This window comes from Acipenser ruthenus, chromosome 7, assembly GCF_902713425.1.
Source record: "Acipenser ruthenus chromosome 7, fAciRut3.2 maternal haplotype, whole genome shotgun sequence".
NCBI classification, from domain to species: Eukaryota; Metazoa; Chordata; class Actinopteri; order Acipenseriformes; family Acipenseridae; genus Acipenser; species Acipenser ruthenus.
In genome coordinates this window covers 28,186,338-28,330,516 of record NC_081195.1, presented here as the reverse complement: position 1 = coordinate 28,330,516, position 144,179 = coordinate 28,186,338, and the positions used below count along the sequence as shown (strand labels likewise).

At 40.5% G+C, this 144,179-nt stretch overlaps 2 protein-coding genes, 2 long non-coding RNA genes and 1 other non-coding gene across 21 annotated transcripts; 2 read left to right on the top strand and 3 right to left on the bottom strand.

Moving 5' to 3' along the window:
* The first annotated feature begins 2,557 nt into the window (after positions 1-2,557).
* LOC131737580 (G-protein coupled receptor 83-like) lies at positions 2,558-11,221 on the top strand. 2 transcript variants are annotated; one of them, XM_059027835.1, is made up of 5 exons: positions 2,558-2,750; positions 4,147-4,496; positions 6,109-6,234; positions 6,687-6,820; positions 7,277-11,221. In XM_059027835.1, exons 1-5 carry the CDS (start codon positions 2,600-2,602, stop codon positions 7,893-7,895), a joined length of 1,380 nt encoding a protein of 459 aa, XP_058883818.1. In that variant the 5' UTR covers positions 2,558-2,599; the 3' UTR covers positions 7,896-11,221. The 2 variants fall into 2 exon arrangements, with proteins under 2 accessions (XP_058883818.1, XP_058883819.1); XM_059027836.1 differs by lacking the exon at positions 2,558-2,750 and having other exon boundaries at positions 4,121-4,496.
* Positions 11,222-31,216: 19,995 nt separating this feature from the next.
* Positions 31,217-48,109, bottom strand: LOC131737582 (uncharacterized). Of its 9 annotated transcripts, none has more exons than XR_009329223.1 (11): positions 47,853-48,109; positions 40,518-40,648; positions 39,598-39,704; positions 38,914-39,080; positions 35,203-35,706; positions 34,442-34,565; positions 34,244-34,309; positions 34,082-34,142; positions 33,359-33,464; positions 32,461-32,519; positions 31,217-31,675 (listed from the first exon to the last, which is right to left on the bottom strand). XR_009329223.1 is itself a non-coding variant. In XM_059027838.1 (5 exons), the coding sequence occupies exon 5, from the start codon at positions 37,773-37,775 to the stop codon at positions 37,143-37,145; it is 633 nt and encodes a 210-aa protein (XP_058883821.1). In that variant the 5' UTR covers positions 37,776-37,865; positions 38,048-38,416; positions 38,914-39,080; positions 39,598-39,704; positions 40,346-40,502; the 3' UTR covers positions 36,472-37,142. The 9 variants fall into 9 exon arrangements, 1 of the variants encoding a protein (XP_058883821.1); XR_009329218.1 differs by having other exon boundaries at positions 32,361-32,519; positions 47,853-48,108; XR_009329217.1 differs by having other exon boundaries at positions 32,361-33,464.
* A 23-nt stretch (positions 48,110-48,132) lies between these two features.
* LOC131737584 (uncharacterized) lies at positions 48,133-110,679 on the bottom strand. 8 transcript variants are annotated; one of them, XR_009329232.1, is made up of 8 exons: positions 110,213-110,679; positions 72,044-72,117; positions 60,862-69,706; positions 60,219-60,408; positions 59,021-59,948; positions 58,745-58,912; positions 57,163-57,994; positions 48,133-48,243 (listed from the first exon to the last, which is right to left on the bottom strand). It is a non-coding gene; the product is annotated as an uncharacterized LOC131737584 (long non-coding RNA). The 8 variants fall into 8 exon arrangements; XR_009329231.1 differs by lacking the exon at positions 48,133-48,243 and having other exon boundaries at positions 56,818-57,994; positions 60,862-60,930; positions 61,322-69,706; XR_009329233.1 differs by lacking the exon at positions 48,133-48,243 and having other exon boundaries at positions 56,818-57,994; positions 60,862-60,930; positions 61,786-69,706.
* On the bottom strand, positions 73,761-73,851 carry trnar-ucu (transfer RNA arginine (anticodon UCU)). Its single transcript is given in 2 exon segments — positions 73,761-73,796; positions 73,815-73,851. It is a non-coding gene; the product is annotated as a tRNA-Arg (tRNA).
* A 29,390-nt stretch (positions 110,680-140,069) lies between the features above and the next one.
* Positions 140,070-141,053, top strand: LOC131737588 (uncharacterized). Its single transcript, XR_009329237.1, has 3 exons — positions 140,070-140,144; positions 140,261-140,332; positions 140,462-141,053. It is a non-coding gene; the product is annotated as an uncharacterized LOC131737588 (long non-coding RNA).
* The last annotated feature ends 3,126 nt before the right edge of the window (positions 141,054-144,179 follow it).

Sequence of the window (144,179 nt, the reverse complement as noted above, 5' to 3'; positions counted from 1 at the left end):
CTGCCGCCGCTACGTGGTTTTGGCGCTGTTGTGCAGGTCTGTTCCTAAACCAGAGCTCCCGCCTCAGCTCTGCAGAGTGAGTACAGTGAGTGAGATATGAACAGCATAACCTGCTCGCGTAGCTCGGAGTGAAATACGTTAAAATGCGGTTATTTTTGTTTGTTGTTGTTGTTGTTGTTGTTGTACGAGTAAGTAAACGTAAAAGGAGCTATTCTAACTATATTTATATAGAGAATAGAAAAATATATATAAAGATATAAATATCCTTAATTTCTGTACACTGCAGTTTAACCTCCTCCAACATAAAACATATTCTATATACAGTTAATATGTATTGATAATTGATTGTATATTATTAAACATCATTCTGCCATAAACATCACAACTTTCTCGCGTAGCTCGGAGTGACAGGAAGAATGCGGTTATTGTTGTTGTTAATTATTATAAGAGTGAGTCAATGTCAAAAAGGAGCTATTCTAACTCTATATTATATAAATAATATTGTCTCCAAATACCGTTAATGTGACTTGAATGCGGTTATAACTGATTTTATATTATTATTATTATTTGTTTGCTTAGCAGATGCCTTATCCAGGTTGATTTAAATTTACAATTGTAACTGCAATACTTTACAGTAAGTTATGTGCAAGTATAACCATGTAAATATATGGACACTTATCACTCTTCCTTAAATGCGCTTTACTTGCTCTTATCTGTCCCCTATTTTACTGCATTTAATCCTGTACTTTACAGAGTACTGTAAGTAATCTGCCACTAGTGTTATTCAATCTGTATTGTTTTGTATTTAATTATATCCTGATGTAACGATCACGGACACTTATCTGCTCCATTATTGAATCGTATTTTGTCATATACTTATACTTGCTAGAACCAAAGTCATTGTATTTTATCTTGCTCTTAATTGTATTATTACTTGTACTGTGATTCATGAAATGTATTTTTGTTTACGACTGTAAATCGCCCCGGATAAGGGCGTTTGCTAATAAATAAATAAATAAATAAATAAATAAATAATAATCGTTTAAAAGCATTAGAGACAGTGTAGTTAACTGAAGGTTTTAAAGTGAAAATAGTTACAAGTAAGATCAAATACAATATAATTACAATTAAAGCAAATGCAACCTGTGCAGATACAAAGTGCCAAACAGACAAGTGCAAGAACAAAACAAATATTTGCTGGCTAGCTTTTTTATTTGTTTAATTTATAATAAGTTAATAACCAGTGTGAAGAGAGTTTCATTTAAATCTGTTAATTGGACACAATTTATTCTTCAACTCCTAACAATAAACATATGTATAGTTTAACCAACTTGGTTGTTATTGTACAATTATTATGTATTAATTTAAAAGAAAAAAGCATGTGCTCACTCACTCACAGATAGATTACAACTAAAGTACAGAGGGAGCTTCTACAGAATTGACTGGCAAGCTTTTGAATTTGCTGGTTTGTTTATTTAAGGTCATACAGAGGTAGTGATCAAGTGGGAACTCTTTAAAGTGTTTTCACAACAAAGGATTCTGGCATTTTTATTTTACATTTTACAAAAGCAGACTCTGAAAAGTTGTCTTTGTAGACTGATTGTCTACAAAGATTCCATAAACTCTCACAGGTTATTCCACGTTGGCCATCTGTGCAACTAGATATATAAATAATATGCAATATGTGTATGTGTGTGTGTGTGTGTGTGTGTGTGTGTGTGTGTGTGTGTGTGTGATGTGTGTGTGTACATAATCAATCAATCTATTTTATATAGCGCCTTTTATAGTGGACCACCATCACAAAGCGCTTATAATATAATGCATTATGTTGCTGCTTTTTTATTTTTTTATGTAGTTTAATGTTTTATACTGTAAATAGCTTAATTTGCATTCAAAATATCCTAATGATGTCTAGATCATTACATTTCAGTAGTATAGTCTCTAAGTGTGCTGAGTTCTGCCAGTCTCTGCAGTGCTTCCAGTGTTATTACTGGTATTATTATCAAATGGGTTAAAATTATGATAATACTGTAAAATTTTATATATACAAGGAAAGCTAAATAACAGAAATATTAAAAGTTAAATATGTCGTGCAGCAAAAAAGTGAAATAGTTAAAAAAAAAAAAAAAAAATGTATTCCAGTCTCCTAGTGCTAATGATGTGTAATGCCCAGGGACAAAAAAAACCTGAAAACAGCCTTATGCAGCAGGATTTTCTGATGCACCTATTCTCGACTGGCCCAATTTAAAGCATCTGCAATTACACTGATGCACTGGTTCACTGGTGATATATAAAATGTCATACTTAAGTTACAACACAAATTTTCGCGCTGGGTCTCAATCCCCTGGGGATACAGATTCTGACATGTCCCTTAATTGTTTATCTAAATCTGAGGGAACACGGAGCCCCTTTGCGGCTTGGAACTTGGTTTCAGGAGCCTTTTTTTTTTTGCCAAAAAAAAAAAGTTTTAAATAAAAGTTCTATCTACAGAACAAAAGAAAATGGATTTGCCCGTGCCTTTCACCAACTAAGTACTTCAAACCTCGAGGGCGGAGCTACTGTAGTCTAAGCGTGCATTTCTACAACGAGACGTTGGGTGATGCTGACGTGCTTCATATATAGTCGAATCTGGAGTATTCAGAAACACTTCGTTTTTAGAAGGCGAATGCTTTTGTACCTGCAAACAGGACACTTGGGAACTGAGAATACAGACTACAGAAAGACAACATTAAAGAAAAAGAAACGAATACGTAAGTTGATATTATTATTATTATTATTATTATTATTATTATTATTATTATTATTATTATTATTATTATTATTATTAGTAGTAGTAGTAGTAGTAGTAGTATTTATTAGTATTATTATTATTAGTGTTATTTGTTTTACTGCATTAGAGAGGGTATCGTTATATATATATATATATATATATATATATATATATATATATATATATATATATATATATATATATATATATATATATATATTACTACAGTACTAGTTCTTAACACAACAATAGGTCTACTAGTGACGTTTTATCATATGTTCTCATCTGTATGGAAAATATATGGCTACTTTTAAGGAACTGTTTATACTTTTAAAAAAATAAAAAAATAAACACACATTTAGTGTCAAATCACCCAAACAACAATTCCATAAAAACAAAAAAAGAGTACGATTTTTTTTTTTTTTTTTTTTACTGTACTGTCATTTGAACTTTAGTGTTTGTGTCACAACGGTCTGCTGAATACTATCCCCCATTGAACAATGCCATCTATTTATTTCACAAAGCAATTTAAGCTCAACAGCATTCTGAATATGTACAGGCAAAAACTTTTCTTAAAAGAAAAGTGTGTGTATGTATATATATATATATATATATATATATATATATATATATATATATATATATATATATATATATATATATATATATATATTCTGCTGGTTACAAAACTGATATTTTACTTTAAGTCAGCCTTCATTTGTGCAAATCTTGGACGTCAACAAACAAACCTCTTACCCTACTTTTTTCATGTTAAACAAATCGACCCGTTCCATCAAGGTAAGCCATTTGTTTTTATAAATTACAATGTCTCTAATTGTCCTTTGATTAACAGTATATGCCTCACTTAGGAGAGAAAACATTTGTAATGTCTTGCTTTCTTATTTTCAGATGCTTACATGCAGATTTTATGTTTTGCTTTGGGAGCGGGAGTGTTGATGACATTGGTATAAACGTTCAGTTAACAACGAATTAGGAAAGCGAGTCAAAGGTTAACTGCATAACTTAGTTGTTTTAATTGGCCATGATTATTTCGCTGGCGCTACAATGAGGGAAACTACAATGCTTCTATTTACGTTTGCTTGGCTTGGGAAGCTGGTGGGTGGAGGAGGGGTGGCGATATAACGGAAAAATAGCACTGTTTTTAAATTGGAGATATTTATTCAGAGAGAATAGCTGTCGGTATGCGAGGGTGGTGTTATAAAGCGGGACTGTAGTAGTACTATTTTTTTGTATTATTATTATTATTATTATTATTATTATTATTATTATTATTATTATTATTATTATTATTATTAGCAACTGTCAATGTTCCTTATTGTTGCCAAAAAAGTTTTAAAGAAAAGTTCTATCTACAGAACAAAAGAAAATGGATTTGCCCGTGCCTTTCTCCAACAAGTACTTCAAACTTAAGTTCCCGAATCGCACTTCCCTGGAGACGGTCCGTCAGGATTTCAACAAGTCCTTCGGCACCCTGTCTTTGCAGGACGTCTGTGATATGATACCTTTACTGCATGCCGACAACAACACGCAGAAGACCCTGCTAATTGTCGCCTACTTGCTCATCATGACCTTCTCGCTGTTCGGAAACCTGCTGGTGTGCCTAGTCGTGGTCAAGATGAAAAAGCGTAACGTCACCAATGTCTTCATCTTCAATCTGGCTTTAGCACATCTAATGCTAACTCTTCTCAACATGCCGTTTACATTGGTAAGGGTTAACTCTCTCAAGATCCCCCTCCGTGCTCCTCCCGCCTCCAAAAAAACGCTACTAATAACATACTAGTAATAATAACAGTGACGTGCCAAACTATACTCCCGATTTCGCCCTTTGATTGTAAGAATTGGCTTTCTGTGGTGGTGTACTTTTTTTCTTTCAAGTAACATATATCTATAATCGATTTTGCGATATATTTTAATATAAAATGTATACACTATTGCAGTTTTGTTAGAGGATACATTAGTTTATCTCTAATGCAATCACAGTTGTACATATAGACTGCCCCTGTTTTCATTTACGTCCTAAATTCTGGGCCGCTTTGTATTTTCGAATTCAGCCCAGTTTTGGGGACTCAGCTGACAGCCGAGTTTCTAAGTAATCCATGCACAGTTTACCATAAACTGGATCATGAATAACCCTTAGTACATGAATCAAAGTTAATGTATTTTATACTCTCCCCAGAAATCTTTTTTTTTTTAATGAAAAAACAGAAATATAATGTAAATGTTAAAAAAAACAAAAACGTATTTCTTATTACATGAAGCAACTACATTGCACTGAAATAGATACATGAAAATTAATTAATTTATGTAGAGAGCTCGAGTGTGCCAACGGCTATTTTTTTCCTTTGGTAAAGTCATCTCTGCTCTGCCTGAGGTAAGTCGTTTATGTCGTTTTATAATAATTTTAAATTATTTTTAAATATAAATATAGTACATCAATGTATTAATGTGTTAGTATTGTAGAGTTGAGCACAGTTTCTTGAGCATTGGTTGTGGACACCACAAGAAAATTACATTTACTAACACTTGAAGTAGGTTAATTCACTTGTCGTCTTTGTAAGAGGTTTTATAATATCAAATGATTTGATAATGACATTATTGATTAACTGTTAGTTAGCCTCTATAAGTCATGCTCCATCTCTTATTATTTTTTAAATATATAAATATTGTTTTCTTTCATTTGCACCAATAAAAGGGCTTTATTAGTTGTGTTCTTGAGCCAGGTTTTCCTCTACATTGTAGAGAAACCGGTGCATAATTCCCTAAAGTATTACTTATATTTATTTGATGATAAAATACTAGAATGCTAGCAGGCAAAAGGGTGGTCACACCAAATATTGATTTGATGTAGATTTTTCTTCTGTTCACTCACATTGCATTTTGTTAATTGATAAATATAAACTATTAACATGTCTATTTTTGAAAGCATTCTTACTTTACAGCATTTTTTTTACACCTGCCTAAAACCTTTGCACATTACTGTATATATATATATATATATATATATATATATATATATATATATATATATATATATATATATATAATCATCAGCTCTGATGCTAATCAATAAAGATCCTGCCAACTATGCATTGTATTAACAGATTATTTATAATTATTTATATAGCAGTCGCCTTTATCCAAGGCAGCTTAGAGACTAGGGGGTGAACGATGCATCACAACTGCTGCTGCAGTCACTTACAATAGGTTTTACGTCTCATCCAGATGTTTAAGTTTTGTTTGTTTGATCATTTTTTCCCCATTGAAAATAGGGTCAGGTGAATGTGGGCTCAGTTTGTTTCATATCCACCTGTTTGCAGGCTCGCTTTGTGAGCAGCACTTGGGACTTCGGGAAGGCAATGTGTCATATGAGCCGCTTCACGCATTACTGCTCCCTCCACGTGTCCACCTTCACCCTCACTGCAATCTCGCTGGAAGTATATCAGGTCAGTGCGATCTATCAGACATGCCTGCCGTAACATGTTCTGTTCTTCACCTTACTCAATATAGTCACCCCTTATTGTTATTTTTCTTTAAATCCAGCCTCACAAGCCAGAATTTGTCATATGTGTTGTGTTTACAAGAAACAGAATCTAGTTGCATGAATAAAGTAAGCTCTTCTCATTTCAAGAAGGCACAGGCATTACAGGGTTAAACACATTTATTCTTTCTTTTTGTTTTGCTGAACATTAGAATACATTTGAAGACATTGCCAAAAAGACCTCTAGTCGAAACATTTGTCAAAGACCGTTTCTTTTGGTATTGCCGCATATACTGCTAAGTAGAATTGATTTTTTTTTTTAAGAGTTATGGGGTCAACGTCGAATGACAAAGTCATTTATGTTTCCAAGATATCTCACACACCCAGTGCCAACCCAGCGTGTTTTCCCTGTTTCAGGCAATCATGCATCCACTGAAGCCACGTATGACAGCAGCCCGAGGGATCGCCTACATCTCCTTCCTCTGGATCATGGCTTCCTGCTTCTCTTTGCCCCACACCATTTACCAAAAGCTGATGCATTTTGATCTTGGGTAAATGCATTGACCGCTGCACTCACACATAGCTGAACACAGATCAGAAAGATCGCCTCCCTTATTCACCTGAACGAGTTTTAAATGGTCTCTCCAGTTTTTAAAAAGTTTCCTACTCTATACCATGGTCAAAGTATATCAGCGAGCGCAGCATGGTAAAGCGTATGCATAGTACAGCCTGGTAAAAACCGTAGTAAAGCAGGGTAAAGCAGGCTGGTACTGTATTATGATTGCACAGATGTTGTGAGGGGGTTACATTGGTTTTTATAATCATATTTGTAACTGAAGAAACTAAGAACATTTAAGAATGAGAGGAGGCCATTTGGTCTATCAGTGCTTGTCCAGTTCCAGTTGATTTCCAAAGTTGGTCAAGTTGGGTCTTAAAGGATCCCAAGGATTAACCATCAAGAACATGGCTAGGTAACCCATTCTGCACCTTCTTTCTCTGTCATCCAGGCAAGACAACACCCGGCAGCTGTGCCTGCCAGACTTCCCTGCTCCCTCGGACCTCTACTGCAAGTACCTGGACTTGGTCACGTTCATCATACTGTACGTGGTGCCCCTGCTGGTGATCACCATCACCTACACCACTTTGAGAAAGAACCTGTTGCGGCGCATCAGGGACATTAACAGCAGGCAGCGACGCCACAATCAGAAGACCATCAACATGCTCATGCTGGTGGTGCTTGTGTTTGCGGTCTGCTGGTTCCCCCTCAACTGCTTCATGGTCCTCTCCTCCAGCAATGTCATCAGTATCAACAACACCCTCTACTTTGCCTTCCACTGGCTCGCCATGAGCAGCACCTGCTACAACCCCTTCATCTACTGCTGGCTCAACATCAAGTTCCGCACCGGGATAAAGGCCCTGCTCCGGATCTGTGTCTGGGAGAGGGACCCCGGCCGGGTGGACATTCCCACTGTGTGCCTGGAAGCAGGGAGAAGGATTGCATGGCCCAAGGCTGGAGGAAAGAGGAAGTCCGACGAGGATCTGTGCAAACGTTACCCGTCCACCTCCAGAAGGATGTCCGAGGTCCAGGTCAACATCGAAATGGATATGATTAACAACACAATGTAAGGGAGGGTGAATCTTGTGCAGCTGTTTCTCATGTTCGCCGACTATGGAGATCTCTGTTGTGCAACCCAGGACATTTAATATATAAAGTGCTGTTGTGAATCAGTGTATGCAGTAGTATGTAAAGCCCTTATGGAAAAAATGCCACTGGAGATCCTCATTACAATCCCAGTGTATTACCCTAGCAGAACCATTCGGAAAACACAGCATTACCAGCAAAAAATTGAGGTGGAAAAAAAAATCCAGAGCGGTGCTGATATATACATCAATGGCCAAAAGATTTGCATCACCTAGAATTTTAGGAAGAGACATAATTAAAAAAAAAAAAACCTATATGAATTCAACATCATGCAATCAAAATAACTACAAAATGATATCACAAAAGTCTAGCGGAAGCCATTATAGTAGTACAGTATTTCATGTTTTGATTTCGAAATATCACATTTTTCAATTTTTGTCAGTTTTTCATTAAATATATGAAAACACTACAGCGGTATGTCATTCAATATGTTTACGTAACATTATTCATCAGGTTTCATTTCACTTTATGATGCAATATTAGTTAATTCTATAGGGTGATGATGCTAAACTTTTGAGCATATCTGTACTTTATATAGCACTGATATGTTACCATGGTATTGCAATGGATTAGCAGCAGTGTGTATAGATGCATTGTGATACCATTGGAATGTGAACACACAACACCAATTTCATTTACTTTATATAGTATCTGCCACGAACAAACATCCCAGTGCGCTTAATAAACACAACAAATAGAATAAAAACTCTTAACAGACAGACAATAAAAGGCCAACATTTTGGGTGCACTAACCATGGGACAGTTAGTCCACCAAATAGGGGAGGGGGTCTAACTAACTTAAAACCCCTTTCGTCAACACACGCTAAATAATAATTTTGAAACTGAACATTTTTTAATGCATACATGATTATATTTACAACTGTATATAAAATTTTGATTTTCAACAAAAAAAGTATTTATTTGATAGCGTCCGTGGTAGTAATGGGTGTTGTTTGCGGGGTAGAGTAATGATTTCTATTACATTTTCATGCAAAGTGCAGTTTCTTAAGTTATACAGTCGTCTGCAGATTTATTAGAACACTCCATTGCTTTGGTTGTTTCGATTGTTGTGCATATAAAATCAAACCACTGTAACTGAAAATCTTTGAAAATTGTCAAAAGAGGCAAATAATCATTGTCTAATTTAACTGATGACTTTAAAATAGGTCACACATACAGTTATTAAAAGTCGTAAGAGGAACACACTGCCACACATTGTAAAATGCAGGAGACTTTTTAGAAGTTGTTTAAGATGCCCAATTAAATCCCAAAATGGTCTAACATTTTCACACGAGTGCATATTGCTTTTAGATCACTGATTACCAAGCGGAAATAGAGCCCAGTACAGCTAACATAGTTTGGTGATTCCTGTTTATACCATTAAAATGTCAAAAAAGAGAAGTTGAGGTTCTCTAATACATTTGCACACTACTGTATAATGACTTGTTGTCGCCAATAATTATGACCTGCTTAACTTGTACAGTAAGTTATGACCAAGCCGAGTCAATAGAATGGTATTCAAGGTAAGATTTACACCAAAAATAAATGCATAAAGATTTTAGATTTGTGTTGTTCAGCTGTGGTTGTAAGCGGTGCTTTTACACATGCTGTTTATTTATTTTATTGCATGTTTCTTTGTAGTTATAGAATGCACTTTTTTTGTAGACAGAGTATGTCGATTTCATTTTATTTTGATTGTGTAATTTTGGATTTTACTGTGTTTACACGCACACACACACACACACGCATGCGCACACACGTACAAGCACACGCACACGCACACACACACTTAGGGCTTCTGGTTTTTGGTGCTTTTGTCTGACTTTTCGCCTCCCTTACGAATTAATTTCACAATTAACACATTTCTCAGTTTTAATTCAGAAACCAAAACGCATTAAACAGCGCTTAGGCTCATTTTAAAACGGGTGTAGTTAAACACGACTGAAACCAGAAGCCCTCAATATATTATTAGGTACAAGCAGAGGAAGATGAGGAATGAGGCGATGCATATTCACCGCTAACTCACCCACGGGCCATTGCTTGTTTATTTTTTTTAAACTAAGGTTCTGATGAGTGTCTCAAAAAAACAACAACTATATATTGAAGACCTCTACTTCTAAGATATTTATTATATGATAAAACTAATACAGTGCATAAATCACGATCATACCTTCGATAGTACTGCCTATCATATAGTGCCTCCCTATTATAATGCGTTCGGTAGCAGTATCATACGGGAGGCACGATCAGACAGGTTAGTTCCATATTATAATGGCCCCGGGAGCCACTATCATGCGGAGAGGCAGTTTGTTACGACACCGGCATTGATCTTGCCACGCTTCGCTTTTATCGGTGCACCATGACTTCTAAAAAGGACGTTGTTCGATATATGGATTTGTGATGAAGTTGAAAAGTAATGTGTGTGAACTTTGTCTGGGTAGAAAGATAAATGTCGTAAATATTACAGCTCTATATATTCTCTCCCCTTTATATGTTTCATTTATTTATTGTATTGTACTTTGAAGAAATGGGACACAGTCTTATAATTACCATCCTTTGTGTATTATTGAAAGACCATGGTGTTTTCATGTTTTAACTGTATGACTTGCTTAATTATCTTAAGACTACTAGTATTTTAAGATTAGTTTAAAATTACTGTTGTACCAGTGTTTCTCTGATTGCTTTGTTTTGCTACTGGTTTTCTGAATATATTCTCTGTGGTTCCTGACTGTTTGTGTGTTGTCCCTTCACCCCTTCCAGTACCAAATACAAAGAACCTGAGCAGAGGTAATCTCTTGATCACTGTTTTCTTTTATTTGGGGTGTTAAATACTTTGGCATAGTCAGACTACAAATCAGAATTGTGCAAAAAGCTGTGGATTTTGCTTTTTAAATCTATAGTATATGAAGGAGGGGGTCAGTTTGTGGGTGTGTTTGTTACCTGTTTTGCTCTGTGTTGATCGGTAATGTAACAAAGTCATATTTTAAAAAAGAAAAATGTGTTCCTTTAATTTGATTTATTTGTTGGTTTATTGTTTAATTTATACAATGTGTGTTTTCTTTTCTAAACAAATGGTTAAAGATCTCTTATATTCAGACTGAGCAACCTCCCTCTGTTCTGTTCTGATGGAGAAGAGAGAGAGAGAAAGGGAGGCTCTTACACTCTCAGATCAGTCTCTCTATGTGCTGTACTCTTTGACCAATGATGTTCACTGTAGAATGCAATGTTTGGTATTTGTAACTAATAAATGGCAAACCTGGTTAAAATGTGAAACATGGTCTGGTCTCATCCTTATAGCATAAAAAAAGGAGCTTATTCCACGTTTAACTTAATTTTTAAACCTTACATTTGCACTGTCTTGCCAGTTGCTGGTATAAAGATTTAACATGCGTTTTCATACCAGGATGCATATAGTTAAGTATTTTTGTTTTTGTCCATCTAAAGCTTAGAGCAGTATACCTACCCAATTAAACCTGTACGCAACAGCGGAGGTATCTATCAATCAATTTGCTTCTCCACTGCACCACTACCATGCATCTTCCATCTGTACACATAAGAGAAACGACAACATAACACAAAATACACCACGTGGGGTTTTTGTGTGTAGAATGGTTCTCTAAAACCTTTTAGTAATAATTCGCTAGAGTTATTGGGCTGGGGTGGGTAAAAAGTTGAGCTAGGAGTTAACAGAGTAAGAACATTGAGAGGAAAGCAGGCAATGCTGAGGAGTTGAGTGCAGGACTAAAGTGAAAATCCTAAAGGGATTGAGAAAGCATTGCACTGATGCTATGGCTTCAAAACAAGAAGCAGCCTCTAATGCTCCAAATCTTACAAAAAGGGCTTCATTTTAAGGGGGGTTCTAATGTAGTTATATGACACATCATTGCAACCATGTCATTTTTAAATTGAATTCTGACGTGCTTTTGCCTTCTGTCATGACCAAGCCTGGTGAATAGCGCTATATTCAAGGTAATATTTACTAATTGTAATAGCATGGTACGCTTATTGAAAAGATCAAAGCGTTCTGCCAAAATTGTCAGTCAGTTAAAATCTATGCTAATCAAAAAGAAGCTCACTTTGGTATCAGTTTTACTCTGTGTTGATCAGTAATGTTGTCATCCTTTAACACAATTGAACACAATTATGTTGATTAACAATAAAGCAAAGAATCCTTTACCAAATCAAGTTCAAAGTTTCATGGACCCTATAATACTTGGGTGGAACAATGACAGGTTTCAGCAACCGTCAAAGGAAATTGCTATATGTCCAATGGCTATATTCACTCATCCTACACAAAGGGTGTGTGCGTGGCGTGCTGTATTCACTCTTCACAGATGTCTGGATACAGCTATGGCTAAAAGTTTTGCATCAGCTAGAATTTTAGGACTCTTTTTTTTAAGATAATAAAAAAAATTAAATAATATAATAATAATCTTTATTTTATAAAGCACCTAAATGCACGCATCTCAAAGTGCTGTACAAACACAAAAAAAACACAGAGAACCATCTATATATACATCATATTAAGAGTATATGTAAAATAAAAAGAAATGACACAAATCAAAAAACCAAATCATGATAAAAATGCCTGATAGTAAAAGTGTGTCTTTAACTCTTTTTTAAAAGCATCAAGGGTCTTTGCATCCCTGATAGACTGAGAAAGGTCGTTCAAAGTTTGGGCACATAGCAGCAAAAAGCCCTATCACCCATGGAGCGAAGTTTAGTTTTTGGGTATTGCCAATAAACCCGAGGATGAAGAATGCAGATTACGTACGGGTGTGTAATGTGTAAACAATTCAGCAATGTAACATGACGCTAAACTGTTCAGAGTCTTATAGTTTAACAGTAGTTTTAAATCAAGCCTGCTTTCAACCGGCAACCAGTGCAAAGAAGCAAGAACCGGTGTAATATGCGCGCCGAGTTTAGTTAAAATGCGAGCAGCGGAGTTCTGAATATATTGTAGCCTGCTGATAGCAGTCTTGGAGACACATGCAAACAACGCGTTGCAATGACTGAGCCGGGAAGAAACAAAGGCATGAACTAGCTTTTCTGCATCAGGCACAGACAGCATGGGGCGCAGACAAGCAATGTTACGAAGGTGAAAAAAGGATACCTTGGTGACATTGTGGATATGTGACTCGAAAGTAAGGCTAGGGTAAAAGATCACACCAAGATTCCTAAATACATGAACATAATATAGATCTTTTATTTAACATCATGTAATCAAAGAAACTACAAAAAGATACAGCCATAGTCTAGGAAGGCATAATAGTAGTACAGTGGTATTTCATGTTAGATTAGGAAATGTTGTAGTGTGTAATTCAACATGTTAACGTAACATTATTCAGCAGGTTTCATTGATTTTATGAAGCAAAATGTAATTGTATTGGGTGGTTCAAAACTTTGCTAATCAGTACTGCAGCTGAAATGGAAGGCGTCAATAAGACAGCTGGCCTAGAAGATCAATTCAAACACCTTTTTGTGTCTTCGATCCTTTCCAATTAACATTAATTGCACAAAATGGGTGCTTGTTAGGACCTCTATCCTACAACTATACTGGCAAATCTTCTCAATAATGAGCCGCAATTATTGTAGTGGCTTCACCTTTCAATCCTTTTGAACATGTCCTGTTTTGTTATCTGCTGTGCAATTGATTTTCTGTTGATAAGCAAGACTGTAATCCATGTGCAATCTAACATTTACACATACACGTGCCTTTTGTTCCTATATCACTGATTATTGACTGAACAATGTAATTCTCACACACTGAGGTTTTCATGAAGGTATATAAAGGATGAGTTCTAATAAAATATGCACACTGCTGTACAGTCTATTATTTCTATAATGTTTTTGGAATTAGTTGATAAACAGAAAATTGTTAAAAAAATGACATTGAAAAGCTGCACTGTTTCGCCATGTTCAGGTAGCATGATGGAGTTAATTTATAGTGGATGGGCAGACTGATGATGTTATTTGTCAGTCTGAAGCTACTTGAGAAATCACACTAAGTGAAGGTTCTGCTGTTTATACTGATGACACATTGTACACTGATTACTCCTCTAAGAAAACAAACCATGTATATTATTATTATTATTATTGTTTATTTGGCAGATGCTTTTATCCAAGGTGACTTACAAGTGTTACACGGCAGTACAAGGTTACAATGCAAGATTAGTATTTAAATACAGTATAGTTTCCAGTAAGTGCAAATAATACCACTAAAATACAATATGAAATAGGATGCTACAAGTTAGGATTGCAACAAGTTATATCTACAAATACATATTAGTAGTGCAGTAGTGTAAGGACAGTGCATTAGCTGAAACACCTTGTGTTTTTGTGATTCTGAAGTCAGATGGGTCCAGTGCAGAGCCTCCCATATCCCCCTTGGAATTCAGTCTCCTATTTTATATTTATACATGTTAAACAGCTCTAAACAGTCAGCCCTTTCAAATCGCTTTCTTTTTGCATTTCCAGTCCCGTGTGTCACAGGGAGCTTTCATTTTCTGCACATGCAACCCATGATTAAGTAGCATTGGCCTGACACAGTATAATGGGGCATCTTTTTTTGCTGCATCTAAAGCAGTTGTTCATTAATACTGCATCAACTTAAAGGACAGCTCCTACATTTATTTTATTATTTTTATTTAGGTCTCTTCATCCTAAATACTCTGCAGCCATGGCCAAAAAATATCAAAACAATCAGAAGGATGTTTAAAAATATATTCATGCTGTACACAGGATACAGTAAAAAAAAAAAAAAAAAGAAAAATTACAAGAACGACATTGTGTTCTGTAACAAATCAATACTAAAAACAAACCAGCTGGTAACCCTTATACAAATTTACCACAGTATTTTTGCAGTTCTACCATGAGACGTAAAACGAGGTCCTATTGTAAGTGACTCTGCAGCAGCAGCGGCACATTACAATTAAACTTATTTATAAAAAGTTCCTAGCAGTATTTTCCATACTAAAAACTATCACAAGATGCTTCTGATTATTATTCCCCACCCCCCACCACGGTGACTTTTTGTAGCTAAATTAAAAAAACAACACATAATAAATCCAGTACATTGCTTCAGAACAGCAGACAACCATTGACAAAATAGATGCTGATGCAGAAAGCTTATACTGCACAGAATTATATTCTGTCAGTGGTGGAGAATGAATCCAGTGTGAAACAACAACAACTTTGATTTGTATAGCACCTTATCACGTGCAGACCTGCACACCTCATGGTCCTGGAAAATGTGCTATGGTGAGTATCATAGATGGGCACACATGCTGTCTCTGGTGATGGTTTCATACATTTATTAAGTCTCCATGCATTGAACCTCATTTGTTCTTGCTCTGGTCTGGATACCACCACCCTGGGAGAGCTGGATTGATCCTACATCTAAGACGTGTATAAAAAAAACAAGGTGTGTAACAGTGCTCCAGCTTTAAATGGGTGTTGGTAAGAGAATAATCCCATACATCCTACATGATGTGACTATTTTATAACATTCATTACAAAGGGCTTATGTGTGCTATTTTGAAGAAGAAAAAATAGCCACTGACTTGCTGTGTGTGTCCCTGAGCAAGTCCCTTAACCTCCTTGTGCTCCGTCTTTCGGGTGAGACATCATTATTATTATTTATTTCTTAGCAGACGCCCTTATCCAGAGCGTCTTACAAGATATCACATTATACACTATTTCAGATTATACAGATATCACATTATTTTTTACATACAATTAAGTTGGGTTTTTACTGGCGCAATCTAGGTAAAGTACCTTGCTCAAGGATACAGCAGCAGTGTCCCCCACCTGCGAATGAACCCACGACCCTCCGGTCAAGAGTCCAGAGCCCTAACCACTACTCCACACTGCAGCTGATGCATAGTTCACACACCCTGGTCTCTGTAAGTCACCATGGATAAAGGCGTCTGCTAAATAAACTAATAATAATAATAATAATAATAATAATAATAATAATAATAATAATAATAATAATAATAATAATAATAATAATAATAATAATAATAATAATGTATACATTTTCTTAAAGGAAAGAAAAAAAGTTTAGCAAAACATTTGCCAAACAGAAAGGTTTGAAAAATACCACTGGGTTTTATAATATAACAAATGTTGACGTTTTAAAACACTGTACATATAGAACACAAAACTAGTGGTGAACAAAAACACAGACACAAGTAGCAAAGACCAAACTACAAAATAAAAACAAAGCTACAGCTATGACCAATAGTTTTGCATCACCTAGAATTTTAGGATTGAGACTTTTTTTTAACTATATGAACATAATTTAGATATTTTATTTAACATTGTGTAATTAAAGAATCTACAAAATTATATCACAAAAGTCTACCGGAAGCCATAATAGAAGTACAGTAATATTTCATGTTAGATTTCGAAATGTCACACTTTTCAATTTTTTGGCAGTTTTTAGTTATGTATATGGAACTACGAAACAGTATGTAACTCAATATGTTAATGTAACATCATTCAGCAGGTTTCATTCGACTTTATGAAGCAAAATTAGTTCATTCTGTAGGGAGATGCAACACGTTTGGCCGGAGCTGTATGCTTTACCATGCTTTATTACGCTTTGCTGTTCATTTACTCTAGGAAACCTTTACAAGGATGGGAGTGGAAATCTGCAGCCCTCTGTTTGTCGGATCAGCTGTCTTGAAACCTTTCCTTTGAACGGGGAGATACAGTAATATTCCAATTACACACTACAGAAACAGAGCAGCAAATAGAACAAAAAACATCAGGGTGTTGACACAGAAGAGAGGCAGACCATTACATTGAATTCCCTTTACATTGAATGATTTATATAATAGATGTATACTTCTAAATACGTTCCACATTTTCACTGCCTCTCCACTTGTCCATTCATTCAGCCTCCATTCATTGAACCTCATTTGTTCTTGCATTGTTCTGGACACCACCGTCCTGGGAGAGCTGTATTGATGTATAAAAAGAACAAGCTCTAATTGGATGTTGGTAGGAAAATAACCCCATTATATATATATATATATATATATATATATATATATATATATATATATATATATATATATAAAACATTCATTACAAAGGTCTCATGTGTGCTATTTTGAAGAACAAAAAAAAGTGTTTTAGTAAGCATGTGTCTTTTTAGAACTTAATAGAATTCCCTCTATTAAGTTCTGTTGAACATGACTTTAAAATGTTTATTTATTTATTTATTTATTTATTTATTTATTTATATATTTATTTATTTTATTATTATTAGTATTATCGATGAAAAGAATGCATTGAGAAAATAAATTTCCACTCAAGAATACTTGCATGTTGTATCTTGTATTAACAGCTGCTTTTACAAAAAGAAAAAGCATTAGCATACTGTGTACATGTTTTCGAAGGCTTTTAGCTCATCTTTTGTTTGATAATTGTAAGTGCACTTGGGTAATTATGTGCTACAGAAAAAAAGAAATGCATCCAAAAAAGAGCCTCACTATAATAAGCTATAATTGCGTTTAATGAAGGATAAAAAATAACCCTGTATGCGCTAATGCCCTCGACCCCACCTCCCTCCAGAGCTACCGTCCTGTCTCCCTCCTACCCTTCCTCTCCAAAACCCTCGAGCGGACTGTACACCGCCAGCTCTCTGCTTTCCTGTCCAACCACTCTCTGCTTGACCCTCTCCAATCTGGCTTCCGCTCTGCTCACTCCACTGAAACCGCCCTCCTGTCTGTCACCAACTCACTTAAGTGTGCCCGAGCTGCCTCTCTCTCCTCTGTCCTAATTCTCCTCGACCTCTCTGCTGCCTTTGACACTGTTGATCACTCTATTCTACTATCATCTCTTGCTGACCTGGTTCTCCTCCTACCTCTCCAACCGCACTTACCAGGTAACCTGGCGTGGAGCAACCTCCACACCTCACCCTCTCTTAACTGGAGTCCCCCAAGGGTCAGTCTTGGGTCCTCTCCTGTTCTCTCTCTACACCCGCTCCCTGGGCCCCCTCATCGCATCCTATGGTTTCTCATACCATTTCTATGCTGATGATGCTCAGATTTTCCTCTCCTTCCCCACCTCTGACTCCACCATCCCCTCCCGTATCTCTACCTGTCTGTCTGCTATTTCCTCCTGGATGCACTCGCATCACCTCAAACTCAACCTCTCTAAATCTGACCTCCTTTTCTTTCCCTCCTCCTCCCCCTCCTCTGATCTCTCCATCTCTGTTCCTCTGGAATCTACCACACTCTCTCTCAATAGCAGACAGACAGGTAGAGATACTCTCTCCCTCTTCCTCCGCTAAGTCACCCTGGACCCCTGCCTCTCTTATTCCCAGCACATCTCCACTCTGGCACGCACTTGCTGATTCTTCCTGAGCAACATCCGAAGAATCCGACCCTTCCTCACCAACTATGCTACCCAGCTCCTGGTCCAGGCCCTGGTACTCTCCCGCCTAGACTACTGCAACTCCCTCCTGGCTGGCCTCCCTGCGTCCGCCACCCGTCTGCTCCAGCTCATCCAGAACTCTGCTGCCCGCCTGGTGTTCTCTCTGCCTCGCTTCGCCCACGCTACTCCACTACTCCGCTCGCTCCACTGGCTACCGATCACCGCTCGCATCCAGTTCAAGACTCTTGTACTAGCCTACAGATGCCTTGACCAGACTGCACCCAGCTACCTCCAGACCCTCATCTCTCCCTACACCCCCACTCGACCTCTCCGCTCCGCCTGCACTAGAAGTCTGGCTCTACCTCCGCTACGCTCCCCTGCCTCCCGAGCCCGCTCCTTCTCCACCCTTGCTCCGCAGTGGTGGAACGACCTTCCTACAGATGTCAGGACTGCCCAGTCCCTGACCACATTCCGGCGCCTCCTTAAGACTCACCTCTTCAAACAGCACCTGTAGAACTCCTCTGTTGTATCCTGGGACACTATCACCCTTCATTTAAATATGCTTTATTTTGCTCTTATCTGCCCCCTATTTTACTACATTTAATCCTGTACTTCAGAATATTGTAATCTGCCAAGTGTTTAACCTGTAGTATTTTGTACTTAATCATATCCTGATGTAACTATCACTATTTAATCATATCCTGATGTAACTTTCACTATCTGCTGTATTATTGAATTGTGGTTTGTCACACTTGAAAAAAAAAATAAAATTGTATTTCTTGCTCTTAATGTATGACTTGTATTGTAACACTTGAATGTATTTGTATTTGCTTGCGATTGTAAGTCGCCCTGGATAAGGGCGTCTGCTAAGAAATAAATAATAATAATAATAATAATGATTGTTTCTGACCACTGTCACATTGCATTAAAATACCAAGATTATGGACTATGAACTTTCTAAGAACAAAGAAGATCTTCAGCTGAGAAAAAAGTCCAGATGCTTCTGTACACATAAGAACATAAGAAAGTTTACAAACGAAAGGAGGCCATTCAGCCCATCTTGCTACACAAGTCAATGGAAGCAATATTATCATCTGATTATCAACAACGCATATGGTCACTTCAAAATGGTTTGTCCAGCAAATTTCTAGCAGTCTCTTTAGGAAGGGCCATTGTACTTTTGAGTAATGTAGTGCCGATGAAAGAATGCATACAGAGAACTACAAAGATCAAACAATCTCTTTGCACATGGTTCACTCTGAATTGCATGCACTAGTACTAAGTGGAGCTGATGGTTGTAACAATATATGTACAGTATGTGTCTTCCTAGTTTTCTTTGCAGTAAAGCCTGCACACCTCCATTAACCCCAATCATCACTGATGCACCGTTGAAGCACTGGCTGATGGTGTTGTCAGCATTAAAACCTACTTCCGAGAGGTGTTGAAGTATTTGAGTTGTAATGTATTCTGCATGTAACTGATGCAGTTTAAGAGGGTCAATCAGATGCTCCTCAGGTATTGAACCAGTAACAAATCTTACCATGATGAACAGATTTTCTACATTGCACTTATCTTGTGTCCCATCACTTTTGATACAGTACCCACTACAATCAGAATGCATATGGTAAGCTGGTGCGGGGTTGGGGTAAGTATAGATTGTGATAGACAGGTGGTAAGATGCAAAACACCAGACACTGAGAGATTGTAATATGGTTTGAATAGCACAGTGTCTGTATATTTAATTGTTTTCCACAGTTTATAGCCTTCCAATAAGGCAGCCGATTACATTTCTTTTTAAACTGCATAGCAGTTTCACCCGTTTCAGGTTTTGCTACACGCTTGATCAGCCACATGTATGGATAACAAGTTCAGGTGTATCTTTTTAAACTCGCCGTAAAACCAGGACTGGATCAAACTGCTATGCAATGGGAGTCTTATTTCCATCCCTGATGTACCGATGTACTGGCAGGGGAATTAAAGTAAAGTAATTACAATCTTCTACTCTTTCAATCTCTGCATTTCTGCCATCTTTCTTTCTCACATTCTCACTGAACTGGGATACATGAAACTTAAATGGAAGTATAACATTTATATGACTAAATCCACTAAAAGACAAAGTAGAAATGTGAGCTATATATAGAATGAGCTCTTGTGAGCTGTGTTGCAGAGGCGCTCATAAGATTACAATGGCTCACCACTGTTTAAGCACTGCAAACACTGCAAATCTCCTTCACTCTAACAGTAGTTTGAAATTATCATCCAGGACTCAGAAAGACTTAAGCACCCTTCTTCAGAAAAAATACATGTCATACATAAATTGTCGTCCCAGACAGAAGCACTTCCATGTTTATTTTAATACACTTAAAGGTTACTAACTGAACATGAAAAGTTCTTAAATATATACTGCACAGTACCTCTTTATTTAAGCTCTTCTTTAAGCTGGAAGGAAACAAATGTCCAGTTATGTTGTACCAAAAAATATCTGGTGCGACAATTCGAGAAAGTCCGGTAGCAGTATATAATAAGGTCCAATAATAAACACTTTATTAACTCTAGATGATGAATACATAGTATATGAAACTATGAACAAGCAGGTTATAAATATTTATGAAGCACCTTATTCAGCCATTATTAATGCTTTATAAGGTCCGCTAAAAAATCTCTATCAACCATTTATTAATGACTAATAAATGCTACATAAATATGAAAGAGCAAACTATAAATATCTATAACGCCATTTATAAATTAGGTTATTAGGGAGAAATCAGTGTAGGGAGCTGTGATTAGTCAAGCACATTATAAATGTCATTAATAAGTATTAAAGCACTAGAAAAATGTGACATTTTGAATTCTAACATGAAATGCTGCTGTACAACTATCATGGCTTCCGGTAGACTTTTGCAGTATATCATTTTGTAGTTTCTTTCAGTACATGATGTTAAATAAAACATCTAAAATTATGTTTGTATAGTTTTTTTTGTTTGTTTTTTGTTTTTTATTTTTTCTCAATCTAAAAATTCTAGGTACATGGAAAATATTTGGCCACAGCTGGTATGTAGCTCATGAAGTGCATGAGACATTGTTGCTTTTGATCTTAATTTTTCAAAGTGCAAATGACCATTTGGTTCCATTTTGGTCCAAATAAGATTCTTTTCAAAAAATTCAACCAGAACTGAAGTGCTGGCCCCTATTTGTTTATTTCCCATTGTACATTATCTCCCAGCTGTACTGTGTGCCCACTTAGAAAGAATGAGAATGCTAGCATCAACGTCACATGGCAGTAGAAAGAGTGGAACATTTTCTGAAGCAGCAAAACAAATCTGTTAAGTCTTCATTATTATACAAAACATTTGGAGTACAGCTCTCAGATAAATGGATTTCCTGATTAAAGTCTTTTTTGTTGGTAGCATGGAACACAGCTGGTATTTCTATAGACTTATTTAGCCAGATATGGATACGTTTCCAGGTTAAATGCTACCAAATAATCGTCTAATATAAAATAATAAATAAATGCAAATTTATTACCCTCTCACAAGAGCAATAGTACCCAAAAATGTTATTGCTTTCCTAAGAATGATGAATGACCGGGAGTGGGGTGTTTATTTCCCTTTTTAACCCCAATCGGACCCTTGATTACTACATTTCTCAGTATTGCTGAATAGATAATTGGCCCATCAACAGGCAAAAGACACTACCCATTTACTACCACTGTAGCATGACTGGGAGGAATATTTCCTCTACATTTGTATCCCAGAAAATTAATTTCTGCAATTATTAATTAGTCATTTTATCCAAAGCAACTTACAGAGACTAGGGGGTGAACTATGCATCAACAATTGCTGCTGCTGCAGAGTCACTTCTAATAGGACCTTGTTTGTTTTATGTCTCAAACAAAGGACGGAGCACAAGGAGGTTCAGTGACTTGCTCAGGGTCATATACACAGTGAGTCAGTGACTGAGCTGGGATTTGAACCAGGAACCTCCTGGTATCAACCCCCTTTCTTTAACAAGCTGAAACTTGGAGAAGCTGATTCAAATTCCGCGCCATTCTGAGGCACGGGGGAGGGGCGGAGCCCGCAGCAACGCACAAACAAACAAAAGGCTGCCAGTTTGCAGAGCGACAGCGTGTGGGAGCGACAGCGTGGGAGAAGTATAGTCGTGGACAAGTACAGCGCAGTTTGAAAGCAGGTTGACAGGTGCAGAAGCTAAACTGAACTTCCAAGAAAAAAAAAACAAAACATGGTCTTCAAGCCAGTAATCTGTGACAACTGCAAGATGTGGTAAATCCGAGAAAACCCAACAAAGCTCACCCAAGTTTGTATAAAGTGCTGCACGATCCAGGACTTGCTTCAACGAGTAAGTCTGTTAGAAATGCAGCTGGAGGAAATGAGACAGCAACAGGAGCTTGAGGAGCTGAAACACCCACAATTCATGGAAGTCTGCACCCCTAGCAGACTGAAAGCCACCAGGGAGATGGAAGAGAGTCGAAACAGCTGGGTTCAAATAGGAAGACGCAGGGAAAAAAAGAAACTTCGTCAAACACAACCACCAGAAATCCAAACGTCCAACAAATTTGAGCCACTTCAACATTTTGATGACCAAAACCAACATCAAGAGAATGAAAGGAACAACATCCAGGACCCTATAAACAGTGCTGACCAGGCAGCAAAAAGAAGGGAGATCATGATTGCTGGGGACTCCATATTGAGAAACACAGCAAGTTTAGTTTGCAGTTTGGACCCCCTTACTACAACAGCGTGCTGTCTTCCAGGAGCCTCTGTCACGCACATCACTGGGAACTTGGACAGGCTCCTAGAATGAACAGGAGACGACCCGGTAGTAGTCGTCCACATCGGTACAAACAACATTGGAAGAGACAGAACAAGATCCCTGCAAAACAAATTCAGGGAGCTAGGAAGGAAATTAAAAGACAAGACCAAAACTGTGGTATTTTCTGGGATACTGCCAGCACCTTGCAAAGGACCCTATGGACAGCTGGAAAAAAAGACCTAGGAGTTTATGTTGACTCAGAAATGTCTTCATCTAGACAATGTGGGGAAGCTATAAAAAAGGCCAACAAGATGCTCGGATATATTGTGAGAAGTGTTGAATTTAAATCAAGGGAAGTAATGTTAAAACTTTACAATGCATTAGTAAGACCTCACCTAGAATATTGTGTTCAGTTCTGGTCACCTCGTTACAAAAAGGATATTGCTGCTCTAGAAAGAGTGCAAAGAAGAGCAACCAGAATTATCCCGGGTTTAAAAGGCATGTCATATGCAGACAGACAAAAAGAATTGAATCTAATCAGTCTTGAACAAAGAACTATGCGGCAATCTGATTCAAACATTCAAAATCCTAAAAGGTATAGACAATGTCGACCCAGGGGACTTTTTTGACCTGAAAAAAGAAACAAGGACTAGGGGTCACAAATGGAGATTAGATAAAGGGGCATTCAGAACAGAAAATAGGAGGCACTTTTTTACACAGAGAATTGTGAGGGTCTGGAATCAACTCCCCAGTAATGTTGTTGAAGCTGACACCCTGGGATCCTTCAAGAAGCTGCTTGATGAGATTCTGGGATCAATAAGCTACTAACAACCAAACGAGCAAGATGGGCTGAATGGCCTCCTCTCGTTTGTAAACTTTCTTATTTTCTTATGTTCTAACCACTGGGCTGGCAAGTGTGACTGCCGAGACAGGTACAACATTCAACCACCACTGGCGTTAGTTTTTTCATCTAATTCATATATTTCATTCATCATAGTTTTGCCTGCATAGGTGCAGCTAACGAGCTCCAATGGACAAGGCCATGGGCCAAATTCAAATAACAATTCAATTAATTATTATTATTATTTGTTTATTTAGCAAATGCCTTTATCCAAGGCGACTTACAGAGACTAGAGTGTGTGAACTATGCATCAGCTGCAGAGTCACTTACAACTACGTCTCACCCGAAAGACGGAGCACAAGGAGGTTAAGTGACTTGCTCAGGGTCACACAATGAGTCAGTGGCTGAGGTGGGATTTGAACCGGGGACCCCCTGGTTACAAGCCCTTTTCTTTAACCACTGGACCACACAGCCTCCTAAATCATTCAATTCATTCCATTGGTGGTTGCCTCCTTTCTAAAATAATGTTTCCATTTCAAGGCTTGTGTGAAAAGCCTAGACAGGTTTATTTTTTGCTTTCAAATAATAAAGTGTTCTCAACGCATCAATTATTTTCAACCATTGGCTGTCTGTACCTTTAGATTTAGACTCGAGTGCTGTTAAGTAACATACAAAAAGATTTATTTTTCCTTATGACTGCTAACACCAGTGTGAATGATTGTTTATTTGAATCAAATGCTAACTCTTATTCCTGTTCCCATGCAGTTGTATCTGAGTGTTACTGTAAGCGTTCACTGTATTAAACTTGGGAAGACCCTGTCCTTTATTGTGCAACACCACTTGTAAAACTGTAACACACTGGGCTCTGATTCCACCTCCTATAAAGATAAGGGTGAATGGCACCTATTATATTCATCCAGGACGCTGACATAATATTTACACAAAGGCTGTGCAAGTGTGGAGTAGTGGTTAGGGCTCTGGACTCTTGACTGGAGGGTCGTGGGTTCAATCCCCAGTGGGGGACACTGCTGCTGTACCCTTGAGCAAGGTACTTTACCTAGATTGCTCCAGTAAAAACCCAACTGTATAAATGGGTAATTGTATGTAAAAAAAATAATGTGATATCTTGTATAACAATTGTAAGTCGCCCTGGATAAGGGCGTCTGCTAAGAAATAAATAATAATAATAATTACACATAAATTGTGCAAACATTTTGATAAGCAGCAAAGGGCGTCTTGCCACAGCTTAGTCAGTCACAGAAGAAGAAAAAGAGAGTCGGAAGTTTTCCTTGTTTCTCTTCCATTTTTTTATTCTTCATTTTATTTTTAAGGGTTGAAGCTAAAGGGGTCTCTAAGTATGTGTACTGGAAAGTGTTCCCGGCTTATTGGGTTGGTGTTGATCCCTGCAGCCTTTGCTTGTATTATATCAAACCTGCTTCTGCTGTTTCCAAATGCAAAGTCGCTCGACAGCAACCACATCACTCTGCAAGCATGGCTGATGGGAGGAATAGTTGGTGGCTGCTTATTCATAAGTATTGTTTCATTTTTAATTTCCAGATTTTCCGTACAGCTCTGGCCAAAAGTTTTACAGCACCTAGAATTTTAGGATTGAGACATTTTTTTTTAAAAACTATATGAACATAACATAACTTATTTAACATCATGCAATCAAAGACACTACAAAATGATATTGCAAAAAAAGTCATAATAGTAGTACAGTAGTATTTCATGTTAGATTTCGAAATGTCAGATTTTTAAATTTGGGTCGTTTTTCGTGAAGTATATGACAAAACTACAAAGCGGTGTGTAATTCAATATGTTAACGTAACATTATTCAGCAGGTTTCAAAATGTGTTCATTCTATAGGGTGATGCAAAACATTTGGCCACAGCTGTATATATAGGTTATGCTTCAGGGGACCCAAATATCTGTCCAGGCTAACACACAAAGAGATGTTTATTAAGGAAATTACTTTCAATCAAAAATCCAATTCCGGATTAAACATACGCTGAACTGTAAGAAAGGAAATGTATACATTGAAGATTGAATTCATACACAGAGTGCTTTCATTTTAATATGCGTCAAGTTACCAGTTTGAACACACTTTTCAAAATCTGTCTGTTTGTCTTCCTTCTCTAAACTTGATTTAACAGTGATTCAATTTGCCGGAGAAAATGTTAATTTTCTTAACAAAACATATTGTTGTTCATTTGTAGTTTGGACTTATGGTTACAACTATGTACAGCTATGGCCCTCAGTTTTGCATCGCCTATTTAGGACTGAGACTATATGGACATCATTTAGATGTTCAATTTAGCATCATATAATCAAAGAAACTACCGGAAACCATAATACTAGTACATCAATGACGTTAAATAAAATATCTAAATTATGTTCTTATAGTTTTATTTTTTTAAATACATCTCAATCCCTAAATTCTAGCTGATGCTAAACTTGTGGCCAGAGCTGTACTTATTTCCCACTTAAAACGTTTCCAGCACCAGCACCCACATTCTTATTCCCACGTACTTTCACATTTCATTATTCTATTTCCACTCTCCTCACTGTAAGAAGTGGCTCCCATACATACTAGTTTTCTTGTCTGGATGTTTGCTTCTGTGAAGGTTCCCGACTCTTATAAGCTCTGAACGGATTGATCTGAATTTTTTTTTTCTATATCTTCATAATGTTGGGGATTAGCAAAAACAGGCACTTGGCACATTTTAGGCAAGTCTAATTCTACAGGCATAATCATTTTTGTACTGCACATTGTATTCACTAGGATACACACTTCAAACTTTTTTTAAACACTTTTTTTTAAAAGTTACAACAACTATATGTTCAGAAATATGCGTTTGTGTGTTTACTGGAATAACTGTATACCATTTTAAAAAAATCACATCCATGCCACCTTTCTTATTCAGAAGTCGCCATCTAGTGGACATATAGTATACAATATTCTTTCAGTTCCTTCCAAAGGGGCTTGAATGACAGCACAAGATTAATCAGCTAATGCTCATTGAAACAATGTACCGATACTTTTATTCTGACCCCTAACATGGTATGCATTGAAAAACATAATACATAAATGTGCTAAAAAAAGAAACTACAAAATGATATTGGAAAAGTCTACCGGAAGTCATAATAGTAGTACAGTAGATTTCCAAATGTCACATTTTTCAATGTGTCAGTTTTTTGTTAAGTATATGGAAAACTACAAAGCGGTATGCAATTCAATATGTTAACCTAACATTATTCAGCAGGTTTCATTCGACTTTGTAAAGCAAAATTAGTTAATTCTATAGGCGGATGCAAAACTTTTGGCCATAGCTGCGAGTTTTGGTGACTGGTATTAAGTCAGGGCATACTAAAATGCAAATATTACTAACAGTAGGATTTTTACTAGCATTAAGGCAGATGATTATGCTTCTGTCAGTAACTACAAAAAACGTTTTTTTTTGTATAATTACCCATTTCCCCTTTACTAAACTTAAGGATGATAAAATACATAGATTTCTCTTTCTTCAGCCATGATTTTAACTTAGCAGTCATTTGTACTGCTAAACCCAAAAAGGCTGTTGCCAGTAATATTTTTTGCTGCTTCTAGTCACTAACAATTGACTATTAGAAAGAAAGGTACACATCTGTACTTAAAAAAGGTACAAATGCTTGTCTCTGTAGAGGTACCTTTCAAGGTACAATATATGTACTTTTTGGGAGGGTGCAAATTTATACCATCTAGTTTTGTACCTCATGTGGCAGTTCTGTACCTATTAATGGTACTAATGTCTTAGTATTTATAATAAACACCCACTGTGAACAACTTGTACCTCTTCCTAATGTACCATGACGGGTACAAACACTTGTATTTGTACCTTTTAAGGGAACTATAATAAAGGATCTAAAATGTACCCCATAAAAAAGATACAGATTTGTCACTTGGTAATGGTATTACTACAAGGACAAAACAATTGTATCATTATAGGTACTGGACAAGGCTCCAAATTTCACTATGTTCTTTAAGTACAGGCAGTCAACACTACCAATTAAACAGTCATAGCTGGCAAGTAAAAAAAGAACAAAGTTAAGAATAATGAAATTTAATGCATTCAAGTATATGTACAATGAATGGCAGCCAACTTTAATACCTCTGCAAAAACCATTCACTCAAGGACTATTCATAGTAAATATGGGGACAAACATATTGGAAATTAAAATAAAAAGCACACATTCTAGCTGTGTGTATTCAAACTCCATGGCTTTTAAAAATAGGTGGCATCAAGCGGCAGCTTTTCTACTTCACTTCTTATTAACTGTTATACTTTGATCATTGTAAAGATACAGAGGAAATGTATTATTATTTTATTATTTGTTTATTTAGCAGACGCCTTTATCCAAGGCCACTTACAGAGACTAGGGTGTGTGAACTATGCTATGAACTATTAGCTGCAGAGTCACTTACAATTATGTCTCACCCGAAAGACGGAGCACAAGTGACTTGCTCAGGGTCACACAGTGAATCAGTGGCTGAGGTGGGATTTGAACTGGGGACCTCCTGATTACAAGCCTTTTTCTTTAACCACTAGACCACAGTGCCTCACTACCAAATTAATTGCCAAGTCCAGTTGCTAGACAAAGGCTCTGTGGTCCAGTGGTTAAAGAAATGATCTTATAATCAGGAGGTCCCCTGGTTCAAATCCCACCTCAGCCACTGTCTCATTGTGTGACCCTGAGCAAGTCACTAAACCTCCTTGTGCTCCATCTTTCGGGTGAGATGTAGTTGTAAGTGACGCTGCAGCTGATGCATAGTTCACACACCCTAATCTCTGTAAGTCGCCTTGGATAAAGGCATCTGCTAAATAAACAAATAATAATAAATAAACAAATAATTGTTTCACAGTATTTATATATATCTATTTATTTTACAGACGAGTAGCCCCCACCTCAGAAGCACTTTCTTTATATTTACCCACCATCTCAAAAAGACCTGAGGGAGAAGAATTTGGCCACCGTCTTGTGTCTGACGAGCTGGTTCGCGTTGCCCGGCTCTCAGGTACCGGAGCTGCTCGTTAACAGTGACGGCACGTTCACGGCCTGGGGTCTGCTCGAGCTGAGCGGCGATGCTTGGCACGAGGGCGCGATGGTCACCTGCCAGGTGGAGCACGAGAGCATAAGCGCCGAGGAGACTCTCACGAGAACGATTGAGATGAAGAAAAAACGTGATTATTATTATTATTATTATTAGTTGTAGTAGTAGTAGGCACAATAGTATTTAAATAGGAGAAATGGAGAGAACCCGATTTCTTTATGTATCTGCGAATATTTTAGTGTTTCCTTTTTTTATTGCAATATCATTTTGCTGTTAAATAAAATATCAAAATTATGTTTATATACCTTTTTTTTTACTCAACCCTCACATTGTAATGCACTTTTTTTCTGGGATTCATTTGGTATCTCGCTTGCAGCTTATTCCGAATGCTGCTGCAAGAACTCTAACTAAAACCAGAAAAGGCAAACATATTACTCCTGTCTTGGCCTCCTTACACTGGCTTCCTGGGCAGTTCCGAATTGATTTTAAGATTTGATTTTGAATTTATAAAGCCCTTAATGGATTAGCAACCAGTTATTTACAAGAGCTGTTGATCCCATACATTCCTAAGCAGAATCTTAGCTCTGAACCCAAACCCAAACCCAATGCCAAACCACGGGGAACTTCACAACCCACAGGGGAAAAGCTCCAGCCGTGCCAAGAATTTAAATTATACCCTCTTGCTTAAAAATGCTTTTTTATTTTGTGGGGGGAGAGGTGTGGGGAAATGCCATTGCCTGTCCAGCTTTGATATTTCCCAATTTGCATACAGCTCTGGCCAAAAGTTTACCATCACCATGTAGAATGAACTAATTTTGCTTCATAAAGTCACGTGAGTCCTGCTGAATAATGTTACGTTAACATATTGACTTGCATACCAAAAATTGAATAATGTGACATTTTGAAATCTAGCATGAAATACTACTGTACTGCTATTACGGCTTCTGGTAGACGTCTGCAATATCATTTTAGTAGTTTCTTTGATTACATGATGCTAAATAAAATATCTAAATGATGTTCATATAGCCGACGCAAAACTTTTTAGCAATAGCTGTACTGTACTAGATTTTACATTAGAAGGACCTTTACTGTTTTCAATATTTCAGATTTTTTTTTTTTTTTAATTTAATTTCAAGTTCCAACAAATAGAAAAGTGTATATGGCAGTACATTGAATCTTGTATAGAACATCTTTTCTTATGTCTCTTTGGCTTAAACAACCTGGTACACAAGCCCCTCTGATAGAAATTATGAGATGCAATCAAAAAAAGTTGCATCACAACATCAAAATCAAGCGCTTCACTAAAACTAAGCTACTTAAGTTTCCTTAATTTAAAGTTTAAATGTTGAACATAATCCTGCATTAATAAAGTGTTAAATATGAATGGGTATTCATTTATTATTTGTTTATATATATATATATATATATATATATATATATATATATATATATATATATATATATATATAGGGGCAAGAGAACATCAGGCATATACTGTGCCTCTAAGCAATCATTGCACCTAGAATTTGTATAGTACAAAAAATAACGGTTTACTGTTAAGAAATACTTTATATTTTTCAGTGTTTAAACTGTACGAGGCAGCCCATGGTGGTCTGTCAACACTGAAATACAACAGACACTAGAGGGCGCCCTTACTACACAATCCCTGTAGGCAAGCCCTTACAGCTATGGTCAAAACAAAGTTTTGCATCACCCTACAGAATTAACTAATGTTGCTTCATAAAGTCAAATAAAACCTGATGAATAATGTTACATTAACATATTGCATTACACACCGCTTTGTAGTTTTCAACTTAACAAAAAACTGAGAAAAAGTTGAAAAAAAGTGACATTTCGAAATCTAACATGAAACACTGTACTATACTATTATGGCTTCAGGTTGACTTATTACATTATGTTAAATAAAATATCTAAATTATGTTAATAGTTATTTGTATTATTTTAAATTGTCACAATCCTATAAATTCTAAGTGATGCTAAACTTTTTGGCCACGGCTGAACAGAACAAGCTGTGACGGTTTGCTTGCACTGTGTGATGCAGCGGGGAGTGTTACAGGTGTCACTAGGACAAGTTCGTAATACCGGGGTAGCAACACCGTGGAAATGCAGACAAGGAAGCCAGCCAGACAATAAAATTTTGAAAGGGATTAATTTAATTATTAAAACAATCAGATTAAAAACACACTACAATGGCCAAGCACATATACAAAATATAACTAAATATTGGTCGCAATAACAATAGCTGGATCAGTAGCAGCAGTATTCACAATGATTATCACAATTCAAATATAGATTTAGCTACAGCAATAGCAACAATGGACAAATAGCTATATCCATAACAGCAGTAACCATCACAACTTAAATATAGGTTCGGCTACAGCAATAACCAGCTAACTATATCAATATCAGTAACGTTGGAAATGGTTACAGCAGCAAAGGTAATGTAATTGTCTAACAGCAGCAATCAATAAGAAATGTTTATAACAATAAAAAGTCCCAAAGCCGTCTTCTCTGTGTTCCACGGTAGCATTAGCTGAGACTCGAGTAGGCTACAACAGCTCTGGTTAGGGAGGCCCGTCACTGGAGACGTTTCTCTAAGAAAGTAAAACAAAAAAGAACTTCGGCTAAGCAAGCCACATTGTTGAACGCACAAATTGAAACTCTCGTTTATATTTATTTATTATTACTACACAAGTAATCTACTACGTGTAAATTAACCCAGTTATTTTATAATTCAGTTAAATGCAGTACAATCTAAATGTTTATTTACTTATTTATTTGTAAGCAACTCAATTCCTGGCAGCTTTTCATAACTGTTACACACACAGACAGATAAACCAATAACAGAAATGTTGAACTTGAAAGGAGATTATAATTATTTTTTATTTCCCATCTGAATGCACACTCATCAACTTTTGTCACTCTGCTGTGCATTTGCTCTCAGTAAACAAGGGGGCACCATTTCCTCCAGGTGCACAGTTTTTTGCAGTCACTGGAATATTTGGTGTCCCCTCTGTAAATCAAGCAGGAGCTTGCCAAAAAATACCAAACTCATACTGTTAGTGTCTCTCTCAGCTGCATACTCAACTTTTTTGTGATCAAATGTTTTTATTGGAGGAGCAAACAGTACAACATAAAAAGGATTGAAACAAAAACTCCCCCCCCCCTTTTTTATTCCCCCCTTCCATAAAAATCTAGAAACCTAAGCATCTATTTCCAACTATTTAGTAGGAGTTGAAAGAAGAATCATTGAAGTAATAGAATTAACAGTAATTTTACTGGCGGGGGCACGGCTCTTGCGCGGCTGGCCCAGTTGCGCCTGCAGTGGAAATGAAGCATCTGTGTGTCCTCACATTGTGCATGCTGCACAAAAGCTGACCTAAGTTGATGGCCGTGAAACACGTGGAGGAACCACCTGCTGCAGCCATCGCACGCAATCTGAAAAATACAAAGGAAAGTAGAGGGTGCAGAAAAACTAATGCAGTGTAGAGTTTAATTAGGAAATCATAACGAAGTATGGAAACCATGGACATTTAATTTGCATAAACTTTTAGAAAACATCTACTTCTATTTCTGTATTTATTTATTTTTAATTTTGATTAGAAGATGTTTGGAGTTGCAGTTGAAAAAGTTTAAAAATACAACTAAAGTGTTCACTACTAAATTACCCATTCATCTTGTGACACTGCATCCCCCAGAGTGTCCTGCTCTCCACAAAACAGACAGACTGCTCAGATCATTTGTGCAATAATCATATTTGGGTGCATATTTTAGAACGTGCACTAATAGGTACATCTCAGGTACTCTTACCTGTATCAACTATTCATTCCTGAAAACAGCAACTTTAGTGGCCCCCAGACATTGCAGTCTCACATGCAAGTTAGAAATAGTTAGAAACTCCACCACCAGACTGTTTCACTACTGTAGATGAAGTAGTTTGTTCTTCATGTATGTATTTACCAGTCATTTTAAATGTTTAGCTGCACAATTTTTTTTATTCATGTACAATACAAGATTAACACGACAACGCTGCTGCTCACCCAACAAAGTGCAATTAAGTGATCAATTTTAATGCAATGAACCTGGCTAGATTTAACAAGCTCACTGAACTATTACTGTATTGTCAATTGTGAGAATTTAAGCTAAACCTAACTTAAAGGCAGCTTCATGATCCAGGCCCAAAATTAATCTGTGCAGTAAAAAGAGCTTAGAATATTACAAGTGCATCATCAGTGCCTTCGGTATTAACTCTCATACTGTACTATTACCCTTTATACCTGATTCCTTAAGAAGGCTGATTGCCATTTCCTTTCAGATAACGGCAATGGACTCCCTTCGGGGGGAAAAGTTGCTCTGTCTGCCTTCAAGAACATCCTCTACAAACTGAGAAAATAGAGGGGTTTTTTTAAATGTATTTTTTAAATCATAAACTGGTAAAAGCTATGTGGATAGTTTGTTTTATATTACTTCAAGAAACCCTTTAATGCCACCCAGTGTGGCTGTATTTAAATAATCACTGAAAAACTGATATAGTAGCTGTACTGTATGCAGACCTTAAACAAAAACACCCCACGATGTGTCATCTGAACCCACACACAAACCCACCATTTCTACCCTAACATGCCATAACTACCACCCCTAACACATCCTGCAATAAGATCTAGAAGTTATTTTTTTATTATTATTTTCTAGCATTTAAACTCTCCCCAGCCATACCAACCCTGTCCTTCCATACTTTCCCTGCAATACCACACCTTGTCATACTATACACCTGTACAATTTTAGTAGTATTATGTTAATATTAAGTCTATGAAAATGCTCTTACATGCACACAATGTATACTTTTGTGATGCTCCAAATGTAACATTGACAAAACATACATTTGTATTATTCTGTTTGGGAACTCTATATTATTATAGATTGCTAAAGAGTCTCAAAATAGCAATGTCATTAAGGGCAAAATGAAAGATTTATCTTGTTGTCTCAAGGCACTTCCTCACTTTCTTTGGACTCTCCCAGTGGATCCAAGAAAATAGTCTTCTTTTGGGATGGATACAGAACCTGAAAATAAATGAACTTGTTTAATATATCACACACACATGCACATACATACATATCATCCAAAAACACACACCATCTCTGCCACTCATGCTTATACTCACAGCAAGTGTCCAGTGGTGATGTTCATTTATAATGCCCAAAATCAAACTGTACTTGCTGGGATCAAGCTAAAATGGATGGAGATAACAAATTAATAACAGCACATAAGGTATCCAATATAAACTTTTTGTAAAATAACATATCCATTGATTGATTTTTATCACTCAAGGTGCTGTATTTTGAAGTGAGGCTTGACGTACCTCTCAGTGTTTGATATGAGCCCCGCCATATTTTGCTCATGGTGAATGATTCAATGAGGAAGGCTTTTTCGTCCCCTTCAAGATTAAATCTCCTCACCAGTGCTGTTATATATGCATTTATTACCTTAAAGGATAAACATGTACATATATATGATGGTGCATTTTTGTCTCTAAAATATGTCTTACATGCCTGCATTAATCTCTGAACGCAGAGGAAACCAAAAATATTCAAACCTAAATACCAAATAAAATATTTATAATGCTGACTAGACAGCAGGCAGTTCGTTTTTAAACTTATTTTATTCATAGCCTTTTATGTCTCACACTAGCTGCCAGGTAAAATCAATAAAAGAAAGCAAGTTAATACAATACATTTTACTTACTTGAATGCATAAAGTACATATGAAACCATTAATTGTTTGTTTCAGACAGAATCAAAATGCAGCATACATCACTCTCAAGCTCACTATCAGGGGCAAAGCGCCCTACGTCCAAATAAAATAATTTATATGGGCCAATTTTTGACAGCAACATATGGCTTCCTTTCCCAGACCAAGCTGCTTCAAGAACTGCAAAAAGTTTGCATATTTTGAGACACATTAAAAAGTACACTTACATCGTACTACAATTTTGTATTTGTTCTATTACAGTTCGTTTGTTCGAATATTATATGTGAATGGTTTATGTTGTCAAAAAAGTTACCCATGGAGAGTAATTTAATATGCACAGTTGTATGGCAAGAAAAACTTTACTCAACTCACATTTCTCAAGAATAACTGGACTGACTACAGCTGGGGCCGGAGATCCTCGTCTGACCACAGCTGGGGCCGGAGATCCTCGACTGACCACAGCTGGGGCCGGAGATCCAGGTCTTCCAAGAGCAACCCTAGAAAAGTACTTTGTGTGGTAAACGAGGAACCTCTTCTGTATAGGGCACCAAGTGATCCAAGCTGATACTTGGAAAGACCTTTCCTTTCTCATCAGTCAAATCTGCACTTTTGCCCTGTACAGCCGTAATGGTGAAAGGGCCCAGAAGGTCCCGATCCATTTTTCCCCCTTTCCTCTGCTGGCTCCTGCGGTTCTTCCTTAGTACCTTTTCATCTAGAGTGAATGTTTGTCTTGCTGCCACTGCTGCTTCTTTTCGGGCCTTTGTTTCATTTACTGCAGTTTGTGCATTTGCCCTCACAGTCTCAAATTTTGTCCTTTAATTTTATACCTGGAAACACAACCTCTTCCCCAAGCACATCCTCAACGGTTCTGTTCACCTATTGAAAAAGGTATACTTTAAGTGTAACTAGATTCTACAGAGGTGAAAGTTTGTATTGATTAAGATTATATGGCTTTATTTTTTTCTTCTCAGGAAATTTTATTCTTTGTCATTGTTACATTTTTATCTGTAGCACCATGTGGTATAATAGTGTTTAACTACAATGGACATTTCTGGATAAATGTGATCTCTGTTATGAAGAGTTATTTTTAAATGTTGCTTACACATATTGCACTGTTCAAAAGAACTGTTGCGTAAAAGTGAATTGAAATAGCTTTTAATACATTGATTCAAAATCCCATTTATATAGACATTTAAGGCACTACTTCATTTGACCTTAAGAAGAGGTGAGAGACCACAGAGTTATATAAGGTGTTGTGAGCTGTTACTGCATTGTTCTCCATGAAACTGAAACATTGTAGCCAGAGGGGTAGTAACATTTGAAATGTTGTTACAAAGTTTGTTACATTAAATACAATGTTACTAATAGTCTGGGGGGGGGACAAATAGATTTATTTATTTTTTTCACCTCTCTTCTTGAAAGCACTTTTGACGGATTAGAAATTGAACAAGTATATAAATGTACGGAATACCTATATTGATATACATTTCTGTGGCGGAGTGTCCCTCCCCTATATGTATTATTTGTGTTATTATTGTTTGCATTGCGGATGAAAGCCGTCATTATTTGATTAAAACCTTGTGAGGATGTGTGACTGATGAGCCTGCAATTTATTTTTCTAGCTGACAGTCACGCATCCTTTTTAAACTTGTGCAGACTATGGCCGAGGGGTAATAGGATAATTAATTAATTGCTAGTTAACCCCTCGGCCAGAATATAAAAGCCTGCAGCTGTCTGCGCTCAGGGTGAGGGTGTTCGAGAGTGGAGAACAAGTGAGGAGTTTGGAGGTAAAGAAATTAACACAAACTGCTAAGCGTGCTGGTTTTTACACCAGCACGATACTTATTTGTTTATTTCTGTTTGTTCGGCCGACACGCCTTTTTGTTTTGTTTTGTTTGAACTGTTGGTTTTATTATTTAATAAAACCCTGAGCGCAGTTGCGCTCCAGTTTTGCACCTCCATTCCTTATTTTGGTTTTGTGTTCCTGGTCCGTGATGTCACCACACCTGCGCACGGCAAGCCATACTGTCACAATTTTTAATGTTTATGTGGCTACACTATGTAACACAATTTTAGTTCCTGGGTAGTAAGTGTTATTTCCTAATTGCTTATGCCTCAAAAGTATAGAAAATGGCTATTATTCCCAAACTTTGCTTTTGTGACCAGGACAGTGATATTTTGAAATTTACCTATTTCCAATGAGAAAACGGGCGAATGTGTGTCTTTTTGTTCACATAAAGTCAGAAAAAAACATATGACTCCAAATTAACATGTATTTATACTAAAGTAATACAAAAATGAATAGAAAAGATTTAGAAGCGAGTAGTTTGAGATTTACGATTATACTGTAAATCACTTTCACGAATCAGCCCCCAAATGTAGTCTCCCATCATGTTCTCGTTATACTGTCCTTGGTAGCGGCGTTCAAAGTCCAGTATATCCTGGTGGAAGCGCTCGCCTTGCTCCTCCGAGTACGCTCCCATGTTCTCCTTGAATTTATCAAGATGATTTTCAAGGATATGGACTTTGAGGGACATCCTACAGCCCATTGTGCCGTAGTTCTTCACCAGAGTCTCAACCAGCTCCACATAGTTTTCGGCCTTGTGATTGCCCAGGAAGCCCCGAACCACTGTGACAAAGCTGTTCCAAGCCGCTTTCTCCTTACTAGTGAGCTTCTTGGGGAATTCATTGCACTCCAGGATCTTCTTTATCTGTGGTCCGATGAAGACACCGGCTTTGACCTTTGCCTCAGACAGCTTAGGGAAGAAGTCTTGAAAGTACTTGATGGCTGCCGACTCCTTATCTAGAGCTCTGACAAATTGTTTCATAAGGCCCAATTTGATGTGCAGTGGTGGCATCAGCACCTTCCAGGGGTCCACCAGTGGCTCCCACTTGACGTTGTTCCTCCCCACAGAGAACTCTGTCTGCTTGGAAGGGTCCACCATGCAGAAGTAGCAGTTGCTTGAGTGGTCAGTTGGTTCCCGCTAAATTCTTGGGATAGCGAACTTCAATGCTCTTTTCCCCTCTGTACCATCCTACAAAAATACATTTATTTCACCCATGACTAATGTGTAAGAGATTCTCGTAACATTTCTCATATATGATATTTTTTCAACAACATTGAAAATTGTAAAACATTTTAAAATTAAAAATTTACAATTTTAAAAATTAACAAATTTTATAACATAAAATTCCGAGCAACAATTGTCCATCTTACCTTCCAGAGTTTTTTTGCAGTGCTCGCAGGTGAAATGAGGTGCCCAGGGTTTGTCTTGATCCCCGACAGGCATGCCGAAATATGCCTTGTAGGCCTCGCACATCTTAGCAGATGCTTCCACAGAGTACTTTTTCACTCGTCTTGATAAATTGGCCGCAGACATAGCAAAATGCGTCTGCTGGATGCTTGCAGCCTCTTGATGCCATCTCAGAAAAATGCAGATATGTATCCACTTAGGCAGCTGGAACTAAACTGAACTGGTGGGCTTAAGGCCCCTGTATTTATACTACTATTTATATTACTGGAAAGTTCGATAAAGTTCTAGAAGTTACTCCAAGTTTACTCAGCACTGAATCTCTCTGGAATGTTCTGGAAAATAGGTAAATTTCAAAATATCACTGTCCTGGTCACAAAAGCAAAGTTTGTGGGGAATAGCCATTTTCTATACTTTTGAGGCATAAGCAATTAGGAAATAACACTTACTACCCAGGAACCAAAAAAAAAAAAAATTGTTACACGGTGCTATCATTAATAAATTATTTAAACTTGCTGATGACAATGCTACAGAGAACAACAAATACTGTTACTAATGTCATACAATTGTGTTTGTATTTTTAAATGATGATTTAATTGAAACCTTATGTTAAATACTAGTAAAATATATAGTACTAGTATGCTGAATTGCATGTTGATGGGTGCAAACCTGCAGGATGAGATGTGTTTACAAAGAGGTTGGAAACAACCATAATAATGAAGAAACTGAGAGTAAACAATGTCTTTGTTACAAAGCAGACTGAATGAATACCAAATATTATAACTGTGATCAAGTAAAGAAAATCAACTAACATTTACAAATTTAAACCTACCTCAATAAGATTCTGGAACTTCAGAGGGGTAGCGGGCCTCTCGTCCAAACATGATAAAATATGGTAAATGACGTGTGGTCAACTTTTTTTTGTCCTAAACCCAAAAATAACCGCGTCCAGATGTGTCCCAGGTCTCTGGCTTCTGCTGGCAAAGTTTGCTTAGAGCTCTGAAAATAAACAGTGTAGAATATATTTTTCAATTCTTATTTATATTTTACATAAAACTGACAACTCTAAACACATTGCATCATATTATAACTTTAGGACAGGGCAAAATATATTTTTCCAAATCTCCAAATACTTGGGCAACTGATGGCAAATGAAAACAATGCTTATTCTCATGGATAGCTAATCACAAATTGGTAGTGGAAGTTGTGGGATTATTGATGTTGTGTGTATTCAATATCATAAGGAGGCTGTGTGATCCAGTGGTTAAAGAAAAGGGCTTGTAACCAGGAGGTCCCCGGTTCAAATCACACCTCAGCCACTGACTCATTGTGTGACCCTGAGCAAGTCACTTAACCTCCTTGTGCTCCGTCTTTCGGGTGAGACGTAATTGTAAGTGACTGTGCAGCTGATGCATAGTTCACACACCCTAGTCTCTGTAAGTCGCCTTGGATAAAGGCGTCTGCTAAATAAACAAATAATAATCATGCTTCAAAATTACAGTTAAATCACTCTTACCTCTGTATGGTGCCATTCATTCTTTCCACCAAACCATTCGTTTGAGGGTGGTAAGGTGAGCAGAGGCTTCGTTTTCTATTCAGGAGTTCACAAACTCCTTTGTTGACCTTTTGATAAGAAAGTGAGTGGGGGGGGGGGGGGGGGGGTTGAGGAGATGTTAAAACACAGTACAAACTTAATATAAACTGACAGTAGCTTAAAATAACACTAATATTTGTTTAAATATCTTTCATTTGTAAGAAATGTATACCTGTAAAACTTAGATAAATTAAAACAGAATAAAATAAGCGACGACGGCTAAAGTTATTTATGGAAGTTGAAATAACGCATACAATTACAGAGATCATGTAAAGTAAACATTTAGAAGTAGTGAAGACCAGATATACACCTGATTAATGATTTCTCTCCCTTGGGCTGTTAAAATCCTTTTAGGAGCTCCAAAAGTGTAAGAGGACTTTATGTGTAAGGGGGGGTTCTCTTTTGCAGTTAATTTTACTGGATAGGAATTCCTTTATACCTGTGTGTGTGTGTGTGTATATATATATATGCAAACAATAACTGCATACCATGGGCAAGAAACGTTTTCCTGTTCTGGCAATTGAATAACAAATGCGTTCTGTAACAATATGTTTTAGGATGAGATGTCAACGAGTAAGAAAATTGCTATTTTTTATTAAACTGCCCCAAATTTCTGAAAAACTTCTGAACGGCAAAATAGCACCACCTTGTGGACCGCAGTGGAACTTACGTTTTTCTTCGTTTAAACGTTCATATATTACCAAATGCAACGATGGGGCTGATTCTGCAAACAGGAGGAGAACACTTCTCAGAGAGAGAGAGAGAGAGAGAGCGAGCCTGCAGTAATGTGGTGAGAAAGATACTCAGGATTAGAGACCATGTGGTAAAAAAACACAACGTACTGACGGAGACTGACCCAACGTAATGACGGATATAATTAACCCCGCCCCTAGAGGAGTCCTTGCACAGCTGTCTCTGTCAGTGCCTAAACCATCCGGGCCACTTTGGTTAACCCTTCGTCTTCCAGGATGTGCTGTGGATGACAAATGAGAGGAGAGAGAGAGAGAGAGAGAGAGAGAGAGAGAGAGAGGAGAGAGAGAGTGTTAGGAGGCTGGACTACACAGCATGGGCAGCTCTGTTCATTGAGTAGATAATGCTGAACATGCAGCTCCTCCCCAAAGCTAATCTACAATTCTTTGGTTCCAGGCAAACACCACTGCTTACTCACCCAACCATTTTTGTTGGTAGTGTTTGAGGACTGTACATTGACTTCTATAGTGTAGATTTCCTATTGTAAAATCCAGAGGGGATCAATGCACAAACCCAGGGAGAGGCAGGGGGAGCAAAAGTGTTGGGGATTGTAGGTCAATTGGGATTACCTGGGTTGGGATTAGCCTGCTGTAATCCCCACCCCTCCTTCCTCAGGTTTTAATGCACCTTCACATCTGACATTGCCCTGTATCAGTCTGGCTCCGTTCCCTCCCAGTGAGATTCAAAGCATGCAGTAATAAGATCATGGGTACACCCCTACTCTCTCTCCACTGCTTCAGGGATCACTAAAGAAACCTTAAAAGACAGACAGAAACAGCAGCAGACATGCAAGAGCTGGTGCAGAACGAGTCAGTGTGGAAGAGGGGTGTAGCGATATGCTCACATCATGATATGTATCACGATACGCAGGTCCTGATAGGATATGTATTGCAATACGCAAGTCTTGATGCGCTGCTTGTGTGAAGCACATAAGATCAAATTATTACTGTTCTTAGGAATTTAGCAGACTCTTATCCAATTTAGAGACTAGGGGGTGAGCTATGCATTAGCAGCTGCTGCAGAGTCACTTACATTTATTGAGGTAGGAAGTATGATAAACAGCTATAAAAACACTTTATAAAACAGCAGCAAAAGACAACAGACTTTGGTGATTTTTTTTATTAATTTATCTTTACAGAACATATAACATATATATATATATATATATTTTTATAGAAACTTACATTCAACTTTAAACACACGTGTATTGTAATATAAATATTACAAATAGAAACGATCCATTATGATCTTGCGGTATCACATTCTGATCTTCCCTCCCTTAGAAGACTAAACGTTTATTATTTTATCAAAATAACTTGGACACTGCAGACTACAGGATCAGACAGTGCTGAATTGGCTGGCTCTCTGGATATATTTTGAAGTGGAATGGGAAAATGATCCAGACATGTGCTTTGCATCTTTTGAACGGGGCCCAAGAGAACAAACAAATACACACTTGTGGGGGAAAAAAGTTCTTTGAAAAACTGCAGATCAACCAGCAAGAAGACTTTAAATCTGGGATTCAAGCTGGCGTTTTGGTGCTGATGTCCTTATAGCGGTAGGTTAGTCAGTTTTAAAAACAGATCCTTTTTTTGATTATTCAAGTAATCAAGCTCTTCAGCTCTGTCTAGCTGTCGGTGAAACACACAGCTGGATACCGAAGAGTGAGTGAGCAAGTCAAAACCGCCGACAGCTGGAGTTCGTTGATATTGATCAGAGAAGATTAGTTCACAGATTGTAGATCCCACTAAAGTTTTTGTACACTGTGTTGTATGCGCTCCGTGCGCTGCCATTGCTGGTAGAGTCACGTGAGCGGTTCAGTGTGTTGATGTGTAAATAAATCCTCTTCACCTGCGGGGGGCGTATCAACTTGTAACGGTCACCCTACACAGTTGATAGGCAACTGTACTGTCCTCCCTTAGGAGATACTACTGGCCAAATAATTAAAACTAAATAAGTCAGTAAGGGTGACTGACAGTAAAACAGGGTCGTCACAATGCGTCAATTTAACTACACAAACACTGGTTTATTCCAAAGAACACAAAGCTTGACAAAAAGAATGACTAAACAATTATAGAAGAAAACAACACAATTAGGGACAGAGTGACAAGGAAGAGAATATAGTGTAAACAAATCCAGGAAAACAGATAAATGAAGATACACAGCAGAGTTTAAGAATATAACCACAACAATTTAACAATTACTGACACGGAGGATGATTAATATACAGAATGAATAAACAATGCAACACAAAATATAAAAACAATAGTAATGGAGTCCCAAAAAGTAACAAAAGAAAAAAAACAACAACGATGACAGTCAACGGAAAGAGCTCACCAAACCGGTATGGAAGTCCAGTTAATTACTTGGGATGAATGTGAACGATGATGTAGAGGTCTTCAGGAGATGAAATTGCGATGAAATGGATGTTTGATGAAAACTGAGGTTGCAAACAGTCCAGAACAGATGCACAAAAACATACAACCACACACTCCAGCAAAAAACACAAAAAGAAACTACCCCACCTAATTAAGCAAAAAATGGTAACTAGACAATAAACTAAAGCAGCAGACAAAAAGAAAACAAAGGCTAAAGAATAATATCTAGCTAACAGTATAAAGATTAGGTTTCTCAAAAAGGTAGACAGACTCTCACCAAGGTGCTAGCTACAGAAAAAAAACACCCTCCCAACCCCCCACAATTAGAGAAATGAGACAGGTGAAGATTGACAGAGGATTGGTGGATGAAATTTTGAATGGACCAATGGGGTGAAAGAAAGAAATGGATACTGGGAAATGTAGTTTATAGGTTGGCCTGGCCAGGCTACTGCCTTTACTTGAAGAGACAGGCGAGTGAAAATTACACCCACATATGTAGCAACAGTGCTACAAACTTCAACCTCAGTCTCGATCTCCTGCCTGTCACTCAGCAGCGAATGCACGCACCCACACGGCAGACAACTACTCTGTCACAAGCATTTATACCCTGTATCTTTCTAAACCAGGTTTTTAAGGGAGCTCCCCAATAAAAGCTGAATCTCAAAACAAGAATTGTTATAGTATACTATAGTAACAAGATTCATTTATCTGACTTTACATATCCGCCCTTACCCTGGTCCCACCGCAGTACAGGACAGCAGCACCATAATAACATTTTTTTAAATCTCACTTTCATGTTCCCAAACATCAGCTGTTTTATTAAAACAGAGACTGTCTACCTCAGAATGCCAACAGGATATTTTTATAATGCAATACTGACATCTTGAGGCCATATACAGAGTTGTACCATCATTTGAAAGATGGATTTTTCATATTCCTCTAGGACTGCGCTCATTTCAATATTAATAATAATAATAATAATAATAATAATAATAATAATAATAATAATAATAATAATAATAATAATAATAATAATAACAGACTTCATTGAGGGGAGCTCTGAACCCCAGGACTGGGTGCAGCAGCAGCAGGGCTAGTGTGAGTTTGTAACCCTGCTCAAACTCCTGGCTCCTGATCTTTTCAATATTAATAATAATAACAGACTTCATTGAGGGGAGCTCTTGTAACAACCAGACTTAAGACACAAGCCAAGACTAACTGATTTAAAAAAACATAAAGACTGATTGACAGCAAATAATGGGACCAAAAGTTCATGGGTAAGAGTGTTATAATCTTCAGTAACCTCTTTATAGTGGCAAAAAACTGTAGAACAGTACAATGTCAATACAAAGGAAGCAAAATATACCTTAAACATTGCTCTAGGAAACCTCATAGCACAATAGAATGCATAGTGTATACACGGATATAAATATTTTGGCAGTGAAACAGCAAGTAATACAGCAAAGAACACTCACAATGACCCTGTTAACCCTGGATATTGCTGGTATGGTAAAAACGATACACAAAACAGTTTGAAACACAACGAAAAAGTATTAACAAAAGATAACCAGTCCATATAAATTAATGCCATTATAAAGTTCCTTATTGCAGGAGAAAAAAAACGACAAACCAAACAAAGTCAAATTCAAAAAACAAAATCAAACGTGCTTCAAGACAAAACAAACTTGCAAAAGAGACATACTCCAGAAAAAAATAAAGTATCAAAACAAACGCCCATAGTACTATAAAAAAATAAAAAAATTGTAATCCAGCATTGTCCAACACAAAAAGGAAAAGTCTACCAGACCGTCTCACCCCTTCCTGCCGTGTGTCCGATGACCGGCTGCGCGTTGTTCCTGGGTTGTAAATCGATCTCTGTTATCTTCAGTTTCAAATAATCCATCTATCTATCTATAGATAGATATATATATCTATATATATATATCTATATATCTATATATCTATATATATATATATATATATATAAATGAACAGCATTCCAGAACTGTATTCGTGACAATTAGCTCAGTGCTACTCCAGAAAAAAATGTTTTTAAATAAGCTTAAATAATTTAAAAAGCAAAGCAGAAACCGCAACAAAACCTGCAAACAATCAGCTCTCCTTTCAGGCCATTTTTTCCCGTTTCCCACAATACGCTCTTTTTATCAATGAAACCCAGGTGGCTTTAATTAAAACAATTACCGTAACTGGCATAATAGAAGAACCTTCCCATAGAAAAAAGAAATAAAATGAACCCCGATAAATCCCCCTCAAGCCTGGACAACTAAGCCAAACGGGAGATAGGCTAATAAATAAGGCAGAGATGAACAATGTATTTTAACCTGGCCAGGTGTAATCCATTCTAATTAAAGAACAGATAATGATGTATTTTTAACATAATTTATGTGGTGGTCGCCACACTCTGAACCCCAGGACTGGATGCAGCAGCAGCAGGGCTAGTGTGAGTTTGTAACCCTGCTCAAACTCCTGGCTCCTGATCTTTTCAATATTAATAATAACAGACTTCATTGAGGGGAGCTCTGAACCCCAGGACTGGGTGCAACAGCAGCAGCAGGGCTAATGTGAGTTTGTAACCCTGCTCAAACTCATGGCTCCTGATCATTTCAATATTACTAATAACAGACTTCATGATGCAAAACTTTTGTCCAGAGCTGTAGTTTTAGGTGCTTCGATGGCCATTAAGCTAACTGTAAATGGCTTGTTGACTGTGCAGTGTGTTGTGTATACTGCTCAGTACATACAGAATATCATAATCTGGTTCTGTGCGATACAAATAGAGACCTTTTCACCTTTCTGGAAGCCGTGACCTGGAGTGGGTGAACATCACTGTGTCTCTTACATTGCACCCCTAATAGTATATATATTTAATTGCACAAAGTTCACTAAGAATAATTAAACAGCACAGCTGATCTTAATGGCTCGTCATTGCCATCGGACGCTAACTATTTGTTACACAGAGATTTCAGACGGCTGCATCACATTCATATCGGGGTCTGCTTCATGTTACAGCATCTTTGTCCTTTGGATATTTATAGTGGTTCATTTTGAGGTCCTTGACAATTATAAAAAAAAAAAAAAAAAAAAAGAAAAAGAAATAGGAGTGTGATGAGTCAAAGGGGTTTCGGTCTGTAATTCAGCCTCCCGACAGTAGAAGGCAGCAAACCAACTCGGGACTTCCCTTACCAAGGTCTCGTGACCATGACGAAAGTCATCTTTATGAGGGGCGGCACCTTGGTGAGGGGCGGAAGTGCGAGTATGTAAATTCCAGCCACTGGAGTCAAGTGAGTTGTAAGGACACTTGTCAGTTTGGGATTGGTGTTCCACTGACTACAGGGGCGAGGCTTTGCATACTAAAGGAAACGTGCTGCTGTGTTCGGGGTTGGTCCTAAAAAGCATAGGCGGGGTGAATGGGCAGGAGGGAGAGAGGAAGCATTGGCTGGTGGTAGTTTTTGTGTTTGCTATCACAGGGCGGAAAATTCATTAACCTTTTCTTTTTTCTGTTTTACCCCTTTAAGTCCAGGGATTTTGTGAAGAGGAATAAGGAGTTTCCGTACCCTTCGTTTTATCGTTATTCCAGCACCCCCCTCCCTCACGCCATTCTTTGTTTTTTTTTATTTTTTTTTTTAATCGTGTAACAAATAATATTAAAAATGTATTTTGGTTGCACGTAAATTACTGCCTGGACAATCCATTATTACTCACACGCCTCACAAGGAGGCAGTGGATATGAAGAGCTTTTTAGTGTTTACATTTGTCACACACACATATATACATATACATCCCCATTTTGACTGTGTGACTCCCCCCCTGCACACCACGCGGCCGTGCCTTTACCAGGGGACCCTCAAGGACCCCTGTGCTCCCCTGACTGTGACTCCCCCCTGCACACCACGCGGCCGTGCCTTTACCAGGGGACCCTCAAGGACCCCTGTGCTCCCCTGACTGTGTGACTCCCCCCTGCACACTACGCGGCCATGCCTTTACCAGGGGAGACCCTCGGGGACCCCTGTGCTCCCCTGACTGTGGGACTACCCCCTGCACACTACGTGGCCGTGCCTTTACCAGGGGAGACCCTCGGGGACCCCTACGCTATCCTGACTGTGTGACTCCCCCCTGCACACCAAACAGCCGTGTGTGGTGGAATTTTCTGCATACAACCGAGCAGGCACCGGTCCCGTACCGAGAGAACGATTGAGACAGAGACAAGTCGGAGCAACTTCACACTTTATTAGTCTGCAGACTGGAGCACTCAACAAAGTAACACAGACTCTGCAAGCAACCGCAAAGAAAGCTCAAAATACACCAAGTCAAACAGTTCCTTATATAATCAGTTTTTGCACAGAGTTCATGACTTGTGGTAATTCTTATCTCCCTTAGTCAGCTCAAACCAACCTTGTGGTATTCTTGATACTGTTGCCTACCGACTTTTCTGATTGGTTGATTTTTCTAGTTGCCAGGGAGAGAGAGTGTCTGTCAGGTCCCACAAAGTTGATTCCCCTAATACAAGAATATTAGTTAAGTGACTGGGGAGAAAAGAGGAATTATCGCGGTCTCAAAATATTATCATTTGAGACAGTGTCCTATTCTCATGTCGCTGACTCATGCACTTCTCTGAAAACAGGGCTGCTGACCCTTGGCCACATTCCAGTGTGTTAGTTCAGCATTGTAAATCTAATACTTTGTTAACATCAAACTTCATATAATATCATTATTCAGGTTATACAAATCACAGAGATCACCCAAACATATTAGATTAGAACTCTTCGTGCGATTATTCTATCATTCTTCTATCACACGTGCCTTTACCAGGGGAGACCCTCGGTGAACTGTTTATGTAAACCATTGGTACGAAAAGTTGCACTGCCATGGTCCTGAAAAAATAGGTCAGCATTAAAAAAAAAAAAAAAAGTATAGCATAGCTGGAAAACTTAATATGGTGCAATTATAGATATTGAATGACAAGCTTATTGTGTCGGCCCCCTGTGAATGAAGAGACCAGGACAGGAGGGAAGTGGATGACCAGCTCACCTCAGACACTCCCAGGTTTCTGCAGGCGTCGATGAAAATTCTGCACATTCCGTCTGCTTTTGGCAGCGCTGATCTTCGGCTGAAGGACAAGCAAACAAGCGAATGAATTCCAGTACAGACGCAGTGGTGTCGTGGAGCCGGCACGCAGCTCCTCTGGTTTTCTGTAGGCAGCTCGGACATCCTCGCTCTGCCACCTGACTGACACACTGACCCGTAAAGTAAAGGCATTCTGACAAGAGGGAGAAAGACACAGAGGAAACACTCACCACGGCGGGGGAGGGCACGTGGATGATGGCCTCATGTGGTTGGCCAGCTGGCAGAGGGTGGCTCTGTTTGAGAGATCCTCGCCCAGATCTTCAGGCAACGAGTGCCGTAACCTTAACATGAGGGTCTGAGAGAGAGAGAGAGAGAGAGAGAGAGAGAGAGAGAAGAGAGAGAGAAGAAAGAAAGGGAGAGGGAGCGAGAGAGCGAAGGAAAGAAAGAAACAGGAGAGAGAGTGAGACAGACAGACAGAAAGAGAGACAGAGACGGAAAAACTTAATAAAAGACATTGAGACACAGGGGTATTCCGTTACTGGACCACTGCAAAGCCACACAGAGCTGACAATTTTTCCAGCCTATCACATCCATTGCCATCAATTTGTAGATCTCACATTTTCAAATATGTGATTATTTATGGCAATACACAGCTGTGGCTCAAAGTTTCGCACCACCTAGAATTTTAGGATTGAGACAATTAAAAAAAAAACCACACATACAAAACTATATGAATATACTTTAGATCTTTCATTTAACATCATGTAATCAAAAGAAACTACATAATGATATTGCAAAAAAAGTCTACCGGAATCCATATTAGTAGTACAGTAGCATTTCATCTTAGATTTCGAAATGTCATCTTTTTTAATTTGTCAATTCTTTCCGTTAAGTATACAGAAAACTAAAAAGCGGTGTGTGATTCAATAAGTTAACGTAACATTATTCAGCAGGTTTCATTCCACTTTATGAAGGAAAATGAGTTATTTCTATAGAGGATGCGCAGTGGCAGAGGAATAGGCGGTACAACTGCACAGGAGCCCACTGACTCAGAGGGGGAAAAAATGAACAGTGACACTATCCCTCGCATAAATATCTGCAGATGTTACAATCTTCATATTCGTGTCATTGCCTCAACGATCCTGAAAGTACAGCATGACTTACTACGGGGAAAACTCTCCTGAAGTGGAGTCCAGAACTCCTACAACGCAGAGAACTAAATATTGTTAAAATACTAAAACACCTGACTTGGCATGTTTAACAACTTTCTCTTCCTCCGCCACTGCTGGGGCAATGTTTTGTTTTTTTAGTTTTTTTTTAAATAATCGCGCTGCGATGCGGGACACAGCAAAGGGAACATCATGAGATTCTACTGAACCCCGCAAAAGGAGTTCAGAAGACTTTTTTATTATTATTTTTGACAGCAATCGTGTTAATATAAATCCAGTAAACAGCTTCAATAAACTCAAGACTGTCCTCCACCTTTCTGAGCTGCGCTATTAACTCCTTCTCTTCTGGTAGGTGCTCCCACTAGCTCTGTGATCGGAGTCCTGACTTTGAATCAGAGATCTCCGTGTCCACCAAGGAAGTCACTGAACCTGGATTAATATAAAAAACAGACGAGGTATGACACAGGCCCAGTTTTTGCGATGGAACCGCATAACAGTCTCGCGTTTTGATTGGTCCATGTCTGTCACATGAATATGTCGTCACACGAATGGAAAAGCTTGCAGGGTTTTTAACATTGTGATCAGAGCCAGAGAGTGATCTGCTTTCCACAACCTTACCATTAAAATATAATGTGGTATTACGCTGTACTGATATAACAAACTATGGGTAATTACTTTATATGAATTATCATGTTATGCACAAATGTAAGAATTGGCTTTCTGTAATGGCGTACTTTTTAACATATAATTGTTTACGCGATATATTTTAATATCAAATATAGTGTAGCGATCCATGTATTGCGTTTGTGTACTGTATTCCCTCTTGTTTCTACTCTGTTAATGCCACTGTATTGTGTTCCTTGCCCCCCCTCCCCCCGGTCTGTATTACCGGTAGCTGCGGGCTCGCTCTGTCTCTGGCTGTGTGAGCTGTCCCTGTCATTGGCTGTTTGTTGTGTGTGCCCATTGGTCCTGGTGTGCAGCTGGGGACCAATGGGATAGCTGTTCACTCTGGCACCCGATTAGAATAAAGGGGCGGGGCTAAGGTATAAAAGGGGGCGTTGCAGCGCATTGTGGTCGGTGCAGAGCAAGTGGCTAGAGCGGTGGGCTCTGAAAGAGATTCATATATAAAGCGTTGAACTTGGAAACGGCGTGTTGTCTCTTTCTATCCTGCCCACTGCGTGGAAACGCTGCAATATGTCTTCTAAACTAATACATCCTCTAACAAAACTGTAATAGTGTGGATCTAATGTAATCACAGTTGTACATATAGACTGCCCATGTTTTCATTCACGTCCCAAATTCTGGCCCGCTTTGCTTTTCAGATAACGTCCCAAATTCTGGGCCGATTTGGTTTGCAGATAATGTCCCAAATTCTGGGTTGCTTTGGTTTTTAGATAACGTCCCAAATTCTGGGCCGCTCTGATAACATCCCAATTTCTGGGCTGCTCTGGTTTTTAGATAACGTCCCAAATTCGGCATTTTCGAATTCAGGCCAGTTTTTGAGATATTCTGCTTAGCTGACAGCTGAGTTTCTAAGTCATGCATGCACAGTTTACCATAAACTGGACCGTTAATTCATTTAAGAGTAACCCTTAGTACATGAATCAAAGTTAATGTATTTTTTACTCTCCCAGAAAACATTTAGGAACATGGTATACCAAAAAAAAAAAAAAAAAGGACATCTCATTTGCTTATGTAATGTCCATCAATATATAGTGAGGCGTAGGGGTTTATCAGAACTTCTGGGTTTAAGAGACCAGTGCCCTTCTATCTGGAGGTTTCAGCTCGAGTACCCCTTTACAATTTTCGCTCAACTGAACGGTACCTCAGTTACAATAAAATGGAGAATAATCTGATGACCCCCTCCCCCCCCCGTTTATTTAATAAATTTGGGTGACAGACTGCTGGTTTAGGACAGAACAAACAGTAGGCTTAATTCTTAAAACTTTTAACTAGAAGTATTTGGATGCACAGAATTAAAAAGACAAGTATTGGGTTAGGAGCACACCTGTTTTTGTAACTGATGGCCTTTTTTAAATTTTGACAGCCTTTTGTAAAAGTGAAGGCCTTTTGATACCCAGCATACACTGATATACTGATAGCACAGCAATTGAAGTTTGAAGTTTGTAATTGTTTGTGTTCCTCAAATACACAATAAAAAATCATATTGATAGGGTATACAGTTATACAGCGATACAGTGGTTTCGGACATCTAAGAACAGGTACTGCGAGCATCTGGATTCATACCCAGAGGTTCTCTGTAGCCTCCTGGGACATTCACAGCTTGTTTGACACCCTCTTGTAGTTGCCCGTTTCTGCATATAAAGCAAAATGCTGTTTGTCAATCTCTCTTTTCTTATAAATCATTATTTGCAAGAATCATTCCAAAAACACCTGAATCAGTTAGGGACTACCAGTCTGACACTACAGGCCTTTAAATTGCAGTACCAATTTGGTACCAGTACCAGTTGCTAAGTGGTTGCGTTCCTCAAATTTGCACTGCAAAGTGATATTTTAAAGAATAGGGTATATAGTGCTTTTTTTCGCCTCTGCTCTCTTTTGCTCCGATACACTCAAGCTGATACTGTGATCACAAAACACTTGGAATGGACTTAAATTGGGCTTCTGTTGCATAAATACACTACAAAATGTGCACATTTCAGGTCTTGTATATAATACATTCTTTGTATGTATTTTGCTATAGGAAATCGCGGTCGGGGGGGGGGGGGGGGGGGGTCCTCCTGTCGTACCCCATGAGTCCACAAATCCTGGGCCAACAAACTCGCTAGTACTCTTTAGATGCACAACAGTCTTAGCTAAAGAAAATTGGCTTCGAGTTCGTACGACCCACGACCGCCATTGGCCGAGCCTTACCCCAATGTTTTTTTTATAATGGGATTTGCCATAGGGAAGGGGGTGGTCTCTTATCGTACCCATATCTCCACGACCCCTGGGCCAACGAACTCAGAAGGGGACTCTGTGTGCACAAGAGTCTTAGCTAAAGAAACACATTGGCCACGGGTTTATACACCACCCCACCGCCAGATGGTGGCCGTTGCCCCAAAGGGGTTTTATAATGGGATTTCCCATAAACATTTTTCAGGGTGCTATATCTCCGGTTCCGGGGGTCCCCGAGACTTGAAAATCGGTACGGAGGTCCACCTCGGGGCCCATGTCGATTTCTCCAAGCGACATGTCCCCAGCTAGAAAGGACACCAGTAGACTTTTTTTTGCCAACCTGGAGCTCAAAAGCGATTGGAAATGCAACCTTGACATGCCATCATGCTGAAAATGTACCATTTGAAAATGGGTGGCTCCCTGTGAAAGAGGGCCCCCATACATGACCCTAGGAAGTTCAACCCGGTTTCTAGGCCCCAGGGTCATGGAGATATGACCCCGAAAAGGGTAGTTTGGACATTTTTGACAGGGTGTATCTCAGGTTCTGTGGGGGTTAGGAACTTGATTTTATTTTTTTGCAGCGCGGCCCCATGGGGTCCCACACAAGGAGTCACCATTTTCATGGTTCAGATGCCAGGACGGCTTGGCAAAGTGAATTTTTTCATCATGACATGAGTTTTTGGGTGAACCACTACACCGTTTTAGGGGGTGGTTTGGGGTGCTCCCCTGAGTCTATATCACTTTGAATGGTGGTTCTACGTGCTCGGGTTCGAGAGATATGCCTGAAATGTGTTTTTCAACCCTGCTATAGACATGAATGAGGCTGAACACCCTGAAAATATTTTTTGCAAATAATTGCTATGAAACTGGGCATATTACATTCAGGCTGGTCTAGAACCCTTCGAATGGTGGTTATAGGTGCTCTGGTTCGAGAGATATGACTGAAAATGTGTTTAACACTGCCATAGACATGAATGGGGCTGAATACCCGAAAATATATTTTGCAAAGAATTGCTACGGTGGGTGTGTGCGTGCCGGGGTTGCATGGTGGTGTGTGCGTGCCGGGGTTGCATGGTGGTGTGTGCGTGCCGGGGTTGCATGGTGGTGTGTGCGTGCCGGGGTTGCATGGTGGTGTGTGCGTGCCGGGGTTGCATGGTGGTGTGTATGTGTGCAGGGATTGCATGGTGGTGTGTGCGTGCCGGGGTTGCATGGTGTGTGTATGTGTGCAGGGATTGCATGGTGGTGTGTGCGTGCCGGGGTTGCATGGTGGTACACGTGTGTGGAGGGGAATTGGAGTTCAGGTTTTGCGCAAAAGAGGGGCGGGGAAAAGACTGGGAAGGGTAGGGTAAAAGAAATATTACTACAATCATTTATTTTCACCTTCGACTCCCAGTCTCCTTTCCCTCACTTTATGATTTTATTTTGTGATTATTTAATTATTGTCAAAATAAACGGCCTACATCTACTCACAGTTGCAGTCTCATTTCTGTCCAAAAAGAACTTGAAACACTACAATATATTGATGGACTTTACATAAGAAAATGAGATGTCCTTTTTTCGGAATACCATGTTCCTTCCCAAAAATGTGTTTTAATATTAGCCTTTAATAAAAGGAAAACGACTGCTTTAATTAATTTTCATGTATCTATTTCAGTGTAGTTTTTTCACATAATAAGAAATACGTTTTTTTTTTTAACATTTACATTTTATTTCTGTTTTTTCAAAAAAAAAAAAAAAAGTTTTCTGGGGAGAGTATAAAATACATTAACTTTGATTCATGTACTAAGGGTTACTCTAATGAATTTACAATCCAGTTTATGGTAAACTGTGCATGGATGACTTAGAAACTCGTCAACTGAGTCCCCAAAACAGGGCTGAATTCGAAAATGCAAAGCGGCCCAGAATTTGGCACGTTATCTAAACCAAAGCGGCTCAGAATTTGCGACAAATGAAAACAGGGGCAGTCTATATGTACAACTGTGATTACATTAGAGATAAACCAATGTATCCTGTAACAAAACTGCAATAGAGTATACATTTTATATTAAAATATATAGCAAAAACGATTATAGATATATGCTACTTGAAAGAAAAAAGTACACCACCACAGAAAGCCAATTCTTACTTTCGTGCATAACATGATAATTCATATAAAGTAATTACCCATAGTTTGTTATATCAGTACAGCGTAATACCACGTTATATTTTAATGGTAAGGTTGTGGAAAGCAGATCACTCTCTCGCTCTCTCTGATCACAATGTTAAAAATCCCTGCAAGCTTTTCCACAAGTGTGACGACATATTCATGTGACAGACATGGACAAATCAAAACGCGAGACTGTTATGCGGTTCCATCCCAAAAACCAGGCCTGTGTCATACCTCATCTGCAGTGTTCGCGCTAGGCCGCGCCATTGTGCCAAGGCCCCCCTGAAATAAAAAAGGCCCACTGAAATTCTCTTAACGCGCTCTTGTGTCCCTCTTCCCAGACCAGACGCAATACCAATACGCAGTATATTAATGCATTTTGTATTACAATGACATGTCTGACGACATGCTAATCTTTACTTGTTTGTTTACACTTGCATTTTCATAATTAAACTCCTGTGTTTTTATTCTCCAGTCCATTAAGATGCGCTCACACCCTCCCTGGTTACAGTCAGTTTCACAGTAAAGCCTGGACGACAACATCAGGCTTGTTAACAACATGGCCCAGCGCAAATATAACCTTGTATCCCTGTTACACCCGACCATTACTTCTGGAAGAATAAGTAATAAGCTTTGACAGTAACTGTTGAAATATAGGTTATTATAGTTGCTTAAAAATACTGTGTGCAGAAGATTTGTGAAACGAAAACGCATCATTAGCTAAAAAAAAAAAAAAAAAAAAAAAAAAAAGCCTACGGTAACGTTAAAATATGTGAAATGTGTCTTTTCTATGACCAAAAATGCTAAAATTCACGGCCAAAATGATTCAGTATGTGTTAAGCACCAACTGACTCTTGACCATTTTGCCAGTAGGCCTATAACGAGCATGATAAAATTATATACAGACAGTGTATGTGGTTTTATACGGCACTGTATATATGCCTACAATACATCTTGCATTGAAACACCACTGGAATCGGAATAAAGGAAATTATTATGTAATACAGTTCATGTGCAGCATGGTTTTGGTAAGTAGCATTTTCTAAACTATATAATTATGTGCAGTATTAAAATAAGTTATAAACATAGCAAATCCACAAAACCAACGAAAAACAGAGTGTATATTTGACATTTTATTTGTAGTGTTCTGTGTAACACGGGCCATCGTTTAACCTGAAGCAGATATACGCGTTTATCATATTATCAACAACACCAACGTGTGTTGTAAAAATAGAGCAACAATTGTTTTGAAAACTGTCCAAATATTTACTTGGTGGCTAAGAATGAAAAATGTCAAGATAAAAATGCCATTATTATATGGAAAGTGTCAAAATAAAAGGGGAAGCTGGAAGAATTTACCAGTCAGGACAACGGCTTTTAAATACTACTACTATTAAACTGTATCTGTTGGTAATGTTGTTTCTTCTAGCGGTTTTCAAACTGGGGTACTCGAGAAAAATTCTGAAATGGCAGACAACGCATTTTATTCAGTACCACTTGCCTATCTATTGCAAACTTTTGTCATATAATCAACATTTAATCGCTAACACCAGACTGATGTGCTGTGACAGAGCGTTCAGCGCACACACAACTAATTTACATATTAAATATGTACATTTTAAATAAGCCCTGTTGTTTAAATGTAATATAAACAGTTGGGCGGTTACTGCAGTCTGTCTGGGATACAAAAAAAGACATTTTAAAAAACTAAAAGCCTAGTCTTTAACTCGTTTTATTTCCTGTGTGCGTTCATGCCTGCAAGTCGATATTTATTTGTTTCAATGACCCGATTAAAGTTTATTGTAACTTAAGTACTATTGGTTCATTTCAAAATACAGAATGTATGGCCAGTCAGAAACCGCAGTATTGCCATGCGGTCTAGTATTGCCAAGACTACGTCTGGTGTGAGAGTAGCAAGAGTTTTTAGCTTCCAATCCAGTGAAAAAATGTGGATTGTTTGCTCATTACAAGTACATTACTAGCAAAGGGCAATCAAGACGAAATACCATCAAAGATTAAAAACGCCAAAAATGTCTTGTGACTGAAGCTCTCTCCAATTTCCCTGCCATCATCAGTGATTTGTGTGGTAACAAGCAGGGACATCCATCACACTGGTACTTGGTAAGCGTTTTATTATTATTTTTTAATTAGCATCAGTACTGTAGGTTTTAATCACCAATAATTTAAAAATGCCACACTGTAAACCCCGATAAGGTCTACTAACTCAAAAATTGAGGCAACTGATTGCCTTTGATTTTTTGAGTAATGAAACTTAAAATGAAAATGTATACAGTACTTACTATTCTTAGTTAATATAATTTTCAAGTTTAATTAAACTATACTTTAAAATAGTATGATGATGAACTCAGTTATTTTGCTAATTAAAACTCAATACATTGAATTAACAACAACTTCCCATTTGAAGTGCACTTAATGTATACATATTATGTCGCCATAACTTAATGTGTTTGTGTTCTGCTTACTGATTTATTTTCTTACACTTATTCTTATTTTCTTTACTTAACATTTTTAAGTTGTGGTAACTTCAATGTAAATTAAAAAATATAACTTAGTGGAACTCAAAAGGCAATTGTACGGTTAATCCATTTTTTTTAGGCAACCGATTACCTGAGGTTAATTGAGTAGCACTAACTCAAACTAAATACATGCAATATATAAAGTTAACCCAAATAAAAAAAAAACATGTTCAAATGCATAATTAAAACAAGAATGTTTTATCGTAACGATAACAATTTGAAAATTGTGTTTAACAAAAGGTGCAATAATGGTGTCATAACCACATAAAGTATTTGAGAGGTCTGTTACTTTACACAGTGCAACTTTGCTTTGTAGTGTGAAAAGAGGTTAAATGATCCTGTCTCTGAATCCCAAATCATCGCCAAGCCCCTACTCTATAGATACTCCCATAGAGATGCTAGGAGAAGTGTAAACATGGTAAAATAAAAAAAAATCCGTCCAGCCTGTCAGAAGTCAGGGTGGGGTTGTTACTCAGATCTACATAGGAGCTAGGGGTCTATTTGGGATTCAGAAAATGACTGACCATTTTGAGGTAGCCTCTGCTTCCAGATGTTGATAGTCTGAGAAAAAATAAAAAAACATTTACCGTGAGCTTAGTGCTTTTCAACAATAGAAATTCTCTAGAGAAAGCTCACCAGAAGCATGTTGGCAGAGTATGTGAGCAACCTAAAAATTAATATTAAGTAGAATTAACTGCATCAAATGATTATCAACAAACTAAAGCTGGGCTCATAGGTGCTGCCCACAACTGTATTACAACAATTCTGTTACGTCACCTTCACCTTCCACTCACCTGCCTTAGGCCATATGACTAAAGTAAAACCCTTCTGTGGCCTTTCCCTGTTAGAAAACAAAAACTCGATTTGTTCTGTATTCCAGCTACCATAACAGCTCTTTCAGTATCCTAACTAAGATCACAAGAAAATAAGAGAAATGAAACTCATACACTGGCTGCAAACTCAAAATGTCTTCCACAGTATAAAAATAATGCATCCACCAGAACCCAGGCGGATCGTGTCTTTGGTCAATCACTACACGTGTATCAGCAAGTCATTCTTCAAAGCCTGCAGTCTTCGCTTAAGTGTCCCATCTTCTAGACCCAGCAGGATTTTCTGAACGAACTCAAAAGTGTTGGCCAGTTCTTTTGGATAACTCAGATGTAGAGCATAGATCAGACCGAACATTACCAGGAAAGCGTCAGCCAGTCTGGGTAGGTTGGTCACCATGACTTCACTCTCCAGGACAATGGAAATCTTGATTGGGTTGAAGTGGACCGGCTTTTCAGCGTCATCACTGACCACTGCAAGGATGGCGACTGGTGCATCACCAACATCTGGCTCATCAGAATCCTCCACCTGAAATGCACAAATGACAGGAAAAGTAGCATTTAGAAGACCAAGGTTAAGACTTCAGTGACTGAAATAGCTTTAAAAACTTACTGTATAACAACCAGAGATTGATATAATGTTGAATTTGAAATGCGCACAATCAACACACACACACACACACACCAGAGGGGCAAAAAACTAACCCTGCATGTCTTAAAATCCTGAGACCTTCTTGCGCAGCAACACAGGAAGGGCATGGAGCACAGTGGTACGCCTTGTGTGGACATCATGTTGGTCCTGAAGAGGTAATAATCCCAAATCCATTTTGAGACATAGGTCTAATCTCAACATCAAGCCCAAGCCCTCACGCCCTATGCACTCTGGAGATCTGACAAGATTTGGCAGGTGACAGCAATATGCCATACATTCCAACTAGCCTATCAGAGGTCTCTATGGAGCTGCTAGCATATTGCCTACACCTGTCACATCTTTTCAGATCTCCAAAGTGCACAGGGCAGGAGGGCTTAGGGTTGACCTTCATATTGGATCATACTTGTCTACCTGGCACACAAATCTTGTGAATAGTTAGAATGGATACATCATGCATCACACAAGCACCAGTACATGAACCCTCAGATCACTAAAGTGATAACAATGTAACAAAGTATTCCAACCAGACCCGAGTCAAATAGATTATGCTTGATTTACTTTGAACCAGGTCTGATTCCCATCTTTAGATATGCAGTGACCTAATGACATATGCATTGACCATCTTACCTGTAGATCATGAATCCTCAGAATGTCAGCCAAAGCATCAGATGTCTTTCCTGTCTCTGATGCCCTCTGTCGGTATAAGGTCATCAAGCGAAGAGTGTGGCGGTCAAGCTCTTCATAAAAGATGTTCGGCAAGTTCTGGTTTGTGATCCGTTGGAACTCTGCATACACCTACACACAGAAACGACAGACAAGTGACAGTATTCAAGACAAGTTATTTAATTAAAATTATATGGAAAAACAAAATATTGCTGAAAAAACAAAGCTGTGCAATTTTACCTGCGACTCCAAATGTAGAGCCGGCTATCGCTCAAGGATATCTCACAGGTGGTCTGTTGGTGACTACCTCCTGCCGCCGCAGGACAAATGTCGTCTGCATCATCCTATCGATGAGGGGTAGGGTTTTCTCAGTCTTCTGAACTTCTTGGATTATCTCCAGCCTCTGTCTTTCAAGACTTGCCATGTCCTGTCCTTTGGGGAAGTCAGGCAAAAAGTTCACTTCAGCACGCTTGGGTCTCTGAGTGCGATGGTTCAATCTCTGGATTACTTCTGCTTCTTTTTCCTGCGTTTATACTGACCTCTTGACATCCTGGTCTCCTCAACTTGGTTCTGTAGTTACCCAATTTGTATTTTATGCTGTTCTTCCGTCCATACCAGCCAGTCTCAGATCCAAGCTCTTTCAGGCAGGGGTGTTTGGAAACAAGTGCTTCAGCTGCTTTGAAACTAAATAGTAGCTGCAAGTTTCTCTAGGATGTCATGCTTTTGATCTCTAGATAACTGAAGACACTTTCTGTTTCTTTCAAAGACAGTGTTACCTTCTCTGAGCTTCAATTCTACCTCATAAGCAAACGTGGGCATGGGGAAAAATACCTGGCAGCCATCTACTAAGTCGCTCTGGAGAGGACACATCTGACAGCAACTCTGTGTCTGTAGTTGAAATAGAACTGTTTCCACCTCTGCCATGAAAAGTTTCAGTGTAGCTTTCTGTGGCAACTCGTCAATGTCCACTAGGGAGATAAGTGTACCATCAAAATCAGGGTCTTTGTACTGCAAGCTAAAGTCTGCATCCAACTTGAGCTTGTCCTTCAAAATGCTTTTCAGGTCATCAACAGACTCGAGGAGGGTGTCAAGTTTAATCTTCCTTATACTGTCAGCTTCAACAATGACACGAAGTTTCAAGGCTTGAGAGGATACGGCTGCCATATTTCTGTGGTAGGATAAACAGTTTCAACAGTTTGCATACCCAATATCAAAACATAACCTTATCAATGAGGCAATAATAAGGTAGTTACATAATGAGCTCAAACCAAAGTAATTTTACAATTACACCGACTTGTAAAAGACAATGTGTCAGCAAAAGTACAAGAACAACTCCTTCACTTTAGAAACACAGCTGATCTAGGCACAAGTATCACCTTAGGGAAAAAATATGTTTTTAAAAAAAGTTGTATCACTAATGAACCAACAGATTACTCACTTCAAGATTAACTCAGCACTCGCTCAGTAAAATGTATCTCTTGGGGGTCAACAGCAGCCGGCCATCAACGGTGCAAGCAGCAAACGTGACAGTGTCGTTGAGTTCAGATAGCAGGTGGACAGACAGGCTCCCTTGTGTAAGTGACAGCTCGTAGGAATGCAGATGTTCAACATACCATGACTCAAAGTGACTACAGAGAAAGGAAACATTGTAATTCACAAGATAGATCTGAGCAATGTTGCAGAATTGAGGCAGACTGCCATTCACTCCAACAGATAGAAACATTCCAGTAGCACAGTGAGTGCTATTAACAGTGACTTTAGATGTACTGTAGATTGTGTTACTAGCGTGCACAGTGTGGTATCATGATAGATGAGTTTTGAGTCCATTGAATGAATGAAATGTACAAACACAATCATTGTAGAGACACGGAAGTGGACTGACTCTTGAATAGTGACTATGTTGCAGGCGATAGTGTTTTAGCAACTCTGTCCTGGAGTGAAGTATGGCCGCACACAACTTACAATTCCAAGCCATTCCATTCCATCAGCAACCCAGAAGCATAACAAATGTTGTTACCCTACATGGTAAAGATAAACATGTTTATCACAAATGTAATCCAATGTGTTTTTGCAAAGTGTACCTTTCACTTCTGGGATATAGTATAGGGCCTAGGCTAGCTAGATGAGAACCAGCATCCTTCAGGTCAAGCCTGTAGAGAGAAATAGAGATCTCATTAGCAAAAATGAATTGATGTCTTAATTCCTCATTTTGAAACATGACAAATAATTTGAAACCTAAAGTACTTGGTCAACTATGCATTTTTATTCAAAGCCAATTTAATCAGAGCTCAATGGCTAAATTGACCTGCAATAGATTGTAACATTGACACTCAGAGTAATTGAGATTAAAAAATGTCAAAGAAACATGGCAAAATATCAATGTCACCGCCTTACCTCTGTCCCTCCCCAACAGTTTCAAAACAAAAAACAAAATACCTTTACTTGATAATTATCATGGAGCAAAATACTCAGCTACACCATGTTAAAGGCTGCTAACGTTAGACCTATCTTGTCATAGCCACCAGGTCTACTATAACCCACCATTTTGTGCACCTGGTGCCACCATGCGATTTCATCAAAAACGTGCATGGCCATCCGACATTACAAGTTTCTTCTGGCTTTTTCCAGGCTAGCTAGCTACTAAAGTTAACAGGCTAGCAGGAATGGCTTCCATAGCTACATGCAACCTATTTGAAATGAATGGAAGCTTGAATTATTTTGCTAGCTACCCAGGTTGATAAGTAAACGACAGGGCCGCCGAGAGCCGTCATGGGCCCCGGGGAAGGACTGGTATGTCTCGCTACCGCGTGTATAATAGTCATTAATCTGAAGCTTACTTAACATCAAATAACATACGTTTTTAGCATAAACTACATTAATAAAAGATGCAGTGTTGTCAGACCTCGAACAATGCAAAGAAAATAAGTTCATATTCATTTTTAAACACCACAATACTAATGTTTTAACTTAGGAAGAGTTCAGAAATCAATATTTGGTGGAATAACCCTGATTTTCAAGCACAGCTTTCATGCGTCTTGGCATGCTCTCCACCAGTCTTTCACATTGATGTTGGGTGACTTTGCCACTCCTGGCGCAAAAATTCAAGCAGCTCGACTTTGTTTGATGGCTTGTGACCATCCCTCTTCCTCTTGATCACATTCCAGAGGTTTTCAATGGGGTTCAGGTCTGGAGATTGGGCTGGCCATGACAGGGTCTTGATCTGGTGTCCTCCATCCACACCTTGATTGACCTGGCTGTGTGGCATGGAGCATTGTCCTGCTGGAAAAACCAATCCTCAGAGTTGGGGAACATTGTCAGAGCAGAAGGAAGCAAGTTTTCTTCCAGGACAACCTTGTACTTGGCTTGATTCATGCATCCTTCACAAAGACAAATCTGCCCGATTCCAGCCTTGCTGAAGCACCCCCAGATGAGTCCAATTTTCAGCTTTGCCCAACACCTGGTCGTCTAATGGTTAGACGGAGACCTGGAGAGGCCTACAAGCCACAGTGTCTCGCACCCACTGTGAAATGTGGTGGAGGATCGGTGATGATCTGGGGGTGCTTCAGCAAGGCTGGAATCCGGCGTTGGGCCCCGGGGAAAATTTCCCTCTCGGTGGGCCTGGTAAACGTTACATAGTCCAAAGCTGAAGACATGTTAGAAAGCTGCCAGTTAGTTGCGTTAGATAGCTAGACATTTAACGTGTTAGCATAGGTATGCACAGAATTCAGATCGTGATAGATACTGCTCTTGACAAAGCTGAAGGCATCTAAAACATAGCAAATATATGTAAACAGTGCTTACATCATTGAATCATTAGTCGGTTGAGAAGCTAATGCAATCAACATTCGTACTCACCGAGACCTTATCCGGGGGTACACTGCTCGTCAAGTGTGGAAAACAAGTGTCCAGGATTGCAGTGAGACACAGGCAAACCAGCCAATCGCACCGATGCGTTTGTCCAACGTCATGCAAAAAATACACCCAATTGGCTAGCCTGCATTTGAAAATTGCCTTTCGTAAATTTCAAACAGATTAGTTTAAAATAAAAACTGAAATATTTTAGATTTTTAGCATCTGCATCACAACACAACTATCCTGGTACTTATTCAATTCATTCTCAACTCAACTGTGATAGCTAACTAGCTTTCCGGCTAGTAAGCTGATTTAGCGGGCTGACAGCTGAGCAGAAATGAACTGTTAAATTTGTAAAATTATAACAAACGATACAGACTTGATAGTGATTCGAAAGTTTACCGTATACAATTTCTCCACCGCCGCAGACAGAAGAGATTAAACGTTTAGTTAACCTACAATATTAGTCGAACTCCAGGAAGACCAGCCATGTTTTAGATGATTTTTCTCGACCGTGCCAATGACGTTTGTGACGTCACACGTTAATAAACTCAAACTGAAAAGATTTGTGTGTCAGCAAATCTAATATCAGAAGTTCTCTTTACATAAAATCCCACATAGTTAATCTGAATCAAACATAATTGCTACAAAATCAAAACTGAGTTGCAAGTTAAGGGAACCCAAAACGTTTGTGTCAGTACTACTATTTTATACCTTTTGTGTTTCCAATACTTAATTTATTCAATGAGTTTAACTATTCGGGTTTACAGTGCAGTAATATGTTTTCATATTGAGGTGAGCTGTAGAGATGCGTGGATAGTGAACTTTTCTTTGCCTTCTTTTCTATAACTATCATCAATATAAATACATGATCGCAGTAAACTTGTGCGCGCGAATTAAACAAAACTGTTGGCCAATACTGTAAAATGTCGCAGAAGAAAATCCACTCGTTTTTTCAGCGCGGCCACAGCAAGAGTGAAATAGAACAAACAGAACAACAAGTTGTAGAAAATGAAGACTTGAATTTGGAACACCAGAAAAAAAAAAAGTACAAACAAAGCTCACAAGCGTCAGAAAAAAGAAAAAGAAAACAAGCAGCAAAGTTTCAGCCTTATTGCAGAACTCTGTTTCCATGGGTTGTATACAATATTCTAGCACTTTTTTCTTTATTGTAAAAAGACATATATGTTATAAGTAATTCATAATGCATTCTGTGTCTGTATGTAGCTTTTCAGGGCAAATAAATCTGGTTCTTGAGTTTTAATATTCTAAAACTTTACAACTGTAAATTACCAATGTATTTAAACTGTAGAGCATTATTAAAATGGTTTAATTAAATAATTGTTTTGGTCAATACAGTGATTTAAGGTATAAAATAAAAACAGGATTCATAACACCCTTGAAGACTTGAGCTGTGCGCCAGTAGTGACTACTGAATATCTGGAGTGACTAATGTTTTTAGAAAGTATTAGTCACTAGTGAAACCCAGGGGAAACCCTGATCACAATCCCCTAACTAACCTACTCATGAGCCGGTATTCATACAATGACTCCTGCTGCTTCATACGGCCTTGGCTGGGAATTGCCTTCACAAGCACCGCTTGCAGTCTCAAGGTTGCGTAGCTGTCGTTCCTGCAGAGCGGACCCTCTCCTCCCGAGTATACGCCGCGCCCCTCTGGCAAGGCGTTACAGTCGCCTCGAACCATATCCCGCGGATGTTTTTGAACTGATGGGCACTCTGTCAAGACCCGCCCACCTGCCGATTGAGGTCCAGCACAGCCAATCACTTGCTGCCCTTCCCCTCAACCAAGCCTAGCAGGCAGCAAGTCTAAATCGAGCGCCCGTCTGTAAACAATAAATGTAATAAAACAAATCAACTCCAAAACACACAATAAACCCATTTCCCCATAAAAATTATACCAACACTAAACACACGTGCAGGGCAATCACCCTGCTACAGACACAGTAAACACAGATCTCTGCTTTGCATTGGAAAGGTTAAGTGGAACAGTTGAAAAAGAGCTGGATAAATTTGGGGACATCTACGCATATGGAAGCGAGAGGTTTGGAGTTGAAAAAAGGAAGGAAAAAAGTACAAACTATTCCTGGAAAGTCTAGACGGCAGCAGGAGATTGAACGCTTAGAAAAAGGAAACAGCTGAGGAAGCAATGGAAAAAAGCAGAACAAAGTCAGAAGGAGGGACTCAATCTTTAAAAGGGTCATAAAAGATAAGCTTGCAACATTGCGCAGAGCTGAGCGCCTACGGAAACGCTACTAAAAGGAGCGTACGAGAACTAACTTTTATAAAAGACCCATTCAAATTTGTAAAGTTATTCACAAGTGAGAAGAATGGCACACTAAAAGCATCTAAGGTTGAGCTGGAGAGATATTTGGAGGAAACACATACAGATTCAAAAAGGCAGGAGCCTATGTCAATTCCTTCAGCCATCCCACTTATCATTCCACCAGAATACCAAATGGAGGACTGTGCACCTAAGTGGAAAGAAGTAGAGCAAGCTGTGAAAAAAGCAAGGGCTTCATCACCACCAGTTTCACCCTATTTCCCTATTAAATGCAGAAGGCAAGATTTTCTTCAGCATTATTGCTCAGAAATTGTCAACTTACCTATTAAAGAACTGCTTCATTGGCACTTCAATACAAAAGCGGGCATTCCATGGTTTCACAGGATGCTTAGAATACATCAATGTGATCTGGCAACAAATTCAATCAGCTAAAAAGGAGAGGAAGGAGCTCCATGTGACATTCCAGGATTTGGCTAATGCATATGACTCAGTGCCACATGAACTTCTTTGGGCAGCATTTGATTTTTTCAGCGTACCAAAGACAATAACAAATTTAGTGAAAGCCTACTTGAGATTTGCAATTTAGTTTATCAACTTCAGAATTCAGCACTACATGGCAATGCCTAGAAGTTGGAATAATGGCAGGATGCACCATGTCTCCACTGGCTTTTACCATGGCAATAGAAGTAATCATTAGGGCATCAAAATGGGTAGTGGGAGGAGAGCGCTTGGCTTCTGGAATGCGACTACTGCCAATTCGAGCATACATGGATGACATGACAACTATGACTACAACAGTAGCCTGCACTAATCGGTTATTGGGAAAATTTACCAATAACATTGAATGGGCACGAATGCAATTCAAGCCCACTAAATGAAGGAGCATCTCTATAATTAAAGGTAAAGTAGTAGACGTTCTTCATTAACGGTGAGGCAATACCAACAGTGTCTGAGGAGCCAGTGAAGAGTCTTGGGAGATGGTACGAAGGGGATCTAAAGGACACAGTTCATGCGGGAGAAGTTAGACAACAAGCAGTGGAAGGGTTGAAGAGCATAGACAGCAGCGCTTTACCAAACTAAAACTCTGGTGCTTTCAGTTTGGTCTACTGCCGAGGTTGCTGTGGCCACTGACTGTGTACGAGATTTCTTTGACAACAGTAGAGAAGCTGGAAGCCTTAATCAGTTCATACATCAGGAAATGGTTGGGAGTTCCACGCTGCCTAGGTAAAGTGGGACTTTATGGTAAAGGAATACTGCAGCTACCAGCATCCACTCTAACCGAGGAGTTTAAGTGCGCCAAGGTCAGACTGGAAATGACATTAGTAGAGTCACGTGACAAATGCGTAAGGGAGGCAGCACCTGTGCTGAAAACTGGAAGAAAGTGGGTGGCAAAGAAAGCTGTGGAGGATGCAAAGGCTGCCCTTCGAATTGGTGATATCATGGGGCAAATTCAGCATGGAAGAGGGGGTCTTGGTCTCAGTTCAGCTCCTCCTACACGGCACAAGGCAGCCCCAGCTCAATGGAGGAAGATGGTAGTAAACGAGGTGCAAAAGCAGGAGGAGAGGGTAAGTTGTATAAAGGCCATTTCCCAGGATAAGCAGGGAGAATGGATGAGATGGGAGAGTGTGGAACAATGCAAGATTGGCTGGCAAGACCTATGGTCAACGGAACAGAGCAAGATCAGTTTCCTCATCAGGTCAACATATGATGTTCTCCCATCACCACAGAACCTAAACCTCTAGGTAGGAGAGGATCCCTCATGTCCTTTGTGTTCATCACCTGCAACATTAAGGCACATTTTGACACGATGTAAGGTGGCTCTTAGCCAACGGCGGTTTACTTGGCGCCATGACCAGGTGCTGCGATGTTTGGCCTTAGCATTGGAAGACAAGTGTAACATGACCAATAAGTTGCCACCTGTTCCATCAAAACATTACACACAAAAGACAATATTCCTCCGCCCAGGAGAGCAACCACCAAGAAAAGGTGTTAAAACCAATCCTCGCTCAGGACAACTGGAAGCTGCTAGAGACTGGAAAATGCTGCCAGATGTTGGTCAACGACTTATTCTTCTACCTGAGTTTGCCACCACTAACCTTTGACCAGATATTGTCTTGTGGTCTGGATCAGCACGCCTTGTTCACCTGGTAGAGTTAACAGTGCCATGGGAGGATGCTGTAGATGAGGCGTATGACAGGAAGAAACTGCGGTATGCTCAACTAGCCACTGAAGCGGAACAGCGAGGATGGAGAGTCCGGGTTTACCCAGTGGAAGTGGGTTATCAAGGATTTGTGGCACACTCTACAACCCGGTTTCTCAGAGACGTCGGATTCAGTGGCCAAGAGTTGCGTCGCACAGTGAAGAACTTATCTGAAGCAGCAGAGAGGAGCAGCAACTGGCTGTGGTTGAGACGGAAAGATTCTGGCTGGGGATCTCAAGCACAATAGAAAGAAAGAAACGCTGATGTACGGGTAAGTAAACTGGGCTGAGTTGAGTGGGGGACGGAGGGGGGTGATGCTGGGACACCAGAATCACCGTCGAGCCCTCTTGAGGTGTCGTGGGCTAGTTGATGAAACAGAGGATGGAAGGTGCCCACTTGAAGACCCCAGAGATGTACCCTACTTAGCTCAATCCTGATGGTTGTCATGCTGATGTGCTGGGGAGACCGCACTGGGGTTGATCCCTGGAGCCAGCATCGCGGCTGTTGTGTTTGCTGATGCGCCAGGGAGGCAAATAAGCTGATCCCTGGTGCCAGCATTACACTTCAGCCATCAACACCAGACAGAAGGATATCTACATCATTATATGGAAGGAAGCGCAAATGGATGGTGACACACATGGATCACATTAGTTTACTGTAAAGCTATGTCTTAGTTGGTGCTTATCTTGGCGAGAGCCGAGTTCAAATCAACATGAAGTTTTAACATCTACTCTCGTGTAATGGAAATCATTATAGTATTACTAAGGGATAAGATTTGTACTATGTTAAAAAAGGACCCTGTCAAATCCTCTTGATAGGACAAATACAGAAATGAAAAACGTATGCCATGGTAGATATGATTGCTCGTTATGACTTACATGGTTGTTGCACTACAGGAATGTACCATTTTTAAAATCATGCTGCTCTACAGTAGCCTACATATACTGTATGATCTCTCTCTCTTACAATAGCTATCTTGGCTGGTATTGAACTACACGTATTTACCACGGTTTAGCAAAGACGTTAACTCTTTAGTTTTTAACCAATTAATGTACTGTTTCTTCCCAAACTTGTAATTGAAACACATGCATGATGAGAACCAGTCTCCTGTTCGTTTTCTGTCCTAATTATACAAAGTACTGTATGTAAAAATAAATGAAACAAAGCACATAATACTAATAATACTGTATAAGCAACACTTTCCAAGTACATCATGTGATTGATGTGAACCATCGCAGCAGGGAGCTCAATTTTTTCCATGACTGAAACTTTAACATTTGGAAAATCGCTCGTATACCTGCTGTCCATACAGTAGTGCTTCCCAAAACAAGAACACCTCCTGAAATGCAAAATAATGTTAAATATGTAACATTTTTAAATTACGTATTTGTCATACGTGCCAACAGTCCCTATATGGTCGGGACAATCCCGATTTCCTAGCAAATGCGTCCCGATGCATAGGAAGAAAGTCCTGATATTTGATACTGATCACTAACTTATATAAAAGGTAAGAACGCTTCATTAGGTCTATTTTTACTGTCATGATGGTCGTGTCGTGTTGAGTTAGTGGGAGGGGATAATATTTGTTAAACAATCTCCAAACATTCAAATGCACATTTGGAAGCACTCTTTTGAAGCAAGGTATTTAAAACAATATCGTCCAATTTTTCCATTGATCTGCAGTTTCAAATGTCCATGACACGTTTGGCTGTTCCAAGGAATAAATTGTGCATTGGGTCAACTATATGCATTTTTACTATGTCTATATAAGGAAGTTCTAACAATGCTTAATATCTCACACCATACTGTCTTTCCAAAAATTCTTCATCTGCCACAATTGTTGCATTCAATATTTCTTCAACCCACTTCATGTGAGTGCTGTGTCCTTTCAGGCCATTCATCTTTAGTAAAACCACTGTAGTCTTTCTTACCAGTCTGTCCAGAAAAACTTTCCAGCATTTGGAACATCCACGGTTTGCTCCATGACCCAGAAACCCACACAAGTTTTGGCAAGTTGAAATATCACAAGCTATCAGCAACAGTGCAAGGTGAAATGTTGTGACAGACACCAATTTGTTTGACTTCAGATGAAATCCTGGCATCCATCCTTCCTGCAATTCTTCTATCATAGCAGCAATACATGTATTTGTCAGATGCTTTTATCCAAGATGACTTGCAGGGTTTATCAAATATTAAAATATTAATACTAACAGGGCGGCACGGTGGCGTAGTGGTTAGCGATTGATTCCCAGTCAGGGAACACTTCTGTTTTTAATTTTGCTTGTATTCTGCTGGAGGGTTTTCTGTACGGGGCGGCACGGTGGTTAGTGCTGCTGCCTCAGTGCCAGGGTCCTAGGTTCAAATCTTGTCTAGGGGGTCTGTGTGGAGTTTGCATGTTCTCCCCATGTTTGTGTGTGTTTTCTCTCAGTTTAAAGCCATGCTGTTCAGGTTGATTGGTCACTTTAAATTGCCGAGTGAGTGAGGTGGCCTGCAATGGACTGGCGTCCTGTCCAGGGTGTAGTCCTGCCTTGTGCCCTGTGTCTGCTGGGTTAGGCTCCATCTCACCGCAACCCTGTAAAGGATTAAGCGGTTAATGATAATGGATGGATGGATTAATTCTAATAATAAGCTAATACTGCTTCTGCTTTTGAATTTTGTTTCTCTCAGAATCTTGTACATGGAGCTTATAATCACTATACCACAGATAATGAATGTCTGGATCCCTGGAACACAATGAAGAGTGTTTTTTACAGAAATTTTAGCAGTATTTTAAAATAATATTTAAGCGTTATCATTGTGATCACCTGACACTAGGATTTATTTTTTTTCTCATAACTAACATGTACAGCATCTGGATTTCCAAATGTAAGTGATCTATATTTCTGCACATTTTGGACAGTGATGCAGATTTGTTCTTAACAGTTGTAAACCATACTTACTATATAAGCATTGCTAAGAGATTTATTTTTCTTTCACTATGCATACAGTTGCAAACATAAGAACATAAGAACATAAGAAAGGAGGAGGCCATACAGCCCATCTTGTTCGTTTGGTTGTTAGTAGCTTATTGATCCCAGAATCTCATCAAGCAGTTTCTTGAAGGATCCCATGGTGTCAGCTTCAACAACATTATATTCTCTGTGTAAAAAAAAGTGCCTCCTATTTTCTGTTCTGAATGCCCCTTTATCTAATCTCCATTTGTGACTCCTGGTCCTTGTTTCTTTTTTCAGGTCAAAAAAGTCCCTTGGGTCTACTATACCTTTTAGGATTTTGAATGTTTGAATCAGATCACCGCGTAGTCTTCTTTGTTCAAACGTATGTGTTGGCACCCCTTATCTGAATTAATGTTATTCCATAATTTATTAAGTGTAATACAAATTGATTTTTCTTTTGAATTAACTATACAGGGTGCCAATACCTATGTCTGCAAATATATTGTATACTTTGATTTGTATTGAATCTGAAATAAAATGATTGTTGTGAAATTGCAGAATCACAAGCACACTAGCCAATTTACATTGCGCTTCACTGTTCAATTCAGTAGGTCTAAAATTATGTTTTTTTTGTTTTTTTTTTTTTTTTTTTATAAAGTATTTTAGGTCAAAAGAATATAAACCTCACTCAGAAAATCAGGGATTATGAAATTAATGGTAACTGTTTAGTAACGTTTTGTCATATTAGTTTAGTGAGGTAACATTTTTTATAGTTAATCCAAAATTAAGTGCTCTTAATGAGCGTTGTACTAATTATTAAGGCAACGTGTTGCTTTTCCTTAATGCTTTCGCTTTTTATTGTAATCAAAATTCCTGGACTGGAACCCCCATAATGCCCTTTTGAGTCCACTGAAGGTATTGTTAAATGTGATCATTAATAACAGGGCTCACTCCACCTTTTTCCACTTATACCCCATTTTCCTTTTTGTTATTCAACATGTTGAAACATAATCTGATGTTTTTTTTAAAACTTAGTCGGTTAAAACTTAATAAAAATGATTAAGTTCAACAGTAACACAGAGGCATCATTGTGGAATTGCATAATTGTCAATACATGTAGATTAAATTTACTGTCTACATATGTTTTGAAAAATACTAAATGCATATGTAAATATACATTGTAAATATACATTCCTACTTTCTATCTGCAATGAAAACCTACTGGAAGTCCATAAAGAGAAGGCAAAACAAAGCAAGCATTTGGAGCAGAAGACAGCTTGAGGCACGGAGGTGAAAGGGAAAAAGAGATGCAAGTGGTGTACCATATATAGCTGCAATGAAGAAAATGTGTTAGTGAAACTGTGATTGACTTTTGAAAAGATAAGAATATAGTTTTATTTGTCTGATTTTAATTCAAACAGTTTAGTCAAATTATGAGGTAAAATGTTATGAAGTAAACAAATTAGATTTATAGTTGTAAAATTGTTGATGTAGATCTTTAAAGTTTTGCTGAATGTATCAAGGACTATTCCTAATATTCCACATAGTGTGAGACAAATTGTATTAATTTGCCGGATCAATAGTTGAAATGCTTTGATTAAGTTTGTCTGGAGAAGAGGATGACCCCTTTGGTCCTGGAGAGAAGATTCCTGTTAAGGTCATAAGGCCAAGGCGATGGGAGTCTAACGCATTCAAAGAGGCTAAGAAACTTCTTGATAAAGAATACTGCACAAAGCTAAAAAGACACAAACAAATGCCCAGAAAAATTGGGTCATATTCGGTAACAGTGCCCAGAACTTCCTCCTGAATTTAACTGGATCATAGCTCACACCTGAAATGTGTCATTTGGGATTGAGGGTGGATCAAAGTTTTGATTTGGTTTAAGCCTTAATTTGATTTCATTGTTATCTTGTTCTCACCCATTTATTATGCTGTGAATCTTTTCATTCTTCAGCATTCAGCATTTGAGTACTTACATTTATTAGGCTTCCAAGCCAGAATGTCTGGTAAGCATCATCTTGGGACAGTAGAATTCAAATGGCAAAATGGTCTGTAAAACAAAATGGTCACTTGACATACATTTTAATTTAAAACTGCATTTGTTGAAAAACTATTTCTATGTTTAACTCCAAACTTGACAAGCATCATCCCTGTGTCAGTGCAGTTCAGTTTTTTGTTTTTTTTTATAAATGGTGTTTCTTCATTCATCAAGATAGCTTTCTGACCTTTATAACTGCTTCTCTTAAAAAATGGTTTAGGTGAATACTTGACAGGCATCATCCCTGTGACAATAGATTTTAAACACTGAAAAATATTCTTCCTCCTTTAACCAATTGACTGCCTGACAAGTTTAAAAAAAACCTGTTGCTGTGTGCTCCGTTCCTTGCTCATTGTATTGCTGGCTTGGAAGCTGTAAAACAACTTTGCAGTTTTACTTTCTTTACTTACACATTGTATTTTAATAACATGGTTTTTTTTAGTAAAAGGAATACATTTATGTTACAATTAGGGCAGCTGTGTGGAGTAGTGGTTAGGGCTCTTGACCGGAGGGTCGTGGGTTCAATCCCAGGTGAGGGACACTGCTGCTGTACCCTTGAGCAAGGTACTTTACCTAGATTGCACCAGGAAAAACCCAACTGTATAAATGGGTGATTGTATGTAAAAAAAGAGAACTTGATACAGTTGTAAGTTGCTCTGGATAAGGGTGTCTGCTAAGAAATTAATTAATAAGAATTACGTTTTTATTCATTTTGAAAACATTAAAATAAAATTTACTGCTCAATCAGTTTGTCTTCATTTTTCTGCAAAACTAATTAAATTAATTCGGTGACAACAAAAAGGAACTGTGTAGTTATGTTTGTATGACAGAATATTAGCTTGCAACCCACTTCTACCACTTCAGGTCCCCTATGGTTTGCAGAAAACGTATACACACCAGATAAAAATATTAGTTTACATTTCCTGGCCAACCATTATGAACACTAGGGGCTTGATTTTCCATCATACATTTACTATGGCATGGGCAATTTGCCTGCAATTTGCACACAGTGGAAAATATAGGCCTAGATGTTTAGAATGTAAAGATTGATATGGAAATCCTAGTAAACTTTCAGTTTGCCAGTAACTACAGGTGGTTAGAACTGTGGTTACTTGAAGTTTACATACTACACTGCTGTGCAAACTGTACAAAACCTAAAGTTCACAATTTGTAAACCTGATGACCTACAATGTTTGTGCAATTCATTAACTTGTGCAAACTTAATGTTTACATTATGTTTCACACACAGTTTACTGAATAATGTAATAATGAATAATGTAATCATGAATAATGTAATGTGTAAGCTTCTGGTTCACAAACGTATAGATCACCTTTGTGAGAGTGGGAGAGGGGAGGGTTAAGCCATGCACACCACATAGACACAATGTAATGTTAATACAAGTCATATTTTGTTACCAAAAAAGCGCTTTATGGGTCAGCAGGAAGATTCGACACTTTGAAGCAGCAGGATCGATGAGCCATGCGCCCCGCAGGACATCGCTGTCGTTCCATGGTGTAAAGGTTAGCACTCTGGACTCTGAATCCAGTGATTCAAGTTCAAATCTCGGTGGAACCATGCTTTTAAGCTATCAATTTGTCCATAGGTGTTCTTTAAAACAACAAATGCTTTTAATTCCTACAGCAGCCCCAAAACATGATTCCGGTGGGACTCGAACCCACAACCTTTGAATCCCCTCTCAGTGTCTGACTAGAAGTCCAATGTGCTATCCATTGCGCCACAGAGCCTCACGTGTGAAAGTATCACCCTAGTGCTGACTGGTCCTGCAAACTGACTAGTCGTTTCACGTGACAGCTAACATGCATTTCTAGCGTGACGCGCAGGGCCCCTCTTAACTTCCCTGGTGGTCTAGTGGTTAGGATTCGGCCCTGTTTGACACATTTGGAATTGGATAATTATAATTGTTTTATACATATTTGGATTGTAATGGTCAAACAAGTTATACACTGAAAAGACCTGAGAGGAATACACGGTCTGAAATATCATGTTTGCAAAGGACGCAAACTTCTGAAAAATGGTTCAAGTGCATTTATGATTGAAAGATAGTTGAATCTTGAAGATTTTTTACTACCTTTTAAGTGATGTTGAACCACATGACAAGACAATAACAAGTGGCTATGTGCCAGAAATAAGCAAAGTGACCTCGGAACAGGTCAGGGATCGGAATGTGTTCATTGTATTGATCAGATAAATCCTAATATGGTAAAACAGATATTTAGAGATCTATTTAGAAAGGACAACAGCTGATGTGAAATCTATTTCAAATCGAGTATTCTGAACATATTTGGTGATCGTGATTGCTTGGGAGTGGTTTGGGAATGGTACTGTATATAACACAAGGTGGAAACCTTGGTTCTTTGGTCAATCCACAGGGTTGATTCACTGCGTTGATGGGTCCAGTTCAGTCAGGGAAATGAATGTACTATATTATATCAGCTTAACAAAATGGTCAATCTACAGGGTTGATTCACTGCGTTGATTCTGGGTCTAGTTCAGTCGGGGAAATGGTTGGACTATATTATATCAGCTTAGCAAAATGACTAATCTGCAGGGATGAGTCTAACTCGACAGAGGACTCATTGCAATTCTTTGAAGAACAACTGAATGTATTAGATTTAAAGCATTGCTAGATTTAACATTTAAGATCAACTCTATCGATTATCTGATGTAATTTTATTGAATCGCTATTTTTTGTTATGTTTTGTTTTTTTGTCTTCTCTGGTGTTGAGCCTAACCAGGGGTTATGTTCATTAGAATAAATCTTCATACTTGCAACAGAAGTTTTTCTCTTGTCCTTCCATATCTAACAATATACATATAATATATATGTATGTTTCTTTTTTTTTTTTTTTACAACAGGCCCGGGTCCGATTCCTGGTCAGGGAACACTTCTGTTTTGAATTCTGTTGGATGGTGTTCTGTACGCTTTGCTTTCTCCACTCTGGCTGCAAATGCCTACACTGTGACGTATCAGTATTGCGTAAGTATACACTTTCTTATTGATTTATATCTTTTCAATTGCGTTTGTAAAGACAATTAAAACACCACATTGAGCTGCTTATGTTTAACAGAAGCAAGCGGGCCAGGGTTTTCCTGCTGTCTAGCACGCGCATAGGTTTTCTTTTTTCAACACACTGAAATCCAGACACGCTGAAGAACATAATAGACTGACCGCGACGTGATTTGAACACACAGCCTTCTGACCTAGAGGCAGATGCACTACCGTTGTGCCACGAGGTCCAACCATTGCAAGTTAGCGATATTCTGTAATAAAATGTAGAGTGTAGTGCAGGCACCTGATATGAAGAGAAAGCACAAATCGAGAACTTGCAGGGCTCAGTTGTTGGCAGGTATGCTGAATGAGTCCTTCATCAGCAAAGGTGGTATAGAAAGAGCTCACATTAAAAATGAAGCAAAAGTTTGCACCCAAGATGGGGCTCGAACCCACGAGATTAAGAGTCTCATGCTCTACCGACTGAGCTAGCCGGGCTGTGGGTAAACAACCTTTAAATCACTTCTCAGTATTTAACTAGAAGTCTAACACGATATCCATTGCACCATAGCCTCTTGGACAGCTTGGGGGGCTATAGCTACCTTAACATTTTTCTTAGCACCCCTGTAGCCACGCCTCCCAGTGCAAAGGTTAAACTTTTGTATTTGATTGCATGAAATTGATTAAGTTCCATCTTTTTTTTTTAACCAAAAATAATAATAATACTATATATAATGAAGTCAAAGTTGCGCTATGTGCACCTTCATATAACATCGTATAAATGCAGGGTTTTATTACAGCACCGCCAGATTGATGAGCTACGAGAATCAACTGCTGCTCCAGAGGAGGGTTCATTTTGAGTTTCAGTGTTTTAAAATAAAATAACAAACAGAACGAAATTTCAATGTACCATTTGTAATTCAGTAATATGAGAGAATTGGTCAGGGGTCTGAATACTTTTGCAAGGCACTGTATATATATATATATATATATATATATATATATAGTAAAAGACTGGACCCACTTGGGTTCGTTGCCCCTTTAAAAATAGACCCAACACGTCAGAAATTGAGTTTTTTTTTTTAAACGCGGTTGCGCTATATTTTAAAAAACACAAAAATAAACAAAATACAAAACAAAACCTAACTCCGTTTGGAGCGCTTACTAAACAGGTATTTCCCTGGCTAACTTGCAGGACGGCTAAGCCTGACACCGAACACAAAAACCACACGGGTTCAACACCGCACTTACTTCGCCGGACTGCTCGGAAGCAGAGCACCTCACTTCTGCCTCCTTCTACTCAGCAGCCCCGTGCAGCCTGGCTACACGTCTTAAATACCCTGCACCCGGTTCTCATTTTTAATCACCCCCGGGTGCAGGGGATAACATAATAAAACAATTACCAAAAAATTAAATTAAACAATAACACAAATTAACAAATTAAATGAAACAATACAGCAAACAAACAAACAAAGGTACATTCTCTCGCAGGGAGGTTTTAACACTCCCTCCCTGCTGTCTCACCCAACCCGCTATCTTACAATATATATATATATATATATATATATATATATATATATATATATATATATATATAATGTGATGTACTTTGTTCTTTCCAACAGGTGTTTGTCACTTTAATTATACACGAAACAAGGGTAGTGCTCTTTAAACGCCGTGGCGTACGTTTATTTAGCAAACTGTTCAAACAAAAACACACAAAACAAAACCTAGCCTTTCTTCAGGCGCCAACTAAACTGAGAAACAGAAAGGCTAACTAATGCAGGGCAGGGTAAGCCTGTTCCCCTGTTTAAACTAATTCCCAGAATCACCTCAGCCAAATCACCGTCCAGAACTTCGTTGTCAAGGATAGCCGTACCTTTATTTTGTTACCCGCAAAACCTTTTGTCCAACACGCTTATTTCACCACTTCAACCCTCTTTTTCGAACACACAAACTAAACCCCTTTTTAACCCCGACCTGATCACTTCCACCTGATCAGCATTTGCCGATTAATTATACAATTAAACACTTGTTACATTTGTTTCAACACAGTGTGTGGCTACCCCCCATGGTCCTAAAGCCTCCAAATTACTGTCTGGTACATACACATCATCATATATTATATTTATATATATATATATATATATATATATATATATATATATATATATATATATATATATATATATATTTATATATTTATATATATATATATATATTTATATATATATATATATATATATATATATATATATATATATATATATATATATATATATATATATATATATATATATATATATAAAGACAGCAGGGAGGGGGTTAAAGCCTCCCTGAAGAAAAAACATGTGCGGAATGCACATTTGTTTAATTTAATTGTATTTGGTTTATTGTTTGATTGTATTACCTTATTGTTTAATTTAATTTGTTAATTGTTTTATCCCCTGCACCTGGTGCTTATTAAATTAGAACCAGGTGCAGGGTATAAAAAGGGAGCAGGTGTTGGCTGCTTGGAAGAAGGAAGCAGGAAGGTGTGTGCCCTGTTCCTGAAGCAGTCAAGTCCGGTGTGTCGTAAGTCCTCAAAGTTAGTGTGTGAAACCTTTGCTAAACTGTGTTTGTTTTTCAGCCGGTAAACAGCCTAGCTGTCCGGTGCTAGTTTAGAATTCCTGTTTTTGTTTTATTTAGTGCTCACTGAGGAGCTAGGTGTTTATTTTGTGTTTTTTGTTTTTGTTTGTTTTAAGTCCGCGTAAGCGCTGAACCTCCAATTTCTGTGTGTTGGGTCGTGATTTTAAAGGGACTAGAACCGTGAGTGGTGCGAGTCAGTTTACAATATTATGTTACAATTATATTTTATAATTTAAAAATGATCAGACTGATTATCACATGTGGCAGCTCTCTAATGATGTCACAAGGGACACAACACTACAACAAATGACGAAGCAGCATTGCTGTTGACTACAATGGAGAAAGGTATTGCCATTGACAACAATACAGAAAGGTATGCCATTGAATACAATACAGAAATGGAGAGTAAAATAAGTAAGAAATAACCCACGACAGGGTGTGCGGTAAGACCATTATTGCTGCACTCCTTGGGTGCATTCTGAGGCACAAGGACGCAGGCCGAGTGACTTCAACCACCCAAGAAGTGCAGTAATAATTGTCTTACCATACACTCTGGAGTGTGGTATTTCATTTATAAAATGGCTACACTTTTTAAAAATAATTTTACAAACCAACTTTTTGAAGTAAAAAAAAAAATGTATTGTGTATCCTTCCACTGAGAAGAAAATAGTCCAACGACTTTGATTTTATATATATATATATATATATATATATATATATATATATATATATATATATATATATATATATATAATATATATATATAATGTTTAACTTGGATTTGCCATAAACATTACATTCAACATTGCCATGTATAGTAAACATTTTGAGATGACATGGCATTTGGGAATTAAAAGCACATTGATTTCCCACATCTGAGTGAGGATTCACTGAACAGCCAAGCGCTGCACTGGCACTTGGGACCGATGTTGAGGGCAGGGCTTCCTCGCATGAAACCATGTGTGGAGACTTTGTTAGAAGGGATCCTACTCCAGGTTTTGCGGTCTTTCAGAGAAGCTGACCAATAATTTCTGAGGCCATTTTCACACCAATGGCCAGTAACTGACATAATTTCCAGAGACTGTAAACCAGCATTGGATAGTATGTGGACAACAGAGCTGCCGACTGAGTGGTTCGTATTGTAACAAACTTACCTAGTGTGCAATAACCAAACACCTAGGCCATAAGTGTATACTAGCACCGAGCATAAAACATTCAATACTACAGTCCCAGCAGGTAAATCAGTACAGCAAAAAACAAGGATTTCACGAGAACCAAGGGAGTAAATTTTAAACAGGATAGGTTTATTATGTCCATTTGTATATAGTACTAAGCACAAGTGTATCCTGGAGTAATCAGAACGGTAAGTCTTAAGTAAGATCAGAAATCTGGCAAATATCAACCCTGACTCAATGGTAAACAAACTAAACATCCAGGTTGGTAGAACAATTAGTAAAAGAAACTACCCAGTATATCTCTAGATAATCCTTCAAGGAGCACACCAACACTGCAATGTTAATCACATAAAAATGCAATTAGAAAAGACAAACTATATATATATATATATATATATATATATATATATATATATATATATATATATATATATATATATATATATATATATATATATATATATAACATGAACAGGCCTTTGTACCGATAATCACAATACCAATGTATAGCAAAACCATTAATAATCCGCCTCGCTGTTGGAACTTGAGTAAACAAAAAAGAAAGAGAGGGAAAGAGACAACAAAAAAAAATACAGGCAGGCCAACCAATAATCAGGCTGTTCATTCTATGGCCCACACAGTTGCAATACTTGTATCCAAGTGTATGAGTACTTAAAAGTTTCAGTCCCGGGCTTGAAATTAAAACGCACCCAGAAAGTAACAAAACAAACAAACAAAAACAAACCAATAAAGTTCTAGAAAAAGAACAACAATCCAGCAATCCCAAAAGAACGCTCTCCAAACAAAAACCCGAATGGCCATTCAAAAAATATTTGTAATCCAAACTGCAGCAAAAAATAGAAAAGGATCGATCTCACCCGGTTATGATGAATCCGTGTGCAAGTCCTCCAGTTCATACAATGTTGGGAGTCGCCATTTGATTGAATATCTTCTCTCGTTCCGTTGTCCCGTAAAAGCAGTAAAGTATCAAAGTAAAGATATAAATCAAACCAACTGGAAGAAAAATAGGACCCAACACGGAAGTATTGCCCAACGAGCACTGAGCAGCGTGTGATAATAGCTATTGCACTAGTATTAGTCGAACCCGCTATAGAAACTGGTAAAAACCAAAACACGGTTGTTTGACATAACACCGACTAGCAGCATGATATACACAGATACCTCGTTTTTTCTGTCGTTTGAACAGGTTGCCTGTAAGCTCTCTCTCTCTCTCTCTCTCTCTCTCTCTCTCTCTCTCTCTCTCTCTCTCTCTCTCTCTCTCTCTCTCTCTCTCTCTCTCATAACTCCGTATTTTTCTCTCTCAAACAGACTTTCAAAACCCAAGAAGTGCAGTAATAATTGTCTTACCATACACTCTGGAGTGTGGTATTTCATTTATAAAATGGCTACACTTTTTAAAAATAATTTTACAAACCAACTTTTTGAAGTAAAAAAAAAAATGTATTGTGTATCCTTCCACTGAGAAGAAAATAGTCCAACGACTTTGATTTTAATATATATATATATATATATATATATATATATATATATATATAATATATATATATAATGTTTAACTTGGATTTGCCATAAACATTACATTCAACATTGCCATGTATAGTAAACATTTTGAGATGACATGGCATTTGGGAATTAAAAGCACATTGATTTCCCACATCTGAGTGAGGATTCACTGAACAGCCAAGCGCTGCACTGGCACTTGGGACCGATGTTGAGGGCAGGGCTTCCTCGCATGAAACCATGTGTGGAGACTTTGTTAGAAGGGATCCTACTCCAGGTTTTGCGGTCTTTCAGAGAAGCTGACCAATAATTTCTGAGGCCATTTTCACACCAATGGCCAGTAACTGACATAATTTCCAGAGACTGTAAACCAGCATTGGATAGTATGTGGACAACAGAGCTGCCGACTGAGTGGTTCGTATTGTAACAAACTTACCTAGTGTGCAATAACCAAACACCTAGGCCATAAGTGTATACTAGCACCGAGCATAAAACATTCAATACTACAGTCCCAGCAGGTAAATCAGTACAGCAAAAAACAAGGATTTCACGAGAACCAAGGGAGTAAATTTTAAACAGGATAGGTTTATTATGTCCATTTGTATATAGTACTAAGCACAAGTGTATCCTGGAGTAATCAGAACGGTAAGTCTTAAGTAAGATCAGAAATCTGGCAAATATCAACCCTGACTCAATGGTAAACAAACTAAACATCCAGGTTGGTAGAACAATTAGTAAAAGAAACTACCCAGTATATCTCTAGATAATCCTTCAAGGAGCACACCAACACTGCAATGTTAATCACATAAAAATGCAATTAGAAAAGACAAACTATATATATATATATATATATATATATATATATATATATATATATATATATATATATATATATATATATATATATATATATATATATATATATATATATATATATAACATGAACAGGCCTTTGTACCGATAATCACAATACCAATGTATAGCAAAACCATTAATAATCCGCCTCGCTGTTGGAACTTGAGTAAACAAAAAAGAAAGAGAGGGAAAGAGACAACAAAAAAAAATACAGGCAGGCCAACCAATAATCAGGCTGTTCATTCTATGGCCCACACAGTTGCAATACTTGTATCCAAGTGTATGAGTACTTAAAAGTTTCAGTCCCGGGCTTGAAATTAAAACGCACCCAGAAAGTAACAAAACAAACAAACAAAAACAAACCAATAAAGTTCTAGAAAAAGAACAACAATCCAGCAATCCCAAAAGAACGCTCTCCAAACAAAAACCCGAATGGCCATTCAAAAAATATTTGTAATCCAAACTGCAGCAAAAAATAGAAAAGGATCGATCTCACCCGGTTATGATGAATCCGTGTGCAAGTCCTCCAGTTCATACAATGTTGGGAGTCGCCATTTGATTGAATATCTTCTCTCGTTCCGTTGTCCCGTAAAAGCAGTAAAGTATCAAAGTAAAGATATAAATCAAACCAACTGGAAGAAAAATAGGACCCAACACGGAAGTATTGCCCAACGAGCACTGAGCAGCGTGTGATAATAGCTATTGCACTAGTATTAGTCGAACCCGCTATAGAAACTGGTAAAAACCAAAACACGGTTGTTTGACATAACACCGACTAGCAGCATGATATACACAGATACCTCGTTTTTTCTGTCGTTTGAACAGGTTGCCTGTAAGCTCTCTCTCTCTCTCTCTCTCTCTCTCTCTCTCTCTCTCTCTCTCTCTCTCTCTCTCTCTCTCTCTCTCTCTCTCTCTCTCTCTCTCTCTCTCTCTCTCTCTCTCTCTCTCATAACTCCGTATTTTTCTCTCTCAAACAGACTTTCAAAACCCTTTTTTATACCCTATTGGTGTAGAGCTTTTAAGCAAAGGAAGCTCCGCCCCCAATTACGGAAAACAGTAATGGCCAAAATACCTAAAAGGAATTAGTCTAGGACCATAGCGTTTTAACCCAAATATAAACAAATGTACCCAGCACACGAACTAAAACAATAATTGCCCCAAGAGTTTATTTTTAAACCAGGCAAGGGTATAGATTATATATACACGTATGTATGGCGAAATATTAAGGAGCTAATTAAAAACGCTGTCATGGAATAACTAGATTGCCTGGCCAGGCTTACTGGCATTCACAAGAATGCGCAGGTGCTACGCTTCTTGCAGCACATTGTGTGGCGGTTGCCACAGTAACGCACTGAAACTGAAGCCCAACTTTCTCTGAAATGCGAGACACCATGGTTCCAAGGTAATTAACACAAGTCAGTTCGTGGGAATATCAAATTGATTTGTATTCTGGATTTTTTCTGAGGTAGAATGATTTGGCATCTAATGTACACTTGATTAAATATTTTTTAAAACTGTTGACAAGGCACATATAATCACTGGGCTGCACAAACATATAACCACGAGAACTTTCAAGGTCAATCTTATTGATGTATTTATGGTTTTTTGGTTTGCTCGTTTAATGACAGGGTCACAAATTTCAGACCATTTTCATCTGAATTGATGGTAAAGGACTTCCGTGACAGGCTGCGCAGCCCTTCCCAACCACGGCAAGATAAACAGAACATACAGCTATAAGGAAATGTGATAGTCCATATTAATACATTGTTTGTATAGTACTTTCAATGGAGAGATATTGAGCAGAGTTTAGGTGGGGTATTTTGGAATGCAGAGTCTGTCTCAATACAATTTGACTAGATGTGATCATTTATGGGCATTTGTGGAAAGGGTCTCTGTTCTGCTTTCTTCAAATACTTCTATTCGTGTTTTACACCAATAAAAATATTTTTGACTTTCACTAATATTGTTTTTCAGTTTTAATCATCTTTTCCTTACAGCTGGTGGCTCGTCCGGGATATCGAGAACGAAACAGAAAGCTGCGGGCAGGCTAGAGATTCCTCATCTGATGAGAGGGGGGGGGGGGTGGGTCATGGAGTGTCATGTGGTCAGGAGAGATTCCATCAGTCCAGTCATTTTCTACTTCTGAAAAATACTATTAATGGTGAGTGTTTAAAAGTGTTTTTCTGGCTTACAAAGGGAGAGAAATTGGGATGGTCCCGTATTAAGCAAACAAATTCACATGTTTACGTCGATTGTAAGACGGGGGGGGGGGGGGGGGGGTCAGTCGTACTTGCTTAGGTTTTGGGGAAAAAGAGTATGAAGTTTTTGCCATTCCTGAACCAAATGTAAAGTATAACATGTTTGCTATAGGTAGGAAATAGCGTTGGTTTTCATCAACCCGTGATTTAAATGCAGGGCAAAACACAGAATATATTGCAGGTATAATATTTGGCTTCTAAAAGTGCAGAGTTAAAACAATGTTTCATTTTTAAGGGGTCTGTTTATTAATGATTGTTTATTTTGTGTTGAATTTAAACAGGGAGATTACATTCTCTTTGAATGGAAAACACTTTAATAAAGCACCGATGTTATCAGTATTAACAGGGTTTATTCTGATGTTGCATAGTTTTGCTAGAGTACACTACCATATGTAACAGGTTTAATACAGAGTTTAATTCTACCAGTTTTAATTTCATCAAAAGTCAATTGTGATAATGAGGTTAGCTGTTCTGACACCTTGGTGAGACAAAGTGAGTGGACAATGCCCTTTTAAATAGTTCCGGTTTCGGGTTACCTCTTCCCAGTCACTGCTTGAATGGAAAGAGGGTAAGCATCATGACGCTTCCTCCCATCATAATCTTCAGTTTTATTGAGATAAAAGTACTCCAATAGTTTTGTAATTTTAACAAACTGAAAATACCTTCTACCTGTATCGTTTTATTCCCATATAAGTGTGCTATATGTTTTTAATACATATATAATTTTTGTTGCAGTTGTGATTACTGTAGTTACACGTGGTTGCTATGTAAACTGTACGCTGTCCCCCAGGGTTTTGACCTAAGCTGAATTGCATATCGGGTGAATCTATTTTTATTTTGTTTTAGGGATTTAAGGAAACGTACATTGCTGCCTGAAACTGAAATCTGTTTTTATTTTAACAGGTATGTTGTCCTCCCTTTTATCAGTTGTACATAATTGTTTTGAATGTTTTTATTTTAGGGTTTAACGGTAGGATCTAGTAGACTACACAGCGATAGCATGTAAGCGGGGTTTTGTTCAATTTTGTTTTTCTGCAAATGCATGTTATAATTATACTGTCTACTGTGCCCAGTCACTGCTTGAATGGAAAGAGGGGATTTAAGGAAACGTACATTGCTGCCTGAAACTGAAATCTGTTTTTATTTTAACAGCAATAACCACAATAAACTGCCTGCCGTGCCTGAATTGTGTCGTCCGTGTATGATAAGGATAGGGGGACAGAGTAGCAGAAGCGAGAATAATAAATTAAACACAACGCAGAGACATTCACATTACCGGAGCAAAAGTGAACCGGTTACAGTGATGCTGTGACTTTTTGGATCAACCGATCAACTCTCGTGTGATCGCCGGGAGATTGCAACGCTGTCTGCTGCCTGTTTCCATGACAGTAAGGTACTCTGGTCACGTGACGGGTAAAAAACTGAAATATCTTGCTTGCATAAGTATTCAACCCCCACACATTAATATTTGGTAGAGCCACCTTTCGGACGACGCTTGTGGAATGCAGTTTTCAAATAGTGCCACAGATTCTCAATGGGATTGAGATCAGGACTTTGACTGGGCCACTGTAGGACATTCACCTTTTTGTTCTTGAGCCACTCCAATGTTGCTTTGGCCTTGTGCTTGGGATCATTGTCCTGCTGAAAGGTGAATTTCCTCCCAAGCTTCAGTTTTTTAGTGGACTGAAGCAGGTTCTCTTGCAGTATTTCCCTGTATCCATTCTTCCTTCAATTTTAACAAGATGCCCAGTCCCTGCTGATGAGAAGCATTCCCACAGCATGATGCTGCCACCACCATACTTCACTGTAAGGATGGTGTGTCTTGAGGCATGGGCAGTGTTAGGTTTGCACCACACATTGTGCTTTGAGTTTTGGCCAAAAAGCTCTATCTTGGTCTCATCTGACCACAAAACCTTTTCCCACATCACAGCTGGGTCACTCTCATGCTTTATGGCAAACTCCACACGTGCTTTCAGATGTTACTTTTTGAGTAACGGCTTCTTTCTTGCCACCCTCCCATACAGGCCAGTGTTATGCAGAGCTCTTGATATGGTTGACTGGTGCACCATTACTCCACTCCCAGCCACTGAGCTCTGTAGATCCTTCAAAGTGATTGTTGGCCTCTCTGTGGCTTCTCTCACAAGTCTCCTTCTTGTTTGAGCGCTGAGTTTTGAGGGACGGCGTTTTCTTGACAGTGCCTGGGTGATGTGATGCAGCTTCCACTTCCTGATTATTGATCCAACTGTGAACACTTGGATATTATTTTGTACCCTTTCCCTAATCTATGCATTTGTATTACTTTATCTCTAACTTCTGTAGAATGCTCTTTGGTCTTCATTTTCCTTCAGATTCACAGCCTGACCAATGATCCTTCAACAGTGGGGTTTTTATCCAGAAAATGTGACAGCAACTTTAATGGTTCACAGGTGGAGGCCAATGGTAAGGTAATTGTGTCCTCATTAGGGCAATTTCTTTCATCGGTGTAAACTGGGAGCTTCCACAGCACAGGGGTTGAATACTTATGCAAGCAAGATATTTCATTTTTTTATTTCTTAAAAATATTTCCCAACATAAAACCAATGTCACCATACAATAATTGATTTTGAGTTTCAGTGTTTTAAAATAAAATATCAAACAGAACGAAATTTCAATGTACCATTTGTAATTCAGGAATATGAGATAATTGGTCAGGGGTCTGAACACTTTTGCAAGGCACTGTATATACTTTTTTTTTTTAAATCATTTATTAAAAAAAAAAAATCCCTAAAGGTCTTCTTTATAGATACTGCATTTGATTTACAATGGCTTCAGGACATGACTCAGATTGTGGGTTTTCTGTTGGAGTCGGCGGTTCTGTATCTCATAGGAAACAATGTGACATTGGTAGGGGTAAATTCCTTGCAAATAATGATTCAGATGTACACAGCTCCCCAGGGTTGATTCAAATAATGATTCAGATGTACACAGCTCCCCAGGGTTGATTCAAATAATGATTCAGATGTACACAGCCCCCCAGGGTTGTTTCAAATAATGATTCAGATGTACACAGCTCCCCAGGGTTGATTCAAATAATGATTCAGATGTACACAGCTCCCCAGGGTTGATTCAAATAATGATTCAGATGTACACAGCCCCCCAGGGTTGTTTCAAATAATGATTCAGATGTACACAGCCCCCCAGGGTTGTTTCAAATAATGATTCAGATGTACACAGCTCCCCAGGGTTGTTTACTTTTTGTTTAAATTGAGAGAACTGTTGTGTACCCCCCCCCCCCCCCCCAATACCATCGCTGGTAAAGGGGTGGACTTATTTATGTTATTATTATTATTTTGTTGTTATTAAAACACGCAGAGTGTTTTGGGAGAAACATTGTTTTGGACCTGAGTTATTCACTGTACCACTGCACCTGACCACACCTACCCATGAGCAATATGAAGAGATATTAGGCAAGCTGATGAGCAAAGCTAAGGACATAGTTAAAGTTACCTTGCGTAGCAACCCAGCGCTGGACCCCAAGCAAGACCCATCAATTGTGTTTGACATTCTGAAACAAAACTTACTCCTGTATGCCATTGGCTGATTTCTACAACACGGTTCCCAGGACTGGCGAAGATGCAATGGATTTCTGGATTCGTTTGAACAAAGCAGTTGATGTGGCAGACGAATGTTCACGTCGGCAGGGGAGGAAGATTGAAAATCCCTGTTTGGAAGTGGTTATGATGTTTATAAAACATTGCCCAGACTCTGGCCTTGGGAGAGTATTTAAACTTAAATCTGCTGAGAAGTGGACAGCCAGTGAGGTTCAGGAGCATCTCGACGATTTTCAAAGAGATCAGAAAGCGAGAAGGAATGCAAATCAGCCTGTGTTTTTGATGTCTAGATCCGTTACTGCTTGCACACAGACATCTCACGAGTTGCAGGTAGCGTGTACTCAGGTTGATCAGCTTTCCCTAACACCATCACCTGCAAGTACACCACCTTTGGAGGAACCAAGCCTTCACAAAATGATAGGAATGCTGGACAGAGTTCTGTTACTGATCACGCAAACCACCACAAAGCCTGGTTCAAAATCCTTCTAGATCTCATGTTTACCATGGTGGAGCATGCAAGGTTTGTGGCTCTTCTACACACTCCACTCATGCTCACTGCATGTGAGAAAATTTGTGGATCCAATGCTTCACACATGGTCACATCAAAAGGGACTGTGCTGCCCGTTCCAGGCCTGGGCCGCCTGGGACCCAGCCCCATACAAGTCATTTAAACTAGAGAGCCCATATAGCGAGAGGGGAAGTATTGGCATTGTACAACAAACCCTCAGTGTGGATAAAGACCTGGAAGCCATGTTCATGCAACATTGTGAAACGTTACAACAGGGTCAGAAAGCCATTTTTGTAGGATCACAGAGACTTGAAAAGTTTGGTGACCTGTTTTACACCTCTGTTACTGTTTGTGATCTTGTCGAGTTGAAGGCCATGCTTGATTCTGGTTCCACTGTGTGCACCTTGAGCGAAGCAGGAGAGTTGAAATTACTATCGGCTGGTGTGCTTTCTCCGAAGCAAGCCGGACCTGACTGTCTGGTGCTAGTTGGCTGTGGAGGCCTGACAACTCAGACAAAATGTATCTATGATTTACAGCTTGAGGTTTATGGTCTAAAAATGGTGATTCCTACCTTTGTTGTACACCGCCAGCTCTCTACTTTCCTGTCCAACCACTCTCTGCTCGACCCTCTCCAATCTGGCTTCCGCTCTGCTCACTCTACTGAAACCGCCCTCCTGTCTGTCACCAACTCACTTAAGTCTGCCCGAGCTGCCTCTCTCTCCTCTGTCCTAATTCTCCTCGACCTCTCTGCTGCCTTTGACACTGTTGATCACTCTATTCTACTATCATCTCTCGCTGACCTGGGGATCTCTGGCACTGCTCTGGCCTGGCTCTCCTCCTACTTCTCAAACCGCACTTACCAGGTAACCTGGCATGGAGCAACCTCCACACCTCACCCTCTCTTAACAGGAGTCCCCCAAGGGTCAGTCTTGGGTCCTCTCCTGTTCTCTCTCTACACCCGCTCCCTGGGCCCCCTCATCGCATCCTATGGTTTCTCATACCATCTCTATGCTGATGATGCTCAGATTTTCCTCTCCTTCCCCACCTCTGACACCACCATCTCCTCCCGTATCTCAAACTGTCTGTCTGCTATTTCCTCCTGGATGCACTCGCATCACCTCAAACTCAGCCTCTCTAAATCTGACCTCCTTTTCTTTCCCTCCTCCTCCCCCTCCTCTGATCTCGCTATCTCTGTTCCTCTGGAATCTACCACACTCTCTCCCTGGCTGGCCTCCCTGCGTCCACCACCTGTCCGCTCCAGCTCATCCAGAACTCCGCTGCCCGCCTGGTGTTCTCTCTGCCTCGCTTCTCCCATGCAACTTCACTACTCCGCTCACTCCACTGGCTACCGATCACCGCTCGCATCCAGTTCAAGACTTGTACTAGCCTACAAATGCCTTGACCAGACTGCACCCAGCTATCTCCAGACCCTCATCTCTCCCTACACCCCCACTCGACCTCTCCGCTCCGCCTGCACTAGAAGACTGGCTCTACCTCCTCTACACTCCCCTGCCTCCAGAGCCCGCTCCTTCTCCACCCTCGCTCCGCAGTGGTGGAATGACCTTCCTACAGATGTCAGGACCGCCCAGTCCCTGACCACATTGCGGCGCCTCCTTAAGACTCACCTCTTCAGACAGCACCTGTAGAACTCCTCTGTTTTTCCCCTGGGACACTATCACCCTTCCTTAAATGCACTTTATTTGCCCTTATCTGCCCCCTATTTTACTGCATTTAATCCTGTACTTCAGAGTACTGTAATCTGCCAAGTGTTTAATCTGTAGTATTTTGTATTTAATCATATATTGATGTAACTATCACTGTCACTGTTATCTGCTGTATTATTGAATTGTATTTTGTCACACTTGTACTTGCTTGAACCAAAGTCATTGTATTTATCTTGCTCTTATTGTATTGCTTGTATTGTAACACTTGAAATGTATTTGCTTACGATTGTAAGTCGCCCTGGATAAGGGCGTCTGCTAAGAAATAAATAATAATAATAATAATAATAATTGTAGGTTCTAATGTTATCAAGCACATATTACAAGCTATGAGGTCTACAGACAGTTACTGGGAGCTGATTTCTTCAAAGAGCAACAGCTCTGATGGTGAACATTTCCTAGAGATGTTATCAAGCGTTCAGTGGAAAGGCGATGGTGTATCTGTGAAGATTGGAACAGTCAAACTAAATGAGGCAGTCACTCTGTTACCAAAGCGTGAATATCTGGTGTGGGGGAAGTTGCCTAGTTCTGCTTGTGTGACTCCAGGGAGCACGTGATTGTCAAGCCGACCACATCTAAAACTTCGCCGAAAAACATTCTAGTTGGAAGAGTGGTCACACCCATGTGGGGAGACCGATGGGTTCCAATGAAGATTATCAACCCTCCCTTAAAAGCTATAACTTTAAAGCACAACCGTAAACTGGCGGACAGTTTCCCTGTCTTGCTGTTGAAGACCTGAACATTGATCAAGGAGTTAGTCAATATGTGTGCCTCTCAAGCTTCTGAAAACCATACAGTACGCTCTGCAGCTACTGATCATGTGACAATTTTACAAGACGCAGGATTAGGTGATATCGACATTGAAGCTTGTCAGACCTCATCCGTCTGGAAGAATAAATTGGCACACTTATTAGTGGAGTACCAAGACATTTTTTCGAGAGGAAAACTAGACTGTGGTGAGGCTAAAGGCTTTGTGCACAGGATCCACTTATCTGATGAGCGTCCACTTCGACTTCCTTACCGTAGAATCTCGGCTGCACATTACCAGGAGTTACGAAAGGTCCTGACAGAAATGGAGGAGAAGGGGATTATCAGCAAGTCTGTTAGTGAATATGCCTTTCCTTTAGTCATGGTTTGGAAGAAAAATGGGGATCTTAGGATTTGCACAAATTTTAGATGGCTGAACGCCAGGACCATCAAGGACGCACACCCCCTACCTCATCAAGCCGATTGTCTTGCAGCATTGGGAGGAAACGTTTTCTTTAGCACAATGGACCTGACGTCGGGATTTTATAACATTCCTCTCCATCAGGCAGACAGAAAATTTACTGCATTCACTACTCCACTGGGGCTGCACGAGTATAATCGCTTACCCCAAGGGTTATGTAACAGCCCTGCATCTTTTATGCACATGATGTTGAGTATTTCTGGTGACTTAAATTTTTCTAGTCTCCTTTGTTATCTTGACGATTTGCTTGTGTTTGCACCATCTGAAGAGGAGGCTCTGAAACGCCTTGAGATAGTGTTCAGTCGTCTCCGAGCTAACAACTTGAAAGTGCCATTGTCACCTTTTGCGCAGGACTGTCAAGTTTTTAGGTCATCTCATTGACCACAACGGTGTTGGGGTTGATCAAGACAAGATAAAGGCCATTTCGGACATAAGGAAAGAGGATCTTATGAATGATGACGGCTGTACACCATCTCAAAAGAAGGTCCGGTTGTTCCTCGGCATGGTCCTGTATTATCAGCACTTCGTACCAGGCTTTTCTTCTATTGGCAAGCCTCTCTTCAGTCTCACTGCAGGTCAGAAGCAGAAATGCAAGACGGCTAAAGGCCCGGGAAAGCCTGGTGCTTTTCAAAAACTGTTCCCACAGGATTGGACCACCTTTTGTGACGCTGCCTTTGCGAAATTGAAGGATGCTCTTCTAAACAGTGCTATTTTAGTACACCCTGACTTTGACATACCATTCGTCCTGTCAATCGATGCCTTACTCAATGGTCTTGGAGCTGTGCTGTCACAAATCCCAGTCGGAGAGGACAAAGCAAGACCAGTTGCTTTTGCAAGCAAATCATTGAGCCGCAGTCAAGCTTGATACCCAGCCCACAGACTTGAATTTCTCGCATTGAAATGGTCAGTCTGTGACAAATTTAGTCATTGGCTTAAAGGCCACAGATTTACTGTGTGGACTGATAATAATCCGCTGACTTTTATATTATGACCAAGCCAAAATTAGATGCGTGTGAACAGCGTTGGGTCGCTAAACTTGCCCCTTATACTTTCGATATTAAGCACATTCCAGGCAGGTTGAACATCGTGGCAGACGCCTTGAGTAGGGAGCCTTTTGTGAAGCCTCTCGATCAGAGATTGCTGTCTGTGCCTTATGCTAAGTTGATGGAGGAAGCTCAAGAAGTCACTGTCAATGGAAGAAGTGTGCAGTTCGAGATATGCATGTGGAATGGGACGTTGCTTCCAAGCTCAGAGCTGTCGGCCTTGCACAACATGTTCAGCAGCTGGTGCCTTCAGGTCAAGATACTCTACCCACTTTCTCCCTGCATGACCTACAAATTCACCAAAGACAGGACGCTACTATCTCTAGGATTATCACGTATGTGGAGAGGAGAAGACGGCCTTCCAGGAGAGAGCGGTTTGGAATACCAAACCATGCCCTGAAACTTGTTAAACAGTGGGAGAAACTTGTGCTGCAGAATGGCATCTTATATAGGGTTTCCAAGGACCCACTCACATAGAAGAAAAGGTTCCAATACATCCTCCCTGAGGTATTGCGAAATGAGGCTTTAACTGGAGTACATGACCTGGCAGGTCATCAGGGGCAAGCTCGAACATTATATCTCACTTGTCAGCGATTCTTCTGGCCTGGCATGGAGAAAGACATTTGAGAACATGTGTGATGCTGTCACAGATGCGTCTTTGCCAAGATCCCTGAACCTGCTGCAAGAGCCCCCTTTGAAAACATTAGGACCACTGTTGCACTTGAGTTCATATTTATCGACTTCTGAAGACAATGAAAACAAGTCAGTCAACGTTCTTGTGGTAACAGACCACTTCACAAAGCTGGCTCATGCCTTTCCTTGCAAGGACCAGACTGCCAAGCAAGTTGCAAAGAAACTATGGGACAATTTATTTTGTGTATAAGGCTTTCCTGAGCGGATTCACTCCGATCAAGGAGTGAATTTCGAAAGAAACTTAATAGCCGAACTGCTTGAGTTAGCTGGAGTTAACAAATCCCACACCACCGCATACCATCCAATGGGTAATGGCGGTACTGAAAGATTCAATAGAATGTTGGGGAACATGCTCAGATTGTTGCCACCTAAAGCAAAGCACCAATGGCCTCAACTGATCCAGTAAATGACATTTGTATATAATTGCACGGCCCATGAGACAACTGGATTTGCACCTTTCTTTCTCATGTTTGGTAGGGTACCCAGGTTGCCAGTCGATTTGATGTTCAAAAATGTCTTGAATGACAGTGCAGTGTGTGATTACAATTCTTATGTCCTGTCTCTCATCAGTGATCTCAAGAAAGCCATGTCTCTAGCTCAGCAACACTCTGCTAAAGAGCAGACCCATCAAGCCAAAGAGTATAACAAGAAATTAAAAGATTCGCCTCTCTCCGTGGGAGACAGAGTCCTCTTAGCCAATAAAGGGGAACGAGGCAAACGAAAACTGGCAGATAAATGGGAACCAACAGTGTACACTGTGTTAGACACGAATCCTTCAGTCCACATTTATAAGATCCAGGATCAGTCTGGGAACACCAGAGCAGTGCACAGAAATCTGCTGCTCCAAGCCAACTTCTTGCCTCTCCATATGCCTGACGATAACCCTTCCACAGATTTCCTTAGTGAGATGGAAGACAGTTCATTACAAGATTCGCTGCCTTCAGAGTCTGTTGCCCTTGTCGAGGAAGCAAGTGCTGATGATCGCATCTGCTCCTGAGTTTTTGACAACTTGACTTGCAACAATACTGGCAGATCTCAAACATTACAAGACTTGGATTCTAATTCTGTTTCTGCCTTAACTACTGAGAACCTGGCACAATCCAGGCACTGATGTCTCATCTGCTCCTCCCACTTTCCCTCACAGCACTAGCTCCCCCACTTGTCACACTAATATTCAGGGCTCTGTCTCTGGCCGTGAACCTGTCCGAACTAGATTTGGTAGAATTGTTCGATCAGTGAATAGGTTAATTGAGCACATGACTTTGCAACACGATCAGAATCTGCTCCCTAGTGTGTAATCCTTCACTTCGTTTTAATGACTGACGGGGGATGTTGGTAATGTTCTTGTATCAGATGTATCTATATTATCTATACATGTTTTGTTCTTTACCACCCTGATGTTAAGCTTAGATGATATGGAATTCATGTTTTATTTACTGCATGTCTATTTGCCTAGGTGTTTGTGGTGTACTAGGCATCACATTAGTCTAGGAGAGATTTGAGACTTGATCAACCTCAATTTTTTTTCTCTAAGCCTTCTGTTAGGTAGCAAAATGCTGACTTAAGATGTATATGTATTTTCATGTGTGTCTGACTTGGGCCTGATGATTCTTGAGTGTTTGAATTTCAATGGGTGGCTATTTTTTTTCTCCTTACAATGTCGTATATTGATTTTGGTGTAATTTAAGGGGGTTGAGTGTAACAGGTTTAATACAGAGTTTAATTCTACCAGTTTAATTTCATCAAAAGTCAATTGTGATAATGAGGTTAACTGTTCTGACACCTTGGTGAGACAAAGTGAGTGGACAATGCCCTTTTAAATAGTTCCGGTTTCGGGTTACCTCTTCCCAGTCACTGCTTGAATGGAAAGAGGGTAAGCATCATGACGCTTCCTCCAATCATAATCTTCAGTTTTATCGAGATAAAAGTACTCCAATAGTTTTGTAATTTTAACAAACTGAAATAGCTTCTACCTGTATCGTTTTATTCCCATATAAGTGTCCTGTATGTTTTTAATACATATATTTTTGTTGCATTTGTGATTACTGTAGTTACACGTGGTTGCTATGTATACTGTGCGCTGTCCCCCAGGGTTTTGACCTAAGCTGAATTGCATATCGGGTGAATCTGTTTTTTTTTTTTTTAGGGATTTAAGGAAACGTACATTGCTGCCTGAAACTGAAATCTGTTTTTATTTTAACAGGTATGTTGCCCTCCCTTTTATCAGCTGTACATAATTGTTTTGAATGTTTTTATATTAGGGTTTAACGGTAGGATCTAGTAAACTACACAGCGATAGCATGTAAGCGGGGTTTTGTTCAATTTTGTTTTTCTGCAAATGCATGTTATAATTGTACTGTCTACTGTGCCCAGTCACTGCTTGAATGGAAAGAGGGGATTTAAGGAAACGTACATTGCTGCCTGAAACTGAAATCTGTTTTTATTTTAACAGCAATAACCACAATAAACTGCCTGCCGTGCCTGAATTGTGTCGTCCGTGTATGATAAGGATAGGGGGACAGAGTAGCAGAAGCGAGAATAATAAATTAAACACAACGCAGAGACATTCACATTACCGGAGCAAAAATGAACCAGTTACACATACACGAGTAGAAAAAAGTTGAATTGTTAGAGAGCATAAATGTGAAAATACAATTAAAATGGGAAAAAGAGGTCACACAATCGATATCAGAGTTATCTACAGGGATTTCAACTCTGCTGAGGCATCACAATCCAGTGACGCAGGAAAGACAAAAGCAGTGTCACTCAGAGCTACGCGAGTGATGTGAAATGGGATGTTTGCACACATGTTTACGATGGTTTATGTTGGTTGCAATTAATATTTTATGTAGCTTCTTGCAGGAGAGGTGATGATAACTAGATTAATGTGACACCTGAAACATGAATAAGTCATGAGTGACATGAGATTATTGATGGTGCAATGGTGAAATGCAGGTAGTGCAACTGTTTGTGTGAATAGGGTACGGATACTTTATTGTGGGAGATTAGTGTATAATGGAGTGGACTAAAATATTTCTAAACATTGTACAAAAAGGTTTTTGTGTGTTGTGTAGTGTGCAGATTTCTGTACAGGGGCTGGCCACATTTGGACTAAAAGCAGCACATGGGAAAACAGCACATGGAAAAACAAGGTGGTGTGTTCTCATATTGAGAGGAACTTGTTTGAAACTACCGAGTCTCTATATAGCTCAAAGAGTTTAGCTGTTTTTACCATGTTGCAGCGGCAAAACTAAATCACTTAGAATTACCATCTGTACCAATATCAAAAGTCTGAAACTTTCTTATATCAAATGTGAAAAAAAACATACATAGAAAACAATGTCTAACTAAGGTAAAATTGTTATTCTCCTTCTTCTTCCTCTTCCGTCTACTTTTTAAGGGTGTGTAGCGACTATTCAAACAGAAAAGCTAAATAACTGGACATCTACCAATCATGTGATTCCACATGTTGGTCAACATCAAAACATACCAGGGAATGCAAGCAGTTTGATATCCACACCATTTATATTAAACTAATTATTTATGTTTTAAAACAGCACATATCGCAGGAAAACAAAAAAAAAAAAAAAAAAAAAAAAATACAGTGGTTTGAACTCGAAATATGACGTTCTTGATGAGCACACGACCTTAGCCCTCTGCACCACTGCGCAGTTGTTGAAATGAGTTTGTTTATTAAGCTTACATCTAAGCCTGACCAGCTTCGATTTCCTGTGAAAATTTCTATTTCCTGTTTGTTTGGTAGATACCACAGAATGGAATTGCACACAAGAGTGGCATATAGCTTCCTTGTCTAAATCCACAGCAATTGACATTTATATACCTATATAAAAAGTACAAGTTTCATGTAAAAAATAAATAAATAAATAAATAAAATAAAATAAAAAAGATATATATATATATATTGCAAGTTGCCTAAAATTAATAGCGCATCAAAGAGTCACCGAGGTTGAAACATTTAGCTACCAACACACACAAACGCACTCACACACACACACACGCACACGCACGCACGCACACATACGCGTGCACACACACACTCTCACACACGCGTGCACACTCACACACGCACACATGCACATAAACGCGCACACACACTCACACACAATCAAGTCCTTTCGTACATATAATGTGAACGTGAGCAGATTCAAATAAAAACACTTTCACTCTAGTATTCATTTGGTCTGTGTGTGTTTAATATGCAACCGCTCTGCACTAGAAATAGCCGTCATGGTCACTGGACCATACTGTCAATTTGTATGTTTTAAACACAGCAAACATCAGTTATTTTCGCAGCGGTAAACAGCTTATCTCCCCAAAACACATTTTAGGCTTACAATCCTTCGAATAATAACTGTGCATGAAATGTCCCGTGAACTATTTTGCATAAACCTGCCCAACCTAATTATAGGCGATGTCAATTTGCTACTGAGAAAAATTTAGTGTGGCTAGCTGCTAGTCAAGAAATGGATCAACAACATTACATGAGTGGCTCTACAAAAAGGAAATTGGAGAAGGAGGCCAAAGCAACTTTGCTTTTACAAAACATCACGTCGATAAATAGGAACCTACTGTGTCACTTGATGAAAGCCAAAAATTTTGAGTAGAGACTTTCAATGTGATAATCGACAGGTTACTGTCTTATCTCAATCACCGACTGGGTGCCTATAGGGAGCTGAACGGTCGCTTTGGGGTTCTCTTTGAAAACGGCGTGTCTGACCTCAGTGACACACGCAAATGGCCAGCAGAGCTTGCTGCTGTTTACTCAAATGACCTTGGCCTCAACTTCGCTGATGAACTTATCCACTTCAAATTTTTCATTCAAGAAGAGCCAAACAAATATCCTACACAACTGCTTCTAATTCTGCGGCAAACAGACTCCATTCAACATTTCCCAATGTGTTCATTGCAGACTTTTTCTGACCTTGCCCGTTACTAACTGTGAGGGGGAACGCACATTTTCATTGATGACAAGAGTGAAAAATGAGCTGAGATCAACAATATGTCAAAGGCGGCTTAATGCGTTATTGCTGATGGCGATCGAGTCGGAACTGTTAAAAATAATGGACTTTGAGGACATCTAACAGAGTTCACCAAGAGGAAATCGAGGAGGAAGGTGTTGGCCTAAAAGGTAAGGCAGTGGTACTTTTTCCTCATTTGCTGTTGATGCGCAACTATAAAAACAATATCTGAAACAACTTGAATGCAATGCACAATGGACGACTATTGTGGTGTGATTCATGTCTTAGAGTTTGGGTTGTGCAGGTTATATGCGTGAACTTGAGCTAACCCTATGAACATGTCTTGTTGCCATAATTTCTGTTATGAAATTAAAATTTCACATTGAACACGTGCTCTTGAGTGGCATTGTGTTGTTTTATAGCTAACAGTGCACCGTCATCACTTTTGGGTGATATCGCTGCTTGTTGCAAACTCTGGGTTGGTGTGTAGACAGACAGTATGTTGTGTTTTCATGTGGTTACGTACTCTGTGTGAGTGTTTGTGATTGTTGCATTTCGTGCTGAGGTGTGTGTGTGTGTTGTTATTGCTTAGCAGATGTAGGGCCCTATGAAATATATGTTATTATTTTGCATTTTTCCTGATTTCCATTTTAATCATTTCGGATTTCCCCATACAATTAAACACACACTAAATACCCGATACATAATCAAAACAAGATGCCTAATATGTGGAAAAGTTACACAAGGAGGCAAGGGGGCTTCGTGAATGGGACGGTGGGTGGGTGACGGTGGGCCCCTTCAGAAGTGATTGTTACTTTGACGGGAGACTGCCTGTCAATACCAGGTACTTTAAACTTTTCTTTGAAGTTTTGCTTTACAATAACAAATAGTAGATTAAACTGCAAAAATTAGTTGATTTACTTTTAATGTATCGATGCCAGCTCGATGCCCTCATTTTAAATAATTCCCACCTCGCTTTGCTCGCCTTAAAGATTCCTGGGTCGCTGGGCTCAGCCAGCTACTCACTACTATTCTCTCCTAGCAGAACTTTTCATCTCTCATTCCATTACAGGCAAGTTATAAATATATTTATTTCACTCCTCCACATGCTGTTTTAATTGCATATGGATCATTCCAGACACCACCTGATACGTGAGCGCAAAAATAACATAAATGTTCATGAATGGGGGGGGGTCAGACTGTCATGAAGGGGGGATACGTGATATGAAACATACCGTTACAGCAAAGAATACATTTACATTTTTAATGACGGGGGGGGGGGGTTCAGGACCCCAAGGACACCCCCCCTCCCCCCCCTTACTGGATCCGTCCCTGCACCTGCAATGCATGGATTGTTTTGTTGGAATTGGTATGAAAACAAAAGTTGTTAATCATCCAAAACTATGTTGTGGAAAAAAACTAAGCTGAGAGCTTCGTTGGCTTGAAATAAAGTACAATTCATGAATTATATTGAAACTGTGGAGATTCTGGAAGACTTCAGGGACTAATTTTATGTCAGGCAGTAACACACAGTAAGTTCAAATATTTCTCACTATTTACTGTGTTCGATTCTATTCTGACATTGCTAGGTTATATTGCTGTAAAACAAGACAATTTTACCAGCAAAGTATTTTGCTAATTTTGCATTTATTATAAGTCTGCATTATTAATGTGCCATATATTTATTGTCAATTTGTGATAGTGTAATCTAGCACTGCAGAAGCGCAAATATTTGTTGACGGAAAAATGTACAATTTTCAGTCGTTTTCCATGTTTTACTGCAACGGTGCCAATAAGCACAGCTGGGACATTATCAGATGTTATTCATTTAAAGTACAATTACAGGCATTATGCTGCTTTTCTTTCAGTTTACAGTGTGCACAATTCTACAAACTGACACATGCGCTTTTAGGCATTAATATACTGTATACGTATTTTATTTAGTTCCAATCCATATATTGTATTAAAACAAAATGATGAGAAGAATGGCACACTAAAAGCATCTAAGGTTGAGCTGGAGAGATATTTGGAGGAAACACATACAGATTCAAAAAGGCAGGAGCCTATGTCAATTCCGTCAGACATCCCACCTATCAATCCACCAGAATACCAAATGGAGGACTGTGCACCTAAGTGGAAAGAAATAGAGCAAGCTGTGAAAAAAGCAAGGGCTTCATCATCTCCAGGGCCTAATGGAGTTCCGTACAGAGTGTACAAGAGTGCTTCAGGAGTTCTACGAATTCTGTGGAAATTGATGAAAGTGGCATGGGAAAAACAGGTTGTACCAAGAGCATGGCGCCGAGCAGGTGGAGTCTTTATACCTAAAGAAAAAGATTCTACAAGCATCAGTCAGTTTCGTCCCATTTCCCTATTAAACGTAGAAGGCAAGATTTTCTTCAGCATTATTGCTCAGAGATTGTCAGCTTACCTATTAAAGAACTGCTTCATTGACACTTCAATACAAAAAGCGGGCATTCCAGGTTTCCCAGGTTGCTTAGAACACATCAATGTGATCTGGCAACAAATTCAATCAGCTAAAAAGGAGAGGAAGGAGCTCCATGTGACATTCCTGGATTTGGCTAATGCATATGGTTCAGTGCCACATGAACTACTTTGGGCAGCATTTGATTTTTTCAGTGTACCGATGACAATAACAAATTTAGTGAAAGCCTATTTTGGAGATTTGCAATTCAGTTTTTCAACTTCAGAATTCAGCACTACATGGCAATGCCTAGAGGTTGGAATAATGGCAGGATGCACCATTTCTCCACTGGCTTTTACCATGGCAATGGAAGTAATCATTAGGGCATCAAAATGGGTAGTAGGAGGAGAGCGCTTGGCTTCTGGAATGCGACTACCACCAATTCGAGCATACATGGATGACATGACAACCATGACTACAACAGTAGCCTGCACTAATCGATTATTGGGCAAATTAACCAATAACATTGAATGGGCACGAATGCAATTCAAGCCCACTAAATCAAGGAGCATCTCTATAATTAAAGGCAAAGTAGTAGATAAAACATTCTTCATTAATGGTGAGGCAATACCAACAGTGTCTGAGAAGCCAGTGAAGAGTCTTGGGAGATGGTACGACGGGGATCTAAAGGACACAGTTCGTGTGGGAGAAGTTAGACAACAAGCAGTGGAAGGGTTGAAGAGCATAGACAGCTGCGCTCTACCAGGTAAACTAAAACTCTGGTGCTTTCAGTTTGGTCTACTGCCGAGGTTGCTGTGGCCACTGACTGTGTACGAGGTTTCTTTGACAACAGTAGAGAAGCTGGAAGCTTTAATCAGTTCATACATCAGGAAATGGTTGGGAGTTCCACGCTGCCTCAGCAGAGTGGGACTTTATGGTAAAGGAATACTGCAGCTACCAGTCTCTGCTCTAACCGAGGAGTTTAAGTGCGCCAAGGTCAGACTGGAAATGACATTAGTAGAGTCACGCGATAAATGCGTAAGGGAGGCAGCACCTGTGTTGAAAACTGGAAGAAAGTGGGCGGCAAAGAAAGCTGTGGAAGATGCAAAGGCTGCCCTTCGAATTGGTGATATCATGGGGCAAGTTCAGCATGGAAGAGGGGGTCTTGGTTTCAGTTCAACTCCTCCTACATGGCACAAGGCGGCCCCAGCTCAAAGAAGGAAGCTGGTAGTCAACGAGGTGCAAAAGCAGGAGGAGAGGATGAGGTGTATAAAGGCCATTTCCCAGGCCAAACAGGGAGAATGGATGAGATGGGAGAGTGTGGAACAACGCAAGATTGGCTGGCAAGACCTATGGTCAATGGAACAGAGCAGGATCAGTTTCCTCATCAGGTCAACATATGATGTTCTCCCATCACCACAGAACCTAAACCTCTGGGTAGGAGAGGATCCCTCATGTCCTTTGTGTTCATCACCTGCAACATTAAGGCACATTTTGACAGGATGTAAGGTGGCTCTTAGCCAAGGACGGTTTACTTGGCGCCATGACCAGGTGCTGCGATGTTTGGCCTTAGCATTGGAAGACAAGCGTAACATGACCAATAAGTTGCCACCTGTTCCATCAAAACATTACACACAAAAGACAACATTCCTCCGCCCAGGAGAGCAACCACCAAGAAAAGGTGTTAAAACCAATCCTCGCCCAGGACAACTGGAAGCTGCTAGAGACTGGAATATGCTGGCAGATGTTGGTCAACGGCTTATTTTTCCACCTGAGATTGCCACCACTAACCTTCGACCAGATATTGTCTTGTGGTCTGGATCAGCACGCCTTGTTCACCTGGTAGAGTTAACAGTGCCATGGGAGGATGCTGTAGATGAGGCGTATGAGAGGAAGAAACTGCGGTATGCTGAACTAGCCACTGAAGCGGAACAGCGAGGATGGAGAGTTCGGGTTTACCCAGTGGAAGTGGGTTGTCGAGGATTTGTGGCACACTCTACAACCCGGTTTCTCAGAGACGTCGGATTCAGTGGCCAAGAGTTGCGTCGCACAGTGAAGAACTTATCTGAAGCAGCAGAGAGGAGCAGCAACTGGCTGTGGTTGAGACGGAAAGATTCTGGCTGGGGACAGGTAAGTAAGCTGGGCTGAGTTGAGTGGGGGACGGAGGGGGGTGATGCTGGGACGCCAGAATCACCGTCGAGCCCTCTTGAGGTGTCGTGGGCTAGTCGACGAAACACTGAGGATGGAAGGTGCCCACTTGAAAACCCCAGAGATGTACCCTACTTAGCTCAATCCAGACGGTTGTCATGCTGATGCGCTGGGGAGGCCGCACTTTGGTTGATCCCCGGAGCCAGCATCGCAGCCGTTGTGTGTGCTGATGCGCCAGGGAGGCAAAATAAGCTGATCCCTGGAGCCAGCATTACACTTCAGCCATTAACACCAGACAGAAGGATATCTACATCATCATATGGAAGGAAACGTAAATGGATGGAGACGCATATGGATCACATTAGTTTACTGTAAAGCTACGTCTTAGTTGGTGCTTATCTTGGCGAGAGCCGAGTTCAAATCAGCATGAAGTTTTAACATCTACTCTCGTGTAATGGAAATCATGAAGATCTGGATACGTCCAGTGACTGCTGTGAATAGTGCAGCTGGCAACAAGGGAAAGACCTTGTGACAGCCTGGAGAGACAGCTGACAGGAGGAAAGAGACCCCATTGGGGCTGGTAAGGGTTAGCTACCCTTGTCGGCAGTATCCAGCTCTGTGTTTACAGGATGCTGGAGACACCCGCCCAAGGCTTCTAAGAAATTAAAGAGAAAAATACCCCTAGAGTCTGCGAGAGCGGGGGCGGAAGATGACTCAACGTTGGACAACACGGTTAACTACTTAGGAACGGAAACGGATATGAGTATGGAGAGTACTTCACAAAAGACTAGTTCAAGATCTGCAGTTAACAAAGACATGGAACTCCAGGTTTGTGTCTGCGGCTGGAGCAAGGCGACAACGGTCAGGGGTTTGAAGATTCATCAAGGGAGAATGAAATGCTTGAGGGAGAAGGGACAAGGGCCTCGCATTGATCAGTACTTCTTACGAAGTCAGTCAAGTCAGTCGAATGAAATCCAGCGACAGGAAGCAAACCACAGTTCGCAGGATATCAGCACCCCTGTCATAGATGTGAGGAGGACTTGCATGGACACAGTTAGTGATGAACCTAATGATCCTTGTGAACCCGGTCAGACAAACCAGCATAAGAGAGAAAAGAACCTCAACGGGCACAAGCCTGGAGTTAAATGGCCAAGAGCTTGTGAGAAAACTGCATGGGACACAGTAAACACAGATCTCTGCGTTGCATTGGAAAGATTAAGTGGAACAGTTGAAAAGAAGCTGGATAAATTTGGGGACATCATCTACGCATATGGAAGTGAGAGGTTTGGAGTTGAAAAAAGGAAGGAAAAAGTACAAACTATTCCTGGAAAGTCTAGACGGCAGCAGGAGATTGAACGCTTAGTTAGAGAAAGGAGACAGCTGAGGAACCAATGGAGAAGAGCAGAACAAAGTCAGAAGGAGGGACTCAATCTCTTACAAAGGGTCATAAAAGATAAGCTTGCAACATTGCGCAGAGCTGAGCGCCTACGGAAACGCTACAAAAAGAAGGAGCGTGCGAGAGCTAACTTTTATAAAGACCCATTCAAATTTGTAAAGAAGTTATTCACCAGTGAGAAGAATGGCACACTAAAAGCATCTAAGGTTGAGCTGGAGAGATATTTGGAGGAAACACATACAGATTCAAAAAGGCAGGAGCCTATGTCAATTCCGTCAGACATCCCACCTATCAATCCACCAGAATACCAAATGGAGGACTGTGCACCTAAGTGGAAAGAAATAGAGCAAGCTGTGAAAAAAGCAAGGGCTTCATCATCTCCAGGGCCTAATGGAGTTCCGTACAGAGTGTACAAGAGTGCTTCAGGAGTTCTACGAATTCTGTGGAAATTGATGAAAGTGGCATGGGAAAAACAGGTTGTACCAAGAGCATGGCGCCGAGCAGGTGGAGTCTTTATACCTAAAGAAAAAGATTCTACAAGCATCAGTCAGTTTCGTCCCATTTCCCTATTAAACGTAGAAGGCAAGATTTTCTTCAGCATTATTGCTCAGAGATTGTCAGCTTACCTATTAAAGAACTGCTTCATTGACACTTCAATACAAAAAGCGGGCATTCCAGGTTTCCCAGGTTGCTTAGAACACATCAATGTGATCTGGCAACAAATTCAATCAGCTAAAAAGGAGAGGAAGGAGCTCCATGTGACATTCCTGGATTTGGCTAATGCATATGGTTCAGTGCCACATGAACTACTTTGGGCAGCATTTGATTTTTTCAGTGTACCGATGACAATAACAAATTTAGTGAAAGCCTATTTTGGAGATTTGCAATTCAGTTTTTCAACTTCAGAATTCAGCACTACATGGCAATGCCTAGAGGTTGGAATAATGGCAGGATGCACCATTTCTCCACTGGCTTTTACCATGGCAATGGAAGTAATCATTAGGGCATCAAAATGGGTAGTAGGAGGAGAGCGCTTGGCTTCTGGAATGCGACTACCACCAATTCGAGCATACATGGATGACATGACAACCATGACTACAACAGTAGCCTGCACTAATCGATTATTGGGCAAATTAACCAATAACATTGAATGGGCACGAATGCAATTCAAGCCCACTAAATCAAGGAGCATCTCTATAATTAAAGGCAAAGTAGTAGATAAAACATTCTTCATTAATGGTGAGGCAATACCAACAGTGTCTGAGAAGCCAGTGAAGAGTCTTGGGAGATGGTACGACGGGGATCTAAAGGACACAGTTCGTGTGGGAGAAGTTAGACAACAAGCAGTGGAAGGGTTGAAGAGCATAGACAGCTGCGCTCTACCAGGTAAACTAAAACTCTGGTGCTTTCAGTTTGGTCTACTGCCGAGGTTGCTGTGGCCACTGACTGTGTACGAGGTTTCTTTGACAACAGTAGAGAAGCTGGAAGCTTTAATCAGTTCATACATCAGGAAATGGTTGGGAGTTCCACGCTGCCTCAGCAGAGTGGGACTTTATGGTAAAGGAATACTGCAGCTACCAGTCTCTGCTCTAACCGAGGAGTTTAAGTGCGCCAAGGTCAGACTGGAAATGACATTAGTAGAGTCACGCGATAAATGCGTAAGGGAGGCAGCACCTGTGTTGAAAACTGGAAGAAAGTGGGCGGCAAAGAAAGCTGTGGAAGATGCAAAGGCTGCCCTTCGAATTGGTGATATCATGGGGCAAGTTCAGCATGGAAGAGGGGGTCTTGGTTTCAGTTCAACTCCTCCTACATGGCACAAGGCGGCCCCAGCTCAAAGAAGGAAGCTGGTAGTCAACGAGGTGCAAAAGCAGGAGGAGAGGATGAGGTGTATAAAGGCCATTTCCCAGGCCAAACAGGGAGAATGGATGAGATGGGAGAGTGTGGAACAACGCAAGATTGGCTGGCAAGACCTATGGTCAATGGAACAGAGCAGGATCAGTTTCCTCATCAGGTCAACATATGATGTTCTCCCATCACCACAGAACCTAAACCTCTGGGTAGGAGAGGATCCCTCATGTCCTTTGTGTTCATCACCTGCAACATTAAGGCACATTTTGACAGGATGTAAGGTGGCTCTTAGCCAAGGACGGTTTACTTGGCGCCATGACCAGGTGCTGCGATGTTTGGCCTTAGCATTGGAAGACAAGCGTAACATGACCAATAAGTTGCCACCTGTTCCATCAAAACATTACACACAAAAGACAACATTCCTCCGCCCAGGAGAGCAACCACCAAGAAAAGGTGTTAAAACCAATCCTCGCCCAGGACAACTGGAAGCTGCTAGAGACTGGAATATGCTGGCAGATGTTGGTCAACGGCTTATTTTTCCACCTGAGATTGCCACCACTAACCTTCGACCAGATATTGTCTTGTGGTCTGGATCAGCACGCCTTGTTCACCTGGTAGAGTTAACAGTGCCATGGGAGGATGCTGTAGATGAGGCGTATGAGAGGAAGAAACTGCGGTATGCTGAACTAGCCACTGAAGCGGAACAGCGAGGATGGAGAGTTCGGGTTTACCCAGTGGAAGTGGGTTGTCGAGGATTTGTGGCACACTCTACAACCCGGTTTCTCAGAGACGTCGGATTCAGTGGCCAAGAGTTGCGTCGCACAGTGAAGAACTTATCTGAAGCAGCAGAGAGGAGCAGCAACTGGCTGTGGTTGAGACGGAAAGATTCTGGCTGGGGACAGGTAAGTAAGCTGGGCTGAGTTGAGTGGGGGACGGAGGGGGGTGATGCTGGGACGCCAGAATCACCGTCGAGCCCTCTTGAGGTGTCGTGGGCTAGTCGACGAAACACTGAGGATGGAAGGTGCCCACTTGAAAACCCCAGAGATGTACCCTACTTAGCTCAATCCAGACGGTTGTCATGCTGATGCGCTGGGGAGGCCGCACTTTGGTTGATCCCCGGAGCCAGCATCGCAGCCGTTGTGTGTGCTGATGCGCCAGGGAGGCAAAATAAGCTGATCCCTGGAGCCAGCATTACACTTCAGCCATTAACACCAGACAGAAGGATATCTACATCATCATATGGAAGGAAACGTAAATGGATGGAGACGCATATGGATCACATTAGTTTACTGTAAAGCTACGTCTTAGTTGGTGCTTATCTTGGCGAGAGCCGAGTTCAAATCAGCATGAAGTTTTAACATCTACTCTCGTGTAATGGAAATCTTAATATATCAATGCAACTGCCTTATCGATGTGCAGCAGTGTGGAATAGTACGAGAGCTATGTGGAGTAGTGGTTAGGGCTCTGCACTCTTGACCGGAGGGTCGTGGTTTCAATCCCAGGTGGGGGACACTGCTCCAGTAAAAACCTCTGTATAAATGGGGAATTGTATGTTAAAAAAAATAATAAAGTGATATCATTATCATAGGAATCAGTGTGATCCAGTGGTTAAAGAAAACGGCTTGTAACCAGGAGTTCCCCGGTTCAAATCCCACCTCAGCCACTGACTCATTGTGTGACCTTGTGCAAGTCACTTAACCTCCTTGTGCTCTGTCTTTCGGGTGAGACGTAATTGTAAGTGACTCTGCAGCTGATGCATTGTTCACACACCCTAGTCTCTGTAAGTCACTTTGGATAAAGACGTCTGCTAAATAAACAAATAATAATGTGAGATAATGTATAATGTGATATCTTGTAACAATTGTAAGTTGCCCTGGTAAGGGCGTCTGCTAAGAAATAAATAATAATTGATGTAAACCATTTAAACATGTTTAAACAGGAAAGCATGCATAAAAGTTGCAGTTATTTTATCACAGTATTGATCATTAATAATAAAATAGTCACAACATTCATTATATTCGGCCTGGGACATTTCAATTTCAGTGACATTAAATTTGACTATATTATGGCTACCTCTGTCTTTTCATACAGTTGCACTGTAAAACCACAGACTTGTGAAATGTTTGTATGTAAATGGCATGTGTGTATAGTAAAAAAAAATACAAATAGAAGAGCTCTATTCCTAAACAGCAGTGTTCATACGTCATTAGGTGTAACACTGGTGTTTAGTCATTTGGAACTCTAAATAATTGTTAAACGTGATGTGTTTAATCTGTGCCATTTTTGTTTAGATTTTAAACACCAGCCCTGTTATAAATGTGTATAAATGTTTAAAAAGTGTTACAAATCATAAACACGTGCAAGAGTTTATAAAACACCACACGGTGTTTAAATCCTAAACACATTTCAAATCATAAACCCAATGATGTGTTTTAAAAGTGTGACAAGTGTTTTTCAGTGTAGCTTTTATACTTGTTCTATTATTTCACAAACACAACATTTTAAACAAATGTATGAAGGTCAGACACCGGGTTTTGCTTATTACACACTCTTATCTTAGCCACTGTACTATATGTGTTTAAACATTTTTTCTGTTTTCTTGAATTATCTGAAGTAGTTTTTTCTTTATATCAGTTTCCCCTAGAAAATGTCTCCAAAACCATTACTTTGGTTTAAATCGACACATTACTTTGTATCTAGACTCAGGGCCAGCAGTGTGGAGTAGTGGTTAGTGCTCTGGACTCTTGACCAGAGGGTTGTGGGTTCAATCCCAGGTGCGGGATACTGCTGTTGTACCCTTGAGCAAGGTATTTTACCTAGATTCAGTATAAACAACTGGATAAATAGGTAATTGTATGTGAACAGAATGTGCTATAATTGTGACAATTGTAAGTCAGCCTGAAACACTGGAACCATCATGCCTTTCACCATGAAACGACAAAGAAAACAACAACATAAATACTACAGGATAAGGATCAACAAATGGCAGCCCACTCACAACAACTACAATAACACATCAGAAACCAGAGACACAGACACATCCACAATTTCAGCAAACTCCAGACCGATCACAGCACGTTGAGAGTTACTATCGTGCAACTGTCCATGTAGCATCTCCTGGCCAACCACAGCCCGTTGAGTTATTGTTAATGTAAAATATTCCGAACGACATCCACCCATTGAGGAATACTGTTGTGCAACTGCCCAAGTGACATCTCCAGACCAAACACAGCACACTGAACAATACCGTCGTGCAACTGTCCAAGTGACATCTCCAGACCGAACACAGCACACTGAACAATACCGTCATGCATTTCTATATTTACATGAGAACATTTACTATTAAACAAAAGTATTGTATTCTCTATACATTAGTATTTACGTGTGTTACCGTTTTATTTTCTAAATAGATTCGAGAACAATAATAACAAATAAAGACTAAAAACAAACCTTTCCCACCACATATCACAGTATACAAACACAATAATAACAATATATACAAAAAGTAAACCAATTTATATAATAATAATAATAATAATAATAATAGTAATAATAATAATAATAATAATAATAATAATAATAATAATTTCCAGACAGATACGGGAGCGACGTGGAAAGACAACCTACCTACGCCAGGTACATTACAAACTGGGCAGTAGGTAATTGCAGTGACAGCGGTTTCTTAGAGATGGACTGACCCAAGTTTCAATTATTAAAACAGTTCCCTGTAGGGCCATTGAATCGATAAGGATAAAATATATACGACTGGAAGTCTATAAGCACTAATTCAGATAATATTCTGATTCTAGAAACACGATGTTTTGGATATTTTTCACATTTGAATATTACGTTCTCCCTATGACTTATTTTGGATCAGTCCATCCGCATTCCAACTAACACTTGCCTTTCCACTTGCTGATCACACGAGGTCGCTCTAATATATACAGGCTTATTACAATGGATACGCTGGTGAAACTACAACCCTGCTACACTATGTACAAGGTTAAAACAGACACAGATTAAAATCAACATGATAAAACCTGTGCTGCTTTAAAAGTGACTGGAAAAAAAAAGAACCATCTATAAAAAACAGTGTATGTGAGGGCCGGGGAGTGTTCTCTTAAAACGTTCAAAAACAGTGAACATAAAACAGTACTGACAATAAACTTAAACTATACAACATAAGTAAAGAGACAGTGTATAAAACTGTGTGTTAAAACTCCAAAATTCTAAAACACTTAAAATTTAACTTTTACTAGTATACATTACAAATCTTTTAAAGATGCATAAAGATAAAACAAATCAAAATCAAATAAAACATTCAAAATAAATCAAAAACAAAAGTCAATAAAACGGAAACAAAAAAGACGATATAAAACCGGGGCAGCGTTCAGAAACGGTCATGCCAAATTTAATCTAAGGCGGATTTTGACGTAAATACAGTATTTATCAAAGCTTGATATTGAGTTTATATAGAACGAAGATGTTGCTGATTTACACTCCCATCTGCGATAAATGCGTTACAATGAAAATTTTGTAGAATAAAATAAATATAAACTTTCATGATATTTTATTCATATGTTATAGGCTACATGAAATTAAAATATTTTACAATTACAAGTCGTAATCAAAATACTCGCCTGTGTAAGTTTAACATGATTCCCTAATATGTAAAAATACAAACTGAACTGTTAGTGAGATTTATGATGCAGATCATGTGTTTTGTAAGTAATTTTTTGTTTTAATTCATCGCAAGGTGAATTTCACAAATATACACTTGCAAAGCAGCAAAGGAAAACAAAAGAAGCATAGGCCTAATTGAATCCGTCTTGCTCAATGCATCTACAGTGCATGTACAATTCAGAGAAAGTTTTAATTAATACATTTATTTTGTTTTCAATTCTATTAACAGCTGCACCTTCCTACAAAACAACTGATAGACTGTTATTAAAAAGAAGAAACCTTAAGAGTAGGCAGTGGTACATTATACAGGTATTTGTTATTCTGAAATGTAATCATGTTATTTGTTGTTATTCATTTTTTATATTCATTTTGAAATGTTTAGTCATATGTATATTGTTACCTCCTGCCCGTCCATCTCGTTCGGCTTACTCACTGGCTTACCCCGGGCAGGTCGCTGCGCGAGTCTCGCAGATCGTTGAAGGGTGGATGGAGACCAAAGGCTTGCTTTATCCGGCGGCAGAAAATAAGGCACTGACTCAGCCAGTTTAACTGAAACCAACCGTTTATTAAGAAAACAATGTAACAGTACAGAGGTTGTATTCAGCACTGCAAGGCCCTCCGTGTAGTACACTCATACCGCAGCACAGTCCCGCAGTACAGTACCTCACCCTAACGCAGCTGGGAATCAGAGCGCGCCAATACTCCCGCTCCGAGTTTATATAACAAGGCTCCTTCCCGCCACACAAATGTAACAATTTCAGAGACAGAGGAGGGAGTGCTTGGGGGTTTCAATACATAAAACACAACCAATACATACAGTTGACAATACAAACACAGGAGATATTCACATACACTAGACCCCACTAGTATAACAATATTAAATAATTATATATGCATGTGTCAAATTAGGCCGAATTTAAGTACTGTGCAATGTTTTTAAAGTGTGTAACGAAACTTACATTTCCGGGAAATGGTAGCATTTAAAATAAATATAGAAAGTGAAGGCAACCTGTTTGATGTGCAGATATATACAGTACTGTGCAAAAGTTTTAGGCAAGTGTGAAAAAATGCTGTAAAGTAAGAATGCTTTCAACAATAGACATTTTTATATTTATCAATTAACTAAATGCAAAGTGAGTGAACAGAAGAAAAATCTAAATCAAATCCATATTTGGTGTGACCACCCTTTGCCTTCAAAACAGCATCAATTCTTCTAGGTACACTTGCACAAAGTCAGGGATTTTGTAGGCATATAGTCAGGTGTATGATTAAACAATTATACAAAACAGGTACTAATGATCATCAATTCAATATGTAGGTTGAAACACTGTGTAGGAGGAATAAAACTGGGTGAGGAACAGCTAAACTCAGCTAACAAGGTGAGGTTGCTGAAGACAGTTTACTGTCAAAAGTCATACACCATGGCAAGACTGAGCACAGCAACAAGACACAAGGTAGTTATACTGCATCAGCAAGGTCTCTCCCAGGCAGAAATTTCAAGGCAGACAGGGGTTTCCAGATGTGCTGTCCAAGCTCTTTTGAAGAAGCACAAAGAAACAGGCAACGTTGAGGACCGTAGACGCAATGGTCGGCCAAGGAAACTTACTGTAGCAGATGAAAGACACATCATGCTTACTTCCCTTCGCAATCGGAAGATGTCCAGCAGTGCCATCAGCTCAGAATTGGCAGAAAACAGTGGGACCCTGGTACACCCATCTACTGTCCAGAGAAGTCTGGTCAGAAGTGGCCTTCATGGAAGACTTGCGTCCAAAAAGCCATACCTCCGACGTGGAAACAAGGCCAAGCGACTCAACTATGCATGAAAACACAGGAACTGGGGTGCAGAAAAATGGCAGCAGGTGCTCTGGACTGAGGAGTCAAAATTTGAAATATTTGGCTGTAGCAGAAGGCAGTTTGTTCGCCGAAGTGCTGGAGAGTGGTACACAAATGAGTGTCTGCAGGCAACAGTGAAGCATGGTGGAGGTTCCTTGCAAGTTTGGGGCTGCATTTCTGCAAATGGAGTTGGGGATTTGGTCAGAATTAATGGTCTCCTCAATGCTGAAGTACAGGCAGATACTTATCCATCATGCAATACCATCAGGGAGGCATCTGATTGGCCCCAAATTTATTCTGCATCATGACAACGACCCCAAACATACAGTGAAAGTCATTAAGAACTATCTTCAGCGTAAAGAAGAACAAGGAGTCCTGGAAGTGATGGTGTGGCCCCCACAGAGCCCTGATCTCAACATCATCGAGTCTGTCTGGGATTACACGAAGAGAGAGAAGCAACTGAGGCTGCCTAAATCCACAGAAGAACTGTGGTTAGTTCTCCAAGATGTTTGGGCCAACCTACCTGCCGAGTTCCTTCAAAAACTGTGTGCAAGTGTACCTAGAAGAATTGATGTTGTTTTGAAGGCAAAGGGTGGTCACACCAAATATTGATTTGATGTAGATTTTTCTTCTTTTCACTCACTTTGCATTTTGTTAATTGATAAATATAAACTATTAACATGTCTATTTTTTAAAGCATTCTTACTTTACAGAATTTTTTCACACCTGCCTAAAACTTTTGCACAGTACTGTACATCTCAGCCTTCCTGCTGGCTGTTCTGAGAGCGACGTGTACAACGAAGAGAGAAAATAAAGAAATATTTTGCTCAAACACTAACCGAGTAAAAGGGATTCAATTTGCTTGCAATGATCTAATATACATATGTACACTATACAAAATAAATATTGGTGTTTAAATTCATCATATTATTATTATTTATTTATTTCTTAGCAGACGCCCTTATCCAGGGCGACTTACAATCGTAAGACATGTTTATCATTCCAGCTTTCTATCCTGATTTTGTGGCTGCTTACAATTTATTATTATTATTATTATTATTATTATTATTATTATTATTATTATTATTATTATATTATTAATTTCTTAGCTGACGCCCTTATCCAGGGCGACTTGTTACAAGATATCACATTATTTTTACATACAGTTACCCATTTAAAGAGTTGTGTTTTTACTGGAGCAATCTAGATATACTTTGCTCAAGGGTACAGCCTATTTATTGGCCGGTAAAAACTGCGCCGGCCGCCTATTGGCAGCCGGTGCACCAGCTGCCTAATGGCAGCCGGTGAAAAAATACAGTATGGCGCCCCCTAATCAAAAGGGGGTGCCAACAAAAAACTGTAAATTAAATTTTCAAAACAAAGGGGGGGGTGGCGCAGAGCACGCCACCCAGAGCCCACTGGTCGACAAAAGACGCCATGTCGCCAGTGGACTCCACGTCGGCGTGCTCCAACGCCACCCGGGAACGGAGGAGGGCCCTGAACATGGCCCCACAGTCAAAGAGACCCTCCCCGGTGATCTTACGCTTCCTGGTCTTGTAGATGGTAAGTTTGCCAAGAGCCAGGAGCAGATTCACCAGGAGGTCTCTCTTCCTGGTGGAGCCACGAACAGGGTGCCCGAAAATAAAAAGGGTGGGGGAAAAATGCAGCCAGAACTGCAGCAGGAGGTTCTTCAAGAACAAAAAGAACGGCTGCAGCCTGGCGCAAAGAAAATAAATGTGAAACACCGACTCGGACTCGCCGCAGAATGGGCATGCGGGGTCCGAGTCGGTGAAGTGACGCAGGACCTCTCCTGACGCGAGCGCTCCGTGTAGCACCCTCCAGCCCAGGTCCCCAGCGCCTCTGGGGACCAGCGGGGAGTACAAGGCCTCCCACTGGGGCCTCTCGCCCTCCGGGGGTTGGAGGGGCTCCCGCCAAGCGGTGTCTCGGCGGGAGACGAGGGCGAGGAAGTGGAGGGTGTGGAGCGCCATCGCGTACAGGGTCCCCCTCGACACGGAACGAAGGGGGGTCGAGGAGAACTGCGAGGTCCTGCTCAGGTGATTCTCGAGGGGAGGCTGAGGGGGAGCCCGATCCTTTGGTCTGATCAGCAGGGCCGGAGAGCCGGGGGTAGGGAGGGACGATGGCTCCCCGGTCCTGAGGACCCCCTCGAGATACCCGACAGAGTCTGGGTGCAAAGCTGCCTTGCACTCCCGGATCGCTCGGCGGGCTGTTCTGAGGGTCCCCCGAGTCGCCCTGGCGACCAGCGACCCGGGAGTCAGCCACGCCGAGCGTTGGTGATCCAGGAGATCCCAGACTCTGGTCACCTTGGCCGAGATCAACAGGCTCCGCACCGCGGGGGATTCCAACGCCTGCGCACCTAGATGGGGGTTGTGCAGCAGGGGCTCCAGAAGGAATTCCTCCCCCTCGGTCGGAACCGCGTCTCGGCCGATGTCAAACATGCTCCGGGTCCTGAGCAGGTCCTGGTAAAAGACCGGCAGCTCGGGGAGACGGATTCCCCGGAGATCGATCCAAAAGAGCTGCCGGTCGTAGCCCAGGTCGTGCAGCTGGCGCAAGAGGAGGGACGCCAGCGTGCACCACTGCGGGGCCGGGTCCGCGTACAGGAATCTCTGCAGGGTCTGGAGGCGGAAGGTGTGCACCTGGCTCTTGATGCACACCAACCCTTGCCCTCCCTCGGCCAGAGGGAGGCTCAGCACCCCCGCAGAGACCCAGTGCTTTCCGGCCCAGAAGAAGTCCGTCAGCTTCCTCTGGACCCTGGCCACAAACTCAGGGGGCGGGCTCAGGACGGTGAGTCGATGCCAAAGCATCGACGCCACCAGTTGGTTTATCACTAAAGCCCGTCCCCTGAAGGAAAGCAGTTTCAGCAAACCCGACCACGACCTCAGCCTCGCAACCACCTTGTCCTCCAACTCCACCCAGTTGGCTGCGACCGAGGTCTCCGCGGGGCTCAGGTGGACTCCCAGATATTTAAAACTGTCCGCGCTCCACTGGAACTGTTGGAGCGTGGCAGGGAGGGAGTCCACCCGCCAGGGACCTACTAGTAACCCGGAGCACTTGTCCCAGTTGATCCTGGCAGAGGAAGCGGCAGAGTATACACTCTGGCAGCTCCGCATCCTCTCCAGGTCAACCGGGTCGGAGGCCACCAGGAGCACGTCGTCGGCGTAGGCCGACAGGACCACCCTCGTGTCCGGCGCGCCGAGCACCAACCCCGTGAGCCTCCTGCGAAGGAGGCAGAGGAAGGGCTCGATGCACAGCGCGTACAGTTGTCCGGACAGAGGGCAGCCCTGACGTACTCCTCTCCCGAACGCGAGGGGCGCGGTCAGGGACCAGTTGACCTTCAACAGGCACTCGGCAGAGGCGTAGAGCATCCGGAACAGGCCGACGAAACGCGGCCCGAATCCGAACGCTCGCAGGGTTCCGAAGAGATACTCGTGATCCACCCGGTCGAACGCCTTCTCCTGATCCAGCGACAGGAAGGCGACCGACCGACCGGTCCTCCTGCAGTAGTGCAGGAGGTCCCGAACCAGGAAGATGTTATCGAAAATCATCCGGTTCGGGACCGTGTAGGACTGGTCGGGGTGGATCACGTCTGCCAGCACGGACTTGAGCCTCAAGGAGGCGGCCTTGGCCACGATTTTATAGTCCGTGCATAGCAGCGAGACCGGGCGCCAGTTCTTAAGGCAGCGGAGATAATAAAAGATGACATAATTGGTCCCCTGAAAGGGGACCACAAAGTTTCCCTCCACGGCGTCCCTCCCCGCCAGGTGGATGGTCACCTGGCGTCGGAAGGACAGCACGTGGCGGAGGGGTTGGTCCTTGCACCCTAGGGGGATGGGGTGGATGCCCGTTTTTAACTCCCCTAGGGCCTGAAGATGGGGCTTCAGGAGGTCATCCTTCAAAAAAGGTGGGACGTTAGAAAGGATGACCCTGCTGCCCAACCCCTCCAAGGGTTCAATGGGGACGTATATCCCCCCGACCGCGAGACCCCTCTCGATAGCGGTGTGCGTGGCCCGACCACCTTGGCCATGGCTTTCACCATGGCCTCTATCGAGAGGGTATCTCGGAGGAGGCACCTGACCCCGTGCCTCCTGGTCATATTTTTAAAGGGGGCTGCAGCCTCCCCTGCAGCCACCTGTGCCCACTTTTTTGGGGCCTGTGGAGCTTGCCCACTCATTTTAATTTTTATTTGTTTATAAAACAAACAAACAAACAATAAATCAAAATAAAACAAACACAATTGCACACCCCTGCACTCCAATAGTGCAGGGGCACACAGAACACAAAGGTTTTTTTTTTTTTTTTGTTTGTTTTTTTGTTTTTTTAATAATTAAATAAACAAAAAAAGAGTAAAACAAACAAACAAAAAATTATTTATTTAGTTTTAAAACAACAAAAATAAAAATTCACACACACACAAAAATAAAAATAAAACAAAAAGCACAAAGGTTTTTTTTTTTGTTTTTTTTTTTTATTTAATACAAACAAACGTATTTATCTATTTTTAAATAAATAAATAAATACAAATTGACACAAATTGACACACCCCTGCACTTCAATAGTGCAGGGGTAAAAGAAAAATTCAAAAATAAATCAAAGTTTAAAACTAAAAAATAGTTTTAAACTTAAAAGAAAATCAAAACCAAACTAAGGGCAAACAAAGGAGCACACGGCCTGTGCTCCTTGCCTGCCCTTCCCCCACTCTGCACAAGGCAGAAGCAGGGGATTAAAACAAAAGGATTTTTAAAACAAAAACTAAAACAGTGCAGTGATTTTAAATGATTTTAAAATAAACTTAAGAAAGTGCTCTTTAATACAAAATTAAAAAGCAAAGAAAAGAAACTAGTTAAAATGAAATAAAAATTAAAAGAACAATACAAACAAAGGAAAAAAACAAGCCAAAATGGCTGCCCTCCTACACTTGCAAACAAGCAAGTGTAGGAGAACAAAAGAAAAATAGAAATAAAATGTGTTTTTAAAACACTAAATAAAAGTTTTTAATTAACAAAAAAGGTGCTCTGCTGCTTTAGAAATAATATAAAATAAAAAGATTGTGAAAATAAAAAGTTGAAAACACTGTTTTTTAAACTTTTATCAGGAGCTCTCCTTACACATGTCTGCTCTTGCTCAAGGGTACAGCAGCAATGTCCCCCCACTTGGGCTTGAACCGACGACCCTCCACACTGCTGCCTGCAATTTGCCGATCCGTTCTCAATAGACCTCGTCTTTTTATTGAGATTTTACAAATTTTTGATAAGTACATTAACATCATACATCTGCTTAACACAGTGGCACTGTGGGTAAAATGTGTTTTGAAAATTAAACAAAAACAAAGAAAAACACAGTTCAAAAATAGTGTTCCTCATTGTCTATGAAAATATTTCTAGAGCCCTTTAAATGTATTTTAAAAATTAAATAACTGTATAAGATTAAAAAGAACAAATCATAATTCTAAACAATCAAAGAAAAGCAAAAAACCTACACACTACCTAAAACACAAACTCCTAAAAAAAACCCACAGTAATACAAAAAGGCAATAGTTATACAAAGGTGCTTCTAAAACTACAGTGACCTACAATAAATATACTAAGATAATACGTCTACATAATACAGTGATAGTTCTAAAAAAACAGACAGTGCTAAAATAAACCACACAATGAAGCAGAACAGCGAGGATGGAGAGTCTGGGTATACCCAGTGGAAGTGGGTTGTCAAGGATTTGTGACACACTCTACAACCCGGTTTCTCAGAGACATCGGATTCAGTGGCCAAGAGTTGCGTCGCACAGTGAAGAACTTATCTGAAGCAGCAGAGAGGAGCAGCAACTGGCTGTGGTTGAGACGGAAAGATTCTGGCTGGGGATCTCAAGCACAATAGAAAGAAAGAAACGCTGATGTTCAGGTAAGTAAGCTAGGCTGAGATGAGTGGGGGACGGAGGGGGGTGATGCTGGGACGCCAGAATCACCGTCGAGCCCTCTTGAGGTGTCGTGGGCTAGTCGACGAAACACTGAGGATGGAAGGTGCCCACGGAGCCAGCATCGCAGCTATTGTGTTTGCTGATGCGCCAGGGAGGCAAAATAAGCTGATCCCTGGAGCCAGCATTACACTTCAGCCATCAACACCACACAGAAGGATATCTACATCATCATATGGAAGGAAACGCAAATGGACAGAGACACAGATGGATCACATTAGTTTACTGTAAAGCTACGTCTTAGTTGGTGCTTATCTTGGCGAGAGCCGAGTTCAAATCAGCATGAAGTTTTAACATCTACTCTTGTGTAATGGAAATCATAATTTATATTTTATTCTAAACAAAAACTACTATTGTTCTTTAAAACTATATTTCTAAAACCTATGTAAAATTATCTAAAACTATAAACAGTGACTTGCTTTAAAACTACATTACTAAAATGGCTCTCACTCTGGCTTCTCTTCATTTCGACAACGTTTTGGAATACTAATGCTCCGTCTGGTGTTAAGTTGAGTGTTGAGAGCAGATTTTCTTTTTCAGTCTTTGCAGATGTCCCCAGAGTCCCAGAGAAGGAAGACTTACCATCCAGACGACCTTTGATGACCCTAGACGACCTCATCTCTAGCCCTTGATCCCGAGGCAATCACCTCCTCATGGACTAAGGTAATTAGTTCCTTCCAAACTGCTCAGATTTGCTGCATACGTTGACTCTTCTTGCAGAGAGACAACCCGGACGTCCAGAGGCTTCTCCCACCCCAACTGGAGGAGCCAGCTGAAGGATGGCATTCCGGTCAACCCAGGAGGCCAGGAGGCACAATGCGGTGCACTTTACCAGGCAGAAAGCAAAGAACCAAGACGAGATGGAACCTGGAATTCAGCCGGACAATTCTTCAGAGGGGTATGGGATTTTCTTGACTTGAATTGTTTGGTGAAATTGCTAGGGCCTAGGGAAGTGTTTGAGGTCAGCTTTAGGAACCCCTAAAGTTGCAAGAAATGTGGTCTTTTTGGGGGGAGAATAAACACCTTGCTCCATTTAAAGAGTTTTTAGTGGATGCACTGACAGACAGGGAAATGAAAGTTGTTACCGTCCAGTTTTTTAACAAGGCTGTTATTATTTGTTTATTTAGCAGACGCCTTTATCCAAGGCGACTTACAGAGACTAGGGTGTGTGAACTATGCATCAGCTGCAGAGTCACGTACAAATACGGCTCACCCGAAAGACGGAGCACAAGGAGGTTAAGTGACTTGCTCAGGGTCACACAGTGAATCAGTGGCTGAGGTGGGATTTGAACCGGGGACCTCCTGGTTACAAGCCCTTTTCTTTAACCACTGGACCACACTGCCTCCTAGTGACAATGACATCACAACGTGGCTTAACCGCTATGGGAGGGTGTCACCTGAAGGGAGGAAAATTACTGATGAGGATGGAGTTTGGACAGGAGCCAGAAAGTGGCTGGTATGCCTCAATGTAGATCCATCAGGCATTGGAGATGTCCCGAACTCCATAGTGTTAGGGTCCTTGTGGGGAACTAGGACACCTGGCAGCCATATGTACTATAGTAAAGTGCAGGAACTGCGGCGCCCCCCATGGGACCAGCCACTGCAGAGAAGAGAGGCAGTGCAATTTGTGTGGAAAGAAGGGGCACCTGTTCAAGGACTGCCCCTCTTCCTATGCCAACATGGCCAGATTCAGCAAGGCAAATACATCTAAGCCTAGGCCAGAGCAGGAAGAGGGATAAAAGAACACACAACAGTCCACAACACAACCACCAGTATCATGAACCCCGATTCCAGCATCACCATCATCAGCATCCCCCTCACCCCCCCTTCCCTGAGACATGTCCCGCTTCGTGAGGACCCCTTACGCCAGCCAAGAAAAAGTGGCTGTCAGCTCCTCTGACAGCTTGTCCAACAGCCACTCAACTAGCTCCTCCAGTAGCTCCTCTGAGTCAGAACACATGGCAGGGAGGTAGCACAGATCCAGTAAGGGCTACCCCCTGAGTAGGGCCCTCTCAACACCAGCATTCCTCCTCAGCTCTCGCTATGAAGCAATGATTGAGTCCAGGCGGAATGATTGAGTCCAGGGGGGAGGAAAGTGACACCGATAGCGAGAGTGAGAAAAAGGGGAGGGGAGATGACAATCAGCCGCGTGTGGGGAAAAGAAAGGGTAGAGAAGAGGGGGGAATAAGAAAGAAGATAAAGACAAAAGAGGCGAGTGGGCAGGTAGCAGCCAGCCAGGGCATCCCCAGCCAGCTCTCTAAGCTAAGTACACAGACCTTAGCACACCTCGCTGAAGAGGGGTTCACTAACGCACCGAGGGAAAGGTCAGGGTCAACACCTGCCCTGACCAGCAGCACCTCGGTAGCAAATACCCTCTTCAGACGAAGGGCCTCCCTTCAAAACATCTTTGATCCCCTCCCTTGCATCGGTAAAACCAGGGGTTCCCTAGAGGTCCTCCTGGATACAGCACTGGAGGACATGGGAATACCCCCGGAAGCAGTAAGCCACAAGTCGGCTAACAGCTCCAGTTCAGATGGTAAAAGCCAAAGCTTATTAACATCTACTAGGCTGTCTGTCAGCCCCCCCCCCCAAGACAAAGCTGACCCACACGTTCCAAGGGGCCCTGAGCAAGTTTCACCAAGCGTACCTTGTGGGGAGGTGTGTAGTTCAAACACCTCGACTAACTGTGAGTTTAAAGACGGTGCCTTCTTGGACGAGGCGGCGGTGAGTATTTTCTCAGGGGTGATGGGAGTTACTAATAAGCCCAAGCTCCCTCGAAGCAAGTGTAGAGCTAAGAGTGAGAAGAGTGTCCCGACCTCCCAATCATAGTCGCTATGGGGTGGACGCAGCGACTCCTTTTCTTGTTAGTTACCCTGATGGCCCTGACGTGTGTCTGTAAATGTCAGGAGCATCAGGGATACACAAAAAAGGTTTGATGTAATAAACTATCTATCTGACTTGAAAGCAGATGTCTTCTTTCTGCAGGAGTGTGGTATTCCGTCGAGCCCTGACTAAAGGGACCTGAAGGAGAGTTGGACCCTGGGGGACTCATTCTGGTCGGGCTCCAACATAGCCAGAGCCGACGGAGTAGGTATCCTGTTTAAAAACCCATTTATTACCTCCCGCAGCAGCAGGGAGGTAGAACCTGGTACAATCCTGAGCGTGGATGTGACATACAATAACACTCCCCTCAGACTGGTCAATGACTACACACCCACTAACCAAAGTGAAAGAGTTAAATTTTTTCCACAGCTGCGTCCACTCCTGCTTGGTAACGTGCCCGTCATCGTGTCAGGTGACTTCAATTGTGCTCTAAGGGACGTAGACTGGAGCAGGCCACGCAACAACCGCTCTAGTAAAGTTTTGTTCTCCTATAATATCTGTTTTCTCCCTGTGTGATGCAGGTCAGGACCTGGTGCCTCCCTTTACCTGGGTGAGTTCATTTGGGACCTCCTTCTCCCTCATAGATCTCGTCCTGCATACCAGCTCCCTTACGAAGATGGCAGTAGACACCCAGGCCATCTTATTCTCAGATCACAGGCTCATGCAGGTAACATTGCAGGTCCCTCAGGCCTCCCAGATGGGTCGGGGGGTTTGGAAATTAAACACTTCCTTACTCGATGACCCCTTCATAGCTGCAGCCTACAAGAGCAGGCTTGTTGAGTGGACCACTTTGCTTGACCTCTTCAACTCCCCTATAGAGTCGTGGGAGATGGTCAAAACAAGAACTAAGGGCAATTTCATAGCAGCAGGCAAGAGGAAAGCGAGATCAAGGAGGGCCAAATATCAACACCTAAATGATGCCTCCAGCGTCTGAGCCTGCTACAGCTTCGGTGCTTCCGTGTAAGCGACGAGATAGCCAGGACCAAGCTAGATCTTTCATCACTTTGTAGGGAGGAATAACGAAAGGTCATGCATAATGCAAAAGTGCAAAAAATGGAGGAAGACGAAAAGTGTACCCGCTTCTTCTTCCAGAAAACGAGGGAGAAGCGGCACTTGATGTCCTCCATGCTCGACAGCAGTGGGAGAACAGTTGAGGATAGTGAGGGAGTTATCAAAGTGGTAAGGAATTTCTATATGGACCTTTATAACATCAAACCTACAGATGACACCCTGATAGAGTGGTTCCTGAGGCAGTTGGAGCATGACTCAGAGCGGGACGAGGAGGAGGAAAAGAGGAACCCAGAACTCACGTTGGAGGCGCTCACCCATGTGGCAAAAACCATGAACACCAGGAAGACGCCAGGTCCAGATGACATCCCAGGTGAGTATTACCATCCTTTTTGGGACATGCTAAAAGTCCATCTAGAGGAGGTCTACAGAGCGGTCTACAGAGAGAAGCGGTTGGGCCCTTCTATGAGGGAGAGTGTAATCACTCTCCTTCATAAGAAAGTGGAAGTTAAAGAGCTAAAAAATTGGTGCCCAATCAGCCTCCTGTGCGTGGATTATAAGATACTTGCCAAAGCTGTAATGCTCTGGCTACAAGTACACCTCCCTTTGGTTATTAGCCCCGACCAGGCTTTTGATGTTCCAGGGAGGTCCATTACAGATATCTTAATGTTAACTAGGGACATTCTGGCTTACTCTAGAGAACAGAACCATCCCCTCTGCCTGTTCAATCTTGATCAGGAGAAGGCGTTCAACAGGGTAAGCCATGAATATATAAAGTAATGGACCAGATGAAATTCGCTCCTGTACTTAGGGAGTGGGTAAAAACTATGTACACGAACATTAGTACCCGAGTTCTGGTGAACAGGCACCTGACTGGTAACATTTCTATCCAGTTGGGTGTCAGACAGGGTTGCCCACTATCCCCACTGCTGTATGTCGTGTGCATTGAACCCCTCCTGCAGGCAGGACGTGAAGATTTAACACCACCAAAGACTGGAACCGCTAGCTCAGGAGCGGGACTACGGGGCACCGCTAAGCCTTTTATTTATTTTGTCATGCCAGCATTCCGCCTTTTTTAGTTGGCATGACCGTTTTTGAACGGTGCCCTGGTTTTATGTAGTCTTTTGTTTCAGTTTTATTGATTTTTGTTTTATTATGATTTAGTGTTTATGTTTATGTAGGAGGCTGTGTGGTCCAGTGGTTAAAGAAAAGGGCTTGTAACCAGGAGGTCCCCAGTTCAAATCCCACCTCAGCCACTGACTCATTGTGTGACCCTGAGCAAGTCACTTAACCTCCTTGTGCTCCGTCTTTCGGGTGAGACGTAATTGTAAGTGACTCTGCAGCTGATGCATAGTTCACACACCCTAGTCTCTGTAAGTCGCCTTGGATAAAGGCGTCTGCTAAATAAACTAATAATAATAATTTTATTTGTTTTTATTTATATTTAAAAGATTTTTAAAGTACATTATTAAAAGTTACCTTTTAAAGTGTTTTTAGAATTTTAGAATTTTAAATACACAGCATTGTACAATGTCCCTTTTGCCCCCATCCCTTAGTTTAGTTTAAGTTTGTTGTTCTTAGTCCTGTTTTATATTCACTGTTTTTGACCGTTTTAAGAGAGCACTCCCAGGCCCTCACAAGATTTTAATGTGTCTGTTTTAACTTTGTATATGCAGTGCCTATAGAAAGTCTACACCCCCTTGAACTTTTTTCACATTTTGCTGTGTCAGTGTCTCAGAGTGTCATGCATTTAAATGAGGACTTTTTTCCACATTTCTACACACCATACTCCACACTGTAAAAGTTTTTATTGAGCCTCTTGGTAACCTCTTTGATCAGTTTTCTTCTTGCTCGGTCACCCAGTTTGGAGGGACAGCCTGATCTAGGCAGGGTCTTGGTGGTGCCATACACCTTCCACTTCTTAATAATCGTCTTGACCGTGCTCCAAGGGATATGCAAGGCCTTTGATATTTTTATATACCCATTTGCTGATCTGTGCCTTTCAACAACTTTGTCCCAGAGTTCTTTTGAAAGTGCCTTGGTGCTCATGGTTGAGTCTTTGCTTTGAAATGCACTACCGAGCAGAGGGAACCTACAGGAACTGCTGAATTTATCCTAAAATCATGTGAATCACTACAGTTTAACACAGGTGGAGGCCACTTGGTGTGTGATTTTGAAGGTGATTGGTTACACCTGAGCTAATTTAGGATTGCTATTACAAGGGGGGTGGACACTTATCCAACCAAGCTATTTCAGTTTTTATTTTTAATACATTTTTTTACAAATTTCTAGAATATTTTTTCACTTGGAAGCTGTTGGGTAGGATGTGTAGATAAATGAAAAAAAGAACAATTTTAATGCATTTTAATTCCAGGCTATAAGGCAACAAAAGTTGAACATTTTGAAAGGGGGTGTAGACTTTCTATAAGCACTGTAAAACACAACTGTCCTGGTGTTTTTAAAACAATGTATGTCTTGTAAATTGCCATCTTTTGAAGAAAATGTATTGTCGTGTTAAATGTAATGGGTGTACTGAAAAAAGACTGTAAAATCCAATAAAAGTCATCCACTTAGTGACGTTTATCTCAAGACAAGGTATATCTTGTTGCACAGAAAGAAAATCAGTATACACAAGGCTTAGCACACTTCAACATAAACAAACACTTAAAATTCTACCACATTGTAAAACAAATCATTACACTTTCAAATTCTCCACTTCTGGTTTAAACACATCTCCATTTTCATCTAATAGTTGGACAGATCCAAGTTTAACATCCTGATCGAAGTTTAAAAGTTCACTCAAAAGGTCCATCAGCTGAGGTATTGGTGTCACAATGGTAGGCAGGGGTTCATTAAGGTAATCCAGAACATTTGATTCTTCATTGGTGTCATCAATGGTCACTTGACCCAGGTTATGAGTCAGTTCAGAACAACTGATAGATTCAGGAGCGAACAGAGTTTGAAGGTCTAATGGTGTCCGATTCAGAAAATCAAAAGTATCATTCTCAGTTATGGAATAGGACAGTATGGGATAAAGATCAGTAGTCACAGCTCTAATTAACAAATCATTCAAATCTGTGTCACTCTCAGGACACTGCAGTTCAATTGAAGGCTGAAGAGTGTCTGTACTGCCTTCATCTATCAAGGACCTGTTTCTTTTTGTGACATCGGCACTGCTCTCCCTGTATGCACACACGTCTGTTCTTGTTTTGTCTGGGTTCTCCCAAGCTATTATCTACAGGTGTTTCTATACTCTGCTCACCTCTCTCAATTAATCAATCTGGGTTGAATGAGCACAGCGTGGTCATACATGATCGACTGCTTTTTTTCAAAGATTTCCTGTTTTCCTTTAAAGGGTGTGCAGTGGTTTTGAACCTCCCTATTTCTTGCAAAAAACCCTAGATTTCATCGGCAGTTTCCACATTTAATGATCCTCTGGTCCCCTCCCTCCCTCACCAGTCCATTTCTCTCTCTCCACTCCCTTCCTTCCTCCCTCCCTCTCACCTCTACATTCCTCTGCCATGCACTCCACTTTCCCAGCCAAGAAATATGTGGCGCAGTCTTGCAGTTCCTAATGTACTGTTAGTTCTTTTGTGGTGTTAGGTTTTATTTCCAATACTTCATTCATACCAATTATTCCAATAATGCCAATTATTTTTCACCCCTGTTTTCTCCCACTTTAGAATATCCAATTGTTTTTAAGACCTCGTCTCAGCGCTGCTACTGCTGCAACTCCCGTATCGACTCTGGAGAGACAAAGACAAGCTAGCGCATCCTCTGAAACGTGCTTCAAACCGTCAGGCCACCCGCTTTCTTTCAAGCAAGCCAACAGGGAAGCCAACCAGACCTTTTCACATCGGAAGAAACGCAGTTCCAACCGACAACTCAGGCAACCTGCTGGCAGGTGCCCGGTCATCAAGGGAGTCGCTGGTGCACAGTGGTGAGATGAGATTTACCCTGCCAACTTAAACCCTGCACACCCGGGCGGCTCAATGTCAGCCAATTATGCACCGCCTCCTGGGAACTCTCGGCCACGGTCAGCAATGGCATAGCCTGGATATGAACAGCGATATCCGAGCTATAGGACGCACCCTGCACTTCCAGTGAAGTGACTTTACTGGATGCGCCTCTCTGGAGCCCCCAGGCTTCCTTTTTAAAAGCTTTATTTTGTGCAAAGCAAAACTGATTTTGTTCCTGGTGCATACTTTTGAAAATGGCAGCATCATGCAAATCATCAGCCACTCCCCTCATTATATTTGTACACGGTGCAGAATGGATTGTTGCGCAATTAAAAAATGGCAGGGGCTCCCGAGTGACGCATCCAGCTAAGGCACTTCACCAGAAGTGCAGGGTGCGCCCTATAGCCTGGAGATCACTGGTTCGAATCCAGGCTATGCTATTGCCGACTGTAGCCAGGAGCTTCGAGGAGGTGGTGCACAATTGGCCGAGCGCCACCCGGATTGGGAGGGCTTAGGTCGGCAGGGTAATCCTTGTCTCACCGCTGCGCTGCACCAGCAACTCCTGTGGCGGCCGGGCGCCTGCGAGTTGGCTGCGAGGTGCTGGCACAACTACGTTTCCTCTGACGCGACAGGTCCGGTAGGCTTCACTGTTGGCTTGCAGTGTGAAAAGAGGAGATCGGCTGACAGCATGTGTTTCGGAGGACGTGCGTGCTTGTCTTCATCTCTCCCGAGTCAATACGGGAGTTGCAGGGCTGAGACAAGGTCTTAAAAATAATTGGATATTCCAAATTGGGAGAAAAAACTGGGTAAAAATAATTGGCTATTCCAAATTTAAAAAAAGGCAAATTATGCGCATTCACATTATAATTTATTTTCATTTATTTCAGCTGAATACCAGTGTATTACATTAGACCCTAAAGTACTGCAATACAATAACTATGTAACTAAAGTAACTCACTTACTGTTGATAAACATTCCTTTCCCTTTCTTTCATTTCAGTTTAGTTTATTCTCCTGTGATTGGTGCGTTTGATTGGCAACATACATTTCAACTACACACAAAAAACAACAACTAGTGCAAAAATAATAATCTAATTCTAATCTATATTTAGTTTCAGTATTTGAAGTAGTTGATCTGCTAAACAGCAAACTTCTACAAACAGTGTGGAGTGCTGTGAAAAGAAAAAAAAAGGAATTTTTAAACTGGGAGAAAATTGGGCACTCTGAGAGTCACTCCAACACTCTAACTCTTAAAAAAAATAAGAAACAAAAAAACAATGCCCATCACAACACACCATGCCCAGGATTTCTTTAAAGGGTATTCAATGGCTCTGTCTTTCTTTTGCTCTCTGGTTATCATTTTGAATCTCCTTCTTTGTTGCAAATGACCTCTGATGTCTTTCTGGATAGTTTTTAATGTATCCAGATTAATTGATCCACTGGTCATCACTGCCATGCACTCCACTTTCCCAGCCAACTCACTCAAATATGTGGTGCAGTCTTGTACTTTCTTCTGTAAGGCTGTTAGTTTTTTTATTGCCCTGCGTGTCATTTCCAGTTTCTCCTTTGTCTCACCAATGTCGTCTTGTTTCTGTCGTATTTCTTGTGAACAGGCTTCTATTCTCCTTTTATGATCAGAAATGGTCGTTTTGTGTTCTGAAACCATGTTTCTGGCTGCTTTTTTTTATCTACAGCTTTGTCGTAGTCCAATGCATTCCATATTAATGCTATGCCACCTGCAAATCAATTTTGAAAGATAAAACATTTGCAACAAGTCTGATGGTTCATAGAAATAGTTATTAACCTGGTTAACTATATGTATGAGTTATTGAGGTTCAGAAAAAGATACTGAGGACAACTGGAAGCAGAAATTAGGTGGACAGACAGAGTGGCAAGAGGACCTGTCCGTGTTAATACTGAACCACTGGGGTCCTATAAAATTTGACAAATACCTAAACCAGACAACCATGAGGAACCAGACGAGCACTGTGTCCCAAACAGCCCTCTCTCATCTGTACATTTTCATATGTCATTATTACAAAATGAACAACTTCCCACATAGCCATTTTAAGACTATGACTGTCCACCTTTTTAGGATTCTTAATTGTATTTTATCGTCGTTTTGTTAGTTCCCCTCACTGTTTGATTTCTTTTTTGTATTTTATTGTTATTTTGTATGTTTTGGGACTACCGATGTAAATGAGCTTTGGCTAAGTCGGGTGTGCAATGCATCGCTTGTTTGATCAGGAATGTTTTTAATTGTACATTGTCCCAACCAAACAAGATGTAGATGCAGCTTACGGATATGTGTGCTCTGGATAAAGTCTCACCTGGTATAGTTCCGACTACAGGTATTAGCATTGTCAATGCAGAGATTTTCATATTTCTCTCTGCATCTTCCTGTTGCTCCTCAGCAGCTCGTACTTCTTCCTTTGCCTCGTCAAGATCTTTTTTAGCTTCTGCAAGATTCTTTTTATGCCCCTTCATTTCCGATTCAAGGGTTCCTAATCTACGGTACACATTTTTCAATTCAATTTCTTTATCTCTTAGCTCATCGTTGAGTTTTGACTTTTTAGAAAGCAAAGTTTGGCATTCTGAATCAATTTGGTCAACCTGTTGACAAGCAGACTGCTCAACACGTTTAGCCCTCTTATTGGCTGTTTCAATCAGGTCTTGAAGCCTTGTATACTCAGAGAGACTTATGCTATTGTTATTGATTTTAGCCACAGTCCTGTCAATGTACTCAATGGCTTCAATGCAAACTTCTAAATTACTTTGAATGGTGACTTTGTATTTTTTTTCATAAAGCATGTACTTGCTCATAGCCATGGCACTGATTATCTGAAAAAAGGGAGAAAAAAGGAATTTACAGTTTGAAGAACCAAACGCTCACAAATTGAAACTATTCACTGCCTTCAGACTAGAATGGGTTTTTAGCAGTATTATTCACGCCCTTCATAGACTAGAACGGGTTTTAGCAAAATAAATGCAAGTGTACATTCAGTATTTGTTGCATAAATGAATGAAAACATTAATATTTTCAGACATTCAGTATTGGACTTCACAAAAATATATTTGTCTAACATATTTGCATGTTATTTCAAAAACTGAAGGTTCAAAATTATTCACACCCCTAAACATTAAAATGCAATAACTTTGGACATAAATGTTTTTGCGATATGTAACAGTGAGAGTCTGACAATGTATCATGTTTGCATGGATTTATGCAAAAAAAAAAAGTGTACACTTTTTGTTGTTGCTAAAACTTTTTGTAACATTGAATCAAGGGTGTGAATAACTCTGGAGGGACCTGTAGCTAGCAGGGCTATGCCTTTTTTTAAGCAATGGGATGGCTTGAAATCTTATTTTATATTTTCTCAATAACAGTCTCTGCATCATCATACTAGGCTATCATGCTTTTCTTCTTCAATCAGGAACATTCTGACTTGTTCAATATATATATATATATATATATATATATATATATATATATATATAATTTTTATCAGATTAGCATTCATTAATGGTGCAAATTAAAATACTGTATTTGTTTTATCTGGTAGTAGCATCCCAATCGGCTGCACCACAGCTTTTCTGCCTTTCTGAACCACATTTTTCCACATCACGTAAATCTCAGGTCAAGTATCGGTACTCTCTGTGTTACCGGTAGCCTGCTACTTCTGTAATTTTATACCAACACTTTGTCTATGTCAGCAGACTCATTTTAAATTTGAACTGTGAATTGACACATTAGAAAATAGGGGCCTGCTCTGTTTTGCAATGCACTCTGGGAGTTGTAGTCTATATTCTACCTTTGTAGTGCACTCTGGGAGTTGTAGTCTATAGCCTACAACTTCCTGAAGTAAAGTTTGGAGATGGGACAACAAGTATCAACTACAGGCATATAAATATACTGTTACTGACAAAGGGGAGATACTCGGCGATAGCGTTGTTAACGAAGTAAAGGTGTCATTTAGGTTTTTTTTCCCCCGACTTTCCCACGCATTGTACCGACTTGCCAGTATTATTTACATTTTTGTGGTGCTCAGTAACTCTTGTATCCATCAATTTTGAGGGTGCTTGAGCATCCACAGCACCCACTGAACTGGCACATACAGTGCCTTGCGAAAGTATTCGGCCCCCTTGAACTTTGCGACCTTTTGCCACATTTCAGGCTTCAAACATAAAGATATGAAACTGTAATTTTTTGTGAAGAATCAACAACAAGTGGGACACAATCATGAAGTGGAACGAAATTTATTGGATATTTCAAACTTTTTTAACAAATAAAAAACTGAAAAATTGGGCGTGCAAAATTATTCAGCCCCTTTACTTTCAGTGCAGCAAACTCTCTCCAGAAGTTCAGTGAGGATCTCTGAATGATCCAATGTTGACCTAAATGACTAATGATGATAAATAGAATCCACCTGTGTGTAATCAAGTCTCCGTATAAATGCACCTGCACTGTGATAGTCTCAGAGGTCCGTTTAAAGCGCAGAGAGCATCATGAAGAACAAGGAACACACCAGGCAGGTCCGAGATACTGTTGTGGAGAAGTTTAAAGCCGGATTTGGATACAAAAAGATTTCCCAAGCTTTAAACATCCCAAGGAGCACTGTGCAAGCGATAATATTGAAATGGAAGGAGTATCAGACCACTGCAAATCTACCAAGACCTGGCCGTCCCTCTAAACTTTCAGCTCATACAAGGAGAAGACTGATCAGAGATGCAGCCAAGAGGCCCATGATCACTCTGGATGAACTGCAGAGATCTACAGCTGAGGTGGGAGACTCTGTCCATAGGACAACAATCAGTCGTATACTGCACAAATCTGGCCTTTATGGAAGAGTGGCAAGAAGAAAGCCATTTCTTAAAGATATCCATAAAAAGTGTCGTTTACAGTTTGCCACAAGCCACCTGGGAGACACACCAAACATGTGGAAGAAGGTGCTCTGGTCAGATGAAACCAAAATCGAACTTTTTGGCAACAATGCAAAACGTTATGTTTGGCGTAAAAGCAACACAGCTCATCACCCTGAACACACCATCCCCACTGTCAAACATGGTGGTGGCAGCATCATGGTTTGGGCCTGCTTTTCTTCAGCAGGGACAGGGAAGATGGTTAAAATTGATGGGAAGATGGATGGAGCCAAATACAGGACCATTCTGGAAGAAAACCTGATGGAGTCTGCAAAAGACCTGAGACTGGGACGGAGATTTGTCTTCCAACAAGACAATGATCCAAAACATAAAGCAAAATCTACAATGGAATGGTTCACAAATAAACATATCCAGGTGTTAGAATGGCCAAGTCAAAGTCCAGACCTGAATCCAATCGAGAATCTGTGGAAAGAACTGAAAACTGCTGTTCACAAATGCTCTCCATCCAACCTCACTGAGCTTGAGCTGTTTTTCAAGGAGGAATGGGCAAAAATTTCAGTCTCTCGATGTGCAAAACTGATAGAGACATACCCCAAGCGACTTACAGCTGTAATCGCAGCAAAAGGTGGTGCTACAAAGTATTAACTTAAGGGGGCTGAATAATTTTGCACGCCCAATTTTTCAGTTTTTTATTTGTTAAAAAAGTTTGAAATATCCAATAAATTTCGTTCCACTTCATGATTGTGTCCCACTTGTTGTTGATTCTTCACAAAAAATTACAGTTTCATATCTTTATGTTTGAAGCCTGAAATGTGGCAAAAGGTCGCAAAGTTCAAGGGGGCAGAATACTTTCGCAAGGCACTGTATTGCCCTCCGCTCGTACATGACCTCCATATTCTCCATGGTCTTGTAATTCCACAGTGGTTCCTGATCATGTCGGTGTTTTCACAGTGTAATGACAAGAGGAGCCAAATCACCTTCAGACATGCACAGACTTGGGGTCAAATGCTTATGTATACACTATATTACTGTTTATTCTTAGTAATAATACGCCACACACTCAGTAGCTGGATGTGAATTAGTGTGCTTTCTTTATTCAGTTACTTCTCATCTCTAGCACTCAACAGGAAGAGATGCGCAACTAGACTTAACATTAATACTGTCCCCAAGTAGCGGTATTACAGGGGCCCGGAAAGGCAAGGTGAACATTTACCCTTCCGGGCCCCCCCCTCCCCCCTTTTAGAAGGAGCCAAAAACGTTGCCTCGTTCTGACTCGGAATAAACCAGAAGTCAGGAGTTTATTATCACAGTTATCACATACAGTGCCTTGCGAAAGTATTCGGCCCCCTTGAACTTTGCAACCTTTTGCCACATTTCAGGCTTCAAACATAAAGATATGAAACTGTAATTTTTTGTGAAGAATCAACAACAAGTGGGACACAATCATGAAGTGGAACGAAATTTATTGGATATTTCAAACTTTTTTAACAAATAAAAAACTGAAAAATTGGGCGTGCAAAATTATTCAGCCCCCTTAAGTTAATACTTTGTAGCGCCACCTTTTGCTGTGATTACAGCTGTAAGTCGCTTGGGGTATGTCTCTATCAGTTTTGCACATCGAGAGACTGAAATTTTTGCCCATTCCTCCTTGCAAAACAGCTCGAGCTCAGTGAGGTTGGATGGAGAGCATTTGTGAACAGCAGTTTTCAGTTCTTTCCACAGATTCTCGATTGGATTCAGGTCTGGACTTTGACTTGGCCATTCTAACACCTGGATATGTTTATTTGTGAACCATTCCATTGTAGATTTTGCTTTATGTTTTGGATCATTGTCTTGTTGGAAGACAAATCTCCGTCCCAGTCTCAGGTCTTTTGCAGACTCCATCAGGTTTTCTTCCAGAATGGTCCTGTATTTGGCTCCATCCGGTTTCATCTGACCAGAGCACCTTCTTCCACATGTTTGGTGTGTCTCCCAGGTGGCTTGTGGCAAACTGTAAACGACACTTTTTATGGATATCTTTAAGAAATGGCTTTCTTCTTGCCACTCTTCCATAAAGGCCAGATTTGTGCAGTATACGACTGATTGTTGTCCTATGGACAGAGTCTCCCACCTCAGCTGTAGATCTCTGCAGTTCATCCAGAGTGATCATGGGCCTCTTGGCTGCATCTCTGATCAGTCTTCTCCTTGTATGAGCTGAAAGTTTAGAGGGACGGCCAGGTCTTGGTAGATTTGCAGTGGTCTGATACTCCTTCCATTTCAATATTATCGCTTGCACAGTGCTCCTTGGGATGTTTAAAGCTTGGGAAATCTTTTTGTATCCAAATCCGGCTTTAAACTTCTCCACAACAGTATCTCGGACCTGCCTGGTGTGTTCCTTGTTCTTCATGATGCTCTCTGCGCTTTAAACGGACCTCTGAGACTATCACAGTGCAGGTGCATTTATACGGAGACTTGATTACACACAGGTGGATTCTATTTATCATCATTAGTCATTTAGGTCAACATTGGATCATTCAGAGATCCTCACTGAACTTCTGGAGAGAGTTTGCTGCACTGAAAGTAAAGGGGCTGAATAATTTTGCACGCCCAATTTTTCAGTTTTTTATTTGTTAAAAAAGTTTGAAATATCCAATAAATTTCATTCCACTTCATGATTGTGTCCCACTTGTTGTTGATTCTTCACAAAAAATTACAGTTTCATATCTTTATGTTTGAAGCCTGAAATGTGGCAAAAGGTTGCAAAGTTCAAGGGGGCCGAATACTTTCGCAAGGCACTGTATATTATTTGCCCCCCCACGTTTACAATAAAGAAGGCAAAAATTGAGCTGAATGTTTTAGTAGTATTATAATCTTTTGAATGAGCACAACTAAATCCGTTCTGTCTTGGACACCAGCTTATGAGGCCACTTTCCCATATGCAAAAGGCAGGACCAACTGTACTGCGTTATAAATGAAAAAACTCCAACAAATCTGTATTGAATAAATGCAACGTTTATTAAACATTCAAAAGCAGGATAACATCATTTTCTTAATGCAAGGATCTGATTTTTAAAGGAAATACGTAGGCTGTTGCTAAACACAACTGTAATTTAATTCAACCTGCTTTCAACTTTTCCATCTGGTGGCAAAGGAAACACAATTCAGTTTCATAGCAGGAATTAAAAATGTTTAGCTTTCTTTCTGCAGCAAGGGATCTTTAAACATTCAAGCAGTATTTTGTATTTAATGTGTAGCATTAGTTAACTGCGGTTATATAAGTGAATCTTCAAGCAGAGTAACAGATTCAAGTTAACAACTTGATTTAGAAAAATAAGTAATTGAGAGTAAATGCAATATTTTTTTTGGTTTGTAAAGTCAATACATAAGCTGTAGCACTATGTTCCATTACATGGGAAGTCTTTGCTTAGACATATTGGTCAGTATCTTCTTCTGAGAGCTCTTCAATTATCAGCATTGGATCCTTTCGCACGCTGCTCTGGATTGCCTGCATTTGTTCTCCTGAAGCAGCCGGCAGCACAGCCTTCAAATCGGTGTTGATTTTGTCGATTCTCTGCTGTATCCTCTTCTCAAACGCTTCCTTACTTTCATTCACAAGATCTTGGATTGCAGCTTTGGCATCTGCACAGTTGAACTGTATCTCTGAACGTATGCTATTGAATTGTGGGTCTGATGCCTCCAGAGACATGAGGGTCCCCAAGCTGCTGACTCGATGCATCAGGTGTTTCCTGGAGACACCAACGTAGGTTTCTGAAATCATGTGGACGAGGTTAGCAATGTTATTGGCCTGAAATGCTTGATTGTAGATCATGTCTTTGATGAAAGAACTGTGAGAATAACCTGGGATCGATGGAATATCTTTACATTCATCCACAAATTGAGTGAGCTTTTCGCTGAGGTGAGTGTTAATTAAATTGGACATCATCTGAAAGAAATTGACCATTTTAGTCCATTGTTCTTTGACACGGCCAATGCTTTTAGCCCCTGGACAAGGATCTTCAATGTCGTATCAAAGTCAATTTGTTTTACATCACATTTTTTCATCATGATCAGTATTTCATAGAGCTCCTTGTCGCATTGCTTCATGTTTTCAAAGCTGCGATTGTGTTCTTCCCTGACGTTCTTCAGTTCTGATTTGGCTTGTTCTACGTTGTATTGAGCCATGTTTATAGTTGTTTCCAAAACAGAACTGGATGGTGAAAGTTTATTTGATGCTTTGGTGGCATGTGGTGATTTACATTGGAAAGTTGAAGTATTTGTTAACCTGTTGCTGCTTGAATGTAGTTCCAGGACTTTTACAAAGAACTCTTTAATCTTTGAAGGCAACTTCTCCAAGTCTTTACAGATTGAGATGCCGCCTTCACATATCTTGAGCACAGCTTTTTTGGCTGCACATTTTTTTTCCCTCTCTACCTCCTGTTTAATTCTAGTAAATATCTTTTTTGAAAACTCTGATTTGGCTTTCTTGGTCTTCTGGTCACGGAGTTCCTTCATGTTGATTTCTTCATCTGAAACAAACACATTAAGGCTGTTTGCAGCCTGTAACAGCTGAGAAGATTTTGTCAAAATATTGTTTGTTGCCCCTAGATCATCCTTCCTTTTTTCATCATCACAATCCACAGCACATACAGCTTCCGGATAACTCCTTGCAAGAGGATTTTGTGATAAATTTTTAATGGTTTCAGGAATACATTTAATTGAATCTTTGAAACTTTCAGCCAATGCCAATCCAATCATAGCCCATCCACCTGGTAAAGAAGACATTGCTTCTTTATATGCTTCCTTGTTTTCTTTCATTTGTTCCTGCATCTCTTTGAAATGCTTTTCTGCCAGTTCCTTTGCCTTCTCCGCAGACTTCTTTCTGATTTGGGCTTCCTCGATGGCTCGCTCCGCTTCTTTCAGGCTTTCTGTATAGGAGGACTTTGCAGCTGTGGCGACTTCAAGAATCTCCCCGATGAGCTCAATAACACCCAGGTAGCTTTCTTCAACGCTATTAGCTAGCTTTAAACAGTTCTTTGCAACTCTATCGATTTTATTCAGCTGAGGAGGGAGAAGTGCCTCAACAATTCTTGTATCCTCTTGCATTAGTGTCTGGACCACCATTTTTATATCATTCGGTATGTTCAGAGAGTAGAGGCGGATTTGATCCATGTTCTTATGGGCGGTGTTGAAAGCTCTCCATCCCTGATTGCACACCTGCATCAAGCAGGCTCGGAATGATTCTGGGTGTTTAACAAACTTCAGTTTTTTGTCAGGTGTGTCTCTGTTTAGAGGAAAATCATCAGCTGCCGATATAAATATCAGCTCACTTAGAATAGCTACAGAGGTCGGCCCTGGCATCAGGAATTCTTCCCAGTTGGCGATTTCATCATCAATTGCGTCTCATTTTTAACTTCGGCTGCTGTGCAGATCTTCATGAGTCCAGAGTTGACTGGAGATACTTGACTTCCAGCTGCCATGATTCACTCTTGTTCTGCTGTTGATGTTGTTAAAAAAAAACCCCAAAAAAAACAACCCAGAAATCCAGTTATTATAAAATATAAAAGAATAGAAAATGAAGATCTATTGTATAATAAACCCATTATATTGTTTTTTCCCCCCTAAGGTCTAACAGTTAATTCATATCTAACATTAACATGACCTTTTAGTGAACATTTTCAAAGGATTGACATGTGTACACATCTTCATGAACTTAAACACCACCATCCAGTCAAAGGGAGGCTTCCATTGTAAATTTAGCAGTATGCACTAGTATGAGCAGCTATGGATTAAAAAAGTAAGTTCAGAATACTACCAATAATGGCCCTTTCACACTGGAATGTTTACCCTGAAATGAGAGGTACTCAGAAGTGTTCCGATTGGTACAGTTGAGTATGTGTAGTAAAACAATAGTACGATTAGTTAAAATTAGAACACATAGGGCCCAATCTTCGAAAGGTTTGCGCACCGTGCAGAGGGGTATGCGCGTCGCAAATGGCCGTTGTGCCGAAATTGTGCCAAGTTGCCATATTCGAAACGTCCTTTTGCGCATCACAGTCCATTCTGCGCTGTGCATAAATAAAATGTATGCATAGCGCAATATGGGGGGAGTGGCTGAAAATATGCGTGATTCTGGTATATTTGAAGGTATGCGCCAAGCAGAAAACCAGGTTTGTGAAACGCAGAATAAAGGATTATAAAAGGACTGCGTCAATTCCACACACACTACCATTCCAGCACGGACTACAAACAGGCAACAATGGGAAACCAGGGTAGCATGCAGCATGTCCGTCGACATTTGGATGTGAATGATGCAAGGCACATTCAGCAACAGCAAACCGACATAGGCGAAGATATGCTGAAAGGGTGTACCGCGGTTATGCACCTCGACCGGTTCATAACCGCGTTGCTACGACGTGCTGAGGAACATATTAAATTCCCCAGTACCAGAGCAAACAGGGAGGAGATAATGCTGGGTTTTTATGAGGTCGCGGAATCCTTAATCCTTAGGTTATGTACTAAACGCTTTAGAAGTGTTGATGTTGTTGTATAAAACTGTCCGCTTTCTGATTTTTTTCTGAATAATAACACCTACAGTTAAAGTTACTGCAGAACAATACATGGAATAATAACATGATGGTTATATTTACATTACTCCTACTGTTTACCCAACATTGAATGTGTACTGAGGTGCTAATGCAGTTTTGTGTACATCTATATGTAGACAATACTTGTATAACCATCACAGAATGTCAACAATGCCATGTATACACACCTAGGCCCAACTGCCCAATTCCATGCCTCCCTCCAACCCATGGAGGGAGACGGGCCCAAAAGAGGCAGCCATCGCCTGCTCCTCAGGGCACAGTGGAGGCTCGGAGGAGGGACCTCCCCAGTGCCTCGTTGCTCCTGGTGGTGAGCAGTCAGACACTCCTTGGTGTGAACACGGAGGCCACCCGCCCTCTTCTTCACCTCCGCGACTGACCTGTTTCACCCCCCAACTGCATTGACTGCAGCGGTCACGGCCACTCACACCCTGTCTCAGATCGCCTGACCCGTCCTATGCCCTACTGCTCTACTTCAACGCCCTACTTCAACTCATCCTCCACAAACTTCAGCCTCCTCCGACTATGATGTCCATGGCTGTAGAATGAAAGGATGTCCACACAATGTCTAAGGTGAATAATATTAGGTAACATAACGTAAATTATACACCAACCTCAATTTGCGAAGAACGGCATTAGTAAGATATGTGCGCATAGATAGATAGATAGATAGATAGATATAACATGTTCATATCAGTGACTTTTATAGCGTATTCCCATGTCCAACAGACGAAGGTGGAAACATGCAGTCACCTCTGTCCAGCACACTGCCTTTCTTGTTGTGCAGAGGCCTGTTCTGTTCCTTTAATACGGTAATGCATCGGTAATTAAAAACATTCTTTTAACGTTTTGACCTAGGTAGAAGCAGTGTTACATGGAGACCTTGGTACCAGGTGCAGTACAATTGCTTCGTGTTTAGGTGTCATCGTAATTGGTAATGAGAGTAGGGCACACCACAGCCAGACACAGATGGAGCTCATTAAGTATGCATTACGGGGAGTGGGATAATAGTATGCTGTGCTCAATACGCTTCAACGGTTTTCTGATCAACTGCTTGTCCGTGTTATGTTACGATATTGATGATATCTGCATCAACTGCGATGCAATGTCGAAAGTGTAATAGTACAGAACCCCCCCACCCCCCACACACACTGATGGGCGGATCAGCTATGTGTTTTATCACTGAGTGTTGCACTGTTGCAGTGTTTCTCAACAGGTGTTTCCGTGGAAAAAAATGAAAACATTACTGTTAGCTAGCTAGCTAACGTTATCATACACGTTTAAAATACATAGCTAACGTTAGCTAATACAATGTTGCTCACATTTAACTCATCATACACAGACATTTGTATTGTGTGTTTAAAAAAATATAATAATCAGCTACAAGCAAGTAACGTTACGCTAAGTACGCCGATGGCTAGCTAGTTTGATGGCTGTTTTGGATATCTATGGTTGATATCGACTTAACAGCGTCTTTCTGTCACATGAAACGTAACTATAACGACCATATAAATGAATATCCGGACCTTTCAAATCTTGCTGTCTCAATTCTGTTGCCATTTTCGACAACTTATATGTGAGAGAGCGGCTGCGATCTGTGGAGCAAGAACTCCGAGTGTCACTGTCAACGATTCCCCCAAGGATTAAACAGCTCAGTGCCACAAAACAGACACAGGTGTCACGCTGATTTTTTTTTTTTTTACTTTCATAACAGACTATGAATACCAGCATGCACAACCAGTGGTTTAGTGCTATATTTAAAAGTGAGGGATCGCTATTATCTACAACCCCCCCTCAACACTACCACGCCGCCTGCAGTCCCAGTTTCCCCATACACTCAACAGAACCGCAATTTATCAATAGTACTTGAGGTATTTGAAAGGGCTAACAAGTGTACCAATTGATTACAAATTCAGATAATCAGTGCAAAAAATGGGCTAATTTAGATGATCCCAAATGAAACCCATTTCAAGAGTTCACAGGCTCTTGACTCCTCTGGCTCTTTTGTTGACAGGCTCTTGACTCCTCTGGCTCTTTTGTTCACAGGCTCTTGACTCCTCTGGCTCTTTTGTTCACAGGCTCTTCCGTTCAGAGGTGCTTGGTGCTGGCGCATCAAGCGGCTGCTGAGGATTTTATCGTTGGCTAGGTTCTGCACCTGGGCATGATTGGTTAATTAGCGCAGTAGTAATTAGCACTATTTCAAAGCTGAGATACACTTGGAACTGGTTTAAGGAATTTAGCTTGGTCCCAAACAGGCTTGCAATTGTAGTTAAAATTAAATTAAATAAAACCACCAGCTGGAACTAGTATAGTTAAAACATGCCACTAATAGTAATAGTGCTAAAGTAAGTTACAAATGACTTAGATTAATTCAATAATAAAAACAAGGCTATACTTAACTTGCTTGATGCAGGAGGGTTTTTCTGGTATCCAGTTCAGCTGGGAACCTCGTAAAGTGGTTGGAATGGGCCCTGGTATAGAATTCTTAGATGGGCCCCCCTTCTTTTCACACACACACCTAAAAGTTGGTTTCTTATTCTGGTGCAGCTTGAACCACCTGCACATATGAAAGCTACGCCCATGAGTCTCTTGTATTATAAGTTATGTTTCTGTTTTTTAAAGCACAGATAGCCATGGATGATTGAATGCGTGAAGTGTACAATTACCTTTCTGATAACAATTATCCACCATCCTGCTCCAAGCTACAAAAGTTAACTTTAAGAAGATATGCTTCAAAATTTCCCAATCAAAGTAAGTACATTAAATAGTGGACTCTTGCATTCAATGCTAGGTATTATACAACAAGGCCAATTTTTCAGTTTCAATAAACCTCACATATTTGATTAAATGTCACTGAAATATGTGGACCCTGCAATATGATTTAGAATACCTTAAACTCATGCTTTTCTAAATGGTTTTCTGGAATTTCTTGGGACAAATTGCTGATATGACATATCCTCCAACTAAACCACTGAAATAAGCATTTGTTCCATTTATTTAGATGGAGAGCTGTATTATTCTGCAAAGGGAACAGCAAGAAAGGTGGTGATGACAAGGGAGCGTGGCAGGGAACTGTTCCAAGAATTCCACTGCTCTCCCATGGGGGGGGGGGGGGGGGGGGCATAGTGGAGTTTTCAAAACAAGAAATGCCTTGTCATCCAGATTTTACTGGCCAGGAATGATGGTTGATATTTTGAAATGGGTAAGGATATTTCTGACTATCACAGAGATCATGTTTAGTGTGAGTATTTTGAGAAAAAGTGATTTGAAGCTTAAAATCTCAAATCATGTTTTTATTTTTTTATTTTAACATTTCAGGTAGCTGAGTGTGACAGATGTCAAAAGATTGGTAAACCACTTGTGGTCGATTCAACACTGCAGAGTATTCAGGTAACTTTATAGTATAAACTATGGTTGTTGTGTTCCTCAAGAAGACTAGACTTTCAGTATGATTTCAAATTCAGAGTCCCGGAAATGAGTGCTATATTTACTACCATTGAGCTTTCTTATTCTCTGAAGGTTTCAACAGTATGGGAATTGGTGGGGATTGGTTTAACTGGGACTTTGCCGCAGACTGCTGATGGATACCAGTATATATTAACCGCTACAGACTACTTCACAAAATGGGTCAAAGCTTTTCCACTAAAAACAAAGACTGTGAAGGAAGTTGCAAAGTGTCTGTGCACTGTAGTATATCGACATGGCTGTCCTCTCCAAATCCTCTCAGATCAAGGAAGAGAGTTTGTTAATGAAGTGAGTATTTAAACTATAGATTTTGTTTTGCAGTTTAAATATGGTTAGTGATATTTTGATTATGTAATGTATTTACTAAAGAAGCAGGTCATGGTTAGCTGTCCTATTATTGTTGCATGTTTGAGTGCCTAGTGGCATATTGTAGTACAGTACAAGCTCGCTATAGCGCCCTCTTGTGTTGTGAACCTCCGGCTATAACGAACATGGTCCATGGATCCCAATTACAATACTGTATAATAATGCTGCATTTAAAAAAAAAGGATGTTGCAAATGCGCTTTTAAATTTTTCACTCGACTGGTTTTGAAAGTTCCATGTTTTTGGACTGGGTTCTACTATTAATAAACGCAGAATACTGGATGCACGTCTGTGACAGAGATCAAATGAGTCTTAGTGTTAGATCTCCCTCTCGACCTGTGAGAGCACGGTATACGAGGAACAGAGTACCCTTAATGAAATGGCACGACAATTTATTCCGTAGGGTAGATGGAAGTCGGTCAGTTCGGAAGGGGGCGGAGCCATGGCACCCGAGCTCAGTGACCCAGACGGTAAGCGGCGTGGCATCCGAGGACTGGAGGAGCGGATGCGCTCGTTAACCTCGGGGTCAGGGGTGAGGGTATAAATAGGGGGCATGGCTTGAGTGATCTGTTCCTTTGCATATGGTTAAGTTAAATAACCGAGAAGGAGCCCGTACCGTGAATAAGCCGTGAGTGTTCTGTGTCTGTGTATTAACACTGTGTGTCTTGTGTGTTATTTGTCACAGAAGATTACTGAGCACGATCCGGAGCTGCAGCCGCAGGCCAGCGAAAAACCCGGACTTCACCACTCACCTTTCACTACCAACTGTCTTTGTGTTTGCACCTTTTAGCACTTGAATCACGCACTGTCTTTTGTGTTCGTGTTTAGTGTGGGTGTCGGAACGGGACTTTGGGGTTGCGGGTCAAACCCGCGGGATTATAAATTAGAAGTGATACACGCCACTGTATCACTTCCAGCACTATTATTATTTACAGGTTTTGCCTTGAGGCTCTGGACATTTACTAAAATAAATAAACACCCTTGCACCTGTACCAACGTCTGTCTGTGTAATTATTCTGCACTGCACTCACCTGCACGTCATTACCACTTTGCCACACGTGGTCGTCAGAAGTAGGAGATGGACTACGCAACACTGTCGGCGCTGCTGGAGCAGCTGGACAGCAGACGGGAGGGGGAGGAAAGACGGAGAGAGGAGAGGTACACCGCGCTGATCGAGAGGGTCGGCCTGGCAATACCTCCCACAGCATCAGCGGAGCGCGGCTTCATAGCGCCCAAAGCCAGGACGCATAAAATGACGGTGGATGATGATCCAGAGGCATACCTGGTGGCATTTGAGCGGCTGGCTACCACCGCGTCATGGCCCCGACAGTTCTGGGCAAGCCAGCTGGGACCCTGCCTGATTGGGGAAGCGCAGGCAGCATACCAGGCAATGGGGGATGACGACGCCGCTCAATATGACCTGGTAAAGCTGGCTATTCTCCGCCGTCTGAATATTACGGAGGAAACGCACCGAGTGAGGTTCAGGGAGTACAGGAGGTCCCCGAACGTATGCCCCAGGGTGGTCGCGCAGAAGCTCTGTGACCACATGATACACTGGCTCACCCCGGCGCTAAAAACAACTGCCCAGATGGGGGAGGCCATCGTTATTGAGCAGTTTTGTCATGTGGTCGGCGCCGAGACCCAAGGATGGATACGGCGCCACAACCCCGACACCCTGGAACAGGCAGTCAAGCTCGCTGAGGACTTCGAGGACTCCCTGGTATCCGCCCAGACCGGGCTACTCACCCCGCTACCTCAACGGAGCAGCCGAGCCCCACCTCCTCTCTCTGCTCCATCAGCCCCACCACCAGGACCGGTTCAACGACCTCCAAGAGCACCAACCCCAATGGGCGACCTTGCCTCCTCTTCATGGAGACCAAGGACGGCCCCCAGCTGGGGTAGAGGTGCTGCCCCTGCCCCGTTGCCATACCAGCAGCGGGACAGACCATTTAATACTGTGCCCTCCTTTCCCCCTACCTGTTTTAGGTGCCGCCAGCCGGGACATCAGGCTAGGTCATGCCCATCTGCGATGGAGGGTGACGTGGCCGTCTGTAATCTGGCATCTGAAGCGGGTAAGCGAGGGAAAAATGGTCGGGAGGGGCCTTGTATTGTTAAGGTGATTTTTGGAAATGTGAAGACCCATGCATTAGTGGACACAGGGTGTGGTCAGACCTTAATTAGAGCATCTCTCTTGGGCGGTATGGTGTGGCAGCCACAAGGTCAGGTGGCGATCTCCTGTATCCATGGAGACACGGCAACATACCCCACAGTAAAAGCATATTTATCGGTCGGTCCGATGAAACGTGCCCTGGTAGTTGGGGTAGCGGAAAGGTTACCACATCCCATTATTCTGGGTCGGGACTGGCCCAACTATAAAGATTTATTGAAATTAAGGGCAGTCCCGGCCATACACGCAAATGTGGCAGAAAAAGTAGAAGGGGAAATAATTGGTAATGTTTTTCCCTTTCAAGCGGAAATGTTCTCTTCCCTGTTCCGGCCGAAAAAAACAAACAAAGAGAGAAGGCTGCGGAAATGGGAGGGAGTGTTAATGAGACAAGGCTGGGGGCTGGTGGGAGCCTGTTGTAACGGTGAAAAACGTCAGTCAAAGGGGGTCGGAACGCAGTGTGACCGAGAGGGCCAGGTTACTGGGCCATCAAGGGCAGATGTTACTCCCGCCCCGCTCAATATACCGGACATGTGGCACTCGAATGTGAACCTAGTGTGGGAGCAGGACAATGACCCATCACTGGTGCACATTCGGGGACAGGTCCGGTCCATTGAAGGTAAGGATGTTGAAGGCGCTGGGGCACTAGTATTTCCACACTTCATTATCAAGGGGCAATTACTATATAGGGTAAACCTGGCCGCGGGCACAGGACATCCTGTAACACAATTATTGGTCCCCCCGTCTTGTCGGCTGGAGGTCATGAGGCTGGCGCATGATATCCCTTTTGCGGGGCACCTCGGAGTTGACAAGACAAGGGAACGGATATTGGCTCGATTCTTTTGGCCAGGTGTTTATAAAGAAGTGTCGAAATATGTAGCCACATGTCCAGACTGCCAGAGAGTAGCGCCGGGTCGAGTGCGCCCCGCCCCTTTGGTCCCACTGCCGATTATTTCTACCCCCTTTGAACGCATCGCAGTGGACATAGTCGGCCCTTTGCTACCTTCTGACTCCGGGTATACGCATATATTAGTGGTGGTAGATTACGCAACGCGATACCCAGAGGCAGTTCCATTGAGGTCCACTAGTGCTGCTGCGATAGCCAAAGAACTAGTGCAGATTATGGCAAGAGTAGGGATCCCCAACGAGATATTGACTGATCATGGAACTAATTTCTTGTCAAACACGCTACAGCAGGTATATAAATTACTAAAAATACGTCCCATCAGAACGTCGGTTTACCA

Bases quoted from the DNA above. Each gene is read 5' to 3' on its own strand.
- LOC131737580 (XM_059027835.1), top strand. From the start codon at position 2,600: ATGCTGACGTGCTTCATATATAGTCGAATCTGGAGTATTCAGAAACAC. The intron at 2,751-4,146 runs GTAAGTTGATAT...TTCTATCTACAG, and splicing joins AAAGAAAAAGAAACGAATAC to AACAAAAGAAAATGGATTTG. The intron at 4,497-6,108 runs GTAAGGGTTAAC...ACCTGTTTGCAG, and splicing joins TCAACATGCCGTTTACATTG to GCTCGCTTTGTGAGCAGCAC.
- LOC131737582 (XM_059027838.1), bottom strand. From the start codon at position 37,775: ATGGTGGACCCTTCCAAGCAGACAGAGTTCTCTGTGGGGAGGAACAAC.